This window comes from Thalia democratica, chromosome 6, assembly GCF_965202585.1.
Source record: "Thalia democratica chromosome 6, ktThaDemo2.hap1.1, whole genome shotgun sequence".
NCBI classification, from domain to species: Eukaryota; Metazoa; Chordata; class Thaliacea; order Salpida; family Salpidae; genus Thalia; species Thalia democratica.
Window position 1 is genome coordinate 13,816,497 of NC_139170.1, and position 144,179 is coordinate 13,960,675.

The 144,179-nt window shown below is 25.0% G+C and overlaps 2 protein-coding genes across 2 annotated transcripts; one reads left to right on the plus strand and one right to left on the minus strand.

Moving 5' to 3' along the window:
• Positions 1-34,516: 34,516 nt before the first annotated feature.
• Positions 34,517-56,216, minus strand: LOC145838747 (receptor-type tyrosine-protein phosphatase gamma-like). Its single transcript, XM_082946370.1, has 26 exons — positions 56,209-56,216; positions 55,144-55,315; positions 54,171-54,562; positions 53,886-53,979; positions 53,682-53,742; positions 52,609-52,725; positions 52,114-52,230; positions 51,803-51,916; positions 45,343-45,459; positions 43,134-43,245; positions 42,741-42,844; positions 41,687-41,787; positions 41,205-41,307; positions 40,728-40,810; positions 40,194-40,322; positions 39,283-39,417; positions 38,445-38,593; positions 37,853-37,982; positions 37,430-37,533; positions 37,033-37,133; positions 36,740-36,816; positions 36,260-36,382; positions 35,925-36,059; positions 35,371-35,501; positions 35,048-35,183; positions 34,517-34,834 (listed from the first exon to the last, which is right to left on the minus strand). The coding sequence occupies exons 1-26, from the start codon at positions 56,214-56,216 to the stop codon at positions 34,754-34,756; spliced, it is 3,126 nt and encodes a 1,041-aa protein (XP_082802496.1). The 3' UTR covers positions 34,517-34,753.
• Positions 56,217-72,478: 16,262 nt separating this feature from the next.
• Positions 72,479-78,912, plus strand: LOC145838748 (cadherin-8-like). Its single transcript, XM_082946371.1, has 15 exons — positions 72,479-72,505; positions 72,802-72,832; positions 73,111-73,187; positions 73,433-73,688; positions 74,020-74,241; positions 74,522-74,697; positions 74,918-75,094; positions 75,692-75,852; positions 76,112-76,257; positions 76,558-76,779; positions 76,963-77,104; positions 77,322-77,425; positions 77,711-77,844; positions 78,231-78,299; positions 78,730-78,912. The coding sequence occupies exons 1-15, from the start codon at positions 72,479-72,481 to the stop codon at positions 78,910-78,912; spliced, it is 2,127 nt and encodes a 708-aa protein (XP_082802497.1).
• Positions 78,913-144,179: the final 65,267 nt, after the last annotated feature.

Sequence of the window (144,179 nt, forward strand, 5' to 3'; positions counted from 1 at the left end):
TGTTATTGTTATGTTATTTAAATAAAAATTCTTTAAGCTTAACAAAATAAACACTCAATAAAAAAAATACTATAAAAATAATGAACAATATGAGAACTTTATTAATGCTATATTTTAGTATAGTAGCTTAATTCCAAATCATTTTGAAAATATAAAGGTAACTGTTTAATTTTTTTATATTTTGTTGTTAATTGATGTTTGAAAAAAATAGAGTCACAGGAAAACTTAAGTATTTACTCCAATTTAAAACAACAGCTAAATTTATAATCTGAAAAAAAAAAAACTTACTTACCAGATTGTAATTAGAATGTAGTTCAGTTTTAGTAATATTTTAGCTTATATAACTTCAACTGTTTAAAAAATTGATTAATTTTACGTTTACTTTAAAATTAGATTAAAGTTATTGAAACTAAAAAAACCCAAAATGTAGTTCATTTTAGAACTTATGGTATTGAAATATTTCATAAAGATAAAACTATAGTTTTAAATGCAGTTTATAAGCTTTAAGTCATCTTTAAAAAAGTTGAAACCTTTTTTGCTTAAAATGAAAGACATAAGTAATATTTAATATGAAAAGTTTAAGAACAGTTTTAATTTTTTTAGTAAATACTTTTCTGTGCTTTTTATAGTATTTTCTGTAAAGTTACCAGGTAAAAGTTAGTTAAAAGCATTATACTATACAAATAAATTTTGTTGTATTTTATTTTATGTTTTACGCTACTGTAGTTTTTTAGTTTAATATTTAGATAGAACATAAGTAGTTTCTATTCAGCACAACAATTTTTATTAACTTCAACAAAAAAATAACTTTTTAGTAAAGTTTTAATTTTATACAAAGCTTAATTTAAAAGTGTCCCCAAGGTTTTAATAAAAAATTTTACTTTTGAATGTTATGTAAATCCTTAACTTAAATTTAAACTAAAATTACGTTTCATATCAGAATTATTGAGTATAATTAATTTTGCCATTAACCTGTTTTGCAGCAAAAATAATTTAGTACTTTTCAACTGTAACTCAAAACCAGGGTTAGTTTTAAAATTTAATTTTTTTTGATGTTTCGATTATTGAGACTAACTTAATAGTCAAATAATTGTTACTACATGTGTATAGTTTGAAGTTTAACATATATATTGTTTATTGAACGACGAAAAAAGCGCTCAAAAAGTTTGGTCCAAGGACTTAGTGCACGAAAAAACCTTTCGGTTATCGAGTCATACATCAGAACAGTTTATATAAGACCAACAAACTATAAGCTATTTTTTCTTTGCATTATTGCTTTTTAATTTTTTACGACATAGAGATTAAGTTATAATTTTTCATAATTAAAAGTGTACTATTTTTCTATAATTCATAGAAGTGATCGCATACTATTTTTATTTTAAGCACTGACAAGCTCTTGAGCGAAACTTTTGATGAATTAAAGACTTCCTTTTATAAAGTAGAGACGTCTAATTGTTTTAACAAAAATCAAACCTATAACTACAACATTATAATGTTAGTGATTATTTCGTTTCTAGTGCTTATTTAGTGTTATACGTAGCATCCAGATACGTAGCAGATCTATCTAATTACACTTAACAATTTAGTGAATATTAAAGAAAGTTTTTTCTTCAGCTTTAGTTTTTTACCCTGATAAGAAACTTTTAAAACAACTATTTTTTGAATACTGAAATATAAAAATAATTTTAATCTAGGAGCAATACAAATGAGCTTGAATGAAGTTACAAAAAGTAACATTTTAATATAGTTATGTTTATTACTTAGGTTTATTTTAGGTTGCAAATTATAAACCTTCAGGAAGTTAAATAAAGTTCAGCAAAAATTAAAAAAAGCAAAAATCATATGGTTTGTGCCAAAAGCGTGTCTAGCTTACTTAGTCGGGGAAGCACATATTTAAGTTGTTCAGTAGTAAAGTGTATTGTATAGTAGCTATAAATAAAATAATTTTTAAATTAAAGCAAACATTATGTATTATTTTTAAATTTTCTTAACTATAACAAAAATAAAAATATGTATTTATAAAATTTGTATAAATTGATTGATATTTTTGTTAATATATATTTTTTATTAAATTTTTTAAACTATTTTGCCCAATGAGAAATTGATTAAAAAAAAAAAACGTTGATTTATATAAAAGATAGTGTTAGATACTGATTTAGCTAAATATCCCGTTATAAAAAATTTTACGTGTGCAACAAATAGAAACAATCTAACTGTGCAAAGTATAAATAAATCATTTTACTTTAGAGAAAATATGTTAAATACAAATTACATAACAGTCTTATGTTTTATTTTATATTTATTTTAGATGTAAAACTTTGGACAACTTTTTAGCAGTTTTACTATAAGTCAAGACAGTTAATTAAAATAAGTTGTAATTACAATAATTATTTAAGTAAACAAATAATTAAAATCTCTAGTTAAATTTTTATTTATTTAAGTTTGTAGGTCTTTTGGTTAAATTATTGGTTTAAAAAATATTATTAACTTGTAGCAAAGTATTTTTTTGGAAACCTTCTAATTTAATTTTTACAATATTTGACTAAACTTTGCTGTTACATACACTGTTTTAAATTATAACCTTTTTAATATTATTAAGTCATACTGACCGTTTTACTGTAAACTTAATATAACAACTAAAATATAACTTTTTTCATTGATTTACTGGGTATGGATATTGTTAGAGTAACCCTTCCTCTTAATATTAACTGATTTTGTTTTCAATAAAGGTTTTGATTTTTAATTTTTTTTTTAGACTGATACATATATTATTTGATTAACTTACTCTTTTAAAATAGAGCCTTTCAATTGAAAAAAAAGACTATTATAAGTGTTTAAATGTTAAATGTAAACTATTGACAATTTTAATATATTACTGTAATTTCCTTTGAAGTTGTTGTCTAAAGTTAAAATCTTTACTTGCCCCAGGTTAAATTAACTTTTTTATTGAAATTATTTATTTGTTTTTTTTTCAAAAAAATTAAAATGGAAAAAAAAATAAATTAAGCATTAAATTAAATTTTTAAATCAAAATTTCTTTTAAATGTAAAAGGATAAAATACAACTCTAAAAAATTTTCTTTTAGTTCTAAAATGTCGCTTACTGATTTAGTAATCGAGTAGTTGAAATAGTACATTAAAATTTCCGTGAGCAATAAGAATCAAATCTTGAAAAATTAAATAACAAAAGAAAATGTCATTACAGAAAAAGTCAATGTAAATGACTTGCCGAAATATGCTTTAGTATGAATTAGTGTGAATTAGAGTTATGCTTCATATAACTTTTTGTGCGTGGCTAATTATTTGAAGAAACAAAAAAGAAAAAATAGCTTTCTTGCTTTTACCACCGTCACCCTATTTACATTTTTCTGAAAAAACCTCTATGTAATCTGTATGGGACCTTGAAACTTCAAAATTCAGTTTTTAGCTAAAATATTTTTTACATGTAGCAATCATCACAAAAAAAACATTCTTCGCGTTTTCAGACAGTTTGAAAAAAGTTTCTTGGAGAAATTTCTTAGTTTCTTTGAAAAAACTAAAAAATGACGAAAAATGATAAAGAATACAGAAAGTCTAAAATTTTCTTCAAATGGTCTGAACACGTGTAGAATCTGTTTTTATGATAATTGCTGCATGTAAAAAAAAGTTCAGCCAATAACTTGAATTTTGAAACTTTAAGGTCCCATACAATTAAAATAGGGTTTTTTTTTTCTGAAAAATGTAAATAGTGATGGTAAAAGCTAGGAAGTTAATTTTTTTTGTGTTGTTTATTTATATGATTAGCCACGCACAAAAAGTTAGACTAACCACTACTAACAAATTTTTATCTTTAAGGGGCAACAGATGCGCCATAGTGTACTTACAATAGAAAAGTCTTTGGTTAATGAAAATGTTCTAGCAGAAAAATTTTTAGAAAAAAAAGTTTTAAAACATTTTATTAGGCAAAAAATAGGAAAATGAGCTTTTTTACGTAGGAAAATATACAGTTATATAACTAACTATTTTCATAGTTATTTTTTTCTAGTAAGGGGCAAATATTATGTTAAGGAAAGTTAAAGAAAAAATTGTGGAATTGGTGTTACCAGGAGGGTAGCGCTGTTGTTAAAATTTGCTCAATTTACAATTTTATATAATTTATTAGAATGAATTTAGTTTCTATGCATAGTGTTTTATTATATGAATAATGTTTATATTTTGAAAATCAGTTTATGAGTTTTTATATTTTACTACTGTAAACTTGGTACACCACTATATGTGGTTTATAACAAATTTAGTTGTTAAACATATTAATTTTCATTATACTTTTCATTTTCATTTTAAATATGATTGGGTTTGTTATTTTTTTGTAAACATTGCTTATTAAAACATTAAAATCTATTTTTATTTTTATTTATTTATAACCTTATAACATTTTAAAGGATATGTATTGTGTCTGTTTTTAAAATTAATTTCAAGGTTTTAAAGTGGTTTTCAAAATTTATAGAGTATATTAATTCTTATAAATTGTGTCAGTATAGTTTTTGATAAAGGTTTGTTCTAAAGTTATGTGTAAAGTTATATAGTAATTTATATATATTTTTAATCAAAAACTAAAGGTAAAAAATTATAGTTTTTATATTAATAAATGTAAGTTTTTTTTAATAAATGTCAATAATTGTTTCAAAAAATATTGATTAATTATTTCTTTGTTTTGATGTTTTATTATTTTTACATACAAGTTTAATATGAAAAAAAGGTTATACTTTGTATATAAAAATTATAAACTAAACATAAATTTTAATATATTTTTGAAATAATATTTTGTCTTTGATATTTTAGTTAATAATATTTATAGGACTTTTAACAGGTTGTTTTTATAAAAAATGTATCATTCTACTTTATAGCTAATAACTTAATACAACCAAAGCTAGAATAAACATTTAATAAGACATTTACTATTAATACTTTACAAATAATTTTTGATGAAATCAAATTAACTGTATGTCGAAAATAAAGGAACTTGGTTAAGATTTAAAGATTTTAAAATTGTTATAAATCAAAGAAATTTATTCTATGTGATGAAGTTTATGTTTGTTTTTCTCTTTTGTTTGTAATTAAAGTCCGAAAAATATATCACCCTCATCCAATAAAAACAGCACTTAAAAAAATAAGTTATGAATTGCAAAAAATGCTTTAAAAATTACATAAATGTTTTTAGCCTCTAGGTATTGTTTTCAAAATAAAATTGTGATTTTTTTTGAATGAAAAGCTTAATGGGTTTACACACATTGCAAAACATTAAGAATCATAGGGGGTTAAGAGCAACATAAATTACTTCCACGCAGCTATTAGTCATACATCAACATTCCATTTCTTATGAAGTTTTAACATAGCTGCACACCCTAATATAAAATACAATAACATTAGAGGTAGTTAAAACTTTCCTATACTCCCTATTACGACATTGCATGTCGTCCCTGTTGTTTTTTTTTTTTTTGGAGATTCGTAACTTTTTCAAGCTAGCTACCTCCATGCCCCTAACCCTTGGTCAGTAGTATTTTTTTATTGTTATTATAAATTTCTTTCTTTGTTACTTTTCTCTGTTTCTTCAATCTCGTTAAAAATAAAACTCTTTTTTTGTAAAAGTGGCCCTTTTTGCAAAATTGACTGCGTGTTTTTGACTTAGTAAAAATATGTCTTCTTGGAAAACTGATCAGTCTCGCTAAAATATATAGTGTTGGTTTCGAATTTCCATCAAATTTATTATAGACTTTTTTTAAACTCTTTATAACAAATCCCAGAATATCTAGCGTAAGTTTTACATAAAATTTTAAAATCTACCCCCTTACTATTTATTGTCTTCGACTAACTAAAATCGTCAGAAAAGATGTGGTGTATTACTACATTTGAAATTGAAAACTGAATAAAACTACTAAAGAATTTGCTTTTATAAAATATGTGTTTATTATAACATCACATCTTAATCTAATTTCAAATATTTTTCAGCAGATCGTATGGCTAACACTAGCAAAAATAAAAATTATTTATTAGAATTTTAGAAAATTCGCACTTATTAATAAAAAATATAGCAAAAAAGCACTATTAAATCTGTTAACAAATGTATAATTTCTAGTTTCATAACTTTTTTCATAAGTATTCTATGTTTTCTTTATTTTTTTTTTATCTTCTTGTTAGGAGTCGCAAAGGTTCAAAGCAACCATTCAAAAAACACCAAACATTTATATATATGATATTATAATTTTCTTTATACTTATAAAACCATTATAAGTTAATTTATTACTACAATATTAGTATAATTTTACAAAAACTTTTAGCTTGCTATTATATAGTACTATTGTTTGTTGATGATAAGCCGAAACGTAGAGGTAAAGAACTAAAGTTTTATTTTTGAGATAATTAAAAGTGTTTATTGATGTTAATGCTAATTAAGAAAATTAAAAAAAATAATATGTTAAACTTTGATGTTAATCTTATACCTTTTACTTTATCATTATTTTATTTTGCAACTGCTGTACATAATGTTTTATAAAAGAATTCGGAAGTCTTTTGGTTGGCAGTAACCAATCAGATTTACTACAAAAGGTTCTTCCCAAGACACACTAAACTTACAAAATTTTTATTAAGCCACAGTATTCTTGAACAACTTTACTTTTATGAAAAAATATTTAAAAGCAAATGTGAAATGGAACAAGCTAAAAATAAGCATAAAGTAAGAAGTAGTTTCAAAAGAAGAAAAAGGGCAAAATTGTAAACTTTTATTAGAAAAAACCTCGAGCTTGCTTCTACTACTTTGATTTTTTAGTCCAAGAACTTTTTCTCAGCTCGTCAAAATTTGCTTCTTATTTAAGTTTTGTTTTTGAAAAGTATAGTTTGACATATGTTAGTAAGGGTATACGATCAAAATCTACCAGCGTTCAAAATCCACACGATTTTTTATATTTTCCTTAATTTATTTATTTATTTTATATACTTTTTGCATTTATTTATTTATTTTTCACTATCACTGTTACCCCTAACCCTTACCCTCGATCGCTAAGTGGTTCTCAAATTTGACTGGGTGGATTTTAATCGGGTGGATTTTGATTAAATCCCGTTAGTAAGTTTTTTTTGAGGGATTTTTTTTTATTTTACGCTGTAACAATGAAAAAATCTGCAAAGCTTATTTTATATTATTCATCTTTTACAGATAGTTTTATTTTCATTCAAAGATGATAATAATTGAAAACCTTTTCAAATTTTATTTGCATTAAAACTGTTTTTTTTTTGTAAATAGACTAATCTTATAATATATTTGATAAAGTATAAGCATTTTAGACTAAAATTTGTATTTACTCTAAGCTAATATAATGATTAAGAGTTCTAAACTTTTAAATCATGTTGTACCAAATACGTTCTGATTTTAGGTAATTAGAAAATTAGTTGATTTTAAGTTAATGAAATGGTAAAAAGTTGAAGATGGAAAACTAGAAAAAATGCAAAAAAAGATCCTGTAAGTCGTAAGAGAATGGAAGTTTTTCTCTTAGAAATATTGCTAGTTGTTATATTATATAACAAAGAAAGTAGTAGCCTCCGTAACGTTTTACAGTTTTCTTTTTAATAAAATAACTTTTTATGAATTATTGTTAGTTAAAACTAAATTTAATAACATATAAGGAATTTTATTGTGTTTCTTTTATGAAGCTAGTGTTACATTGTGTACTTTTATCATCATGATTAATTTTAACGTTTTAAAAAATCTATGTATTCTTTAGATAAAAAGGTTTAAAACCAATAGGTTTCATAATGAAGGTACAAATAAGTTAAAATTTTTTTTTAAGTTTAAAAAAAAAACAATAATTACTTTAAAGACTTTAAAAGTACTTAATAAAAAAGCTTGAAGATTTAAAGTAAAAACTTAAACTTATTAGTACCTTCATTATGAAACCTATTGGTTTCAAAAACATGACAAGGATTTTTAGGAATAGTTACCTACTTTGTAAGCTTTTATTAAAAAAAGTTAAGTTAAGTTGAAAGCAATAAAATATAGTACAAATAAAATTAATAAAAAAAAAAAACTTTTACTGGACCTTAAAATCATTGAATAAAGACAAAAGTGATTAAAATAACTATAAACTTCTTGATATAAAAACAATGAAATAAGTTTCAAAGCAATTTTTATTAATATTTTTTGTGTTAAATTTCTAATTTTACTAACACAATTAATATTTAGGCATTGCCTTAAAGCTAATTTAACTGTGTTAGTTATTTTTTCAAATAATAATGTTGACTTTCAAAAAAATTTTGTAAAAAAGACTATTGAAAAATATATAATTATTTGAAACATAAATTTACTGTCAGTTTTTAAAAACGTATAAGTAATAGATTAATGGATGAAACCGACATCAAAACGAAGTCTGCTAAAGATGATCAGAAAATGAGGAATCAACTTTCGCACCAAAATAATTATAGTGTCTCAAGTGAAAATCAAGCATACTGTTTTGAAACTTCTAAAAATGAAGTTTTTTTATCTCAGCTTAAGACCGATAGTTTGAAACGATTTAACGAAAGCCTTGATAAAACTTTACACGACTGTACTCAAACAGGTAAGATGAATCTAATCTTATTGTAAATTAAATTTTAGTATAAGATTTTAACATAATATCTGTAAGATAATGTAACTTAAGCTAAGCGAAAGTAGTTTTAGTGGTAAGTATAACAACCAATGAGTAAGTTCATACTTTTTGTGTAGTTTGGTCAAGTTAAAACTTTTTTAAACATTCAAACTCTTTTCAAATGGATATAGAGTGCTTTTTAAAGTTATCTAACTACTTTGTAACTGATAGAACAAAAATCTGTTAAAACTTAAAATATAATGTATAAAAAAATCAAATAAATAACATTTATTAAATTTTAATTTTGCATCAGTTGTATTAAAATAAGTTAAGAATAATAATGTACTAAAATACTGCAACAAACTTTTTAGGTTTCAATACTTTTTAGAACTAAAATAAGAACTTAAATAAAAAGGATTTTTTTAATTGAAATAGAAAAACTACAAAAATTTGAAAAGGTATATTTAACTTATGCATAGTCGGAAAAATTCATGTGAACAATGGATGTTTTTCAGAACAAGTTAAAATAATTATTCAGGTTCTACGTAAGGGTTTTTACGTAAAAAGTAGGTGTAATATATATATATAATCTTAATAGATTATATATATACATATATATATAATTTTAATATAATATATATATATATATATAATCTATTACAAAATTAAGATTTCAAAAATACTGGTACACGTGTTTCATAAAACTAGACGCTTTAATCTTCAGCCAGCTAAATTTAAAATAAAAAGCACTTTGCTAAACATAGAAGCAAAAGTTATAAAATAAACAAAAAACAGTATGACGTAATATTGTGCATTACGAGAATTCAGTACAAAAATCGATCTATCATCTAACTTTCAAACAACTAAAATTAACAAAAACAACAGTTAAGTGACTATAAGGTACTTCAAAATTTTTTGTATTTTAAGAGGAGCTTTTTAGTATGTCGACAAGACGATATGAATTCACTCCTCTTATTGAAACAACCTTCCTTTTTTAACGCATACATAACAGCTGTTGATTCTTTTAAGCACAGCCTACAAACAGAGTTATTACCATCTGCTAATGACTGCGCTCTTTTTATCACCTCCCAAGTTAATCTAAAATCAATGTTTTAGCGCTTTAGACCGCAAACATACTTCGAAAGCTCAGTTTCATTTTCGTATACACTACCTTTAAAATATTTTTTATGGTTAGCATACCGAAATCTGAATTAAGTGGAGCATAAGCCGATGTAGAACTTCTTTTCAAGGTCAGAGTTAACTGTTGCCTTGTAATTAATGTTCTTCGAACGGCAATTGCCCCCCTTCAAATCATATTTACAGCCACCAGCAATTACGCTGATTTTTGATTAAATTACTTCTGTTTAAAATCCTTTGATTGTGTGACTTAATTAGTCTCTCCAAATTCGCCATACATGAATAAATGATTCGCATAACATGTTTGTTAAAGATCTTAGATGATGGTTTATTTTTGTTGAAATGTTTTTGTACTAGATTTATAAATACTCTGCCGACATTTGTTTTGACTGAAGTACAGAATGGGGGATTATACCAAATTATATTTCGCTTTCTTTTATTTTTATTGGTAGTTTTGACTTGTTGCGCCGTTGTTTCAAAATTAAGTTTATCATTGTAACCGCATTTTTTCATTATTAGTTCGTAATCTTGCTTTGTCTTTAAAAAGTTTTCTTCGTTGCTTGATCTTTTATTTAAACGTTGATTAACTATTTTTGGTATTTGGTTTATAATATTTTTTGGGTGGCTAGAACATTTATTTATATACATAATTTTTGCGTTTTTCTTTTTATAAGGCATATAGGAGAGATCATACAAGTTGAGCTTCACATCAAGGTAGTCAGTCGTCAACATTGGTGATTCAATAGTGACTCGTAACCCCATGGACTTAAAGAAGGCGTGCGTTTGTTTTTTTAGCCTTTCAACTTTAAAGCCAGAAGAATTGGGCAGTACAGCTAGACCATCGTCCCTGTACAACCCAACTCTTTCTAAACCAAAGTTTTTTTTCAACCCGTCTTACAAAAAAAAGTCCTACTAATTTACATAACTCTGCACCCATGAACGATCCCTGCGCTACATCAAAAAGAGAGCTGGTGTTATTTGCTCTCTTTTTTTGCTACAGGTTTCCTTGTTCATAAAGTACAGATTTACATGCGTTTTTTATTAGACTTAAGTCTTCAGTAGGTACGCTAGTATAATTACCAGCAAATTTTAGTGATTTTATTACTAATTCTTCGCCGATAGAAGGATAAAAATCAACTACATTAAACTTAAAGAAGCTGTACGTTTGTTTTTTCAAACCAGTGAACCAATTTAAGACTTGGTCTGTATCAGTCCACTGCATAAGTTTAGGTTTTAAACGCACAGCCTTATTTATGCAGTCAATCTTTACCTTAACTATGCGACCTACATCGGACGTAGAAGTATTAATTAATCTACACTTGGGATGTGTCAATTAATTTTTATTATGGTCTTTGACCGTTATGTATGCGTTTTTTAACGGAATTTTTTTAATCCTATCATTTGTTTTTAAGTTTTTAGTTAAATTTTTAGCCTCTAAATTAATATCATTTAAAGTTTTATCAGTACATTTTTCGTAATCTAAAGTAATACTGTCATTTAATAGTTTTTTATAGTCACTCACTGAAATTTCGTAAAAATTAGAAGTTTTATCAGATGGTACTATCAAATTTTTGCACTTTCCATATATATATATATGTATATATAGTTAATTTTTCTAATGTTTTTATGATAATATTAAAAACTACAAACTAACTATTTTTTTCTTAAGAACATATGAAGCTAGATTACAAAAACATTGTATCGCTGTTGAAGATAAGCAAGCTTTCACTGGAAGAAAGTTTATTTCGTAAAACATTTGTTTACTTAAAAAGCCAAAATGAAGTTAATGTACTGACCGCCCCAATGTGCTACCAGCTCGCTAGAACTTTCAACCAACAAGATTTTTTAACACTTGCTGCTTCATACATGCAGTGTTGGTTTACATCAGTCGTTGATACTCCTGATTTCATGCACTTGGATTCCGCCAGTTTGAAGAAAATACTTTCGTATTCTGAACTTAATGTTACATCAGAAGTCGAGGTTTTCAAAGCGGCAATAACTTGGATAAGCTTTTTTAATGAAATAAGGAGTTGTTATGCAAAAGAATTGTTTTTAAAAGTTCGTCTTCCTTTGCTGAATTATCAGTATATTAAAAATATTTGTTACAAACTGTCTTATTGTAAAAACAGTAATTTGGATTATTTAGTCACATTGGACGAAATGTTTAATAACATAGATAGTTTTTACTCAAAAAAGAATAGCACACTATATAGTAGTAGACATTTTAGTAAAAGCTTGTTTAACATATTGATATATGGAAGAAATTTAGAAATCGGGGGCGATTTTGTCGAGTTGAGCAGTTACGCAAACCATAAGGTTGAAAAAAGCGTTAAAAAAGTGGCAGGTTTTCACTTAATGGAGAATTTTCTAATTTCACGTTCTAGAGTTAAGTCGGTTCTTCTCAAAGGCAACATATTCGTCTTTAGTCACGACGCGAAAGAAGAAACTCACAGCATGTCTGTGTACAAGTATCCGCTAGGTGGCGTTAGCTGGGAAAGGGTGGCTCACATGTACGACAGGCGCCGCTGCTACTGCGCTTGCGCCATCATCGATAAAATTTATGTGATCGGAGGTGTAGGAGATCGGGTGATGAAATCTTGCGTCGAGTTCGACGCGGCAGACAACAAGTGGAAGGAAGTTGCAGGAATGAAAGAGGCGAGGTCTAGCGCGGCGAGCGCGTTGTTCGGAGAAATGATCGTGGTTTCGGGGGGATCGGGAAGGTTCGGCAACGACGGCCTCCGCACGGTTGAGATGTACGACCACGCGCGCGACACGTGGTTCGGCATGCCCAAAATGGTCCACGGCAGAAAGTACCACAGCTTGTTTTCTGTGAAAAACAAGCTGTTTGCTGTTGGCTACTTGAGAACAGTTGAAATGTTCGATGCTTGTAGCAACAAGTTTGTTGTGGTGAAATCGACGCCAACGTTAAGAAGACTCAACGTTGAGTTGTGTGTTAAGCCTGTTTGGATTGGTGGAAACAGAGTAGTGTTCTTCTTGAATGATGGCACAAGACTGGTGGCTAGCTACAGCGCGGACGAAAATCGGTGGTGCGAAGAGTGGCTGGAAAATACAGAAGATGTTCGTTACGAAGCTGTGTTTAAAATACCTCAGTTGTAACAAATAAGTTTTCAGTGGTAAAATAAAAGCTTTAAAACAAATTGTTGTCTTAATTTTAAATAAAAATTAATTTTTTTTTTTAGATTGTTCATGTTTGAAAATTTGATATAGTTTTAAAAAATACTTTACGTTATATTTATTATAAATCTTGTAATCAGAGTTGCCAGAATTGAGAGAGTTGCTGATTATTAAAATAAAGCAGCTATGTTTGTGGCAAAAACAAAACCTTTTTTGAAACTAGCAAGAAAGTAATCATTAAACTATAATTAGTTTAATTTTACAAAGTTTGTAACAATATAAAAAAAAAACTTTTTTGTTTGTCATTATAAACATAAGTAAGTTTTTAGATAAAAATATAACTAATTATTAAAAAACAAGTACATCACTTACACATTAAAACATTTTCAAGTACTAAACAGTACATATGTTTCTTTTAATAGTAAAAATTCACTTTTTTAATCTTTAAAAGTGTTTCTATAATATAAAACTTAGTTTTCAATTAAAATAAAATATTTGGTTAAATGTGCTACGTTTTTTTTTAACTACGAAAAACCTTGAAAGGGATTCAGTTACTAACTATTACAAAACTAAAATTTAGAAAAAAAATCAAGTAGGCCTATTTATAGTTTTAGAGGTAAGTAAGGTAAAAAATTTAATAGTATCTTTTAAATTACTTATATATATTTTTTTAACCTCTATGTTTAGATGACACGATGGAGTGGTGTAAACACGGACATTAAAACAATAGCAATATTTAACTGTTAAAAATATTTTCATCGAGATAAGTCCACAAACGTTAAAATTATTAAATACAAAACAATATAAATTTTTATACAAGTATTTATTGAAAACATTAAGAAACTAGTTTCAAATTATTTGATTTTAATAAACTTGTAAAAGTAAAAAAAAAGTAAAAGTTAGATATTTTGATAACGTTTTATGTTTAATAATAACTAAAAATAATTTACTTTTGATACATGTTTTTGTTTAACTCATAAATGCTGTAAAATCTCATTACAGTGATTATAAACTTGTTGTATATTGTCTATTGAACGATAAAAAAGCGCTCAAAAAGTTTGGTCTAAGGACCTGGTGTTCGAAAGAACCTTTCGGTTATCGAGTCGTACACCACATGCTTTTACAATTTCTTACAAGCTAAAAAAAGTTTATCTGAACTTTTAGACCATAAGAAATAAAACAATTAATAAAATGAAAGTAGAATAGAAAATTAAACGAAAATTAACTAAGTTATGTGTTTACTTGAGAAATTTTTTGATTGATGTAGAAGCATACATTTGGTTTTATCAAGGTTTAGTTTGAGTTTATTTACCATTAGCCAATCTTATACCTTACCAAGTTCTGTTTTTGTTACTATGAAAAATATTAGTACCTAACACATAAGTTTTGATCCTTTTAGCAACTACTATTTGTCGACTATCAAAAATAAACCTTACGTTCATCAAAGTAAGAAACTAAAAAAAAGTTCTTGATAAATAAGCTAAAAGAATACGAAGAGAAAAAATTAAAATGACAATAACCTAGACTAATTACCTTAAAAAAGTAAGATTCCGAAAGCCTGTAAAAACTAGATACATTTTAGAAGTTTTAAATAATTTAAAGAAAAAGTTTTATCTTTCAGTGGAAAAAAAAACGCTATACGATTGTTTAAAAGAAAGTCCTTAGTCCTTACTAAAAGGAGGTTTTTCATTAAAAAGATTTCTACTAACTAGTGCTTTAGGATCGCTTAAAGTACAACTTATTCAAATTTTTCGCTCTAAATTTTTTTTTAAAGTTTCTATTTTACTTTGTAGATGTTATGATTACAAGTGTTTATGTTAGCAGTTTGTGTTATATTTACATATGAATACTAACAAAAACTTTATATCCTGACCTGACTAAGTTTTATTGATATAATTATATAACAAAACATATCGTTTTAAAAATATTTTTAACTAATACTCAAAATTTATCATCTTCAAGCGATGTAAACTTAAACATTTTTTGTATCGTAATGTATATAAAAAGGAAGTTTACCAAAATTTTAAACTAAAAAAAGTACCTAAAATTACTCGTCTTAAAAATTTATTAAGTTTACATTGCTTAATACTATTATTTATAAACTTTCACAAAAGTTTGCCATCATAATTAGAAAAATATTTTGTTTAAGTCTTTTAAAGTTATATGTCGGCGCGACGTATTTACTGTTTAATTAATTTATAAGTGATTCTAAAAACTAATGCCAAACTTAAAATGTTTTAAAATTACGACAAACTTTTTGTTATAAGTAACTTATCCTCAATTTAAATTAAAGTAAGTTAAGTTCATGTTGGTAATAAATATTTACATAACAAGTAATTTTATCAAATTTATTTTTAAGTTGTTGAACTTTTAAAATATTAGATGATTTTAGTGTTTACATATAGTTATAGTGTATATACTTATGTTTTTTATTAAAAAATAAAAACCCTGAAAACAAAATAGATGTTTAACAATGCTACATATTTCTTTGTTTTCAAAAATTTGATTATATAACGATAAAAAAATAGTAGTTTAGATTTAAATTGGGTAATAAAATATTTTACATATCAAAAATATGTTTTTCTAGAAGCCAAAAGTATTTTCTTTAATAAATAAACCTTTATAAAATTTATAATTGTTTTCGTGTAAATTAGACTTGCTAAATGAAATAGTTTTTCATGAAAAAATAAAAGTTAAAAACATCTAACAACAGTTTAACAACAGCTTGTCGCAAAAAAAAAGTAGAGCTATCTTTAGTCATAATGACAAAATTTACAAAGCTTATTTATGTTAAGTATTGTTTTTGTGTTATTTAGTTAAGTTCTAAAAATCTTCGATAGAAATTTTATATCAAAGTTACTAGAAAAGTCTGTTTAAATGAAAAATAGTGCAAATATTTCAATTTTTTGAAACAGAATATTAGCACCTTTTGACTTCAAACAACAACTTATATGTTGAATTTTCAGTTTTGAATACTTTTTGATTTTTAGTTTCGACATAAGTACTTTTTTATTTTGGTAATATCATTAGTACAAAGCTTCGAAAGTTGTTTAAAACTAATTAAAAATCAAATATTTTTACAAATAATTTATAAAATTTGGTATTTTATCAGGAAAAAATGAAAGTAATGATGTTTATTTCTATAAACTGTCTTAAAATAGTTTTAAACCTTTCAAATTCTGAACAGCTGAAAGTTTTAATTAGTCTTTATTTCAATATACATTAATTTAGACTCCGAGCTTAGTTTAGTTAGCAATATTGTGGCAAAATGTTTCGTATTTTCAGTTTGAAAAACTCTTTTCTACCCTGTTTTTCAAAAATAGTTTATTATAATTGCAGTTTTAGCTGTATTCATTAAATCGTACAGTGAATAAAATGTTTTATATATAATGAGAGTTTACTTTAGTTTATATTAAATTATAATTTGCACATTTAAGTTAGACATTATTTTCAATTACTCAAGCCTGCAAAACTTTACTAAGTTTTGTTAAAGATAACGCCTTATATTTCTTTGTGATAAGTATAAAAAAATAAAAGTTATATTAGTAGTTTTCAAACACTTTTAGGAATTATACGGTTTTAAAGGTAAGTATTTACTCATGGATAAGTATCTTTTTAAAATACTTAAATATTTTACAGAGTGAAAATCATAATTTTTTTTTTTTAGAAAGAATTATCTAACTTAAAATTATTTAAATTTAGCTTAGAATAACAAAAAAAAAAGTTTATTTTTTGTATCAATTTTATGTATTCTTAATCTTAATTAAGTACGGAAAAATTTACATACATATTTTTAAAAAAAGTTTGCTTAATAAAACTAAAACAAAACGTTTTTCAATAAAAATTAGGTGTTCCTTAAAATGAAACGCACTCGTTTAACTTAAATAAAAGATACGCTTTGACTTTACTTAATTTTAAAAGCATTGTGTACAGTATTACTAAATAAGTAACATATTTATAAATTGGAGTTTTATTATTTAGAAATTGTTCAGTTTGATCAATATTTCGGTATTATTAAATTTTACCTAATTAGTTTAAGCTGCTTGAAGTAAACAAGTGACATATAATTTGTTACAGACATAAACTTAAGTTTAATTTCATCTTAAACATATACCTTACTTGAAATAATTTTAGTTAAAAATGTTTTCAGCTCTGCAATACTTTTTCTGTTTAAATAAATTGCTATCTAAGTAGATATCAATGTCATGTCTCTGAATAAGTTGATGATGGAATTGAATACTAATATGAAATATGGTTTATGAAACTGCTTTTTTAAAGAAGTATACGGAAAGTTCAATTTATGGAAATGATTGACTATCTATAAATAACTGACAGAGCAAAAAAAAAAAGTATATAACAACTTTAATAAAAATCTTCCAAGTATTGCATAATCAATAAGTTTTTAGTTACTTTATGTTCAACACAAATAAGAAGAACTACTTTCCATATCAATCAGTTTTAAAAAACAACGTTTGTACTGTTTTACTTTAAATCTCTTTACTTTTTAACAGTTTATGGAAAGTTACAGTACTTTACCAAAAAAATTACTTCTTATTTACAAAAAAACTTTTTGCAAAAAAAGTAATTATTGCCTTCTTTTTTTTTGTTCTCTAACACTCGCAAGTCTTCATACCTGTTTCAGTTTATAGAAAGTGTTTAAATTATTTTTCATAAACTGTAGATTTTATTTGTTTCGTTTAGTTTTATGTTAAAAACTTGTAAAATTGTTCTTCATTATTATATCTTTTCTTTGTTTGTTTTACTTAATTAAGACTTTAAAAAGTTTATGTTTTCTATTATTTGATTCGTACTATTAGACTTTATAAATCAAAGAACAAAATTTTGTAAAAATAGCATTTTTTGAGTACTCTGTTAAAAAAAGCTTTAAAAAAAATTAAGATTAATAACAAACTTTAATGTTTGCTTGCTGTAATGAAGTAAAAGTTTGACTGAACTTTATTGCAGAATTTCGATAAACTTAAAAAAGGAGTAAAATAGTAACAAGTTGAATTTTTGATTTGAATTTTAAGCCTTTAATGGAAAAATCAAACAAAGTCTGTGTTTTTCGCACAATTACTGTGGTAAGTTAGTTTGACTATTTTTAAATTTTTTCACATAGATCTTCAAAACTAATAGAAGTATTATATACTTGATTATAAAGTATCTTGAAACCTAAATTAACAGTAAACACCGGTAATAAAAAAATTTATAAACTAAATTTAAACAGTCTTTTTTTAATGTACAGTGGTTTCTTAATGCCTTGTACTAGTTGTATAACACTAAATGCTCACAACAAAGGTCTTATTTTATTTACATATATCTTATTATTTAATTCTTTTAACATTTATTTTACTTTTATTAACTCTTGTTTTAAAACTTTCTAAAATTAGTATTGAACCAAAAAGCTTTTTATAAAAAATGCTTATTGAAACCTTTACTGACAACCTTATAAAGTACCATCAAATAATCTAATCTAAATAAAAAATGTTTTATAATGTTTTAGATCACAATTTTCGCAACAAGTTTGTTTCAAACGATTGTAGAAATCTTAAAACTAACTGACAAGGAGTACAAGCAAGAAAAACTTATTCCATTTTCGTTAATTGTTTTTGCTACAATTGTAAGTTGCCAGTCAATAATTAATGAATTTTATTTTAGTAACGTTTTGATTAGTTCTACCGTTTTCTTAGCTTATTTAAAAGTAGATGTTTTATTTAAGATGAACTTGAACCGATTAATAAACTAAAGAATAGTTAATTAACGCTATTTAATATAAATTGACGTAAATGTTTTAAAAGTAATTTGCATAAACACCTACACTAATAGAATACGCTGTTATATTTATAACTATAATTATAAAAGAGTTAAAAATTATTTTTTTGATAAGTGTCTAGAATCTAGATCAATGAGTTTTATATGCCTTTCTAAAACAAAGTAAAAAAAAAATTGCAGCCGATAACATTCACTTTAAAAAGTATATTGGAAATCTGTTCAAACAGTGTTAAAAGCTGGGTAAGTTTTTCAATGGATTATTATGACTAAATTGACTATTTAAAAAAACTTTTATCTTTAATATATTTTAAGTTAAAGCTAGTTTTAGTTTAAAAAGCGTTTTACTTACTACAATTTACGTAATTAATCACTTGAAATGAAAAGTACTTTAATGATATTTAAAAACTTTACACACCTGTTTACTAGTTAAACTTCAGCTTTTTAATGTACACCTCATTATTTTTAATTTGAACATAAATATAAAAATAATTGTTAAAACTAGATTAAAATCAATACAATTGCTAACCATATTCTACAGTTATATATGACGTGAATTAAGTAAAAAAACTAAAATGTTGAAATTAAACTAAAAGCTTTTCAAACTTATAGTTTTAAGAACATTTATGGCTAGAAAAGTATTTAATAATCACATTACACATGTACTAATATTTCTAGAGATTTTCAAGACTATCAGTTGATGCATTTCTTTCAATCTTTGATACGGTCCTTTATACAATTTTCATTTACTACTATGGAATATACGTTAGTAGAAACTTATTGATATTCAAATTACTTTTAATTTAGTTTATTTAAACTTTTATTAAAACTATTAAACCACGAGGAGCTCAAAAGTTGTTTAATAAAAAACAATGTGAGTATAAAGATTTTGTTAAATTACAGCATAATTTTTAGTAAAACTTATCAAAGTAGAGAAAATAAGCTATCTAATGTTTTTAGCTTATTATATAGCAGTAACTCCCAAACTTATCACTTAAAATTTAGATAATTTAATTTTTTCAAACAAAACTTAAGTTTAAATCTTATTTTGTATTTGAAATCTGATTTTATAATCATTTCGACTCCCATTATATATCTTCCATATTTATATATAAAATCAATTTTTTTTATAGTTAATTAAACTAGATTTAAATAAAATATAATACAATTACAAAGCAGTTACTATCAAATTTTTAATAATTTTATTTAATAAATTTTAATAATTTGTTGTGGACAGTTTTGAAAAATTTGATAATAACTGCTTTGTAATTGTATTATATTTTATTTAAATCTAGTTTAGTTTTACTGCTTATTTAATTGCTATAACATGATTGTAAAGAAAAAATAACAAATTACAGATGGAGCACCATCATAAGTACTACACAACAAACATTGTAGCGATGTCAACATCAATACTAAAATGTGTTCTACTTATCGCTTTTTACGCAGATATATTTTCTAATTTATCAAAAACTTATACTGAACTTGAGTAGTTTTTAACTCTTAAATGTTGCAATTATTTGAGTAATTTGGTTTACTTGGAACAAAGAGTAAAAAACGATTATAATGTTGTAAGACTATTGTATATGAATATAATTTAGGTGAGTAGTTAGTAGTACAACAATACTATTTAGATTTAAATCAATAAACTAGTTATTAAAGATTACAAAAACTTTTTTTATAGAAAAGTTTTAAACATTTTTGCTTTTAGAAACTTGTATATAATAAAGCTATTAATAGAAAATTAAGACATCAAGTAAACTATTTAGGTTGTTTAGTTTAAGTTATCTTTATTTATCGTACCTTTTAAAAAGTGTAAGTTTAATACGTTTATGAATTAACGTTCAAAGAGTATACTGTTGTTTTGTGTATTAAATTATTTTATACATTTTAAATTAAATAAATTGCAGTTTAAAGACAAATTTTATCCATTTTTTAACGAACAATAGCTAGTATTTACGTATTTTTTATATATTAAATTCTAAATTATTTCAAAAATGTAATCAAGTTAACTAAACTGATACTAAATTTTAAAACATTTTTAATTTCCCTGGTTATTTATAATTCAATATTTTTAAGCAGCTTCTTATCAAAAATTATACTATGTAAGTATATAAAATTTTCGACATTTATTAAATTTTTATCAATTTTTCTTATCTAGATACAATTGATATTATATGTCAACGCATTAAGTTTAACTACAGAAATCTCTTAAAAAACTGTATATAAAGAACATAGTACTTATAAAAAGAATTATCTGCAATTTTTTTTTGTTATAATTAATATTTTTGTAGTGTCAAAGTTTAAGTAATTTTAAAAACAGACTTCAAAACTAATAATTTAGATAAAAAAATTACAATTTAGTTTAAGAGTAGAATTTATTTTATATTTTTTAAAACTTTACATGTTATTAAATACATATATTAATTGCTGCATTCAACTAATATGAGTAGTTTTTTATTTAGAATGTATGTTACTATAGTGGTTTCTAAATTTTCGTTTAACCGTTTGTTTGAATAAATAATAACTTTTGGTTTGATTTGAATTTGAATAAACATCGAAATTTTAGGCTTTAAATTTAGTACAAAAACTGTTATGTTACTTTTAAGATTATAAAGCTATTTATATCTACAAAAGCAACCGATTTTGTATTGTTACTGTTTTTATTATTTATATTATCTCTTTATGTATTACATATAACTTTTTATCGAGTACTTTTGTGAAAGATATTTCTAGATGTTTTAAAAAGAAGTAGCATTTAAAATAGATTGAACAATCTAAATGTAAATTAGTTAAAAATAAATGTTGTTTTAAAGATTCTCTTTAACCACCTGTCCTTTAAATAAATGTGATTAGCAAGTAGTTTTAAACTTACTAATTAGCTTTTGATGACAAAGTTAATGTTCCTGTATCTCAAGTGTTACACACTTTTTTCTACTAAAACACGTAAAAGTAAAGTATAGATTTGTATTATAATAACTATTTCTAATATAACAAACACTTTGCAAGCTTATTTTTAACTTCAGTGTTTGTAATTTTTTTATAACATAAAAACTCAAAGAATACTAATTTAACACTTTACATACCAAAGTTACAAAAAGTTTATAGTCAATATTAAAAAGATAAAACAGTAATAATTATTTTTGAAGTAGTTTTATTTTGAAATATACTTAATAAATTTCAAAGTTTATATGTTTTATAACAAAATAACGCTAAAATAAAAAACGTTAAACGTAATTTAATATAAGCATATTTTACACGGTTAAATAAGTTATTTTGTAAAAAAATCAACAGCGTTTCATTGTAATACAAAAATAAAAAGACACGTTATGGAAATTTACGGTAAAATTTCTTATAAAAACTTCATAAAAGTTTTAGTTTATTGAGCGACAAAAAAAGCGCTCAAAATATTTGGACCTGGTGCACGAAAAAACCTCTCGGTTATCGAGTCGCACACCACTTGGATACCTTTTAACGTCTTTTCTAGGACTAAAACAAAATACATATCTATTATTATTTTTTTCTACTTTTCGTATGTTATAATAAGACTCTTAAAACTTCCGGTTTACTTGGTTATTAGATAAAAAAAGTTTCATTTCAAAAACTAATTAAGCTTCATTAATATTTTTTTTTCACAAAATGAGACTAAAATATTTTGAGAAACTTTAGCAAAAATTACTTTGGTTAAATATTTCCAATTATATCCTACTAACGCAAATTTTCTCAAGCCCCACTGTGCAATAGTGCACAGTGGGGTTTTTTAAGAAACATTGTTGTTCTGCACTACAACTTATATAGAACTTAGATAAATAAATTGACGTTATAAAGTGTTGAATAAAGGGTTTTACTGATAACTGATGGAACATTTATTAAAAGTTTTAGAATTCAGTAATTAATCAAACAAGAAACTTTTATTAGATGTAAAGTAATAATCTCAAAATCATTCTTAACTTAACACAGTTTTATGTCAAAAATCTCAAAAAATAACTATAAACTCAAAACATAAGTAACAAATTTTATTCAAATCAGTCTAAAGAAGACTGTTTCTGATTAATTACTTCAGCTAAATTTTAGTGACCGAATGAGACTTTTCATCTTTTGAATTTTTAGACTTTATAAATTGTTTCAATTTTTACATCACTTCAAACAGCAAAATAGTTTTAGTGTAAAACATTAGTTTATTAAACCATAAGTTTTTAAACCATGAATTTTTCTATACTTGTTTGTTATTTATTTTGTTTTACTTATTATTACATTTGTTTTTTATATACCTTCCATTTACTTGTTCAAAACATTTTTCCGACTTATACTAATAACTGATGATCTCTTATATCTTAGAATAAGAGTAAAACATTGTTCTGTTTATAATAAACTGTGAAAATAAAATACTTATTTTTTAAATGTACAAAAAAAAAATACTAATGGCCAAATCTCATATGAAAGCAATAACATTTTTATGGTTTAACTACATTATATTTTTTTGAAAGTGTTTTAATATGCTCAAAACAGCATTGGCTTTAAATTACCTCGTAAAACTTATTTTCTATTTTTATACTTTCGTTGTTTGTATTATTTTGACAACTGCAGTCCTGTTGATCACATAGTTGTTATAAATTTTATTAGTTTTTTTCTACGCGATCAGAGTTTAAAGGTTTTACGAGCCAAGTATAAATTTTTTTTATTTACAAAAAAAGAACAGGAGCCTATTTTCGTTTGATTTTTGATTTTTCAAACCTACTTTTGTAATGTTTTAGTCTAACACTTAATTTGTATTTAACAGTTAAGTAAACTACATATACATACGAAATAACAAGCTTTGAAGTATTTGAAAACTATCAAAGATATATTTGGAATGCCATTTTCTCTACTACTTTTTTTTAATTTGCTGTAAAAACCAATTTTGATAATATGTAAAACTTTTAAATTATTTCTATGTCTACTTTTATTTGGGTTATAAATAAAAGTTTAAAAAACAGCATTTTCATCAAACTTTTATTTATAATTTTTAAGTCTTTTGTCACAAACTACCTAAAGTATGATTTAAATTAATTAAAACTTAAAATAATAAATTTATTTTAAATTTTGGATGATATCTTAAGCTCATACATTTTTAAAGTAAATAGGCAAACTTTGGATGACTGAAGTCTTATTTTATCTAGGGGTTGACAGCTTTTTACAAATATAAAGTCAAACGGGAGTTAAAGGACAAAGAACTTTACTGGTCGTTGTATAACTTTCAATAAATTTAAACTGAAATACTTTAGTTTTGTTTTTGAAAAGAGCATAAAATGTTTACATAATTATCAGCGTTTATTATTTAAATAGAAATTAACAGCTTATTTGCAAGTTTTAGATTAAAAAACTGTATTCGCTTAAATTAAAAGACAACTATACGTCTTAAAATTTATATCAATAAACAAAGCTAAGTATAGTAACTTAAATTGTTTATGTTTTCCTAGCTTTGTTTTTAATTATTTACGTGTAATTTACGGTAGGTAAAGACGATTTTCTCTAATTTATGATGTGTTCATTTACCTTTGCGACAAAAACTAAATCTTAAATATTCTAAAAGTATTGAAAAAATTAATAAATTGTTCCAATTCACTCTCGTGGATTTGTGTTAGTTTTACATAAGAAAAAAGGAAATTATTTACATAATTTTTTCATTGTTGGTTTTAATAAGTTAGTAGAAATTTTCGAAACGTTTAACTTATTTGATATCTCTTAAACCTAATAATTCGTTCTCAGTGTCAAACTACATACTTTCGAAATGTTAAGTCTAGAGTCGTTTTAATTAAATTTATAGTTAAAAAAACACATAATATTAAAAATACTTCAAATAATTTTCTCTTAAAGTAAGAAAAAAATCTGTAAATTATAAAGACGCAAAATTGATTATAAAACTTAGGTAGAGTTTTAATAAGGTTTATAACATATATAAGTGTAAATTTAAAAACTTAATTTTAAGTAACTAAAAAAATATAATGGATGCTAATCATATTTCACTATAAAATTTGAAAGATATTTGATAGAGAGACGTTAAATTTATTATAATTCTTACTGTAAAACTAGAATGTTTACAGTTTACTTTAAGTCTATCTCTCAAATTTGCTAACTTTTTTCTTCTGTATTTGTTATAAATACTTATGCATTGGTCAACAAATAATTAATTTTATTACTAATTACTTGAACAAGGTGTTGAAAACAGTAAAAATCGTATGCTTTTGTTAAAAGTGAAGCCTCTTGTGTTTACCGCTTTTTTAAGTGTTTGTTTCTGTAGTCCAACTTTCGGGCTAGAATGTTACTCGTGCAATGAAGCTTCACCGGGTGTAAGTTGTGATGAACCAACCAAAACGACATGTCAATCAGGAGAAGAATATTGTGGAAAAGTTGTTATTACAACAAGTAAACTTTACGGTAAAGTTGTCAAACTATGTCTTCCTTCAGCGGTTAACCAATGTGAGTCGGCACCAAGTAACCAGAACCTATCAGGCAAGACAGGAACGGTTCATTGTTGCCAAGGTGATTTATGCAACGGAACGAGTAAATTATCCAATCAGAACTTTTTGTTTTACGCAGTTGTTTTGAGCTGCTTTAATACTCTGCTTAATTGTTTGTAAAACTTTACACCTTTCTGTTTTCTAAGATAAATTATAAGTAAACAACTGTGTAAGAAAGTGTTTCAAACTATTCAAAACTGTTTAATAAAATTTAGTTGCCACAACTATTAAACTTTGCTGTAAATAAATAATAAGTACTTGAAAAAATTCTTAGAAGTTTTATTTATTTTTAGTATACTTAACTTTATAAAAGTTAAAACTCAATAGATGTTTTTTAAAGTTACGACATAAAGCTAAGTATTTAAAAACAATTTACAATGATTCAAATCTTTCACCTTTACATATAATACAGTTTTAATGTGACATAAAGTTCATTTAGATCATTCAGGTAAAAAACAATATACTGTTAGTCAAATTAGTTAAAATATTTAGTATAGAAAATTAAACTTTATAGTAAACGATGAAGTTTAGAATTAAGTGCTCTTATCTAGGGATCATTACATAAGAATTAATTAGCCATTCAATTAAATAACTTTATTTTTTCAAAGTTTATTCATCGGTTAAAATAATTATTGTTGATTAAACTAATAAATAAAGGAATGCTTATAAACTTAAACTTAATTGTAAGCTGAATGAAAATAGTACACACTCATAAACACTAAAATACTTAAATTTTGTTAAAACCATCGGCTACTCTGTAACTTAAAGTAATAAAAAAAAGTTGTGAGTATTAAATTTAAATAACATTAAATTTAAATAAAATTTTAACTTTAGTTAAATTAATCGAAGTATTTTGATAATTTGTAAAAGAGGAGACAAAAATAGCGACATTGGTGTGTTTTTATTTTCTCAACAATTTTTTAGTTTTTCTTTATAAAAACTGTTGAAGTTATTCATCACCTGGTTATATGAACCTTATATAAGAAGTTTTTCTAACAGGCAAAAATACATTCGTTTTAAAACTAGAGTTATATAAAGATTAAGAACACTGAGAAGAGACATGGTTGTTGATTAAGATAGCTTTTTAAACCTATTAGCACAACTTTTTGTTTTATCAAAATAATTTAAATGCGTAATAATGTTTAATAAATTATCATACAAATAATTCGCTGCAGAAGTTAATAACAATTCGTTCACTATCACTATGATGTTTAAAAATATAATTTTTTACACTTTGTAAAAATTAAGTAGAAGTTGAAACTTCTGTTAAACTTTTTAATACAAAATTTATTTTTAAATTATCTAAAATAAACAGAGATACCTACGAGATGGAGACTAAATTCTAGTTTGATCAAGTTCTAGTAAAAAAAAAATTTTTCAGCAATTTGTGTTAAAAGATTTTCATAAAATTTAGGAACTATGTGCTTGAAAACTATTTCAAAGAAAATTTTTTTTACAATAATTTACACAAGACACACAATTTCAAAAACACTAAATATATTTCGAGCAATTCTCTTCAGTAGAATACAATGCTAACAAATAATAAGATTTTACACACTTATATGGTAACCAAGTAATCAAGTAATCATAAAGTAATCAAGAGATTAATAATTTTGTTTAAAAGATTTTTTATAGAAACATTTATTACACTTAAACTTTTGCACACAAAGTATTTTTACCTCAAAAAACCGCTGTATTCAAATTAGCTACGTAAGAAGACACGTCATGTACTCTAGTTAGTAAGAGGCTCATAAGCTTTTTGTAATATTTGCTCAAAAAGTTAACAAAGTTTATATTAAGCTAAGGCATTGTTATTTATCAAACTGTTGAAGGTTTCGCTGTAAGTTAGTCAAAATGAAAGCAAATGTTTGTTTATGTATTTCTTTGTGTGTGTTTGTTATCATAGGGGTTATTATCGGAGTTCTGTACGGTAATGGAGCTATTAGAAGTAAAAATTCAAAAAAACTTCAAGGTTAGATTATTTTAGTAAATTAAATTAAACTTTAATCAAAAATACTTTTTTCAGTAACAAATCAAGTTTTGAAAAGATTAATGTTAAGTTTTAACTATTCTTCTTAAATTAAACAAAACGTTTAGCTTTAATATAGTATAACAAAATAAGTAAAGTTTAAAAGAAAACATTAGACTGACGTATAAAGCAGAGGTCGGCTGACTTCGGCCTAAGAGGTTGATTTGCTCAGTCTTTGTTAAATTATTAAAAAAAATCTATTTTAAGACTAAACTAATTTATTAGTTGAGTAAGTAACAGTAACTTTTAATAACTTAATAAAAATAGTTGTTTTAAAAACTAGTTTTGTTATATTTAGTTAACAATGTTAAAAACAAGGTAGCTTGGTCTTGATGGATTGCTGAGCGAATAAAGGTGAATAAAAATTTAATGTTATAAAAGAAAACAAATTGAAGTATTTTTTTAAAAGTGGATAACCAGCTTTATGTTGTTGCAAAAATATCAGCAAATTTTCTGTTTACTTTAAATAGAAGAATTATAAAGGTCTTTAAAAAACGTATTGAAAACTAACAGACTGCAAGATAACTAGTTCGTTTGAAATAAAACATGGTGAAACGTTCATACTGAAATGTGATGGTGACCTGACGTCTATACACAGCACTGTCACATGCAAGAACAGAACAATACTTGGTAAGAACAATGAACCAGTGAAATCTGTCCTGTGTGGAAACGGTATGAACTAAGTTTGTAGTTAAACAAATAAATAAATTAATATTTTATTTATCAAACAGTATTAAATTTAATGCTACTTTTTTTATTTTTTTCATGTAATTTAGAAATTAACTTTTAGTTTGAAATATATGTTCGTGTGTAAATTCATAATGATTGAACAAGTATTTTTAGTGATATAGTATAATAACTCTTGTCTACTAAAAGTAGAATGATTAAGTTTATTAATTAAACAACATTTTTAGCCCATTAATCAGAAATATTAGCCCTGCAACTTTATTAAAAAGTTAATTTAATAATTCTATATTCAAATTTAGTAGTATATATTTTGTTTATTGAACGATGAAAAAAAACATTCAAAAAGATTGGTCTAAGGACCTGGTGTACGAAAAAACCATCGGTTATCGAGTCGTAAACCACATGATTTTACAGTTTCTAACGAGCTAAAAAATCAAGTTATTAAATCTGAACTTTTAAATAATTTTTTAAGAAATAAAACAATCAATAAAATGAAACAATAAAAGGAAAATTAAACGAAAACTAACTAACTTAGTTATGTGTTAAGTTACGAAAGTTCTATAAATAATATACTCCAAAACTTTTTTAATAAGATAAAAATGAAAATACAGTCTAAGCCTAAGAAACTTAAAAGAATAAACATAGAAGTGTTGAAAATTTTTAGAATTAAAAAGATAACTTTAATCTAATTTATAAAAAGAGATAAACAACATTAATAGCAAACATGAAAATACTTGTAAAAGAGGTCGCAACTTTTTAAAATAAGGTAAAATTGTAAAAATATGAAAAACTTTTATGTTGAACTTGATCAGTATTTATGCATAACTTTAAATAAAACAAATTATTTTATTTATTTAATTGAAATACTTAAAGAAGTATTTTATTATTTAATTAGTATTTATTAATTAGTATTTGAAGAAATAAATATAAGATATTATAAAACTTACTAATTTTTAAAGAAGTGAATTTAAGCACAAACTCAATTTATTTTTTATAAATACTTTAAAAAAAATAAGTACTGTAACATTTAAACACTATGCGCTTAATGAAAAAAAAAAAAACAATAGCAACGATTAATAATAACAAAAAAATTCTTCTATCAAATTTTTAACTATTTTTCTTCTGAATACTTTTCTAAGCCCAAAAATGTAACTATTAAACAAGTAAATAATATTTGCAAGCATGAAAAAAAGAAATTAGCTTTAAGTTTTCTCAGTAAATTAGATTAGTTTATTATAAGTTAACTTGAGACAGTAATCTCAGCTTACCATTTATTCATAAATCTCTGTAGTTAGTAACAATTGTTATTTTTTAATTTACAATGGTTACACATTTTGTAGATATATTCTCTAAATTAAAATATCTGAGCTTTTGCTGGTGAAAAATAGTTAGTGTATACTTTTAGATCTTTTAATTATTTCAGTTAGTCAAAGATCGGATAAAATTGTTCACATAATCTTTGAAACAATGATTTTAACTTTAATTGTTAAAATTGTTTTATTTATTATAGGATTAGTGAAATAAATAAAAAAGTTTAACATTCTTATTTTAAATGTTTAGTTATTTAAATAATTATATTAATGTCAAGTGGTAACTATTAAGAAATATCGAATGTTTTAGTTAGGATACACGTTACTTGAACAAGTTAAGTTTAAAATAAGCAATTTAAAAACGCTATTAAATAAAAAATATAAACAAAAAAAAATCATTTACTTAATATAAGTAACAATAGCAAAATTTATGATTTCAGACTGCGAGGTCCCAGGTATCAAGAATGCAAAGACGGTGAACAATGTGGAACTGTCTTCAGTCAACCATGAAACCGCGGTGACGTACCACTGCAATAGGGGATTCACTGATACTGACTTGAAATTTACTTGCAACGATGGAAAGTTCGATGAACTGGACACAGATGCAGATTATTGTCAACGTTAGAACCTTTTAGTTCGGAAAAAAATATCTGTATAGTAAAAATACCGATAAGGCACGCTTTTATTAGGTACGCACCTGAATAAAGTACGCATTAGATCTTGAAAATAATCTGGATTAAAATAGTGTAGTATGTAAATAAACTAATATGACACTTTGCTAAACAAAACATATAAATGAAAAAAGACCTTAAAACGGTTAGTTTGAATATAACGCAACTATACTTTGAAAAATATATTCTGTGTAAAATAAACTGTATAATAAAACGTAATTTTATTAAAAGATAAGTATACATTAGTTACATTTTGTGTTAAAAGGGTATTATTAGTCTATCTTTTTAAAAAAACGCATTTCATTTATGTACGCAATTTGCCTGGGGTTCAAGTTACGTACCTAATCGATGTTCCTAATGTAATTATGTTGTTATATAAACATTTTTTGATTTGCTTACCGCTGTATTTCTTAACAAAGTAGTGTGTTTAGCTAAGATCTAATTTTATTTGAAATACTTAAATCTATATTTTGATTTGAAATCACTCTTACTAGTCTAACTAATTTTATTCTATTGATTGTAAAAATAACAGTTTCATAAACTAAATTACCTAAAATTTAACATTTGTTAGTACATACAGATAGAAAATATTGTGCAAAATGAAAGGTTAAAATCTTTAAAAATGCTATAAAAAGACTGACTAAAAGTAGACTTAAGTAACTTTCCTAATCAGAGGACCAGATATAAAGAAAAAAAAATATGGTTCGGATATGTTAGAAAAAAGTTCCTTATTGACCGCGTAGTTTTGAAAAGTTATACTTCAGAAAATTAGAAAAAAATTTAGCCAAATTTTTAGTAAAATGATCATTAAATCAGCATTACGGAGTACCATAGGCGTCGTGTGGAGTAGAGCATTGCAACAATGCTCTAGCTAAAAAAGTTAAAAAGTTTGTTGTAATAATATTAAACTGTTAAAAATATTATTTTAAAAAATAACTATTTAAAAATGATTCGTTGTAGTTTTAGTAGTTTTACTTACTAAATAAGTTTTTAAATATATCACATTAAAAGGTTTTTTAGTACTTATAAACTTTTCGTTTATAAGTACACAACTCCAAACAAAAGTACCACGCGTCGCCATCTTTAATTACTAAAAAAAGAATTAAAAGGACATTTCATAATATATACAATGAAAAAAAAACAGTTTTTTTTTTGTTTGTTACAAGTCGTTTTACAGCTAAATAAGTATGCTTCGGGCTTATGCTTGGCAGGCTTGTTTCCCAATCGGGTTTAGAGAGAATAGCTCTTATCTTAAGTATAAACATTTTTAACTGAGTTTGTTTTTGTTTGTATTCATATGTTTAGAACTGTTAAAATACAATGTTTTTTGTATTGAAATATGAATAATTTCAAAAGTCAAAAGAAATACCTACACTTCAATATCTTACTTAAAAAACTGAGGAATTTTAATGTAATTTTTTTTACGTGAAAACAAAATACCTATGCATATAGAAAAACTGTTTGTACTAATTATTTTACTATTGTGAATCGTAATTGTATTATCAATAAAATATTTTTTTTTAAACGTTGATACTCATTTAATTTTTTATACCTCCAAAGCTCAAAGCTGTATAAAATTATTTTTGATAATAATTTTTTTTTTCTTAAAAATACGCGCTTAATGCATAATTTCACGGCAGCTAAGAAGTATACTAGGGTAGCAGTTACAGATACAAAGCTTTCATTCAAGGAAGCAAGATATCATTGCAGAAAAACATTTGGCGGAGACTTGTGGGGATCAAGTGAAAAATGGTTGACCGAGGATGGAAGAAAGTTATTTTGATTTTTACTAACGCATATTAGCTAACACAAGTGCGTATTAAAATTATATAAACAAGCAGAACTATTAAAACTGTTCTTACAAGAATGCAACTATTTAACCCAATCATTAGATAAATATTATTTAATAGTTTACAATCATAAAAGTTTAACTTTTAAAAGCTGAGCTTAAAACTTTAGTTGAAAAGCCCTATATCTTTAATGTTTTTGAGATTTACACAAATATTTGTTTATTTTTACAGTTTTAGTCAAACCTATACATTTTTATAACACAAATAACAACGTTTTAAGTGTTAAAATAAATATGGTTGAGTTTAATTTTTTTTTACCTCTTCAAAAAGTAAACGACAGTTAACTAGCGTATATAACATTTTAACACCTCACGCCTGCAGATCCTTGATAGAAGTCGAAAGTTTTCCCAACGACTTCATCTGGATCGGCATCTCCAAGGAGGAGGACGGAGCAATGTACCGGAGGGTTTTGGACGGGTGGGTGGCCGACCCCGAATCTCCGACCGACCCGTTCGTCACCTGGTGGCCCAACTACCCGGTGGAAGACGCCGGGTCCGACTTCATTGTGACGTACAACCATTTAAACCACCGGAACCACGCGAAGGTGTACAACTCCGATGAGACGGAGAAGCACTATTTCGGATGCGAGTATGAGAAGTAAAATTTTTTGTAGTTAATTGCAACTCAGTTTTCTTTCACTTTTTTATAAGCTTTTTTAATAAATGAAAAAAATAATAGTGTTGTTCACAGTTTAATTTAAAAGTCTATAGCTAAACTTGATGTAGACGATACATTTTTGGCATTTGCGATAAAGCGTAATTACTTAGATTTACATCCAATTGTAGAATTTTGTCTAGACTCTAGAGGTGAATGAAATAATATATGTACACAATATAACAATAAACTAAAGGTTTTTTTTCCTGTTTAGATCCTCAAAATTTATGAGTTATAAAAAAATCCTGCAGATTTTTAAATTATTTAAATCTTTCATTTTGTATTTTTTACATTACAACAAATCTATCTACAAACTTAATAGTTTCATGCAAAAGTAAAATATTCGGACTCAAAAACTTTTGTTTAGATTTTTAAACAAAATGTTCTGTATTTGTCACAAAAAATTGTATTTAGTGCCGTTTCATTTATTTCTGTACATTACTATTAAAACTTTTTTTTATAGTTCTCAGAGCTTATTTTTAAAATGTGAATGGTTTTTAAAAACTGTGTACTGTGCTTTAAGTTTAGTTTTTCAACTGAATTCGGTTGTAACAATTTATATATATATCAATACTTCTCTTTTAATCAAGCGATAATGGTTGTTGTTAATTAATGTACAAATTTAGTGGTCAAACTTCAATATAGTTTTTGTTTTGCTAAGTTGTAAAAAATATCTTATAAAAGCTTTTAATAAAACAATGAGTTTATTAAGTTTAGTACATACTTGACTTCTAGCATTTTCTAATTAAGTACAAATTACACCTAGACAGGTTACTATGCATTGAATATAAAGCTTGTGGAAAAAAAAAACAAAATGATTTTAAAAAAAAAGTTTTAATATTCAATAACTTTAACATAAGCTAGTATAACTCTGCTCAATTTAAAAAACTTTAAAGAGTTTCAGATAAACGATTCAGTAATTCTAATTTTATTTTAAAACTAGAGTTTTGCAGTGGTATTACTACCAGTACTCTTCAGTCAATATAAACTTGCAAAATAACTACATATGGCTACCTAGTATATTGAAAATTATAAAAGTAGTTGGGCGTGTTAATTGTTTTTAAGTAAAGTTAATTAGTTTACTTTTGGTAATTAGGTAGATGTAAAAAAATAGTAGATTACGTTAACAAAATTTCGTAGTAAAAACTTATTTATGATTTATTTGAGGATATTTTCGACTCAATGTGATCGATGAAACAAGCGGCTAACAGTTTATTAAACACGAATACGAGCTCATAAAAATTAGGTCCAAGGACCTGCTGTACAAAAAGGCCTCTATTCATTGAGTCATATACCATATGTAAATTACTAATTTAATTTTATCTTAACTTTTCCGAACGAAGTAAAAAAAGTTTGAACATAGTATAGATCGAAACTTGTCTAAGTGGATTATTAACATTACTGTAATTTATTTGAACAAATTAAATTTATTCTTTAAATTATATAAAATAAATTTACGATACAGTAAGCAAAATTAGAATATAACAAAATAAATCCTTTCAATTACATTAAAAAAACATTTATGACAAAAATTAGCATAATATAACGATTTAATATAAAAATTTTAAAAGTCTAGCTTAGTTTTTAATTGTCTAAGTGTTTTACCGATAACGCTAGTTCGGAATTAATCTAAAACATATTATAATGTTTTAAATGATGTATTTAAGTTACGAACCGAAAAATTTTATTGGATTTCATTTAAAAATGCATGAAATAAATTTTGAGACAAAGAAAGTAATAACGCTGATGGGTGGTAAAGCATAAAGTTTCCACTTTGTTTAAAAAATAACTAACAAAATAAAGATATACAGACAAAGTTTAATTTTTAATATATAAGTAAGCTAAACGTTATCATTGTTTTCATTGTTACACGAAAGTTTTAGCTTTCATCATTGTTTATTTTAATAAAATTGTGTCATGCTTTATTTAGACTAGAAAAGTAGTTATAGTTACGTATCTTTTAGGTACCCGTAAACTTTTTAGGTTTAGAACTAAAGGATGTTATAATAAAGAATTATTTTTAAATCAAGTTTAAAAAGTTCAATGTATAGAAATGTTACGTAACAAAATCTTTACTATGTATAACTTTTAATTTCCAAATGTATTTATTTTTATATAAATAACTAAAGCTACATTGATATAAAGAAAAATTACAAACAGTAATATAATTTAGCTAAACTCGGTATATGGTAACATAATCATTTAAAGTAAAAGCAAAAACAAAAATAAATTAAAAAAGCAGCATAAAGCTCACAAACTGAATACTCAACGTGTGTAAAAATTATACAGATTTTGAGTAATCATATTTTTTGAAAATTAATATCAATACGGAACGCTCTCAAAATGACCAGCAAAAAAAGTTTAAACCCCTACTACATAAACAATATATTTTCAGAAAGATATCACCAATTTTGTTTCAAATCAAGAGTTGGACGTTCGATTATCATCATCTGTGGCTATTGAGTAACATCGTAGAAATGAGTAGAGCTTCTGATAATATTCCTGTTAAATTTTCACTTATTTAACTTACATATGAAAGTGGTCAAGAAAAGAAAATTCATTCTGTTTTTGAATTTTGTACTTTGTTTTGTTGTGGGTAAATAAGTTTAAAGTGTAAAATGTATATTGTACTATACAGTTTTTATAATCGTTGGCCAACAAAATATTAACGGAAAAACAGTATTTTTTGAACAACTCAAAAATTGAATAGCTTACAGTGGAAGGAAAAGCATTTTTCTTCATATCATGTAGGTCCTTGCATGTCCTTATAACATCGAACCTTCCTTCTGCGTCTAATCTCCTCTTAAGGTTCCAAATTGCCACAAACATGCAGCTCAAGTGATCACCAGTTCTAAGTTTGTGTTTAACTGACTATACTTAACTAAAATACTTAAGGTAATATATTTGTTTTAATGTTGACTATAATTATTAATTATCAAAAAAAAAAAAAGATTACTTTGAAACTAAAATTTTTAAGACAGTTTCTTTTATAAATTAACATACATTTATTATATTAAAAATTTTATTAGTAATTTCACCTGCTATGAATAGCAAGCGATTTGTTTCCCGCCATCTTCAGATGACTTTCCAGTGACGTCATAACGTCGGTGAGAAGATAAAAGTTGTCGTCATCAGGCCATTCACGTAATTCAACCTGCTTGATCTTCATCTGTTTTTTAACAATTGTTACATTGTTTTTGAGGTAGCAAACAATAATATTTTAACTTATTTTTGTTTAGTTATAACTTACAACTTAAAATTACACTTTACAAGCTTGAAAGATTATTTAAAATATACGCATTATAAAGCTAATTTTTTGAAAAAAGAAATACAATGTAATACATACTTGTACAAATTGAAATTATAAACTAAACCAGTTTGTAAAACCTTAATAGTTGTCGTTACTTACGTTAAAATTTTATTTTGACAATAGCGAACTTATGGTATCATTTTAAAACAGAGCTGTTAGGTAATACTTAAAATAGTTTTAAAAGTTCCATAACCTAATAAAAATAGACTTCTTTTGGGGTTGTACTTTTATATTCTATATCTTTTACTTTGATTAAACAAGTTAACAAAGTTTGAAATCTACCTGGTTAGCGGTTTGCTCAAGAGTAAGATCATTTGTTGTCACGAGATCTTTTACTTCGCTATTGTTGAGTGTTAGTTTGCACATTGGGGCTAGTATAAGCGATTTTTCCGCTTCTTCAGGTAAAAGTTTTGTGTGCTGGTTGTTAAAAAAATGTTTTATTACAGTTTTGAGCAACAGAAGTTAAATTTTCGGGGTTAATATTCTGTTAGATATATTTCATCACAGAAATGTTTTTTTTACTGACATTATAATTTTGTTTTTACAAGCTTTGGAAATAAGGTAATAAAAAAAATTAAACACTATTGCTTATAAACGATAAAAAACAAGCAACAAACTTTATCTTCTCCTATCGTTAGTAAAACTTCGACATTATTTGCTACACAAGTCAGCCAAAAGTCGTCATTTGCAATATTATGTGGGTCAACCAAAACCATAACTTTTTGGTCTAAACCATACACCTGTTTTAACAATGTGATTGATTCAATCATACAGTAATTAAAAAAAGGTTTACAAAGTAATTCCTATTACGAAAACACATAAAACTTTTTTTACTAATTACTGTCAGTATTTAATTTTGTTCTAATAAAAACTTGGTAAAGTATAAAAGAATGAATTAAGTTTACAATTTATAAACTTTTTATGATCATGTAAAAAGTATTTTAACTGTGTTTTAAAATTTTTCTAGAATAGATTTTTTTTCAGACAGCTATATTGTAGTTTAAATTAAAACAACTTAACTCATTTACAATTAATTAAAAAACTACTTTAAAAGAAAGGTTTAACACTATTTAGTTATGAAAGTCAAAAAGTCTTACTTCCACAAAGCTCCCATTGTAAGGTACTTCCTCCCCACCAATCATCGATTTACAGAAGTTTATCTTGGAGTGATGATCTGTTTGAAAATAAACATTATTGAGCATTAGAAGACATTATAAAATAGGTGAAAGTATTTGCCATACAGTGTTTTTTGTTATGAACAATGTTTTTTTAGTAAGACTTTTTGAAATTTGTTAATTATTATTATTTTATATTATTATACACAATTATTAGCTTTAATTTAGAAAAGTTTCTAATTAAAAAAAGTGCAAAGTAAAAATTAGAAACTAACACATTTTAATTTCTGGATGGTCTCTAATTATACTGAGTTGATGCTGCTGCGGAGATATAATAGTGCTCTGATCAAATTCTTTGTTCATTTCTTTTTGATCTCTGTTGGAAGACATACAAAATATTTGTCTCACAGCTTGAAATAAATAAGTTAACTTGTATTTGGCATAAAAATGAATAAGCTAATACTTTTCAAAGCATAGTCCTCAAAACCCGTTTAAGATTAAATAAATAAACGCTTCAAATGATAATCAAATAACATGATTTGTTTTCAATTTTGAACTAGTTATAATAAAGTACAATTTATTGAGAAAGTTTATTTAAAATGAAGAATTATTTTTTTAAAGTAATAAAATATATGTAAAATCTCAAAAAAGGATAAGTAAACAACAACTTACAGAGTAATAAGTTCAAGATGCTGTGATAACTCATTTAAAGTTCGATCAGTTTTATTCAGCAAGTGATGTTCAGTTGTAAGTTTGTACAGTAACACATACTGATCCTAAAATAATAAATTCTAGTCTAAAATAAAATATTAAAAGTACTAGTAAAGTTATTGGCGTATTTTTTTCTTTAACTAGACAATAGTTTCTTTTATGTAAAATAAAAAAGTTTCTAATGATCTTTAAATTGTTTAAAGTCAGTAAATAATCGTAATTCTTACGCAGAATAGTAGATTTTAAGTTAATGGCTTGAAATATAAACGAAGTACAGTAAATTACTTTAACTTACAACTATTTTTAAAAACATTTTAACAACAAACTAAAACTGTCAAAAATACTGAAATAATTATACATTATCGCAAACCTAATCACACTTACCACTGATTGAACCATGTGAACTCTTTGTCGCCTCATGTGTTCAACATTTTGCTGGATTGATAAATGATCGGTGTTCATCCTGGTGAGGTGTTCTAACTGAAGAAACGTTCCAGTTCTTCCTACTCCTGCGCTGTTGATAGTCGTATAACGTATTTAGTCATTGCACAAATATTTAAAAGTTTTAACTAGTTTTACTTACCAATTATTGAATTACTAAGTTAAGGGTCTATTAACTTGTTGTTGTAACTTGATTAACTAGTTAAAAAGTAACTAAATATTACAAAACTTGTAACAACTTTATATTAACTTTTAAATTAAACTAGAACAAATTTGTTAGTTTTAGTGTTAAATTTAGAATTAGTTTGAAAAATTAAACATATCATAAACAAACATAAAAATTAAAATTAATTAAAAGTTTTTTAAATATTAATTTAAAATTAGGCTAAAATTTTAGAAACTTGTTGTTTAGACGCTAGAGACCAAAAATAGATATTTTAAATGTGGTGCTGTACACATGGTGATCGTTTAAAAATTGCGTTTTACAGTTTACTAAATCAACTTTAAAATATCTCGAAAAAAAGAATTGTGAAACCTGCAATGTACGATAGGAGGACCTCCCGATCCTTCCTTGCAACAATCGTTCATTTCTCTCAGCATGTAGAAAAGACCGCTCGTGATAAGTGGGACTCCGTGGTCTGGCCACTCTACATAGTGCAAGTGGTATACTGTACGTACTGTTTCCTGACAAAAAAAACTATAATGAAAACTTTTAAATGTTGTTGAAATTTTTTTTAACCGATGATTGAAAAATAAACTTTTTATTATTATTTTATCAAACTTATAACTTCAAAAAATAAATGAGATAAACATTTGAAATAACTGTTTATTGCAGCAAAATTATGCAAACTGCTTAGGTTTAGAAATAGTATATTTCACAAACTACTCCCGGTCAAACTGTGATAAAGCTTTTAAACTTTTGCAACTTTAAATAGTTTAGTTCAGTCTTAAAAAATTTTAAGTACGCAAACTTATAATGCAATCTTTTTCTACAGAAACTTATTTTAATTGTAATAGACAACTTTTAACTAAAAAACCGCTATTTGGTTTTTATTATTAACTGTAAACACTTTTACATATTTTTTAGAGCTAATATGAATTTTAAGAGCATTGGTAGGACATTTTTTTATCACTTAACTAACCGAACTTTAACAATTTAACTAAAATTATATTTTAGACTTCCATCTGATAATTATTTAAAAAAAGGATTACTAATTAAAAAAACTTGTTTTTAATTTATTTTTAGATCGTTGTAGCCAAAGTATATAACATACTTTTTACTGAGTTTTTTTTATTTTGTTTTTATTTTCAACAGAAGTTATTATATTCTAACACCAATTTGAAATTAAAAAAAAATATAAGAAATAATTTACTTGGTCATAACTACAACGTATTTGGAATTTTCTCTTGTAGTAAGTACCGACTCTTTTTTCTTCCAACGTGGTCACAGTGAAGTTTCCGTACTGAATTTCTTGCTGGTAGGCAGGCCAGTATTTTTCACATTTCACCTAGTGATTTACGTAAAAAATAGTTTAAAATACTGCGTAGTTATTCTATCAATGTGAATAAAAATACCTAGTAAGAGTATAATGTTTTTACTACTTTTATCAAGTTTTTAAATATTTTGAAGATTTACAACGTATTTTAAACTAGTTGAACTTAGAACTAATGAAATAAAACTATTTTTCTGTGACTACACACATACCTAATTTATAACATTTTTCAAAAATTTTATAGAAAACGAACACAATTGCGTAATGAAATGATATGAATCATATGTTAAAGTGTGTTATTACTTTTGCTATGTATGCCGCTTTTAATCGCATAATAAAATTTCGAGAAAGCTGCTTTAATTAAAATTATCGATCAAATTATTACGCGTCAACGTATAGTTTTTAGGACGTTTCGTTAAGGCAAACTGCGCTAGCTTGGGCATACTTGAAGAATGGAATACAAAATATTGCTAAACTGTATTATATTCACACAGTAGATAAATTTCCAGTGTTCTAGTCTTCGTTGCGTAAAAAAAAGTTCTGAAATATATGCATGAAGTACATAAGGGAGATGTATATAAATCTAAGTGACGTTAGGAGTTTAAAGTAGGTGCAAACTAAATAAAACACTACGCCATTCATTAAAGTTACCAATTAAATTCACTACTAATTAAATATAGTTTGATAAAAGAGTAAGATGCTTCTACTACAACTACTTTTTAGAAAACAGTAGTAACAATAAAGTGTTACAAATAAAGTAAAGGTTATAAATATTAAATGTTTGTGACTACCTTCCCTCTTTCCACGAGTCCGGTTACCATGACAATACAAGGGGTCTTTGAAGAAAATACCATGCACCAAAAATCTTCTACCGTGTTTTTGAGCGGCCCCTGGGCTGCTATAAACATTCTGTTGCTAAGCTGCAACGTGTATTGGTTGTGTAATCATAACTACACATTTAAAATATATAAGCTCACAAGTTTAAGGTTTTTACCCAATGTTGCGTTTAAAAACGATTGATATAAAACCGTTTAAATACATTAGTTAAGTTTGTTTAAGTGAATTTAAGTTCTTTTAAAAAGCTCTCAGTAACATTTTAGAATTAACTTGTTGTATAATTTTAACACGAAATAGTATTTTGAATTTTTCTTTTAAAGTTTATAAACACTAAACGTAAAATACTAAAACACTTACTATAAAACTTAAGTCAAAAAATGTTTTTATTAACACAAAGTTATTAAAAGTCGTAGTATGATTTTAAGTTAATAATACTTTTGGTATTCAGTATATATTAAATATTTTTTCTACAAAACAAAAAAACAAACATTGATCCAACTGGCGTTTATATAACTACCAATTCTTTTATCTGAGCTTTTTTGGCATGGTAATTTGTATCTGGTTCTATCGACTGTAAAATAATAATGTTTTTTTGAGAAGTAAAATGTATCTAATATTTTTATTTAAATAAACTATTTTTACTAATATATTTATGAGTAACTGAAATTAATCCTTATAGCTGTAAAAAGTTGTACTGAAAATAGTCTTACTTGCAAGATAAATAAAACAATCTGTATTTAAAAAAAAATAAACAAAAGACACTGAATACTTTGTTAGAAACAGCCAACTAAATTTTCAGTACAGTACATTATGCAAGTACAGTTTCAGTTGTTTTAAATAAAAAATACTAAACAAAATAATTAAATAAGCATTCAGATTACTGATTTAAAAATATTGTTATTGTTTTAGAAACTATTTTATACAGCGAAGATTTACAAGTACAAGTTTTTATGAACTCAACTTACAAGGTATGATGTCAGAGTATCGGTTTTTAGATTTGTTTTGAGGAATCAATCCAACTGAAGCTACTTGGTGCATCACTTGCCGCTTGTTAGTGTTTTGTTTCACCTGTGAATAATTGATACAATTACAAGTTGTTGTAAACCTGATGTTTAAAATAACAAGTAAAAGTATAACATTTGATTTTCCATTTGTTTTGTATTTGCATAAAATAGTTTATTTTTATTGATTAGAATCTCTTCGTAATAAAAAAATATTTTTCAAGAAAATACGTTTGTAGAAATGACATGTTAAGCCCTAAATGTCCTCAAAAAATAACAAAAATAAATAATTTGGTACTTATAAACCCAAAGAAAGTAGTTTTAATAACTCCATATAAAGTCTCACTATGTTTTTGAAAACAACAGTTTATGAAAATTGCTATTAAAAGTTAAATTAGTTTTGGATGCTCAATCAGCTATTTAGAATTATTTATAAACAAACTTACTTTTGCAAACTCAGTTCTCAAGACCATGTAATCGTCAGTTCTCAGTTCATTAAACCGTTTTAATAAGTGTAAAGGATTTATATCCATTGTGTTTGCTTTTTCTATAAGTGGTTGTGCTTTTGTATTTTTGCTTATTGAGTTTTTTTTCGAAAAATAAGTTTGAAAATAGTTTGAAAATAGTTTTAAAGTACTTAAACTTTCTTTTTATTGAAATAAACCTTAAAAACATCTTGGAAATTTCAAATGATCTATTTTTTGCTTTGTAAAATTAACTTTAAAGCTTAAACTACTAGCATAATCAGTTTGTAGTTTTTAGTGAAATTCATTAAATTAGAAGGCTGCTAAATCTAGACAAAATGGAAATTTACTTAACAGATTTAAAATATAGTATTTTAAGTTTGTGTTATTAAATTTTTAGTAACTTTAAACAAAGTTTTTAAATATAAATCTCAATGTATTAGTTTTCTATTTAAGTAACTTATGACTTTTGAAAATAATCAAAGTATATAGTTTAATATCCAACCTATAAACTTTAGTTGGCTAAACTACGCTGTTATAAAAACAAGACAGTATAATTACTTTACTCTTTAATTTCAATATTACTAAGGTAAATGTTTTAGGTTTTTGTTAGTAAGTAATTTTTTTCTTTAATTAAGTACTGTAAAAATTATGACTTAACAAAATACTAAGTTTGATATAAGTTTCAAACAATTTGTACAAAACAAATTTTTAAAGCTTTAAAACAAACTCTTATAGTTTTAATTTAAGTTAATGTTAACTTTGTTTTGTTTTTGTTGTCTGAAATTTCAAAATTTTATAAAATTTCAAAACTGAAAATAAAATTTCATTGCAAACAATCAAAATCAAACTAGTTGTTTTGTTTGACATTTAAAAACCCACTACAGTTTGAAATATAAAAACAAACTAGCTTAATTTAACAACTTTATTTTTTTCTAAGTTATCTAATAGCTTGATTAATAAATCGATTTAAAACCAAACCAGTTTGTATCAGAAATTTTACTGAAAAGTTTAAATATTTGACTAATTAACTAACTAGCAACTTCATTTGTGTACATTTGAAAATCACTGATACTGACATTTTGACTTATATTTGTGCCAATCATTTTTATTCTTTCTTCGTACATACTACTACTTAACCTGAAGTAGGTCACAATTAAGTTAATTATATAAAAAAAAAACTTTTTAAGATCTATGAATAATATTTTAAGCTTTTAGCTATGATACTCATTGTTTTTACTCAAGCAATAAATAATTTACGTTTAAAAGTACAAACAATTATTGTGTTTATACTTTTAAAGTACACTAAACAAGTTTCACTTATCATTTATTTTATTGAAAATCTTTTTTGTTAATTTGATCAGGCATATTAAGTTTCATAGAAATTTTAACCAATGTTATTTGTATAAACATTTAGTGTAAAACAAACCTTTTTCTAACATAAACAAAGTAGAACAAAAATGCGGCAGTGAGAAATAAAATTACAGCTGCAACTCCTCCTACTATTGCTGATGTGTTGCTGTCTTCCTTGCTTGCAATATCTGCACCAAAACTCGTTTTAAATAGTTTATCACTGAAACTCTCTTTATAATGAGTATAAATTAACAATTTCTAATCTACTTTCAAGTAAACCTACCAATTTAAAATCAACAATATTTTAAGCTCAATTTCAGCTTAAAAAAACTCATTATACGTTTTATAAGTTGTATGTTATAAAAAAAAATAGCGTAATGTAGAAATTAAAGTACGGTAAAATAAAGAAAATAGATTTATTCTAATGAACGCAATAAAAAAAGGTTAATTTTGAGTATTACGTATGTGCAAGGAGTAGTCCTCAAGCACAAAAGGTCTCGGTAAAACTAATTTTATAGACAAAGTTAATATTAAATGTATTTATTTAGACGAAGGCAACGACGTTTTACCCCTAAGGGATCTTCAGGTCTGCAAAATAAATATAAGACGATGGATAACTAAATTAAATAGTGCATAATAGTATAATCAAATTAAAATAAAAAAATCATTGTGTTAATATAATTGTAAGTATAAAGACTACTATTTAAAAAAGTTTTTATACTTTATTTTAATTTTTATTATTTATTTTTTATTTTTGTTAATTTAATTATTGAGTTATAATGTTATATTGACATAATGATTTTTAAATTTTAATTTGATTATACTATTTTGCACTATTTAATTTAGTTATCCATCGTCTTATTTTTATGTTGCAGGCCTGAAGATCCCTCAGGGATGAAACGTCGTTGCCTTTGTCTAAATAAATAAATTTGAAATTAATTTTGAGTATTATGTCAAAAAAATAATAGAATTTTTTTATATATAAGGTAAATATAATAACATTACTTAAAACTAAGATTAGAAAAAAAAGAGACTTTGTGAACTTAATATCAAAAAACTATTTTGTACCCCATAGTTTAGTCTACATAGATATAATTGCATAAAGACTTTTTTAAGCTAAAATTAAATTTTGAATAGGTTTTATAAATAAAATAAGACACTATTAAACAGTAGTTTAGAAAATATATACCAAATTATATCGTTATTAAAACATTTACCTTTCACAATTAAATCTTAATATCTAATAGATAGCTAAAATAAAAAATATGTAAAACTAGAACATAAAAGTACTTTTGACATTTTTTTTCAAACACTGAAAACTAAACTTAAGTCAGTTAAACTAAATATATAAGTTTTAAAGCAGGAAATTGCAAATTAAAGCCTGTGGCTCGCAATTGTATTATCAGCTAAAACCATACTTTTCTAAGCGCTAAAATAATAAAGTTTTATTTAATTTTTTTTTACTGTGGCTCTTAATTTAATAATCACTAATTACTAGTTCTTTATTGTTGCTTATTTCATCACAACTATTGTTTAATTTAGTATTTTTATTAACTAGAAGGCTTTTTGCTAAGAAAACTGGTCCGCGACTTGTAAAAGGCTGCGAACTTGATTTAAAGCTAACTTAACAAAAAACAATACTGCATAATAATGAAAACAAAATGAAAGTTTACTTTATTTTTCAAATTTTATCATGTAAAATCAACTAACTATAATCAATTAATAATACAACATAATATAAAATATAACTCTTTAACTTGTAATATTTGAAATAACAACTTGTATTTGGATAAACAATACTCTGTTTGGTTGAGCGCACATTTTATTAATTTATGTGATAAAAATTATCCCCTTTGCTGTAACGTCCAAAGTGTTCAGTTTAAATGTTTTTGCTAATTTAGTTTTGTATTTACTGTTTCTGCATGAATTAATAAGATAAAAATGATACTTATTAAGAGTCCAAAACATTAAAGTGAGATTTTGAGCTATAAATTAAAGAAGTTTAAGTTTTAAAACAAATAAATTTCCAAACGTAAAAAAGTTTATGTATTAGATTTTAGTATGTACTTTTCAAAAGAATACTTATATTTACCATCCTGTAATAAACTAACGTTGAGTTTTTGTCAACTTTTTACTTATGTTAGGCAAATTAAAAACATTTATTTACTAATCAATCGTTTGTTTTGTAAATAAACACATAAACATAAATTTAAACCCAGCGCATATATAAAAACGGATCTTTATACTGTATATAACTTGTCGGAAATATCTAAAAGAGTTTTTACTTGATTTACAGTCGTCACCAACGAAATTGGGGGGACATTTGCAGTCGTAACCGACACCATCGTTTATCGGGATGCATGTTGCTCCGTTTGAACACGGCTGCACGTCTTCACAGTACTCTGTGACGTCATAGTGAAATGATTAATGTCTTAAAAATTAACTTGTAAATGGTTAATAAACCATAAATATGTTTGAAAAGTCATAAATGAGTTATTTTAGTTGTTGTCAGGTAATAAATATTAACTTTTAAGAAAAATACTGAAAATAATGGGTTTTAATTAAAATATAAACAAAAAAGTGTAAATAAAATGTATATACAGTAACCTCTCGCTTATTTACTCACATTGTGTCCACAGAAACCATGCGTAAAGATACGATATATCGTAAAGATATGAGAGGTACCAAATATACTTACTATATGGGTGTTTTTTGATATTGCTTCTAGTTAAAAGCAGACTGAGGACTTTCCCACTTTTTACAATTTGTTTACTTTATTTAAAAATATGAAAACAATAATAAATTTATACATATATTAAAAAAAAATAAGGATCTAAACCAGGGTTTCCCAAACTCATTTACTAAATCGCCCCCTTTTCAAAAATTTGAAAAATAATCGCCCGCACGATTTTACAAAGCAGTTTTTCTATTGAGTACAAACTTTTGAGCCAAAAAAGTTGTGTTCGAAATGTAATTTAGTCTGGTACTTCTTATGCACGCACTTTTGGGCTGTGTTCAAAGTAGTTTACAGGGCTTGAAAAAATAAGTTACAGTTGTTTTCTTATAAGCCAAGTAAAGTGTTTTGAAATACTTAATTATTAAAAAGCCTCGTGTAATCTGTAATCAATCCCGTTTAAATATGAATTGTTTTGACACTAATGAAACTTTTAGGGTAGTGGTTAACCAATTTTTTAGTCAGCAGTTCATATTGACTAAAAAATCTTCTCTAGTTTTAACTCGTTGTAAAAAGTCATTGTGGGCTGCATAATTTAAAAAATAACATATAAGGAAACTAAAAAACTCGTATAAACTGTATCAAAATTATTTAGTAACATTGTGATCTAGAACTGAAAACATTGAGAACTGAAAACCAAATTAAAAAAGGAATTTCAAAATATTAAGTATCAAAAAACTGAATTTTGTTTATTTTGCACAAGTATTTTTCAAGTTACTTAGCGGTTCGAAATTTGACTTGATCTTATTTGTACGTTACCCATCTGAAATCTTAACTAAAACCTGACATTAGAATAGTCTCTCATATAACGAATTTCGGACATTTAGAAGTTAATATTAAGTAACTTATTTAAGCCGCAAAAAAAACTTGAAATATTATAAAGATAGGCATATTCTAAAATTACTATACAAGAGATTAAAAAAATATAAAAGAATGAACAGTTTATTTTACACATAATAAAATAAATATTAGAACATAATTTTTGATCTAGTTTGAGAAAGTTTGACCGACTGGTTGATTATCTCACATTAAAATTGGTTTCATCAATAGCTTCAGTTAATGCAGTAAAATTATTAATTTAAATGCTAAGATATATTATAAGCAAGCTAGTTGTAAAGTTAAACATTTAATTTTTAACTTTTAAATAAAGATGTACCGGACTCACTATCCGGGTCCGGGTCCGGCCGGATATTGCCATTTTTGTCTGATATCCGGATCCGGCCGGACTTTAATTTGAAAAAAAAGTCCGGATCCGGTTCCGGCCGGATTCTAATTTGAAAAAAAAGTCCGGATCCGGTTCCGGCCGGATTCTAATTTGAAAAAAAAGTCCGGATCCGGGTCCGGCCGGATCCTAACAGAAATCCGGCCGGACCCGGATCTAGTTAGTAAAAAAGAGTATACTGAAAAGTATTTTTTCAAAAACAAACCCTGTGTAAATTAATAAGAGTCATTTTCGTCAGTTAAAATTAAACACCTTCCGTCATTGGCTCATTTTGTACACGTGACTAATTTACATTTGTTTACATTTAAACTATGAAATAAACATTTCAGAAATGCAACTCTTTACATATGTTGTAAAAATTGAAAACTTTGGAATGAATACTTGCATTATTTATTGTTTAAAGTTAAGCTCAGAGAGTATTTAGAGTTAATACGATTGAATGTACGAGCCAATGAGAATCAAATGACGAAATGTTTCAAACTAAATACTGATGCAACAAAACATCAGAACATGACAGGCAGTTTATATGTGAGCAGTTAGTTAGTTTGGTGTGCAGCTTGAAGCAAGAAAATATCTTGAACTTTTTCGTTAATGATTATTGTATGTAGTGTTTTGTTTTAACAGCGAATATTTCAACTGGTATTTAATTGTTTAAATATTTAAGCAAGGTTTATAGTTTCATAGTTTATTAAAAATTTTACAGTTTCTTCTTTACTAAAAGTTTTATTTAATTTTTAGTTTATTGTTTTAAGTCTTTTGATATAGATTTAAATAGCTTCCAGTTTTTAAAGTGTTACCAAAGTAATTAATAATTTTGTATATGCTAGTATTTCTTGTTGTGTTTTATATAAAAAATTCATAACTCAAAACTGACGTGTCTGATTATAGAAAGTAGTCTCAGTTAGAATTTAGTATTTGTTAGATATTAATTAAATAAGGTAGGATTTAATTATGATGGGTAGTACTAATAAGTTAAGTGTACCACAATCAGTCCACAACTTTACTACCAAATTGTCAACCTTTGCTAGCTCTTCTACTGATTAAAGTAATTTTTTCAGTTTTTAAAAACCTTATTCTGACTCAGGCTTGTTTATACTCACTCTAGCTAGTTTTATTGACTTAATCAGTGGCAACCCTGCTAGTTTCAAAATTTTTGGGAATTTTAGAAAATCTTGGACTGCCTCAGGCTAGTTTAGTTTTTTATAAAAACTCAGGCTAGTTTTCTTTTAAATTTTAAATGAGTTTGAGCTGATCCAGTTTTCAATATTTGGTAATTTTCTAGTGTATTTTGTTCAAGAACTTGATTTCAGGTTTTTAATTGTAAATAACACCTAAATTTTTAAACCTTGTGGCTAGCTGTTCTACTTATTATTAGATTAAAGTTCTTTTTTTTTAGTTTTTAAAAACCTCATTCTGACTCAGGCTAGTTTATACTAGTGATGTAGCGGACTCACTATCCGGGTCCGGGTCCGGCCGGATATTGCCATTTTTGTCTGATATCCGGATCCGGCCGGATTCTAATTTGAAAAAAAAGTCCGGATCCGGTTCCGGCCGGATTCTAATTTGAAAAAAAAGTCCGGGTCCGGTTCCGGCCGGATTCTAATTTGAAAAAAAAGTCCGGGTCCGGTTCCGGCCGGATTCTAACTTGAAAAAAAAGTCCGGATCCGGGTCCGGCCGGACCCGAAATTGTGGGTCCGGTACATCACTACTTTTAAACTATATGTTTTGTAGTAGAGTACCATTAAATAGTATTTGACTTGGAATAACCTCTAGGAAGCTAAACCTTAATTTTGACATATTTTTTTCTTAATTTAAATTCAAAAAAAAAATCAAATATTTTACAGTTAATTCTGTGAACAGAAAGTAATTAATAAAAAAATCTTTTAATTAGGTTAAAATTTTGTTTTGTAACTGTAGCGGTCTTTTTGATAGCTTATTTAATACTGTTTATATTTTTTTTCTCTAGTTATTAGTCTATAACAATTTACCAGAAGAAAATGGTGAAAAACTAAAAGCTTGTGTTTAACTATTAGAATAAACAACACATTTTAATTGCTAAAATATAAAAAAATAAGATAAAATAAAAAGCAGTTGTATTAATAGTTTAGGATTCCTTAATATATAAATTTTTTAACAATAATCAATCAAGTTAAAAAATAAAATTGAGTTTAAGAATCTTTTAAATGAAAAATTTGAAGTCATTTCAAACAGAGACCTCAAATCTATACTATTTTAAAACCAAAAAAACAATTTGAAATAAAAACTTTAATGGTTATCAAGAATTTTTTATTTATACAAATTAAACAAGTAATAACAAAAATATGTTAAATAAATTTCTTTCAAAGAAATACTTTAACCACTAGGCTATAAAAACTTTTAGTGTATTGTAAAACGACAAATTAAACTAAAAAATTAACCGGGTCAAAATAAAGCTATTAACAAATTTAAAACATAAACCATTTAATAAATACAGTAGACTTCTGCTTGAGTTCGCACTTTGAACAAAATCAAAAAAAGCAAACTCAGAAATTGTTACCATTTTTTTTACAAAATAATAAATTTGAATATGTTTTATTCAACAACGTTATGAATAAACATGAAATCAACTAAAACAAACATTCACTAAAAAATAGATCTATATAAGCTATTAAATATTATGTATTTTTAGTTTTATTAATAATAGACTTAGTTAGTAATAGACTTTATTTAAGTTAAATTTAAGAAAATATGAATTTGCACTTTTTTTTGGGTAAAAAGTGCGAACTCAAGAGGAAGTCTACCGTAATTAAGTTTTTTTAGGCATTATGCAAGCCTGTTGTAGAATAACTAACTTATTAATTTTTTTATTATAAAAAGACTACTTAAATACAATACAAACCAGGTTAAATAAAAAGTATTTTAAAAGATCAAATAAATAAAAAACTTTTATAAAAAAAATGTCTGCTACTGTAGTCTAATATAATGTGTAGGATGAGGTTTATGACTGCTTGCAAGTTTTTTTTAATCTGATTCTTTATCAGTAAAACAAAGCCTCCTTTACAAATATCTAGATTAGATCTTTTGCTCAAGATGTTGATGACTGAACTAAAAGCTTTCTCAACAACATGGATAGAAGGAAAAACTATAAACAACAATCTAAATTCCTCTCAAATGATTGGATACTTTTGCCTTAGTTTATGTTGAGTCCAAAAGCTTTCATATCGTTCTTTTGAAAAATTTACAATAAGTTCAAGGTCAGTTTTTGAGTCTGAGAAGGTTTCCTGTAAGTCGTTTGCTTCAAAACGATCTGCCTCGAAGGGACCCATATTTTTACCTATATGGTAGCTTTTTTTGTGTCAAATCGAAATTTTACTACTTAGTATGTTGAAATTGTTAAAAATTCAAGACTTTTTAGTTTTTTTTTGCCTAAATTTTCAAATTTCAGGTTTCTCCAGGTTTCTAAGTAAAATGGCAACCCTTTATAGTTTCATTTCTTAGTCTAACTTAGTGATTTTTCAAAAAACAATTGGAAATATCATGAGATGATAGTTAATAATAGATACATAGATTCTACGAACCATTTATAATCCTAAATAACCTATATGTCAGGTTATAAAATGGTGAGAGGGATTCCAATCGTCTATGATCTATGTAATTATCAAGTAAGAAAATATATGAATGAAAATATGTAATTTACTTGAAAGTAAGAGTCATAAGTACTTGATTTTTTTTTCAATATTTTACATAAACAAAATAAAAATTTTTGTTTAAGATTACTTCGGGGTCAAATATTTAATGGCAAGCTGAAATTAGTAAAGTAGCAAGATAAAAAGTAAAAATTTTATGACAGCCCAAAATTTTAAAATCGCCCCCTTTTCGCCCCCTTACTAGTTATCGCCCACCCTTTCGCCCCCTTACAAACTATCGCCCCCAGGGGGGCGATATCGCCCACTTTGGGAAACCCTGATCTAAACTTATATAACATAATAATACTTGTAGAAAATTTTTAATAATTTTGATAATAAGTAGATTTATCTTTATCTTGTGAATTATTTGATAGTTAACATTTATATTCTATTCTACTTGGCAAATAAAATTTATAATTAAGCATTTATTTACATTAAAGAAATGGTGTGGTGTCTATACTAAAATTTGTGTCTATAGCCTTTTACAAAAATATGCATTTGGTGCTGTAATGGATTTTTTCTTATGAACTAAAGTATATTCAAAATATATGAAAAACGTTTAATAAAATTTTTTTATGTTACTACACCTTTTTTTATTCGACTTTTGCCCAAATAAGGATAAACTTGTCTTACATTTTATTAAAGATATATTAATGGAATTTTTGAGTAGAAATGAAATTTTATGCCTTAAGAATTTGAGGAACTAAGTTTTATTTTTGTAAAGGTATAAAAGGAGGGGTGTTAAGATACCTGAGCTATAAAGGTCAAAGCCATCGAGTTCAGTATGCTCCTATTTAGAGGCTTTTATTTTTTGAATTTAAATTTTTTTTTTTAAATTATAAAATGCGTAACTAAACGAGAGTGCGTAACGTCACGAGTGCGTAAAGATGCGGGATGTTACTGAAACTTATTGCTCAGAAAAATCTTAATATTTTTAAAGTTCTATTTTGTTTATTAACTTATATATATTTGAATAGAAAACTTTCTAGCACAAAAATAATAACTTACTACGTTGTATCACAAAAAGTTTCACAAAATAGAATACATTTAAACAAAAACAGTATATCGTGTATTATTTGACGCCATTAGTTTTAAGATTTCGCTAAACAGGTAATTGTACTAACTTAATTCACAATTATTTCCAAAGTTGGGTAAGAAGCAGTTGCAGGTAAAGAAAGGAGAAGTTTTAGTTTTCTTACATTCCCCTTTGTCAGAGCAAGGATTTTGCGAGCATGCATCTAATTCAAATGAACTGTTTAACACTTTTTAAAACAAAAATATTTGTTTAAAAATTAAAATAGCGCTACAGTATAACAATAAACTAAACTTAAAAAAAAACATTAAAAAAATTGACATAAATACGTAAAAAGGTAGTAAAAATATGCTAAACGACATGAGTTACTAAATAGTTAGTTTTAGGCTACAAACATCTTACCAAGTTCACAATTGGTTCCATCGTATCCTTCTAAACAAGTACAATTGTAACCTTCTTTGTTTAATGTTGGAGTGCAAGTTCCGCCATTCATACAAGGATCCTTATCTTTGCAAGCATCTTTAAAATAAAATATTCTGGGTTAAGCTATTTTCATTTTGTAATTTAGAAAAAAGTTGTGTTTAATTTTTTTTGTACTTATCTAATTTTTATCAGTTTTAGTTGCTTTTTTTCGTGCATGAACAGATTCGCACTAAAGTTACTAAAGAATAGTAAAATTTAATTATTTTGTTTTAACAAGTATAAAAGCAAAATAATAATAGACCATATTGAAATATCATTACGTAGAATGTCGTTTACAGTTTACGTAAAACAAGAAAGTTACTTTAGTGTTGTGTTAATATTATGCTTAAGTACAACTCTTTCTTTAATTTAGAAAACGTGTGTAAATGTTTCATAACTTATGAAGGCGGTACTATCAAGAAAAGTGCAACAAACCAGTAGCGCAAGTCTTCCCGCTGTAACCTGGTTTGCATTGACATTTGAAACCGGGAAGTTGCAATGTGGACAAGCATGTAGAGTTGTTCAAACATGGATTGTTGTGGAGGCAGTAGTCTGTATTGTTACAACTTGTTTTTGTTGAAGTTTAGTAACATGGTGATGTTAACCCGGTGTCATTGATACACTTACAAATATAGATCAAATAAAATGGCTAAAAAAATTACGGTTTTGTCCCAAATATAAAATGTTTCGAAAGAAATTTTTTAAGCAGCTTTAAGCAAAATTTTAAGCAGTCTCCTGCGGGTCATATGAGGTCCTCAAAGTAAAAAAATTCTGCCCGCAGTGTGTTTTTCAACTAAAAGCACTTTTTAAAATAACTTATATTCAGTTTTTGTAATAAAATTTACAGCTTCTTTTCTTAGTTTAATATAGTAATAAATAGTGTTTATTAATGCATATTTTAACAAACTTATGATATATAACGTTTTTATTTTATCGATCAATGCAAATATTTTTAATTTTTGCCTCGCGCGAGCAGTTTATTATAAAAAACGTCTCGTAACTCAATAAAAGTTGCCGACCCTTGTTATAAAGTAATTTTTTTACTAACAATAAGAGCTCTTGGTTTATTACAGAAATTAGAAAATTTATTTTTTTTTTTTTTTATTGAACCCAGTATTTTAGATATAGTTTTATTTCTTTAAGGTAACAATGCTATCGTTTTTTTTCTCACGTTAATGTCAAGTACTTGACTAACAAATAAAAAATAATTAAAATAAATTCAAAGTAAGTTTATAGTTGTATATTTTTAAGTTTAATGAAGTATCGTAGACAAAATTACCTGTAAAATAAAACATATCTTAACAAGCAATTAAACTAGTTTAAACACATAAGTAGTTATTAAATAAAATAAATAATACACTAGCAGTTTATTTTTAAGAAGACTATTAATCGTAATTTTCAAATTACCGTATAAAAAGCTTAGTTAAGATTATACAAACAACTAAATATATAACTCACGAAATTTTTTTATTAACTATGTTTTATTTATAAAACTCATTGAAACTTACCCACTACGCCAGAAGAATTGCAACCTCCAGGACAAGCGCATGGTCCTTTTAGTACAAAGTTCTGCAGAAATACAATTTTTTAAATGTTAAAACAAAACACTGTTTTTAGTTTTAATGAATCAATACTCACAAAGTGATTTGAGACGTAAAAAATAGAAATTTTATACTAACGTAAAGTTACTTATGAGTTTAACAGTAGCTAACTTTTGTTGTAGTCTGAGTTATGTCGTTTGTAGTGTCACTAATGTATTTGAATGAATGCAATCCACGCGAACAAGTCAGTTTGACTTTAGATTTTCTACGAAGTAATAAAAATGTTTTTATAATTAACTTACTAACAGCTGAAAATAGTTTAAGAGCTTTAAAACTATTTTTTAAATCCAGGAAATCAACATATTTACTTAAAATTCAGTTTGTAAGAAAATATCATAATGAAAGTCAGAGCTTTCTTCATAAATTTAATTTAAAAAACACTTAAATGAAACTTACACAGTATTTCCAGCTTTAGAAATTGTAGAAAACTTATAATCCGTTTTATCTGAAGTAATGCTGTTAGCTGTAGTAGGCGTAGCATTGGTGCTGGTAATGTCGTTTGGAGCTATTTCATTCTTTGTAACAGTATCAGTACTACGTTCAACATTTACAACCTTCGTGCTAGTATCACTACTACTAGTAGTTGTCTCAACTAAAGTACTGTTATTATAAGTAACTGTCTCAACAGAAGTGCTAGTTTCCATTCTAGCGGTTGCTGTACCAACCGTTGACGTAGCTTCAACTGAAACGTCATACAGTATTGACACAATTCCGTCAGTTGACGTTTCAAATAATGCTGTTGACCTCACACCTAGTTTTTCGTCACCTTCACCATCTCTTCTTATTATCTTTTTTATTGATAATTTTTCATTAGCTTTGATTTTTTTTAACATTTATAAGATTAAAACAAACCAAAAAAAATCCTATACAAATCTTTTTAACTCTTTAAATAAACTTTAACAAATTTTTTTAATCGATAATAGCTAATCAGTATCTATATAAATTTTAGTAATTGTTATTATAAATTATGTAATTGTTATACATAAAAATTACAAAAACAAGAAAACAAACTTTTCAAAAAAAAAAAGGATTTTTTCATTGGTGTAGCTAAGTTTTTACTTTCGATTATAGATAAATAAATGTTTACCAGATTGTAATCATGCAGTTTTTAGATCAACGGTTACTCAACAACATAAATTTATATCTCTATTAAAAAGCTTAGGAAAACTACAGTTTTAAACTATTAGATGCCATTCATCAACTAATTTCAAGGGTTCTACTAAACGTATACAAGCTTTTCCCTTCTTGTTTAAACAAGTACATCGGATACAAGTAGAAAATAAATATTTTAGATAAAACAAAAAACTTTAAGTCTAAAAACTTTGTAAACAAACTTTTTTAATTAAATTTAAATGATAACAAAGCTAACAGAGGTGTCATCGAATTGACCAGGCCACCCATCGGAAGTGCAGGGCAGGTAGACGAACGCCTGCTTGTTGGGCAGCTCGCAATCCCACAACGGGTGCGAGCAAGTTTGATTAGACGATGGAAATTGAAGGGGGAGAAGGGAAATCCCCCCTGACCCGTCGTCCATTTCGCACCTAATTAAAGTTTTTTTTTTTAATAAGCAACAAAAATAAATTACTGAAATAGAAAAAATAATAAATGTTAATTGGTTCAGTTATATAATATAAACATACTTTAAAATTAGAGAGAAAAATTAAACCTCTGTTACTTTCTTTAAGAAAATGTTTTAGATAGTTTGAGGTGTTTGGATGCTTAATATCATTTAATTTATTCGTAGTAGAATTTGTATGATCAAGTGTGTTACTAAGTTTTTGTAAAATTGTAAAACGCAAGTTAAAGATTCGTTGCTTTAAGCTAGTTTTGATTATTATTTTTTAAGTTTCAACAAGCTTATAGTTTCATTTTATTTTACTACGCACTTATATGAAATGTTCTAAATATCACTAGCGTTATTATTTAAACCAAGTTTAGTAGTTCTTTTTATAACAATTCATGTAAAATATTAACCATAAGTGCAAAGTTACAGAATTTAAAAACATCTTTTAAACTTTGAAAGTGTAAAAAATAGGGAAAGTTTTACTTAGGTATTGAAACTATTCAACATAGTTTATTTTTTTCTAAGATATTCAAAAAAAACATATTCAAACTTACTAAAAATGTTATGTAACAGTTTAACTATATTACTAAAAAATTATTACTCAATTTAATATTCAATTACATTCTATAAGTGCATTACTGTATAAGTTAAAATGAATTTTAAAGAGAAATACTTAATTTGTTTAAAGCAAATACATTACTAGAAGCAAAAGTATAAAAACAACAAATAAGTTTAAAAAAAATAAAATAAAATTTATAACTTAATGAAATATTCAACAATAACAACAATTAAATTTTAAACAAATTGTGCATTAATATTTCAGTAACATAAAAGAAATCAGAAAAAATTATGAAAAACTAACTCGCAAACTTTGCCATTATTGTTGCATTTTTTTGAGTACAATCCTTTCACTATGAAAATAAACAAAAAAACAATTTTATACAAAAACATCTATAATTATTTTGCTGTCTAAAATAGAAAGTAGTAGAAATTATAAACTTTACTGTGAAAATGTGTTAACTTTACTTTTAAACGTAGATAAACAGTTTTAAACTTACTGTCAGAAACTTAAGCTGACTCAACTAAACTTTTAAATCAAAATATAAACAACTAATAAAGCTCTTAAAAATGTGTTAATATTAAATCCAACTAATAAGCTTATTTTACCTTGTTAATTATATGATGTAAAAATAATACTTTCTAAGCGCCAAAGCTTCATTTTAATCGCTTTATACTACATTAATCAGACAAAATTAAACAACTATACTCATTATTTATTTAATTTAAAAACAATCTAAAAATCAACAAATCTACAAGCTTTATTTGAAAAAAAATATGACTAAAATCTAAATGAAAGTTTAAAAACATTTGCTGCAATGCAAACTATCTAAAAGTTGTTTGTAAATAAAACCATTGTTAAATGTAAGCTCTAACGGAAATTGTCTAAGTAAAATTTTACAAAACTCTTTATCAACTTTCTTTTTATCTATACTATAATTTAAACGAAAATTCAACTTAAAATAAAAAAAATATATATAGTTATGATAGAACGAGCTATAGTTTGAATATATCTTTGTAATTTAATAAATACAATGAAGTTTGCATGTATTTAGTAAAATAAAAAAAAACTAAGTAGTTTTTAAAATGTGCTTATTGCTACTTACATTAATTATACGTATACAAAACAGCATCTCAACAAACGTGAATGTACGTTGTATGACTCATTACAAAAAAAAAATCACTTATTATTTAGGGTTTTTAGCTTTCAGTACGACAATCAAACTTTAACTTATATTTATTTTACCGAGTATTCGTTTTATTAAACCTCTTTGTTTGCTTAACGTAGAACTTAAAATTCAATTATTCCACACTTAGCCTTACTTTTTTATTAACTTTCATTAAAGTTTTTCTTACATCAGCTTACGTTAATATACAATATAAGTTATGCATAGTTTTTCATATACATACATTTTATATAATGTAGTTTTTATGTTTCAAAGTTTGGTAGATTGTATAGTATAATTTAAGGACACAATAAACAGTTTTAAAATAAAAATCCAAAGAAAATGTGCAACTAATCTTAGTTATAATTTGAAAGTGACGTCAAATGAAAGCTGATTACATTAAAAGTACACTTTCTCCTCAAGTTTTATAAAACATTTCTAGCTTGTTGTTGAACTTTTTTTTTGACTAGAAATTTTCATGTCAAGTGTATGTTGGTATTTTGAAAAATAAACATTCAAAACACGATCGGTAAAGGTTAACTATGAAAGTCATACAAATTGCTGCTTAAATATTTTTTTTACAACATAAACAATAAATAACTATATAATACTTAAAAACGACTTACTTTGAAATATGTTATTATAATTTAAATATTTCTTAGTTTTAAATTTAATTCTTTCGATATACTAATGAACTATTAAAGTTATGGTAGTTTTTGAACAGTTTGACTTCTAAAATACTGAAAGGCTATCATATCAGAGCTTTTAAAACAAAAAAAGTTTAAAAACAGTATTTAGATTAAGTTTTGACTATGTTATTGTTAAAAAAGTATGTAGAACAAAGTTAGTTACACTTTCTTATGAAGTATTTATGCAAAAAGTTGAAAAACTTAAGAAGGTAATTAATTGAAATTCGACCCTATAAGATTACTGTACTAGCTTTACGTTTAATTTAATCTTAAATTTAAAACTTTAAATACTCTAGGAAGTCAATTATTTAGCTAAAAAACATACAAACTAATTCTTATTAGACTACTTCTTATAAAAAAAGATATTAATTAGAACTTCAAATTTTACACAGATTAATGCAAGAAATAACTTTGATTGATAGCTGATTAGATTAGTTAGTTTTATAAAAATATTTTATTTGAAAAATAAAAATAGACTAGTTATTTTGAGAATTTTGCTGACATTTTTCTTTTCTAAAAACTATACTTGCAAAAACGCTGTTAAGTAAAAAACAAAAAGCTGAAGTAAAGCACTAGATATAAATAAGTGTAAAATATTTTCTTAGACCTTTATAAATAATAATTAAGAGTTAGTATTTTATAACGTAGTTAAGACGTTGTTAACAAAGCTTAAGTTTTATTACAAAACTAATTTTTAGAACATAATTAAGAAGTAATCTAATTTAATGATAAGGTTTTCAATAATAGCAAAAAACTATAAAAAATATCTAACAAACAAATTTACTTTTAAGTTGTACTATTAAGTCAAAACAAAAGCTTAATTTTCCTAGATAAAACTTTAAAAGGTGAATATCATAATGACTAAATACTATTATTTTGACCTTTCAAAATAAATTAGTAAAGAAGCTATATTTTATACCATAAAGTTTTAGTAGTCTTATCTGCATTTTAAATACAATGATGAAGCACAAACTTCTTTAGATTTATAAGAAAATAAATATTTATTTTTGAAATTAGACTATAATAGTTTATTTTTCTATAAAACAAAGCAACAATAACAACTAAGGTTCAAACTATGTAAATACATAGTCATAAATTTAAATAAAGTTTATTAAACAAATATTTTTTAGATATAGTACCCTATTACTGTTAGCTACACTTTATCTAAAATGAGGCTTAGAAAATACAAAACTGGTTATAAACTTTAAATTTCTAGTCTTTAAAAGTTTTTAATTAGTAATTTTTACTTTGATTTAAACCTTTTAGTCTTTCAGTAAAATGATAATAAGTAAAGAGAACTAAAAAACTTGAAAGTAATACAATTTAATTTAATCTAAACAATATAAAGGTTGAAAAAACTTAAAAAACGTTGTAATTAATTATTGCTCTATAAAGTTTATTTTTTACTTTTTACCTCTTACAAAGCTTAAACCTTTCATATGTGCTTAAACTTTAGTTTTACTATCAAAATCAAAATACAATATATGCTTAAATTAAAGTTTATATGCACTAAAAAGATTATTAAAGCGTTGCAGTAACTTACGTAAATTATTTATTAAGTTTAACACAAAGTGTTTACAAAACAATTACTTGAAATTGATAAACCAAATTGAGGCTACAACTATATTTTATTAGTATTTTTTTAAAAACCGTTAGTTGTTAATTTCTTAAGTTTGGGTGGTTAATAAGTCTTTTACTTAATTTATAATTTTATGATTCAAAACTAACATATTTTCGATACTTTGCAATCGACAAACCTGTAAATAAAAAAAGCGAGTTTTTCGTTTATCTATAATTTATAAAACTAATATTATTCTATTTTTACTAATTTTTTAGCGAGTAAGCTTTTAGATTTGATTTTCAATATAAACAATTTTTTTGTTATTATTTGTTTGATAACCATAATAAAACACATTTTAATCAAAACTAGTCGATGGCAGTACGTAAACATTTTAATTATTTTTATTTTAGATGTCGATGAAACTTCTTTTTATTTGTCAGTATTTTTAAGTTTTTTAGTAAATCGTAGTTAAGTATTTTAAATGAGTAATCATCGAATTGTGATAAACTTAATTTTTTAGAAACATTGTAATATTAATTAGAACCAGCGTTAATTTATATAACTTAATTTTAAACTGGAAATTTTAAATTGTTTAAAGAATTAGCAATAACAAATATTCAAGCTGAAGGTTAATACCAGTTAATAACTTTGAGTTGTTTTTGTTCTTAAGAAATGAGCACAGCTTTAAAAATATTAAAAATACCTAGCAACAAATTAAGACTTTATTTGATTTGGAATACATTAAATACTTTGGTTTTAAGCAGTAATCTAAAGCATTACCACTAAAGTTGTAACTATGAACAATAAAAAAACAACAACCTGATACAAGTATTTAAGGTTTTTCAATATTCAATTACTTTTCTGTACTTTATTAGAATTTAAAATCTTTCAAAATCGAATAACTAATAAAAAAAGTTACGTACTAATCTTGCTTAACTTAATAATTAGCAGAAATTTATACAACTATCATTGATAATACATCAATTCTGATTTAACAACTAAAATAAGTTAAAAGTGTTCATGTATTTTAAGGGGTTAAAAATTTATTCTAAAAAAAAGAATTTTGTACCTTTAAATTTCATTAAAAAAGAAATAGTAAAGCGTGTCGTATAATTAATCTATTTTTCAAGCAAGTATTATACATTAGTTAGTCTATAAAGATATTTTTTAACTAATACCAGGTTTTAAATATTTTGATAAGTTAAAAGCATATATGGATACATACCATTTTGTTGCTTAATATAGTCGTAGAGCCCAGTTTTGCTACTTAATATTTTTGTTTAAGAATCATAAAAATTTTACAGCTCTAAAATATATACTTTGAATAAGTCTATAAGGTTGTTATGATTTTTTTTTGTAAAATATCTTTCTACATTAAGAAATATAATGTTTATGGGTTCGTTAAATTTAAAAATTTAGAGAAGTTCAACAAGTACAAATCAAAAGCTGTTTTATCTAAACAACTAAATATAGATTTGTTTCTTTTCATTATTTAAATATATTCTTTTCAATATTTTTTTTTATAAAAATGAACTGGTTTTGCACAACTATACGTTATTAAGAGCTTTAGAAACTAAATAAAATTCTACTGTTTCAAAAGAGTTAATAAAAACAAACAAACGACAGTTGAGCAAAAAGTATACATAACATACGTCCAAGATTTCTTGCTACCTTTTTATTTTTTGAGTATTATTTAAGATACTAAATGAATTTCAAATATACTTAAATATCTCTTAAAGTAATTTTGTATACTTTTAACTTTGTCAAAAATAACGTTGAATGTGTGTTGTAATATAAACTACGTTTTAAATTTTAATATTTTCAAAATATGTTTTAAATGCAAAAAATCTATGCTTACTTCAAACAGTAATAAATGAATTTTAACGACAAAGATATAATTATAAAGATTTTTATAACCTTTTCACACAAGACTTTAAAAGTCTGTTTTATTTGTTGACCTCTTTATAAAAAGTCATAAAAGTTGATTTTTTTAGTTCTTAAGAAGTTTTATACTAAAAGAGTTCAGAAAGTAAGTTAAGAAAATGCAAAGACTATTTTACTTTTACTTTACTTCATACTAATATTTTTAAATAAATAAAGGTTAAAAAAGTTTGATAAGCTTTTACAAACATAATTTAGGGAAATCATTATTTCAATATAAATTTGATTAATAAACTGTTATGAAATTTTACTTAATGTCTACAGAAGACAAAGCATATTTTTTTACTTAAATCTTTTGAACTGATTAATCATTAAAGGTAGAAATCGCTCATTAAGCTTTTAAATATATATACAAACAATTTGGTGTTTATAGACTACTCTCTAGCAATTTATAATATTTGTCAAATTTAGTTGTTTAGGATCTTATAAAATTTAAAATACAAAAAACAAAAGAAAAGTTTAATGCGTTAGTTTTCTTTACATACATATTAAATGAGTTTTTTTATGTTCAGTAAAACTTGATAAACTGTAGTTGATTTTTGGTCATTTCGAGACATAAAGCTAAACTTTTTAGTTTTTAAAGTAAGTTTTTGGCTATAAAATTTAAACAGGAAACTTAAATCAACTACAACCTTAAACAGAAACCTCAGTTAAAATTGAGCAAAATAATATTTAAAGGTATGTTAACTTATTTTAAATTTATTTTTGTGTACCATTTGTTTTGCACTATAATTAAAGTAATTAAAAAAGTTCACAAAAAAAAGTTAAACAACATTATAAAAATTTACTTAGTATGACATTTTATTTGATTGCTCTTGTTTAATAAAACTAAAATATTTACTTAAACTTATTTTGTAAAACTTGTTAGCAATGTTTTGAATATTTAAGATAAAAATTCTACTTGATTGTTTTATTTTTCATCATAATTAAACAAGTATTTAAAAGCTTGTGGACAACATTTTTTTATTAAAAAACGGTTCTTTAACAATGTTTTACATTTCTTAATCAATTTAATCTTAACTTTTGAATATATATAAATTCATGTTGTTAAAAACACAAAAAAAAACTATGTTTAATCTTATCTGTTGATAATTAAAAAGTAATAAACTAGTTTATGCTTTATATTTCATGATACTTTGTAGGTGTTAGTATATTAACTCAGTTTTAAAAGCTAAGTTTATTAATCAACATAATAATGATTTATTTAATAGTAAGTTAAATAAATAGAAAATATTTAAAAAAATAGCATCAAACTTTTTGAAAAAAAACCTTCCAAATATCTTTTTTCAAATTTAGTTACAACGTTTTTTTCTTACCTAAGCTCCTGTAACAAACAAACGCTTGAAATATAGTAAAATCTTAGGTAGAAGAGTTTTTAAAACTTACCCAAAGAAATTAATCTTTCAAACAATATCACTTAAGAAGGCACAAAACTTTTAATTTTATAACTTGAACTGTTTAAATGTTCAAAGATAGAAAAGTGTAGTGACTGTTACTTGTTTCAAATTAAAAAATGTAATTAAAAATACCTTTTTATTTTAAAGCTAAGCAATGACGCCAAATTAAAGTTATTTTGCTTTGAAATTTTTTTTTTCCATTTTATAATGTACAAAAAGATTGAGTTTAACTTACACTATTTTAATCATTAAAAAAATTGCAAGAAACGTAATTTTTGTGCATATATATTTTTTTCTTTTATATTAGTACGTATACGCCACTTAAAATTCTAAACAAAAAGTTTTTTTATTCGCTTGTGATACTTATCAATTAAATGACATACTGAAACTAGTAATTTTTATATTTTAAAATACCGTGTAATCTTAAACTGTTGTTTGTATCATTAAGTCATATTTTATTGTTTAATGTAGAATTTTTTAAGAAATACGGAAGATCTAATGTAACAAAATAGAATTTTTTGTATGCTATTCTATATTTGAATGATAAGTCCTAAATTCTATATTAAGCATTTTCATGTAGCTCGCGTTTATTTAAGTAGAATAAAACAGATATAAGATAAGTTTTTAATGACTCTTATGACGACATCATACCAAAAGTCGCGTGATTTTGAAACAAGCCGATCATAAATTTCTGACGAAATGTTTCTTGTGCAATTTACAGTTATATATACCGAGTACAGGACATAATGGATGCTAACTGTTACAAAAGACGTTTACTATTTTATGCAGCTGAACTAATCACAAAATTATTTTAATTAAAATGCTTTATGTTAGAGTAAAAAGTAAGAGCGGATTCAATAAATATCTGAAAAATAAATCAAGCTCTCTTTTTTGTTATAAAGGATAACTACTTCAAGTCATTACTTCGTATTTTCATATTTTAGTCAAGCTGTATTTTTAGTATTCGAGAAAACAATTTAGTTTAATTAGATTGACCAGAACTGTTAAAAAATTGTTTGTGTTTTTACATCTAAGGTATATAAACGCTTTTTTGCTTAAGTAAAATTTATATTCTAAATATCTATCAACTTAATAAAAATGTCAAAAGCAAAATCCATGATAAATATTAATTTAATGTTACGGTATAGAGGTAAACAGGTGTTTAATACTTAAATGGAAATAACTTTTATTTTAAACAAGTATTTCTTTCTTATTAAAAGTTTTTATAGTGGTAACTACAGAAATTTAGTTTCTAAACTAGAAAATAATTTTAAAGCTAGTTGCAAACTTAGAGTACGTAAGTACTGTGTTTTAGTACAAATAATAACTAAAACTAGGAAAAAATATGTTTTATAAATTTCCAAATGAAAAAACATATACTACAAAAACAAAATTTATAAAAATTAAAAACCTAAAATACAGAAAAAATTACCTTTACATTTGAAATCTGTGCTAGCATTGACGTGTATAGAGTCATTAGAAGAGTAAATGCAAAAAATGAGCCTTTAAAACTTGTTTGTTAAAATTTAACGATATAATTAATGCTTTAGTTCCTACTTAGAATAATTACTGTTTGTTTTATATGCTGTACTTTACTCAAGCAATATTTAGGCTTCAATTAATGTTATACTAATGAGTTTTTCTTTTGTTTTATGTGACTTTAAATAGATTTGAAAATATAATATGTTGTACATAAAAAAACTTTAACATGCAGAAAACACATTTAAAATAAAAAAATATACTAAGTCAATACTAAACAGTAGAAAACTTGAAATATTTGTAGAACAAACAGTTTTTAGTTGTGAGTTTATTTGAGGTTCAGTACATTTTACTAAAAATATAACAAATAGCTTCGCTTTATAAATATAAATAATAGTATAATACACTGTTTGATTTGAATGAAAACATCGGACGATGTTAACAGTATAAAATTTTCAAATCTATAATTTTGAGAATTTCTAAATATTTAAACTTATTAAATTAGATCTTACTTTTGGGTATCTAAATTTTATTTCTTTTGTTATAGAATGCATTAAAAAAAGTTTTAAAGATAATAATATAATTATAAACTTAAATTATTATTTTTTATGGCAAAACTTTAGTTATTAAATAACTGTTCTTAGACTTTCTTAGTTTTGTAGTAATTATTTGTTTATATATTTTAAAAGTATAATTTTATTATTCCAATATTTTTTCATTAGTTCTTTTTTGTATAATTTAACACTTTAAATTTAACAATTTCCAACAGTATAAAGTAACATTGTTCTAGGTCTCGGTTAATTAGAAGATTCGATTGTACACTTGTTGTAAAAATTCTTTAAAATACAATGCTTAAAAAGTTATTTTATTTTAGTTCATTCTTACTAAGATATTGTGTTTAAAATTTTTACAACTTTTTATTTAATACAAAATTATTTTTGTTAAAATATTTTTATAAAATTATTTAAGCTCAGCTACAGTTTTTTTTTTGTATATATATTTTCACTAATTTTGGAATTTAGTTAATATAGTTTAGTTAGATTTTTTTAGATATACAAAACAGATTGTATATAACTATAATTTAACAACTTATTTTTTCTGTACTAAGCTTAAAAATGAACTTTGCTTTATAAATTAAGTAATTTTCTTTTCTTTTCTAACTAAAAAAAAATTGTTTTAGTTTTTTAAAAGTAACGACTTGTACACATGTTTATTTCTTTCAACATGCTTTTGAATTTAATATTTCATAAAGTTTTTAGGTTTATTTTGTTAAATACGTTTGGAAAGATATTTTTGATTCAGTTTTTATTCGTTGAAAAATAAGTGAATAAAAAGTTATACTATTTAAAATTTTCCGAAGTTTGAGAGTTATGTTAGATACAAACTAGAGACTGCTTAAAAACAGTTATCTTATTTCAAGCTTATTTTTTGAAACTATACAATATGTTTATGCACTAATATTGTTTCAATGATGTTAATGTTTCGTCAGGTTAGAGTAAATATAATTTCTTATTTAAACTGTAAACTGTCTGTTATTGGAAATTTAAAGTTTAACTTATTTTGTTCAATACGTTACTATTGTCATAAGTACCTAATAATAATATAAAGAGCATACAAGAAACCAATTACTAAACTTAATAAAATATTTATTTTTAAACTTTAAAAAACTTGTTTATAAATAAAAAATAATAATCAAAAAACATGTAAACTCGATTGAACCAGTAAATAAAAGGTATTTATTCAAAGATATTTTAAAACAACATATTTGCAAAAAACACTATATCTTTTTCGTTTATTAGATTAAATGATGTTTTTTTTTAAATTTATGTAATTTTATATTTTAAATTAAACAGTTAGTCGTGTTTTATGTTAATTTTTTTTTACTTCAAACTGATATCGGTACTAAAACTTATCAATCAAAGTTAAACTATGTTAATTTTTAAATATTTTCTGTATATATCGAGTTTATTCAATTATAAATTATATATTTTTATTTAATTTTTTCTTTGTTTATTGTTCTCTGTTTATTTAAAAGTATTAAATAAAAAAGAAATAGTATACACGAATATTGCAGAAATCTAGTATACTGTTTATTATTTACGTGGGTAACTGAAATGCTGAAAATTACTTGATAATATACTAGTTATATAGTTTCACCAATAAGTTTTCAAAAAAAAACATTTCTAACAAAAAATTAGTACTTGTTAATTACTAAGTACTGTATCCTATTTTTTTAAAAACCATAACACATTATATATTAAGATACTAGCATAAAAAAACTCATTTATCGAAATTTCTCTTTTTTATTTCAACTTGATCTCAAACTGATAAAAGTAACTAAAACTAAAAACCAGAATACTAATTTAAAACCTATAAAACTTTTTAAGCTGAGTATAAAAAACACATTGAACCAATAACTAACGTATAATATCTAAAACAGTAAAAGACAACATCACATAGTTAAAATAAAGATCAAAAACAGACTTAAATGAACTTAAGAAACAAGGTACTTGCTATAGCTTTTAGTTTCAAGAAATATGATTAACTTTAATTTTGTGGCGTTTTCTGTTAACTTATAAGTTAATTTATATTTAGGCTTATATAAAATTGCTTATTTTTTCTATCACTTTTTTTCAACTATTCTAGTTATACGTTATATATTGACTATTATATTATTTGTAACTAGTAAAAATCATTGTTAAAAGATGACTATTGCTAAATTATGGTCAGCTTGGTTTATATATTAGATTGATAATATTTTTAGCATTACGCTAACCTGACGGATTGTGTTTACTGTTTATAAGTAATTTTTTTTTTTACAATAATTTGAGTTAGTAATATTATTTTATTAATCCTGATAAAGAAATTGACGCTTAAAAATATGGCCAAACGACCTGATGTATAGAAAGACCTTTTAGTCATCGAGCTACAAATAGTAAAATACACTAAATATTTCGAGAAATGTAACTAGCATTAGAAATTGGTGCTTTAGATAAAAATGAAGATATAAGAAAATGAGCTCGTAAAAAAAACCGAACATGACATTTAATTCATAATAACTAATGTAAAAAAATAAATAGTGTTTAAATAGTAAAACAAAATGTTGTCTAGAATAGTTAACTCAGTCGTATTGACTAGCTTAAAATTATATAAACATTAAAATAAATTGTAAACTAAGTATTAGTGCTTTCAAATTAAATTATTTTTATATGTTAAGCTATAAACATTTTATAGTTTTATTTGTCTACACATATAATTTCAACCATAACAAGATAAACCATGTAAACAACAACAAAATAAAAACAAACAACTAGCTAAGATAATTTCATACTTAAATTTCAAAAGTATTTAAGTAAATAATTTAACTATCAAACATTTTATTTAAACAATTCGTTTAGGAATTTAGTAAACATACTTGCATAAAAATGAATACTTATTAAACTAAGTATTTGCTAATATTCTAAATATTTCAAAAGTTTACCAGTGTTTTTAATTAACAACAAAAAAAAAATTGCTGAAAATGTTGTGTTCTACGACCTGGTGCAAAACAAAAATTCAGTTATTGAGTTGCACACCACTTGAATACCTTTAAAGGTCCTGTATAGGACGTGCTACAATTTATATTTAATACCTATCATAAAGTTGCTCTATGACTAAATTTAGATAAAAATCAATTTTCGTTATATTCCTAAAACAAACTTTACCTTGTTGCAACCTACCTAAATTTTAATTTTTCAACTGTTCATTTATTAAAGTACCGCTCAGATTAATGTAGAACCTTCAAGGAAGCCCTGATCTTTTATGTGATTTAGCTTTTCAGTTTACAGTTTACTAACCTGATAAGCTAGAGACTTATGTTTATTAAGTCCAGGCAATTAATTTCAACATCAATAATGTTTTACTGTTTTTATAATTTATATATAACAACCTAATTTGTCTCAGTCATATCATTAGTATTGTAACAACTGTTACAACTAATAACTAGTAGTGATTAGTTTTTATTGTTAGATGTATTCATAAAACCTAAAAATAATATGCTCTAGCTTTTTAATGAGCATAATGCTTTAAAGAGGTTTGTCTCAATTTATTTAAAAAAAGTATTAAGGTTATTAAGTTGTAAGATTTATTTAGTCAAGCACCTAATTTGAGTGAACTTTAAAGACTTGAGATATATTTTTTTATACAAATTTAAAGTTTAAAATTTAAATATTGATGTTAAAAATTAGTTTGTCTTATCATTTCTACAGCTGTTTTTTAAAACTTGAGCACTTTCCAGATAGAACAAAAAAACTAATTTAATTTCAAACTTTAAATGTAAACTTTTAAACTTTAAATGTAAAAAAAAACTAATTATGACCTATTTAAAGGAATAAAGTTTTGTTTTGTTTCGTAAACAAAGTAAAATTAGAGAGTGGTTTTAAGTGAGCCAACAAACTTTCTAAACATTTAAAAGGTGTAAAAATATAATTAAAACTTGCTTAAGTTGTTTTAACCTCATTAACAGTTCTTTAAGTTAAACACAATGTTTAAGTACAAATATACTTTAACTAGTGTAAAGTTATATTAAAAACTTGTTTAAGAAGACTGATGTGAAAAAGTGTATAAACGTAAAACGTTTAACTACTTTAATAAAAGCATCGAAAGTTAATGCTGAAAAAGTTATAATAATAGTCTAAAAAAACTAGAAATTATAAACTTGTACAAAAGTTTTTAGCATTGAAAGAAAAAAAATGTATTAAAAATGGTAGTTGTTAATTATTAATTCTGGCTTTAATACTTTTTAAAAATTGAAGTTTATATCAATGTTTCATTTTGTTTCTAATTTAATTAAAAATATTAGTAGCTAAACAGTTGAAAGCTCATTTTTTTAACAAAATTGTAAAATAATTACAGCAAAAAAATAAACTTCCGTATTAATTTGAAAAATAGTTTGATAATTTTTTTTAACTTATGAGTTATAAATAAAAGGTTATAGAAGGTTTGAACTTGTTTACAGTTCATTGGTTGTTAAAGTTGATTAAACATATAGTTATTTTTTAATCTTTGTTTTTTTTTTCCTAGAAAAAAGTTTGAACCTAAAGTTCAGGAAACTTGTGTATAGTTCATTGGTTGTTAAACTTGATTACACATAAAGCTTTATTTACTTTCATTTTTATTTTTTCATAGAAAAAATTCGATATTGTTGTTTTAAAAAGTATCAAAAAATGTTTTTCATTAATTTGTTACAAAAAATAAAACGTTTGGTAGATATAGTTTTAAACAACAAGTACACTTGTAGTTTTCGTGATAGTTTTTAATAGAAAAACTCAAAACCAAGTTTAGTAAAGAAAGTATATGAATTAAAATAAATATTATAACTATAAGATGCTTTTTTTATATGTGTAATAAGGTGTTGTAATTTAAAATAAAACACAAAATAAGTTTTAATAATAAAATTTTAGTTTTAGTTTTGATCATTCTTTTGTATGATATAGAATGTCAATTAAGAAAGCAAGTCTCTTAAATCAGTTTTGTAAGAGGTTTAGATTTTAAGGTAGGTGAGTGTAAGATTTTTATTTAATTAAAGACTTTTTTGTTTAGCGTTTTTGTTGTTTTAAAAGCAAGTTTATTGGTATAAAAGATTAAGTTCCAAAAAAATTTAGTTTACTGTTTTAACATAAAGTTGTCTATTAAGACTATTTGTAATAAATATTTTTTTCAGAAGTATTATTTTTACTTTAATTTTAAATAACTTAAACTTGAGCAATAAAAAATAATTATTGTTGAATTGTTAAAGTTTATTTGTGTCTGCTGTTGTGTACGTTTAATTAATTTTAAAATTAAAACAAAATTAATTTTAAAATAATTAGTTGCTTACAAAACAACTTTTAGTTTATATTCTTGAATAAATTAAAACTAAATATTATAGTATGTTTTACTTGAAAAAAAAGATTTGCAGTTTGATACTAACTTATGCTTTTCATCTAAAGCTGAGCAATATATAAAATAAATTTGCTGTTTTAATTTAAATTTTATGCTCATATTTCCATTTTCATATTGGTTTTTTTATTAATTTAGAGTCAATTTTTTTTCAAAGAAACGGTTGATGTCTTTTCAATGATTTATACTTTTCAACTATACAAAAACTAACGCTAACATATAAACTGTTAATTTTTAGGAAAAGTTTAATTTTAATGATTTTAGCCTTAAAAGCTTAAATTATCTATCAAAAACGAAGCAACACTAGCTTTTATTTAGTGTTTAAAGTTTCAAGATAAAATAAAAAGTTAAAATGTCATTACAATGATGTTGTGGTCGGGAAAGTTTTTGTGAATAAAATAATATTATACCTTCTGAAAATTAAAAATGATAAGTTTTAGGTTAAAAAAATCTTAGATTAAAAAATTGAGCTGGAAAGCTGATTCAATTTAGTCAATAAATTTCACTGAAGTACTTATTACTTAGTACATATTAGTGTACAAATAATAAAGCATTATTTTCCATTATAAAACAGTGTTAATCTAAATTTAAAACAGTAAAAAAAAAATTAATGAAATTGGTAATTAGCTTTGAGGTTAAAAAGATTTAAACATCATATGATTAGCATACACTATTGTTTCATAAAAAATTAATTTGTTTTAATTGAATAAAGTATTGTTAATTTTCAATACATAAAACAACATGTTAAGAACAAGTGTTTTAATCATATTAAGAAACATTTCACTACTAAGTGCTTTATAATCGTATCAAGAAGTATTTCATATTTGAAAACAACAATTTTATCAACTTTACTATAGTTTTACATTAAGTAGTTTTTTTTTTTAATTTGTACAACAATATGACTATAAAAGGCTTAGAATAAGTTAAAAACACTACAAAGTAATGTTTGTACATTGCTTTTTTTTCAAGTAGGTAATCACCTGTAACAAGTAAAGCGTAAATTGCTAAGTAAAACTCGAAGGAGATTTTTTGTTTGTTCAATAAACAAAAATTGGTTTTAAGCTGTTCATTGTAAAACAAAGAATTTGAATTAAAGTGTCAACTTTCACATTTAAACATACGTACTCCTTTGTGTAAAGTAACATTGAATTGCACATTGTAAATTCAATTAGATCTATAAAATATTTCTATTTGAATTGCTTTTTTATTTTGAAAGACAAAAAAATCAATTAACTCTATGACGAAATTTTGGGTTTTTCACACCTTTTCAAATTATTTCAAAAACTTGTCATTGTTAACAAGTAAGCGTGAAGTGTGACAACAAACATAACTCAAACAGATCAGTTGGGCACGAAAAACCGTTACAACTCCAATGGAGTGTGAAGAGTTTAATGCATGTTAAACTAACTTTACAAACTTTTTTGTTGAGAGAATTTTGATTTTGTTAACTTATTAAGTTGTAAAGATAACTTAGACAATATAAGCATTTACCAAAATTAGCTAGTTTTTTTTTTATGTGTACATAGTGTAACTCACAAACTAATTGTTTTTTAAAGAAAACAACATTTGCCAAAGCTTGATTCCTTAAAAACTTTTTTTTAATTAGTCTTGGTTTGATTTTAACACCGAAAAAAACGAAAGTTTGCTTGTTACCACAAAAAATAGGCAAAATATTTCTATAGCTTAATTAAGACTCCATCTAATAAACATAGTTTTTTTAAACTGTTTCTATTTAATTTATTTAGCTTAAAATATTAGTTTTAATATAATAACAGTTAAAAAAAAGTTTAGATAAATTAGTTAGCAGTGCCTTTCCTCTATTAATGAACAGTCCTTTATCAATATGTTCAATGATTATTTATCTGGCTAGTCTATTGTTAATGGATTTTAGGCTTTTATTTTATTAGTCAATGCATTTAAATATTTCATGTTGATCATTCTAATAGAAAAATAATGTAAGTTTGTGGTTAAAAGTTTATGCTTTTCATTTTGATATATAAGTTCTGTCTTCGTTAAAAAAAAAAACTGTTTATGTTATCATTTTTTATTTTGTTATGTGTCTTTCTGTTTAAGTGGCCTAGGTTGTGATGCCTAGGTCTATCGTAATGACAATAAACTTACAATAATAATAATTTAATTTGTTTGTTAGCTTTTGTTTCTTAAACCACTTAATCTGGCAATAAATGTGTACTAAAGCTTTGCTGTTTTGATTTTGAACTCAACTAACGATTTATTTTCTGCACGACAGTTTGTATTGCTTAAGTATATCCTTGTCATAAACTGTTTTACAACTAAATAAATACAGTTATCTTTTATATGATAAAAAAGCTGTAGATTTTAGCAATTAAGAGTAACTTAAAACATTTAAATAAACTTGTCAGTAGATTTAGTTTAAAAGTTAAAGTTTGTGAAACAAATCAATTAAAAAGAATGAAGAGCTACCTAGCAGCATTTTTTGTAAGTTTCAAAGTTATTTACTAGTTAGTACTTTTTTAGATTAAATGAGACTATAAAGAATTATAAATACACTTGTATACATTTTACTGAAAGACAATTATAAAGTAACTTGGCTAACTAAACCAAACAAATAAAATGCCTATTTACGAATACAAAATAGATAATCCTTTTTGGTAAAAGCTGCAGGGTTTTGATCTGTAAAATATTATGTTGTTTTTCTATTTTTTTTTCGTAATTATGAAAAAATATTTACTATAAACAGTCTAACACATAACTAAAAGAGTATTTATTTTTAGCTCCTGTTCTTTGTTGGATCGGCATTTGCAGGTAAGTTAAATGTTGGTTTTAATAATTTAAGTTTATATTCTAATAACTAACCAAAGATTTAAATATTTAAGACAATTTTGGTCTTTTACTAAATATTTCAAAATTTTTGTTTATGTATGCAAACTTTTTACTTTTTAATAAGCCATTTAAACTTTTTGATTTTAAATAATCATGGTGATTGTTTATTAAATGTTGAGCTTATGAATATTTTTTTCATACATTTTCAAGACAATTTTTGTTTATTTTGTTTAAACATAATTTTTACTTACTGTTTGTAGGCTGCACTGAAGATGCGTGTATCGAGGTAAAAGTGTCTGAATCACACACGCCTGGAGAGATAACAATCCAACATCTTGTAAGTAAAACGTAGTAGCAGCAAATAAGTATAATAGACAAAAAGTTAAATCTCACTTTAAGTTTTTTTGAAGTTTTGTTCATTTAAGTTTTAATAAGTAAAGTATGGTTAAAAGTCTTATAAATAAAGTTCATTCTTAATCGTAAAAAAAGTTTCTAACAAACTTTAAAATAAAAAAAAGTTTAAAAAAATTCAAAAAATTTATCAAGTTTATTTATATTTAAACCTAAAATTTTTTAATACAGCTAAAAGTAAAAAGTGCTTACAAAGTCGAAGGCAACGCGATAACAAGTGGAAAGTTCAGAGTGGAAGATCACGACGGGCTGAAGCTGTACTTGAACGAAAAAGTTGACTACGAACAACAACCTGATTACGATTTGAAAATAATCGTCAATGGAATGACCTACCATTACGATATCCAAGTTGTAGATGAAAACGACAACTCACCAGTGTTTTACAAGGAAAGTCTGGTTGTTACTGTGGTTGAAAACAAAGGAATAGGTTATTTTAGAGGATTTTAATTGGATAAATTTATTGAAATTTAGTTTAAATTATACTGAAAATATCGTTTGTAAAATTAAGTTTATTATACTATTTGGTTAAGTTTATATACATATACACTTAAAGTATGTAAAAAGCAATAAAAAAAGACTTGTTATGTAATATATGAAGTTAAACTACAAAATGTTAGAAAAATTTAAAGGCTATTATAAACTGTACACTTGTACAGTTAAAAAAAACACAATCTTTGTTTTTCAATTGATTTATAAACTTAGTTTCGATTGCTTTATAATAGGTCTCAACTAAACATCAAAAAAAAACTTTTTTGTAGGTACTATAGTCCACACTTTAGTAGCAAAGGATGCCGACTCGGCAACAGACGAGAACAACTTGGTAAAGTTCAGTAAGCTGAAAAGTAGCGAGCAGCCCGCAGGTAACAGGTTTGAAGTTTTACCTGACGGAAGAATAAAACTGCTGCAAAAACTCAACTCTGAAGACCAGCAGAAATTTCAGTTTGAAGTCGTCGCGGAAGACAGGAACGGAAATTCACAAGGTCAATTGCAGTTTTTAACTTTTTATTAATAGTTTTCAAGTTAAAAAAAGTATAAATAAGTTTAAAAGACTTAAAAAAAGTCAAATGCTTTCAATTTACTGTCAAATAATAGTCAATTAAAATTTTACCAGGTGTAATAGTGGTTTCACTCATAAAAAATTGTTTCTTTATTAAAAACTCTATATAAATGAGCTTGCATGATTTAAATATGTAAAACTTAATAAAAACTATTGACAATTTTAATTTCTTAATAGTTGTATGTTGTTTATTTTAAATCTAGGTTCAAACAAGGTAACAGCAACGGTGAGAGTTTTCGTCGTCGACCAAAACGACGTACCTCCGGTGTTTGTTGGGGATTCCCCTTTTCAAGCTGACGTCAGCGAAAGTGCTCGAGTGGGCGAAAGTGTTATTTCGTTGAGGGCGAATGATGGTGACATTAAACAAAAGAATAAAAATGTAATTTTAGAAATTAATAATTGCTAGTTGTTTTTGTCTCTTTTATTACTATATAAATTCATTTGATAATATATAAGTTTAAAAATTTTATCATACTTTAGTTTTGTGTTTAATTGATGTGAACAACTCGAATATCGTTTGTTTATTGAATTTGTGTCTCCGGTTTTTTTAAAATTTATCTAACCGTTAAAAAACAAAACCAACAAAAGTAAACTACCAGGTATACTTTACCATAATCAGCGGGAATATCAATAAGACGTTCAAGATAAAGCAAACTTCTGAGACCAGTTGTGAAATTGTTCTTGATAAGCAAGTTGATTTTGAAACCATGGATAGCTATGAGTTGAAAATAGTTGCTCACAACAGACCAGAGTATTATGAGTATGATCCTCACACTGTTAGTTTGAACTGTTTTTATATATGATTAAAAGTTTTTTATTTCATAGTATCTAATAAATTGAACATTTAAAAGTATCTAATATTTTTTAGCAATATATTTTAGATAAGTTATATCTAGTTTTTAATTTTTCTGAAAAAAATAGTTTCTTAGTTTCTTATTAGTATAACGATTTAATAATAGATAGATTGATTGAGTTTGAAATATTTTATCTAATAAATTAACAGCTTTATATACTTTTTGTTTTGGTTTAAAATGTTTCATATGGGTGTAAAAATGCTGGCAAGTGTAACGAATTTGTAAAATTAAAAATTGTAATACTTATTCCATCTTATGTATTTATAAACTTAACCATTGTCGCAGTAATTATAAATTATAGTACTTTATACAAAATTAAACTTTCATCTGAAGTTGGTAAAATATTGTAAAGGTCAAAAAGTTTATACTAAAAAAACTAATCTATAAGTGTAAACAATAAATAATATCTGCTAAACTCTTCACGTGTTTTGGGAAGTCAAATGAGTTTCATTTTCGCAAAATGTTTTAGCTCAATTCTTTGTTAGAAATTAGTTATTTTAGCTTTCATATTTTTAATAGACGACGACGATGTTGAAAGTAACAGTAAAAGACGTAAACGAAGCACCTAAGTTTACAAAAGATGTTTACAAAGTGAAAATTGTTGAAAATTCACAAGAGAAAATCAGAAACTTGATAAAAGTTGAAGCAGTAGATTCAGATAAAACATCGCAGAATGTCAGGTAATTTCTAGATTATTTTAAATGAACAAAAGATGAAAAATTGTGCTTTAATCTTAACATTTAAGTTGTTTTATTCTATAAATTTTTAAACTAATTATCTCTTAATTTTTTTTTATAATAAGTTAGTTCAAGTTTTTGTAGATGTATTATTCACAATTACTTTAAAGTTATTAAATGAAAATCTTTTGAAACGTTAAAAATAATTAAATTTTTATACACGATTAAGTAAGTTGATTATATGATTATAGTTGTTTTCTAGGTACACCTTGGATCAGAATGAAAAGTGGTTTTCTATCGACGAAAAAGACGGACAAATCACCACAAAAGACTACATCGACCTCGAAGACCCAAAAGTTAATCACGAAAAGGGAACTTACAAGTTTTTCGTCACTGCCACCGACCAAGGTGACTTTTATTTACAAAATAATTTACTTAACTAGTTTTTAGTTTGTTTTAAAAGTGAATGTATACTTAGAATGTAAGTTAATAAAACGGAAGCGATACAACCTGTCAATAAAAATTAAAACTAAAAAAAAGTCATAATTTTTTTTTTCTTACTGTACATCGATTATCTCAGTTTCAAAAATTTAGTTTACAACGTTTCCTTTCAGTAAATTTAACAACAAGTTCCATATTTACAACAATTTCAATTTACTTATAAACACAGCACTTATACTAACAGTTTCACCTTACCATACTAATCAGGTGGAAAATTCAGCAAGGCAGTGGTGGAAGTCGCCATCGTTGACGTGAACGACAACCCGCCCCACGCGGTCGGCGACGGGTGGAACTTTAGGGTCTGCCGCACGGTGGCGAACTACTCCCGAGCGGTCACCACTCTCGTCGCTGCGGATTCCGACGTCGGCGAAGTGTCAACCAGTTTTGAGTTTTCCCTGCCCGATTACTCGAAATTCACTGTGATACAAGGTTTGTTGTCTGCAAAAAATAAACGTGCTATAAAAAGTTACAAAAAAAAAAAGCTAACAATAAACAAAATAATTATTCTCAAACATAGAATATGTTTTATTTAAGATATTCAAAGAGTTTTGCTTCATAGAAACTGTTAAGATAATTGTGGTTTCGTACAAAATACGTTAATTTTATTTTTAGCCGAAAAAAACTCTGCGTTCTTGAAAATCTCACCAAGCGTCAATTCTTTTGAAAAAGGTGAATACAACGAAACTATCATTGTCAGAGAAGCACAAGAAAACGGTTTGGAGTCAAAACTTGAGTTTACATACAATGTTTGCGAGTAAGTTTTGTTCCTGCTCTAATTCTAACTTTAGCTTAGGTTTAGGTTTTTACATGGATTTAGTTTTATCTAAAGTGTTGAAGAGTTAATATTTCTGTCTTAAGTTTGAATAAAAGGTTTTCAACAGACTATTCTTTTCTTTATTTTTAAAACCATTACACATTTATCATAAATTTTTGTTAAAAAAAATATGTATTATTTTTTTAATTAACAACAGTTGCAACGAAAATCGGGAGTTTTTGTGCGAAAATGCTTCTCCTTCTACAGGCGGAGGAAGCAGCATTTGGATAATTCTCGGAATAGTTTTTGTGCTTGCAAACGGTCAGTTATACTATAAGTCAAAACAATCAAAAATAAACTAGTTTAGATTATTTAACTTCTAACATTTAAAAATCTACTTTTTGTAATTAGCAGCTATAATTATTTTATATTAGTATTTTATGTATACTTAAATCATATAGTTTTACTTATCCTTTGTTTGTATATTCAAACATTCCGGTAATTGTTTTGTCAAAAGTTAAAACCGTAGTTGCTCACCAAAAAATAACTATTTTACTTTTTTAGCTCACATACATTAACTTATAAAAGTATACTATCAATTAACAGTCATCGGAGTGACAGGCTTTTTGATTCGTCGCAAGCAGCAGCAGGCGAAGAAAAATTCCCCTCTGCCGTTTTACGACGATGACGAAATGCAGAGTTTCGATCATCAAATTGTGGAGGGAGGCTGCGAGGAAGACGTTAGTACTTGTTAATAACAGTTGAAACTGTAACTAATTTAGTTTCCAAACAACTGGATAACACGCAATGTTGTATACTAGTTGAAAACTGTGTGATAGTGGGCCTAGCCAACAAAAGTTTTTCAATAATAGCTTTAGTTATTTTTAATATCTTAACTTTCGGAGGTAATAATACAGACAAAAATATATAACACTTACTAAGTTTAAACTTTATTTTGAATGAAATTTTTCAACTAAAAAAGTTAAATAAATGCAGTTTAGACGAAATCTTAAGCTAATTCGAATTAGAGATGTAATATAACGAAACTAATGATAATAATTAACCGTTAATAAAAGTTTTGTGTTTGAAATATCTCGAAGAAAATTTAAAAAAATAAAAATGACAGGTTGAAGTTGACAACATACAGCAAACACCTTCACCCGAAGTTAAAGTTGATCTAGGAGACGTATATGTTGTAAGTTTATTATCTTGTTTTTTTTTGGATTCATACTTTATGTCAACTTATATTAGACACAGTTATAAGCAACTTCAAATTTTTAAACGTTAATGTCAAAACAATGCTTTACTTATTCAAAATAATTCAACTTAGGATCTCGTTTGAATTATTTCAAACGAGTGAAACATCGTTTTGACAATAAAATTAAAAAAAACTTGAAATGATTATTCTCCTTATTTAAAATCGAGAACTTTTATTGTAATCTCCAAAGTAAAGGATTGTCAGTAATACAATTTATGGAAATTTCACATGAAAATTTTTACTTATTAAACTAAATCATTTTCATATGGCTAATTTTGAACAAAATTAAAATATTTTATTATTTAATAGATAATAAAATGTTTTTAAAATAATTGCTGTTGACTGATTTCATTTAAATCTTCAACAGGAAGAACCAGAAGCTGCAGATGAAACAAATTGCTTCAACAACGAGGGAAGTGGAAACAGTATAAGGGGCAGTTTGAGCAGCATTGAAACGACCAGTTCAGCGAACGTCGACTTTTCTTACTTGAATGACTGGGGTCCCAAGTTCAGCAAAGTCGCTAAAACTTATCAACAAGATGAGTCTTGAGTTGTGATCATAGAAACAATAAAGAAATTTTTTGACTAGGTACTTTTTGATAGACGAAAGCTTTTAAAAAGAAAAGCTTTAGAGTGTAAATAATGGATTTCAGATTAAACTTTAGATGCTTATACTTTACAAATTATAAATATTGTTTATACACAAACATAAATAATTTTCTTAGAGCATTTTCTATTTCAAAAACGTCATTTTATAAAAAAAGATTAGCGGTTTAAATTTTTTGATATTGATTTTAAAGTTTACTAGCGTAATTTTTATCATCCTTTGTCAATTTTTGTTCTACTGCTGCAACAAATTTTTTTTAAATATTTTGTTAAAATTTTTAATGTTAAATGTTTTTCATTAAAATTTAGTTAGTGAAAACTAAATTATTTTAGTGTAAAAAATAGTTTGTTAATTAATGTAAGTAGTAAAAAAATAAATCACGACTTTGGTCTAGTTAGCAGTTTTATAACAATAAACTTTTTTTTATTCTCGTAAGTTTTCAAAATAAACATTGTTAAAATAAAATTGTGGTTATTAGTAGTTGAAGAGCTTTAAGTTAAAATTGCTTTTAGTAGTTAAATTAGCCACATTAGAATATGTTTCAATTTAAAGCTCTTCAACTACTAATAACCACAATTTTAAAATTACGAGAAGAAAAAAAGAAACCTACATCTAGGTTGTTATTATTGTTTTAACATTCTTTTATTATCATTTTAATTTACAAATTTTACTTTTTACATACATTCAACCATAAGATTAAATTTTAATTAGTTTTGTTATATAAATAAAAAATTGTTTTTATTTATTTGTTTAAGCACTGTTTTCCATGACTTTCACATATTTTTCGAAATTTTTTATTTAAGCACTGACAAGGTCTTTGACCAAAACTGAGTTTGCATTAAAAAGTCTTGATAGAATAAAATAAATGTAGTTTAGTGTATGTCATAAATAGAAATTATGAATTGCTTTCATTAAAGAACGATGCTCAAAAAATTAACCGATAATTCAACAACTTTTTGTAATTAAGTAGTTATTTAATTAAAAATTGTTTTAATGCCTATAACCTGTTTAATGAAATAGATAACTTGGAAATAAATTTTTGGTATCATGATCTTGAGTTGAATTTTCACGAAAATAATTTAAAGCTAGACTTTATTTGACGTTGTTTCAACTGGAGTTCAATGGTAAATAAATATTTATAATTAAGTTTACTCAAATCTATGGTCAAATTTAGGTGCGGAAATAAAAGTGGAAAAGAAGAGACATTGTAAAAGTTTTAACATTGTATTATTTGAAAACTATCAAAAAAAACGATTTATTAGTTACTTTAGTAATTACCAGCTTCACTGCTGAACGCATTTTCAAAGTACAAAACTTATTCAAATTGGTATTTTATTGAAGTAAGCTTTATAATTTAAAAATCAACTCTTCGATGATACTGGTTATTATTAAGGTATCTCATAAATTTTTTGTTTATTCTTAATATTTACTTGGATTGACTTCTCTGCTATACCTGTTTTAATAAGTTAATAAGAGCACTATTATAGGTATAAAATAAAATTAGTTAAGTATACATTTACTTAAAGCTGTGGTTTACAACCTTTTATATGTAAAGTGCTGTTATATTTTAAATTTATAGTTGTTAGACTGAAAGATGGTATTGTTTATCGGGTTTGCCTACGCGTGGTGATATGAAAATTGCAGTTAATAATTCTATCAAACGTACTATTTTATACTATTTTTTCCTTTTGGAAATACTTTTACTATGACGCAAATAACTCGTTCAAAATAAAATGTAATCAAGTTTATTTTAACTCAAAAAATTTTTGTCAAGATAAGGCGCCTTTATAGAGGAACTGTATTTTGTAAACAAGTTAAAGCACATCCAAATGAGTAAAGTTCCACGTGGTTTTAGACAATTTATTGAAAGTAAAGTTCAAATAGGATCCACCAGTTAGTTTAAATACAATTTACTTTATGCAGCTTACAACAATTAAAAAAGTCTACATTTATTTAAAGCCAATAACAAACTGACTTTGAATGAAAATAATCTCGAAAAAACTATAACTTTTATTTAAAGCTAGTATCTAAACAAAAATGCTTTCAAAATAAACAGTCATTACAAAAAATATTTTTTGCTGTAAACTTTTTTCTACAAAAGGTGTATTGTTGTAGAAAAATTGTTTTGCATTTAAAATTGGAATAAGCTGATTACTATTCGTCGTATCAGGTTAACTGAAAAACTTTATCACGGGCCAGACTTATTACAGAAAGATATTTAAGGTAATTAAGGCAATAAAAATAGGTCTTCTTAAATTGACACGTTGGTCTTGTGAAAATTACTGTCTGAGTTGGTATAAGAATTTTACTAATATGATAAGTTTCAAACAGCTTCCCGTACGTTTAAATCAGAATAAGAAAGTTTAGTAAAATTCCGAACTTTTTTTATAAAGTTACGATTTGTGAACTTTTCTAGTTCAATTCTATCAAAAATACTTTCTTAACCCACTTTCGAGGAATCTTAACAGCAAAATGTAAAATTATATTTTACATTTAGTTTTCTTTTTTGTTTGTATAACTATACAAATTATTAATATATTGAGATTTTTTATAAAAAATAGTTAGAGAGTATTATAGTACAAATGTTTTTGAGTTTAGGTTTTGTATGAAGTTTTTTTTCTTAAATATATTAAACTAAAAGATTTAAAACTATATAAAGTGTTAACTTAAAACGTTTGACTTCTTTTAAAGAAAGCTTAGTAAAAAAATAAACTTTCATTTTTCTGAGAAAATTAGACATGAAATGTACTTTTTCATCGTTTTTGTTTGAAATAGTTTTGAACCTGACTAAATAATTGCAATAAATAAAAAGTATTTAAACTTCAGAATTTTTTATTAGCTAGTATGTTACTAGTGAATGAACACATAAGAGTTATCGACTGACTTTATTGATTGACCCACACTAAAACATAATTTTCAAATGTGAAAATTTAGTCTGAGAAAATTTGAAAACATTTAAAACATTTATATATTTATTTATTCTTGGTTTAAAACGAAATTTTCAAATTTTCTTTTATTAAAAAAACTATAAATTGTAGTTTGTGAGACTTATGTTTAAACTTTTGCTACCCTTAGACGTCGTTGATACCGGTTTCGACTTGTCGGTTTGATCTTGAGGGTTGACTGTTATGTTACACTGATCTAATTATCTCTACATAGTAACCCAAATAAAATGCAACTGGTAACAATTTGTCTATAAAATACTAGCTAAGTCAAAAAAAAGTTTTAAGAGTAAGAAACAGTTAAAAAACTTTCAAAAATGTATTCTAAATATTAATTCTTTTCAAAAATTAGTTAAAACAGTTCATATAAACTTAAGCAATAGATTGTTTAAAAAGTAACTACAATCATAAAAAAAGCACTCAGGTGCATTGGCTATAAAAAGTACAACGAGAGTGTACGTAATTTATAATTAACAAAAAATATTAAATGATGAAAATTAATTCAAATATGAGTTGAAAGTTTTTATGTTCAAATTTGTAAATAATTTTTTACCAGCAAATTTTAAGTGTTACTTTAAAAGCATAACTCAAGTGCATATCCATTCAACAAGGTCCTCAAAACATTTTTTTCCTACCAAGATTTAAAAACAGTAATGGTCATAAATCACTGGCTTACCAAGGTAGTATGCTTTGGATACACCTACCTATTAGTTTAAAGACCAAAACCATCTTGGAAGGTTCCAGGTTGAACTGAAGGGTAATTTATTAAATGATCAACTAGTTAAATAGAGTTTACATAAGACGAACAGGTTTTTTTATATGAACAGTAGACTAGTATTCATTTGACATATTTATACTTTTTGAGTATGTGAATTAGGTTTGAGCAGCATTGGTCCAGTCTAGTTTAAAAAAAGTTGTTATACGTTTTTTTTTTTTTTTTTATACTTTATAAGTGTATTAGTAAACAGTTTCATTAAATAGTCTACATTTTATCTGTGTATATAAACTTATTTATCTCTATATATTTTTTGCCTATAAAAATTTATCAAAGCTGAAATTACTGATAACATTTGAAATTATTAATAGGTTAACTTTTTCTTAAGATTGTTATTGTTTTTTAGTTTTTTTTTACAAAAAAAAAATGATTTACTTTTTATTTTTTTTGCTTGTTTACATTATTATTTTGATTTGGTTAAACTCTTATATTTAGATATTTGTTAAAGTTTGTAAAAACTGATAACTTTAGTTAAAAGGTTATTAATAGTTTATTCTTTTTATTTAGTTTAAGCATAGTATTTTTTTTTGGATACAGATTTTTTTTAGTATATAATTTTTCATATTGCAGCTTTATTTATTTCTTTGAAAATGTTATAGTTTTATTCTAATATTCTTACTTTTTTAATAATCAACTTGTAGTAGGCATTAGCTTAACTTAATTAGAAAAAATTGCACCAAACTTGTATTTCTTATGTAAGTTAGTCTATACTTAGTTCGACATAAAAACAAGGTCGTTTTTAAATGAATATATCAAATCACACCAGTAAACTAGTTCGAAACCGTCAACTTGATTTCGAACGTGTTTTAAAACCAACAGAACCCAGCGAAATCGACCACGTGATTAGGCGAGCGTTGGCCATCTACCGGTTGTGTTGGCTGGGCGTGCCAGACGGCTGGGAAATACTGGATGAGAAACTGAAGGAGGTCGTCGGAGAAAACTGGCAAAGTGAATACGAGGAAAGAACGGAAGAACCAATCAGATTGGAATAAATAATAAAAACAAAGTTGAATGTTCATTAAGATAAAACTGTTAAGTGTGTATGTTAAGAGTTTTCGGGGCAATGAAATTAAAAGGAACATTTTTGCTTGAAATACAGTAGACAAGCACAAACATAGTTTTTAAATTTTCATTTACGAACTGTTTTGACAAAAAGTATTTTTTCCAAAGTTGTAATAATTTATGAAAACACAACTATAAAACCGATTACATTTTAGTATATTATATTTTTAAATTACATGCTGAACTTTACTGAATCTAAATTAATTAGCTCACGCATGAAGAAGAAAACAATAGACTAATATTGAATTAATAGTTAATAAAAAAGGTAAACATTTAATTCAGTTTAAGATTGATATAAATATAAATCTTTATAATAAAATTGGTGATCTTAGTTTATCTAGTTTAAAAGAGCTACATTTTTTTTCTAGCTTTATTTTTCAAGAAAACTTTAAATTTAAGCCAATTGATTAAACTATGACGAACTACAAACAGTCATAACTATAGCCAGTTTTTTTTTTTTTTTTTGTTTTATTGAATTAAACTATTAATTCTGGTTTCAGTGTTTTAGTGTTTTTATATTGAGCTTTTTTTTTCTAATTTAAAAATGCTGAAAAATTTTGCAACTGGTTTCACAAAATAAAAACATTCTTATCATAAACTCATCAAAATATTTTGTTTTATAAGAGTAGAAACTTAAAAAAAAAACAAACATTTACTTGACATAGAATACAGTGAATTTTTTTAAATACTTTTTAACCTTAAACAACACGTTTTGTTAAGATTTAAGCCGTTCTATAATTAACTTGTTTACTTTAAGTTCATTACATACTCAAGTGTTTTTATGTAACTTTTGATTTTCACAATCTTTACATTAATACAAAAACCATAGCAAAATTGTTATTTTTTGCTAAAATATTAGAACCCTAAAACTATGCACATATCTAAAGATTACTATAAATAAGTTTGTTAATTTTTCAAGAACACCTCGCCATTCCAACTTATATATTTTTATTACACGATAAACAATCACATCAATAGACAAACACTTCTAACATCGCAACTTATAAAGCAAAATACACGCTAAACAATTAAAACCTCTGTAAAGCAAGTAAGACAATAAGCATTAAAACGATAAGTCCCAATAAAACGTACAACGGTACGTGCTCTTTTTTGTAATATTTGGTAGGTTCAGGAGACAAGCCAACTTTTTTGGTTTCAGTTTTTGATTGACTCTGTGAAGTGCTGGTAGACTTTGAGCTGCTTGAACTAGCAAGAGACGATTCTGACGGAGATTTGTAATCTGGGTTCCGAACGTGGCAACCTAATTGCTCATTGTAAACGTTTCTTGGTATACCCTCCTCATAACTGCTATCATCTGAAAAGAATTCTGCTGGGTGATTTGTAGTAGACTGGTCGGCAACTGTCGTTGTGTTGTTAGTACTGCTACTGCTTGGGAGTCTTTGACGTGCCAAATTCAAATCCTCGTTGGAAATCCACCATTTGTTTACACTTTGTGGTATCTCGGCACGTTCTTCGGCGACACGGTCACAGTTTGAACTTTTGTCAGACATTATAAATAAAAACCTTTAAAAATGTGAATTAATAAGTTTGTTAAGATAAAAGTTTTTATATAGTTGTTTTATTATTCTGTCATTGCTAGAAAGTTCTCTACAGTGCAAAACTAGTTTGAGTATAATTATAAAAATTTCAGACTTTAGTTGTTAAACACCTTTTGTCTTTAACTAAAATTTTTTTTATTATTAATCATACTTTAAACAAATAGCATAAATATTTATTGTAATATTTATCATTAATGGTATTATTTTTATTAACAGAAAAAATACATTTACAGTTTTGTTCTACATTATGAAAAAACTCTAATAAAATATAAACCTAAATTAAGGTTTAAATACTTTTTTACCTAATTATGATAACTAGTATATTAAATTTAAAAGTGTAAATTGATAAGTTGTAATTGCAGTTATTGTTTTTCTAATTAATTTTCCCCTACATAAAAAGTTTGTAGTGAAACTGCGTGTATACATTATATAGAAGCATAGTCTTAAGTTGTTAAAGTTTAGGGTCGTTGTTCGAATGAATAGACATGGACTTTATAAAAATATTTTTTTAATAGAATATTTTTGAATTTATAACGAACATAAGACATCTTTCTTACTTTATAGTTTTATCTGAATATTACTATTGAAGTAAAAATACCAGATATACACATTTTAAAAATGTCTATAAATAAATCAAAACAAAAAAATAATAACTAATAAAAAAATAAGCTTTATTATAATATAAGTTAAATTGATTGTTTTTCGTATTACAAAAAAAAAAAACTTTACTTTTTTTCATAAAAAGAAAACGTCTATGATTATCTTAAACAATGTTATTATGTTAGTTTATAGTCTACTAGCTATTATTAGAGTTCTTTTTGAAAGACGCTCAAAATATTAGGTCTTAGGACCTGGTGCACGTAAAAAACCTTTCAGTTATCGAGTCATACCTTTTCGATACCTTTTAACGTCTTGTCCAGGACAACATTAAATTTTATGCATTTTATTTTATTCATACTCATTAGCGCACCCAAAATAAGCAACACTAGAAAACGATTTTTCTTCCTAAATACTATCAAATGATTTTTTTATTTTGTACTAAGACTCTTTATTATTTGTATACCAAGTTACTTTACACAATGCATACATTTTTACTGTTGTAATTTTAAATGTAATGACTTGTATTACCTTGGATTACCGACTAAATTTAAAATATCGAAATTTAAATTATAGTAGTTTAAATTTTCAAAAATGGAATTATTGTTTTATGAAATGTCCGAGCTTGAATTTTCGTTATTTAAAACTTCAGATTTTGATTAATTGTATTTTAGTTCTTTGAATTTGAACTAAAAGAACTTATATTATTACGAGTTTAATATATAGAATACGGCAATAAAGATAGATAGTTTTTTAATTAATTTTTACTAAAATTTGCTGTTTTTACTTTGTTTGATCCATAAAATAATTAAAATTTTAATTTAAGATTTAGAATATAACTACAATCTACACTTTTGGTTGAGTTTTTGGTGAATATAGTATATTTCTTATGTAATTAGTACTTCACTAATTAAAAAAATTAACAATCTCTAAATTAAACTAAATAAAACAAACATTTTTTTTATTTTCTTTATTTTTTACTCTAGTCTAATTAATTTTTTATAAATAATACTTCTTTGATTAAGAAATAGAATCACTTAGCTCTGTTTGAAGATTTTAAGTTTTTTTTTTCAAAATAAGGAATTAAGGGAGGTAGTAAAAGGGATACAAAAAAAAATTTGAATACTTATTTTTCTGCTTTATAAGTAGTTGTACAAGTTTCAAACAATAACTGCTTGATTTATTATTGGATTTATTCTAACAATATTAATCTCAAAAATATAAAAACTAAAAGTAATGTTTGCAAATAAAACAAAAATGAAGTTACTTAACTTTAGTTATATATGAAAAAAGTAACTGCTTACGATTATTAAGTAAAATACTTTCTAAAAACTTAATTAAAAGTACATGAAGCTTGAAAATACATATTAAAACTAATCATATTTTAAACCTTTTAAATTACATTCTCTGTTTTAAGTTTTCTGTTAAACCATGCTTGTCAGTATGAACTTTAAAGTTAATTTTTTTTTAGGATATTTTTCTAATCTTGCAATAAATAGTTGGTTTATATTTTTTTAATAAATAAGACTCATTGTACTTTTCTTCGTTTCAAAAATCCATAATTAAAAAAACTATCAGTAACTATAGTGAGTTTTAACCAGTATTATGAACAGCTAGATTTTAACAAGTTTTATTTATTGCTGGCAAGCCTAAGTTTAACTGCTACACTTTTACTTTCGCCCTGGTAGTAAGCTAAAATTTCAGCTCCTCTGAAAAACATTTTGAAAAAGCTGACCTTTGATAAATTATTATAATTCATTTTTAAGTTTAAAAGTAAAAGTAAGAATGAACAAATAGTTTAAAGTTTAAAATTTTTCAAGTGTTAAGTGAGCTTATTTGTTTTATAGCAATAGTGATTTCTTTTCATTGGTTTATTTATTTTTTAGTAAACTAATACAAATTAAAGTCCTAGGAATTTATATTTCTTAAATTTAAATAACACTTTTAATATTTCTGAATTTTTTTAGCATGAAAATTTAACTAATTAAATTATAACTAATTACTTAACTATATCTAAGGTTTTTATAAACAGCTAAAAAGTTAGAATAAGTTAAACAAACAAAACATGGCAAACTGATTTTTTTCAAATTTATGCATACTAGTTATATTTAATTTTATGTTGTATATGCTAGTATAAAATAGATAAAAACAACTAAAAGGAAATTTAAGATCTTATGGTTTATTTATGTTAAAACTTCAATTACAATTGTTTTAAGAATATACAATGGTTACAAATCACTCAGGCTTACATAAGCTTGTTTTTAGAATATAAATTAATAAAACTAAAACAAATATAAGTTCTTAGAAGAATTTTAATTTTTTACTTTTAATTTCTAATTTTCTTGTTGTTTAAATAATCAAAATATTTGAATTATTATTTTGACTTTTTAGTCTTTTTTCAAAAATTAAAGTGTGTTTATAAGACAATTTAAGGGTATATTGAGGGTTATATAACTTAAAAAGTCTATTGGGTATCCTCACCTTATATTTTCTAAGGTAGAGCACATATGTTTAAGAGACTAAAAATAGATTAACAGAAGGTTCTGTTACTAGGCAAGCACATAACATTTTTCAGATCAGGATTTCCTAAACTTTTTTTTCAAAACGCTCCTTTAAAGCTATAGCCTCTTCAACGCCTAAGACCTTTTTTTCTTCATCATCAGTTCTAGAATATCTAGTGTAAGTTTCAAAACCACCATTTTAAAACACCTAAGACCTTTAGTTCTTTTGCTCTTCATCATCAACTCCAGAATATCTAGTGTAAGTTTCAGATTATGGCCTTGTGGCCCTTTTACTGCTCATGGCCCCTAAATTTCTGTCTACCCCAAATTTTAGGAAACCCTGTTTCAGATTTATGCAAGCAATGTTTAAAGCCATCTACGATATTAAAATCAATCTTGTTGTACTTTAAAAGTTTTGATTTTTAAACAACTTATCTTATTTTTTGAAAATTTGATTTTCATAAAAATATTACATAATATTGTTTAATTTTTCAAATTTAAGTTCATACAGTTTACTAAATACTTACCAAGTCATTAACTCAGTGACATTTCAAAATTTTCTATAATGTTTTATTTAGGTAAATACTTTATTTGCATTTTTATTATTTATTTTATTATTAAAGTTTTATGCAAAAATCATTAATTTTTATATTCTTTACTTAGCTTTTAAAAACAAAATTTAATGTTTAAAATAATTTATCCAATAAGAATATATATTCAAGTATAAAGTAATTGAGATTTATATTTTTAAGAAGAACTATAATAGTATCCAAAGTTTTTTAACATTTGATTTATAAACAATGTTTTGCAGTTTTACCTATATTCTATATATAAATACAGTAACCTTTCGCATCTTTACGCACTCGTGACGTTACGCACTCTCGTTTAGTTACGCATTTTAAAATTCTAAAATATTTAAAAGATAAAAATATAATTTTTTTAGTTGCACAAATTAGGTTTATTGTATATTTTTAATTTAAAATATGTTTTCAAATGCTAAATCACTTTTCTATATCTTTAGACTTTGTAAACTTATGTTCCTTGACTAATTGAAAAACATTTAGTTATACCTAAGTTTATCAGAAATTTTGAAAGAGGTTAAATTAAAATTCTGAAAAAAATATGACTGTGTTAAATAATGAAAGTATAATGAAATAATGAGAGTTTAAAACACAAATAATAAACAGCACTCTTGCCCTATATATGAAAAAACATCTAAAAAAGATAATGAATGAAACTTCCCAATCCAAATTTTTGTGGCATGAAATTTCATTCCTACTCAAATAATCCATTAATATATCTTGAGTACAATGCAAGACAAGTATATCCTTATGTGGGCAAAGGTAATAAAAAAATGTAGTAACATAAACAATTTTGATTATACATTTTTCTTATATTTTATATATTGTTTTTCAAAAGAAGAAATCCATTACAGCACCAAAGGCATATTTTTGTAAAAGGCTATAGAAACAAATTTTAATATAGACAGCATACCATTTATTAATTGTAAACAAATGCTCTACTATAAATTGAATTTGCTAAGTAGAATAGATATAAATGTCAAGTATAAAATAATTCACATATAAATAAAGATAAAATCTACCTATTATTAAAGTTAGTAAAATTTTTCTACATGTTTTATTATTTTATATAAATTAAAATCTTTTTTTAAATATATTAGCATCTTTTCACAGAGCAAAAGCTATGTGGAACAGACTATCTCAGGATATAGTATCTTGTGAGGGGGTTAAACAATTTCGTTTAAAGCTAAAAAGATTTGATTTAAATACAATAAATACCAGTAAAATTCACTAATTTTTTTCTATAAACAAAAGAAAAAAATATTCTTTTCCCTACGCCTCCCTCCTACAAACTATTAGTTTACTCATTTATTTTGTAATTATGAATTTTGTTTTTTAAGCGATGATTTTAGACAAACTTCTTTACTGTGTCTACTAAGTAATATAAGTTATGATAAGTTTGAATTTTTGGTATTTAATTTTTTTAAATTTAGTTTATTTGTATATCATATTGTGTTTAACTTTGTGTTTTCATTTATAATATGTTTATATATATATATATATAATTTATCTTATAGTGTTGAATATAAGTTTATTTTCTTTTTCTCTTTTTGTGTGTCCTGTTTAAGTGGCTTAGGTTTTGATGCCACAGTCCAACATTGCACAATAAACAATATAATAATAATAATATGCATAATTTTAATCTTTTGTTTTCAAACTTATAAATAAAGTAAAAAAGTTGTTAAAAGTGGGAAAGTCCCCAGTCTGCTTTTAACTAGAAGTAATATAAAAAAATCAGCCATTATAGTAAGTATATTTGGTACATCTCGTATCTTTACGATCTCTCATATCTTTACGCACTTTTTCTGTGGACACAATGTGCGTATTTAAGCGAGAGGTTACTGTAGCTAATTTTTTACAGAGTAGATTAAATATTGTTAAGTCTTTATATGTTAAAGAAGTTAAAACCATATTCTTTTTAAACCTTCTTTTTGAAGATAAACTTCTTTAATATATTTAAACGGAAGGACCACTCCAAATTTCTTAATAAAAATATTACGAAAATATACTTTTATTCACACTAATGTTTCCTAATTAGATTACATAATAATAGTTATTTACTAAAGTGTTTTATTTAAAACGAATTTGAATAAATGATTATTTTAAACGAGCAGTAAAAATTGTGCAACCCTACATTAAAAACCTTTAACATGCCCCTGTAATACACTGATCAACTTCAAAAATTCAAATTATCAGTAAAACACTAGACAACAGAATTATTAAGATTAGTATAATGCTTAAACTTTTTTTTGAACGGCCCCCTTTAATGAAATTAAAAAAGCTATGGCCCCTTCAACATAATTACTCAAAAAACTACCATTAAAATCACTGAAGACCCTTTTTTTGATTTTCATCAACAACTCTAGAACATCTAGTGTAAGTTTTAAAACTACCATTAAAAACACCCAAGACCTTTTTTTTCTCTTTATTAACAACTCTAGAACATCTAGTGTAAGTTTTAAAACTACCACTAAAAACATTTAAGACCTTTTTTTGCTCTTCATCAACAACTACAGAATATCTAGTGTAAGTTTCAAATTATGACCTCATTGCCCCCCTGTGGCTCCTTCACTGCTCATCCCCCCTTGGCGCCTTGGATATCTGTCACATTTTGGGAAACCCTGGTGTAATGGCTCTTTATTAGCTTTTGATTGAAATAAAAAATCGCATCAAGTAAAGCCGTGTGTTAAGTTAATACGTTTCCAATTAGCTGTTTTCAAACAAAACAAAAGTTTAATGTAAAAATTTTAGCTCGTTTCATAAGTTTTCTAACTTTTGATATTATAGTTTGTGATTATTATTGAATAAATTTAAAACTTTGAAAATTTAATGCATACTTCTAGCAATGATAACTTAATTAGTTAAAGTAAAATACAATATATTACATCAATGAATAGTAAGATATAGTAGCTAGGTTTTATGCCATTAAAAAAGCATGCTGAAAGTTTTACTTTGTGTAATTTTTAATTTACCAACTAGTTTTTACAAAAAAAATGATGTTATAATAAAAACTATGCTTTATTTTCAAAGTTCGTTATAGATCCTCAACAGTGTTTACTAAACTTTCAAACAAAAGAAATGGAATTACAAGAAGAGTTTAAAATACTGGAAAAGCATAAAAAGTTTAAAATTAAGTTTTTAAGCGCTAAAAAGCTGAACAAAAATGCAGTTTTTAACATAGAAACCGTTTCACTGTGTGACTTTAGACAGGGTTATATTGGAAATTGCGCATTAATAGCTGCACTGGCATCTATGTCCCAACGCACTGAGTTTTCAAACGAAATCGCTCCCAAAGTTGATTACACAAAGGAAGGTATAAAACTTTATTTCAATATGTATTCTAAAGGGAGGCCCGTAACAGTCACGATAGATGATAAACTGCCGTTTTTCAAACCGAACTTTCTTGTCCGGTTGTTTGGTAAACAGCCATCTTTGATATATGCAAAATCTTTACAAAGTAAAAGTTGTTATTTAGCCTCAGTTTTTGAAAAAGCTGTTGTTAAACACGCATGCTCCAACTCGTACGAGCGCTCTGTTGGGATAGATCAAAATTTTGTCTTTTCAATTTTCAGCAATTGCATGTCTATGTATTGTCAGTGGAAAAAGTTTAGAAGTTCAAAGCACAAAAAACTCGAAGCTAACCTGTTGTTCGAGCTTGCCAATAAAAGCTCTGTTGTCTTATGTGTAATACCACATCTCTTTAGCGATAATGTAGACAAAAAAGGTCATGCTTACACCGTAATGGACTATGATGAAAAACACAAAGCTGTTAAACTTTATAACCCAAATCTTAAAACGTTTTCGAATAGAGATCTGCCTCGTTGTATCACTGAAAAAGCCAATCCGGACAAAGGGGAACTTTGGATTAAGTTAGATCAGCTTGGAGGAAGATTCGTAAGCATCAGTTCTTTGTATTCCAAAAAAATGTACAAATCTATTTTCGAAGTTGAACTAAAACCGAATGCTTCCGACAAAAATAATTTGTGCTTGACCTATAGTTGTGGGTTCGACATTGAACAAGCATCGATGTTTGTGGTAAACGTTTTTGCATACACTCACGAACTTAAAAAAATTCAGTTAGATGTACTAACTGTCGGTACTGGGGAAAAAGTTGTAGAATCCAAACATAAACTACGTGAAAAGAAAAACTGCACGCACAAAACATGCAACGAATTCTTCAAAGGTGAGTATTATAAAAAGTTTAAATTGAAGCCAAACAAATATGTCTTTTGCATACTGCTTCAACTCAAAGAGTGTAAAAATGTCGAAGAAGCGAACGTTTTCATGAGAATCGGTTCCACTTCAGAGTGTAAGTTTGAAGGGTTGAAATTAGAAAATGGATCTTTTCAACCTTGCCTTGAATAAAGTACTTAAACTATTTTTAAACAGCAAAAACAACTTTTTTGACAACTATGGTTACTTACTAGTGTTTGCATAATTTAAATGTTCAACAATATTCTAGTAGAAACTAATTTTTTTTTTTTAGATTAAAGTTTTTGGATACCAATTCTTAAATTGTTTTATAGATTACTGCACTAAGCTTTGTTTATTATTAAGTTTGCACTTTCTCCAAGTGATTTAAAAAAGTTTTGAAAGTAACTTATATTTTTGAAATGGAGATTTTGTAATATTGTGTTGTGGTTCTTTTGTGTAATACATTTTTCAAACTTTTTTTGTCTAATTTTATAAAGTTGTCTCAATTATAATTTAGTATATTTATATATATATATAGATGAGATTACCAACACTTAGCCTTATAGTATAAACTATGTGGAATCTATTTACTGAACATCTTTGTAAAAGTTTACTAAACATCTTTGCAAAAGTTTACGAGCTGATTATATTAAAACAATATGTAAAATATTTTGTTTTAACAAGCACATTTATGTTCTAAAGTGTAAGACAATTTATTAATTTTTGAAAATTCAAACCTGTTATTTTTTATAAATTTTAAACAGGAGTATTTGTTCCGTTTAGAAATGAATGTAGTAGTATAGAGTTTTGTTTAAACTTGCTTTAAAGTTTTCGATACTAGATAAACAAATCAAAACAGCATATATGTAGTGTTAACACAGTATATATGTAACATAAGTTACAAACATACGTCAGAACAGTCAGTTATAAGTAAATAAATGACTACAAACGTATTGTAAATTAGTTTTTTGTTCTAATAATTGTTTCAACAAAAAGTCTTTTTTTCTTTTGTTATATTTTTTAAACATAAAATTTACTTACACTAATTTAGTTTTAAGTATGTTAAAATCTGCTTATAGTGTAATTCAAAGTTTAATTTATTAACTGAAAATACCTAAACTAAAGTATATAAGTTAATGTAATTTTAAAACTCAACTGTTGCAAAAAACAATCTAAATAAAGATTATCCGCTTAAAGAAAAGTTAAACAACAAATTTTTTCAAAGAGCAACAACTAAATATAATTTATATTTTTTTAAATTCAGCAAAAAAGTGATCGTATTATAAGCTCTATATTGTAGTAATAAACTTGAACTTTAGTTTTTATTTTGAAAGTATTATTGCTAACAATCGCAAAAGTAAAAACCACCCGTAAATTAGAAAGCATTTGCTTTACAAGCGATGCTTTTTACTTGTTTTAAATATCTAAAACTTTGTGGTGGTAACATTTAAAGTTTTAACTATTCAAAGGAATTAAGAAACTAAAAAATATACAATTTTTTAATTGTTTAACTTTATTTTCACAAAAAAAAACGTAATCACATTATTAAGTTTTAATAAACTAGGTATACTGTAAAAAGTGTTTTTTTTTTTTAAATAGTCTCAAAAAAAGTCAGGCATAATAAAAAAATCATTTACACAAGCTAGTAAGTAAATAAATGTATTATTCATATTAGGTAACATATCGCATATACATATTAAATGTATAAAACACTGGTCTTACAAATTACTGATAATTTGTTGTCCATTATATTTTTACTAATAATTTTGTCCTAAAAACAGAATAAGTCAGATTATGACCATTAAGATTTTTGTATTGTTTCCAAGAGTTTATTTTTAATTTGTAAGACTTATTTTAAAATACTGCTTTAAAATATATTTTTGCATCCGGTAGATCACTGAATTGGTTTTAATCGTTTTAGCTCTTTATAGTTAATATCATATTGCTTAGAAAATTTCCAAGCAGTGGTTTTCACGGAGTGCTTGAAAAAAAAAGTATTTCAAGGCAATTTTGGAACTTTCACATAATATTGCAGATTTATGGTAATTGACAAAAAAATGTTTTCAAAACTGCTCAAGAAAAAATGAATAAGTTGTACTCACCCTAGACATACTGGAAAATTATTAAAAAAATACTTTATATAATGCGAAAATGTGATACTTACACTAAATGTTCCATAGTTTGTGATAAGGAGCAAAAAAGGTCTTAAACGTGTTTGAGGGGAGTTTTAAAACGTATAGGAAAATTTAAACAAAAGTATTCGTACTCGGTAGATCACTACTTCTATATTTCAGTTCAGGATTCTTTTTCAAAATAAAGTTTTCCAAAAATATTAAGCGCAGCGTACTTTAAAAAAAAAAAAGTCGACATTTTTATTCAATATTTTTGCAACTAACTTGATGTGCTAGTTAATTTTACATGTTTAAGAAAACAAGCTTAAAGATATTTGCTTAATCTTATTGTTTTGATAGTGCTTATTATAAATTACTGTCAAAACTATTTAAACATTAAACAGATATATTACTTCTATAAAAAAAGAAAACACAAAGTAAACTTTTTTTTATATTTAGAAACTGATAAAATACATTAATAAAAATTGAAAGTTTTCTTTTTCTAACATAATACATAGTTTACAACAGTTAACAATTCTAAATATTGTTTAGTTTGTTTAGATAGCAGTTTAAGATCGCTATAAAAGCTAATATAAATTGAATTACTATTTTATATAAGTCTTCAAACTTCACTACTCTAACCTGCTAATTCAAACAACATATTGCATACTTGTTTAAATACGTGCGTAAACTTAGCTCGATTAGCACTTTTTTGCAATTTAGAAAAAAATTAAAACTTTAGATCCAATTATTTTCCTTATTTTTATAGCTAAGTAAGATTTTTTTCAACTATAGAGAATGCTCTTTTGTCTTTATTTTTTAAAAATCCATTGGATTGGGGTTTGACTTTTTGAGTGGGTCCCCTTAGAAAAAAAAATAATTTTTTAATACTTTTACTCTGATCGATGTTTTAACAAGATTTTTTTTTTTAATATTCTTACTTAGCTGTGTTTTCAAGAGTTGGTGTTTTCTTTTTTTTTAATTTCCAGTTTTTTAGTAATATAAACAAATATGCCTGATTTCAAAGACCCTCAATTTTCCAACGGTCACTGTAGCAAAAAACAAACTATTTAGCTTTTTTAAAAACACTTAATTATAACAATTTTAAAAGGTTTACGCTTTATTAAATCTAAACTGTTTTATGTCAGACATGACCCATGCACGTTTTACTAAAATTATCATTATTTAAACATGAAATCCCTCATATTTCTTTTTTTTTATTATTTTATGTTCAAATAATAGTAATTTTAATAAAACAAGCATGGGTCATGTCTTACATAAAAACAGTTTAGATAAAAAAATATTTTTTCTCGTTACCACAACACCTAACGTCCATTTAAAATTTAATCCACGTTGTCCTGAAATGCCTGAAAACTTTTTAAAAACCTTATTTTCCCGGCTCAAGGTTTGCCTAAGTCTGTATAAGGTTTCTCAGCTGTATAAGTCGCATCCTACTGCATAAGTGCTGACTTGTAAACTTCGTCAAATAATACGAAGAAAAAGGTTTTTAGACAAGCGAAAAGCCTTATCTCTTTAACTTGTAATTTTTCGACGGATACTGCTGTTATTTTGTTTCCCATCAGCTCATCAAGCAAACAATTTTCAGTTTAAGTCCTGTTTTTTTTACTCGTGCTAACTTCTTACTATAGTTTGGCTAATGTATGACTACCATCAATCACCAGCGCTATTAACAATGTTGCAAAAATTAAACATTTTGACATTTTATTTTTTTTTTCTTCAAGACAAGTTTGTCGCTAGCTGTTAAATCTTGTTTTTTTTTCCACTATTTCCTTAGCGTGTGTATTGAACGACAGTGGCAAGTCAAAAGCATAAGTAAGTAATTGTGGGTAAGATGAGTTTTCCCATATCTCATCAATACTTATGTAGTGGCGAAATTTGTATCAGTTATTGGGCTATTAACAAGCTTTTGTTAATTAACCTTTTGTAATTGGCAGTAAACTGCAATGTGAATAGTTGCAATAAAAAAAGTTGCAAAAACACTTATTTTAATTATTTATAAGAAGTTTGTATCGTTTACCACATTCAGTTTTTATCAAAAAAAAAATTCATGTATCAGAAACCAAACAAAATACTATAAATTATTTGAACTGACGTAACAATCAACTTTCTTGTTTCAAAAGTTCAAGTTATAAAAAAGTAGGGGTGTTATGTGGTAGAAATTATATTATCAGACATAAAATATATTATGTCTGATAAAATCAAACGGATATTTAATAATTCTCCTAGTAGAAGAAATAGACAAATTATTGGTTTGTTAAATTAAAAAATACTTCATAGAGTGTGTTTGATAGATTATATAATTGCTTTTAAACGTGTTTATGTCCTAATAAGTATTTAGAATACAATTAAATTTTTATTTAGCATTAAGTTGCATTCTATGTTGTTTTTGTTTATTTTCTACTTCCAAATAAGTTATTGTTTATCATCAGAGTCTGTTATAATTTTCAAATAATTCCCAAAGCAAGGGACACAAGATTTTTTGGTCTTCCAAAAACTTATGGATCACAAAACAGAGCCTTGAGACAATCAAGACCTCAACAACTTCAAAATCCGAAACCAACAAACTTAAGGCAACCTCGATACCCAGTAACTCAAGTAAAGCAGCATGAAAAAAGAAATCGAGGTAAGGTTTTTATGCAAGTAAAAAAACAACACAAAAATAAAAACAGATATATGAAAAGCTAAAAATTTTCGACCAACTTTTTAAGCACACTTTAGTTTTTAATACTTGAAATTTGTCTACATTAGCTTTTGTTTTATTTAGAAATGTATCACCAACACTAAAGTCTTTGTACATTCAAAAAAATAAATCTTCTGCTGCCAGTAAGATTTTATTTCAGAACGGATTTTTTTATTAATAACGTTAAAACTCATTTCAAGTTGCTAGAAAGTTTAAATCAACCTAATTTTCAAAACCTGACTTTCACAGCGCAGCCTGAGTTCAGCGAGGAAGAATGGCAAGAGATAAAGCAGAACGTCATCACGAGGATGGAGAGAATGTTCTCGAACAGCAGGGGCGACCCGCAAGTGGTGATGGAGGCGAGGAAGATGGCGGAAGGCCGGTGGTCGGGCGGTGACAAGGTCGCGCGGCAGGCGAGAGCGTTTTTGAGGAGGCTGGTGAAGGAGGAGGCGGAAAGGAGAAACGGCGACACCAGGTGGAGAAGGTGGACGAACTTGAACCTTTTGAAAGATGCGTATTATAAAGGTTAGGTAAAATATTAAAGTTTTAATCGAATGCTACCGTAGTATTGAAGCACATAAGAAGTATAGACGTTTTGTTTATCGAACATACCCCTTTTATCTCTTCTTTTACACTTGGAATTTTTATTATTTTTTTTAACTAATTAGCTATTGTTGTCTGTAGTACTTAATTGTATTAAGTATTAGTTTGCTTTTTTGTTATATGCATTTGATAGCATAAAATAACATTGTTTTTCTTTTCGATACCTCTATGTAGTTTTAACATGTTTTTTTTTTTTTTGGGAATACATAGTTGAACAAGTTTCAGAATAAATTTGTACAACACTTAATTGCAGATACTTTAGATAATGATGAAGCATACGACTACTTGGTGGCAGAGGACAAACAAAACTGATTAACTTTATGTTAAAGCGAAACAATAAATTAATGAAACAATGTTTGTGTTTTATTTGTTGCTTCTTCATTACAAATGATAACAACAAAGAGAAAGTTTAGTCAGAATTATTTTGTTTTTAATTAGATAGTTATAAGGAAAGACTATTTATATTTAAGATAAAAGTACGTTCAAGTTGAAGCTTTTTATTAGACCACAGAGTTTTAAAATACACAGTTTTATATTTGAATTTAAACTGTTCTAAATTCGCGTAAAAATTTTTTTTTTCAATATTCAATTTACTTTTTAAAATGTTTTTTTTTTCATTAATATTTTAATCAAAAATTAAAAAAAAAACCTAATGTGAATTTATTGTAAAATTGAAGTTTAAAACCAGTTTTCGTTTGTTCCATTTCGCAAAAAAGTATCAGATCGATTTTAAGTCTTTTCTAATGAAAGCTCAGTCACAAAATCAATCTAAACTGTTTTTAGAGCTCAAGGGTTATAAAGTTCTTGGATACTTTAAACTATCGATAACGTGTAAAACTCCTTGTTTAGATTAAATAGTCTAGTCCAGTGGTCGGCACGGTGTACACTGGTGCACACTAGTGTACATGAAATTTCTTTTAGGGTGCACGAGACTTTTGGGGTGCATGAAACTTATTTTGGGGTACATGATTTTTTTTCGCGCCGAAACTAAATTAAAGTTTTTTTTAAATCTGTCTACATTTAAGACATATTCAACCTTGATATCTAATTGACCATTTTGTTGTTAATAAAACGACCATTTTTGTACTCTCCTAGTTCTATTCTGTTACATTATGTAAAAATTCTTCCACCCTTAGCCGCCCAAAGAAAAAACAAAGTGAGTAAATCTCATAGATTTTTAAAGATTTCGTTATTTGGACGTGGCAATACCTTTGTTAAACACAGATAGTAATCGTTTAACGAAAAATTATTAAGTTAACTTAACTAAATATTTAAATTTACTATTCAATAAAATGTACCAGGACTACTGAATGTTAATTGAGGTAGTGGCAATGTATGAAATTAATCTAGTTAGTATTTTAGACCTGGGTGATACAAGTAAAATATTGTTGTAAAAATTAGATCATCGATATTAAAAGTTTATTGAAATGAGTAGGGTATGCTGGCAAATTTAAAGAAGCGTAAAAAAAATTAACTGGGTGTTACCAAATTATAAAAAACGATTAAAAGTGTTTACATGTTCTTAAACACTAACAGCGCTAAAGAATGCAAATTGGGGTGCACAGAATTTCAATTTTGTGATTTAGGGTTCACGAATTCAAAGTAGCGTGCCGACTACTGGTCTAGTCTACGTAAACTACATACTAAAAAAAATTAGATACAAGCGAACACAAAAAACTTTACTAAACAAATACAAACAACACAAAAAAAAAGGGTTCTAATGTTTGTTTTTAAGGTAACCATGTTGCGATTGAACGCATAAACTGGTTTTTGAATAAATAATAATACGGAAGTTGAGAAACTGAATCAGATTTACTAGTTATCAAAATTAGCATACAAATAATAGATAATGTAATGTACTAACAGTTTGTATGATGTAAATATTTTTTTTGATACTGCAAAACGTTTACTTTCTTATGTGTATGTTTTACTAACATATTTATAAAGCATACGTATATACACTAAAGTAACAAAGTATAATAAAAAAAAAACGTTTTTATTCAAAACTTATATAAACAACAAATAAAAAAGTTTTTTTAAGCTTTTTTTTTTGACATTCTGCTCGCTTTTTTTTTGTCTAAAGTTTTAACAACAAAAAAATTTAATGAAAAGAATCGTTACATTTTGATAATGCTACTATTTGAATGTGCTCATTGAGTCTTAAATGTTAAGCACTAAGTTTCAATATTATTTAAAGTAGAAAATCAACATTAAAGAAAAACACTAACTATTTAAACAGTCTTAGTATTTATGCATAAATATATCATTCTAAACGTTTTAAAATATTTATTCTGTTTTATACAGCAATACAACATTGACATGTGATAAAAAGTTAAGCTGTATGCTTCTCTAGTTCTAGTTGGTTATCAAAAATAAAACTAATATAAAGTTTGATTGAAAGTGTTTTTGTCTTTTTCAACGTAACTCAATTTAGTTTAATAAATAAACTATAAACTTGGGATAAGCAGGTAATTTTTGGGGTTACCTTTGCGTGCATTGAAATTAAAAGAACTCTATATCTTCTAACTCTATCTAACAAAAAAGTATGGATAAAGAAGTACTTAATTTTGATTTATCACTTTACGAGATAGTAAGCTTAAGTTTTACCCAAATCGTTACGTAATTTAAACAAAGTATTTTAAAAAATTTCTCTTTTTATAAAATCATTTAAAAATATATTGCTTCTTAATACTTTTATAAAAATAAATCTACATTAGATTTTACAGCAAGTAGTCTCTAGTTTAAAACAAATGAGTCAAAATATACATTGTTGCATATATAAAAATTTACATAAAAAACAGAGTAAATATTTTTTTAAGTAACGTATTTTTTAAAAGTTTCTTAAAAAAACACATTTAGAATACATGTATGTCTATAAAAAAAGGAGTTACTATGGTTTAATTAGTCAAATAATTTTTTGTAAAAAAACACAATTCATTTAAGTAGTATGGCAAATGAGTAAAACTTTGAACAAGTTGATAACATTTGTTTCCTTTCTAACAACTTTGTTGAAAAGTAAAAACTGAAACTTTTTTTACATAATTAGTTTAGAAGAAAACTTACAAAATTTTGATACTTTAATATTACAATGCTAATAGATTATATTGTCAGGTAACGTTGTTAAAATTGAACATCAATATATATTTTCAACACAATAACTTAGCAACTTGAATTGCCTTATAGTTCGTAGTTTTTATGTTACAGCAATTGATTTTTTTTTATTAAGAAAAAAAATTCTCAAAACAATTGTTTCTAGGACCTGGTGTACGAAAAAACCTTTCAATTTTCGGTTAATCATATACCACAGATACCTTTTAACATCTTGTCAAGGTAGTTTATATTAAAAGTTTTAAAATAGAAATTAAAAAGTGTTCAGTATAGTGTTTTTTGAAATTTCGTTTTTTACGGGATACGCTCACAATCCACCAAATCAAAATCCACCTAGTCAAATTCAAGAACCGCTTACCGATCGAGGGTAAGGGTTAGGGGTAAGAGTGATAGTGAAAAATAAAAATAAAATAAATAAATTGAAAATCTAAATAAAATAAATTAATAAATAATGAAAATGTAAAAAAAAAATGGTAGCTTTGAACGCAGTAGATTTTGATAGCATACCTTTTTTACACCTCTTTTATCTTGTACTCTTTAGCAGAAAAGATAATTGTTTGAATTGATACTTATAATCAGAGTAAGTTTTAACAAAAGCTTACGTAACGTGTAGTGTAAAGCAAATGTCAAAAAAAAAGTTTTCATTTTAACTTTTCAAATATAAACTTAATTAATTTTTTTTAATGTACCACAAAATTTGAATAAAATTACAAGCATCTTTAAAAACCAAATTTATTAAGTTTGCTTATAAACCTTTATAAAAAATTAAGCAGAAAATTTAAATATTTTATACTGCTTTTATTTAGAAAAATAAGCTTAAGCCAGCAATACATTTTATATTTCAAATAAAGTATATTAACAATGCTTGTTTTGCAAACTTAATGTTTGGTAAACAAGGGGCGTTTATGTGACACAATTTTTTTTCTGATAAACTAGCTTTGGAAATTTTACTACAAATAAAAACGTATGGTAGTTTTCTCAATAGTTGGGTACGACGTTTTAAAGTTTAATCATCTATAAACATTACTATGTGTGTGAAGTGGTTTGTTATTGGAGTGCTGCTGAGTAAAGTTGTACTTATATTAATTCGTTAAAGATTTTTTTTAATAACAAGTAAAACAAACTTTTAAAAACGACCGTAGAAAAATACCATTTTAGTTAATCTATCTTAAACTTTAGTTTGAAAAGTATTAATTTTAATTGAAGTAGTTTATAACTAAGGTCACTATATTTATAAAATTTATCCTTAATAAGAAAATTAAAAACATATATTTTAATCTTAGTATGGGAAAATAGATTAAAGAAATAAAAAGTTAAAAATTCTTACAAATCGATAAAAAAGTAGATTTCTTTAGTTCTATTAAAAATTTAAAAATTAACTTTAAACAGGCATATTTAAACTTAAAATGTCGTTGTTCAACAATTTCGTCTTGTTAGCTTCTGTTCTTGTGGTTACTTTAGCAGATTAGTTGGATGTTTGCACTAATTCCTGTGTTCAACTAGAGTTTTTAACTGCTTTTATTTTGTTTAATGTTTATATTTAAAAAAGAATACAAGAAGTTAAATAAAATTTATAAAAAGATATTGTTAAAATAATTTTGTTACTATAACCCTTTTAAAAGAAAATAAATCAAACTTAGTATAATTTTACAGAAAACTGCGTCGGCAAAATGTTCATCTTTACACCAGCCAAGTCTTCATCTGAAAAAGCGCGCGGAATGTGTTTGGCACTAGGGGGCGACATAGTGCAGGAGATGCTTGGTGAGGAGGGCACCAAGTACCACAGGTTTGAATTAAACTAATTTAATTTAGTTTTTAAGAATTTACCGCGTAAAAACCTTAATTTAAGTTAGTCAAAATATTCATAAGATATGTATTTTCAATTAATTTGTTTCCTTTTACTATCTTTCATCTTGAAAGATTTACATAAGTTATTAACAATTAATGCGCAAATAACTAAATTTAAACTAGTGAAGATTCGCTTTCGATATTGTTTCTGTTCTTACTAATTTAATAGTATTATAACATTTAATAAACCTATTGGTCTGGTTTTTACAGATAATTGCAGTAAAAAACTTATGAATTTCACGTTATAAACCAGTATGTAATCTAGTTTGTGTTTACTGGCTAAGGTTTTTCATAAGCTTGTATTATTAAGTAGTTTTGATTTAGTAAGAAATTTTACTTTTTACGAATTCACGTTTATAACGTTTATATAAAGTTTTTATGTTAATTTAGTATGCATCTATCTTTTAAACGGAACTATTCCGTGAAGAATTAAATTTGATATTTAAGTTTCTAAAAATCTATAGTATAAAGCTTGGTGATCATAATTTAAGCTATTGAAAATCTAATTATTTTATTTGCAAGTTTACACTGAGATTTTTATGTTTTTTTCTCAAAAAAAAAAAGCGCAAAAAACTTAAAACCCTAAATCTGCTAGGTTAAAAATAGTAAAGGCCCTTGCTTTAAAAGCAAAATAAATTTTGACGATAAGCTCTTAAAACAGGTAAAGATCAAATGAAATAAAATAACTGATTTGTTTTAATACAAATATTTTACTTTTTTTTACAGGTTTTAAAATAACCTAAGTAAGAATACTAATTGAAAATATCAATTGTGTGCTTTATTTTTTTTTTGTGAATTGACCTTTAAATACAAAAGCCTATAAATTTATATTAAAAAGCTTAGTTTGTACTAAAAGCTAATTGTTTTATTTATTTTAAAAATAAATAAAAAGTATTGATCTCATGATAAAATGATAGTTTAACTTAGCTTTGAAATACTAAAACTTAGTTGTAACAACAAATCAGATTTAGAGTTTAAGATTTTAAAACTATTTTGTATTCTAAAAAAGAGTTCATAAATGTCTACAACCATTGATAAAATTAACTTAGTTTTATTGATTGAAAATATTGTCTTAGCTAAGATTAAACATCACACAAACTACAGTGTTTCTCAGTTTTTCTAATTTAAAACATGATTATGTTAGCCATATATTGTTTTTTAATAGAATACTATTTCATCCCTAAATATTAACCAACGGCTAAGATTATACACACAATACAACATAAACAAACAAATTTGCAAACAAATGAAGGAACATAAATTTAATTTAGAATTTAATATTTTGCTATAACATTTTTATTCTCCATGAAAACTAGTGAAACTAATTTAAAAAAATATTTAATTTGGAAGCACTTATGTTTTTGAACTAGCTTTAAGGAAAAAGTTAACTTCTATTACTACTTTGTTAAGATATACAAGATTTTTTCGTTTTTATCAGTACATTTAATCTAATAAAAATGTACAAGTAGTTTAAACATTAATATAAATTAATTGGAGCTTCATTAAGGTAAATAAGACAAAATATTTAAAAGTCAATTAACGTATGATTTTTATTCTCTACAAGCGAGAAATTAAATAGTTTTGATAAATATAAATAAAAAAGTTGTACTTATAAAAACGTAATAAAAGAATAAAGTAACCTCTGAGTTTGTGAAATAAAATGTTTCTATCGTTAATTTGATATTTTTTAAGATAGTTAGCAAAAGCAGTACTTAACTAATATAAGGTTAAATATTACTTTTACAACTTTTATGCTAAAAACCTTTTCAATTATAAGTTTCTCTTATTTTTTCAAGTATATCAATAATAGGCATCATTGTTATTAAAATTCGTGAATTTCATAACTTCTACAACATTTAAAGTTTAAAATAATAAAATTATTAACAAAGAGTAAGATTAACTAAAGTAGTAAAAAAAATGTAAATATTATGATTGACAGGTAAAATATTTTTTTCTTTTTTCCGGTTGATAGTAATAAATTATTTAAAGGAATTTTAATCTTATCATAATGTGAAAAGTGTGCTTAAACGAAATATTTTTTTGAGTATTATGCAAATTTTTGTAGTTTTATGAAACTAATTTAGGTAAATTTGTGATAACGAGTTGTAATCCTTTAATATGAAAACATAAACTTTTATATTTGGCAACTTAAACGAAAAAATAAGTTAGCAGCTTGTAGTTTAATAACCAAATACAAAGACTTAAGTCTTAAGTTTAAACGTTTCGACTTTGTAAAATAAATGTTGTTTAGAACTCTGATATATGGTAGTTTTAGAACTATTATGTAATATAAAAATAACTTAGATTAGTTTGTTTTTTTTTAATTATTGAAGAAACTAAAAAAATTTACTTTAAAATAAACTTATAAGTTTTTTTTTACAAATCGTTTTTTTAAATTATACTTTAAAGCAACCGCTACTTAGTAAAAAACTTAAGTTCTTTGTGGAAAATATTTTTTATTTTAAGTATTTCAGGTTTTAAAAGTCTTATAAGCAGTAACTTATAAGTTACTAAGAAATAAATAAGTTTAAACAGTTCTTATTCTAGCGAACTTATAAATTAAAAAATGTCTTACTTTTGAATATTATCATTATTGTCTATTGAACAATAAAAAAAGCGCTCAAAAAGTTTGGTCCAATGACCAGGTGTACAAAAAAACATACCAGTTATCGAGTCGTACATAATGGATAAAGTTTTACTCTTTGTCCAGGACAGCAAATAAAAATAACGCAAAAATTTATTTCTTCATTATGGTGGTTTTTAATTTTTTAAATTATGCAAAAACAACTTAAAATATTTTTATAGCAAAAATACTACTTTAGTGCGAAAAATATTAACATCAGTTTTGTTTGAAATCTGAAGTCAAAGTTTATAATGTTTTTTTGTATATGTTTTTTTAACAGTTAAAAATAAAAGTAAATACAGATTTAAAAAGCAAGTAATTTTGAAGATAAAAGTTACCATTCATTTAAATAAGTTTAATAAACTTTAGTTTACACAACAAGTCAAACTATGTTTATGTAAATAGTTAATTCGTGGTATAAACTAAAGTTTAAGTAAAAAACACTTTAATAACTTCCTAAGTTTTTTTACTGAAAGAGTTTATAAATAAAAACAAAACTTCCACGAATTTAACTTTAGGAAGTTTATATAGCTTGCAGTATAAATTCAAAGGCCGCAAAAACAATGGCATCTGTTATCAAACTGATAAAAGCCACATTAAATATTGCAAACAATTTCAACTACATTAAGTTGTCATAAAAATGTCAAACAATTTGTCTCACAATTAATTACCGTATCAAAAACTACTAAAAAATAAATTTCATGCTAAAAGTGCCGTCTGTATTGTTATCGAAAAGTTTATGACAATTTTAAATCAAATTAGTGACCCATTTGTTTAGTTATTTGTTTGATTTTACTTATAAGTAATTTATCATAATTTACAAAACAGTCAACTTAAAATAAAATAAATAAAATTTTTCTTAAAAACTTGGTTTATAGGCAATTTATTTCATACTTTCTATATTAGAAGAATTAGTTATAGTAAAAACATAAGTTGCTTTTAAATCCGATAAACAAAAACAGTTTACAAACAAAACTTTAAGATAGTATTTCAATCGTTTTAATTAAAATAAAATAAATCTTGACCTCATGTGATATTAGTTACAAAAAAATTCAATGTTGTTTTTATTCATTATCAAAAACATAATTATCCATTATTTTTAATAAGTTATAATTAACAGAAAAGATTTACTAGTAACATAAACAAAAATTTAATAAAATTGCTTATCTTTAAAAAACATTCAGTTTAATAAAAACGAAGTAAAGTAAGAACTTTAAATAATTTTATGAAATAGTTTAAGTTCGTGTAATCTACAATTTTTCTCTTATCAAACTACATAGGAAGTAGTAAAAAAGTTTTTATTTTTATTTTTAGTTAAAACTAAATTCTTAGTAAACTCAAATTACCGTTTTCACTTAATAACTTAATAACTTTGTTTAATTATAACACTACATTATCATAAAAAAAAGGGTAAGTTTAATATTTCAAGTGCGGAAACATCTTTTTTGTGTATTTTCAAACCAATTTGACACGTTTCGGTTTTTTCTGCTAATGGAAATTAATATTAAACGTATAAATAAATCAGCAGCTTAAACATTGAAACGACTATTTAATGTTTTATGGGACACAAGACAACACAAGTTTACACTTTAAACAAAAACTAAATTTGTTTTTATTTGTACATCATTACAGATTTGAGCTTCAGGTTCAGTTTTAGTTTAATTACGAAATGGTACAATTGTCTGAAAAACTTTATTTTGGTTTGTGATTAAAAGACGCAGGATTTTGAAAATCACTAATTCTTAAAATCTCTAAACACTTATTGTTTTTTAGTTTGATGAGTTAAAACTCCTCGCCACAGCTTTTGTACGTGCCAGGATAGTTAATAAATTACCTTGAATAAAATTTTATTTAAATAAATTTTTAAAAACATCAAACTAATTATGATCATTTGAAAAAAATATAAAAAAACTTGATTTTACTTTGACCCGACATTCTTATTACTACAATGATATTTTTAATGAAAATTATATTTAAAAGCTTTTTAACTTTCGCGATTTACATTAAAAAAACTTTTTTTCATGATTTGTTAAAAATCATGTGTAAATTGTTCGTGCTTTATTGTTTGTGCTTAAAGCAACCATTTAAGCTATTAAAAAAGATGACTTAATAAAGTATAAGTAAAATTTCCTTCCCCTACTGTTATTTTTAATTATTACTTTGCAGAGTTTCAAAATGTAAAGCTGACAAAACAAACAGTGTGCTCAAGTAGTTAAAATACTAGGTTTTATGTTTTTTTATTTATTATTAAACAATTAGCTTATATTTTATTATTTATTTTTTTTTTGAAGTATGTTGATAAAATTTCATAAATATTTTATCAACACAAGCACATAAATGTGTTAAAATAAGTGTTTAGTTAAAATATGACTATTTTTAAAGACTTAATTTAAGTATTCATTTAGTTAAGAGATGGTAAAATAATGTTTATGTATGTAACTAAAACTGTTTTGTTTATTTGTGTCCTATTTTTAAACTTAAAACAGTTGATGTATTAAAGAATAGATAAGTACAGCTAGAGTAGTAATGCTACACCGAATTTAAAGTTAATTAAGTTAAATTGCAATGTAAAGTAAAAAAAGTGGTAGTATATATCAAGCTAACTAATAAGTCAACAATGTACGGTTCGCGGGCCGGATCCAGGCGCCAATGTTTACAGAACTTACGTGGAATCCGGCCTGCGAAAGGTAAAGTTGCGGCCTGCTAGAAAGTAACTCTGTTCATCGAAACCAATTTTAATAAATATACTTACACAAGATAAAATAAATAAAACTAAAAATTTACAAATAAGCTTACAAATAAAAAATAAACTTGCACAAGATGTTAATGGATTTGAAATTTAGAGCAGAAATAAAACAAAAAAAATAGTATGAGTTAAAACTTACGGGAGATATGAAACTTACACAGAATATAGTTAGTGTATGTTACTCTTAATTAGCATTTTGTACAAATGGATTGGACAAAAAACAAGTCGTTTTTGAATTCAAAATACGTTTAAATGCTCCGCCTGGCAAGGACAAGTTTGTCTACATCTGTCCCTCCGAATGAGAACGTTGCCCACCTCTAAAATAACATATAACTTGAAGAAATACTTTCAAAAGTAGATTTGTTATTATATTATATTATTATGTGTTAAAACATATTATTATAACAATATTGTGTTACAATTTTAGAATATTTTTTTTTAATTGTTAATAAGCTTCTTTAGATGACGTTTTGAATCTGTTCTTAAAATTAAGAAAATTAAATATGAAAACAAACTACAAAACTATGTTGTTTAAGTATAGTTTCAAACTAAAAAAATTTAAAATATAACGGAAAAATAAGTATTTTAATTCTGATACAGCAACATCAATGGTAGAAAATGATTGACAGTTTTTTAAGAACAAAATAACAAAAATAATGATTCATAAACATATTAAATCTAAACAAGGCTAAAAAAAATATATACATTTTAATTGAGTAAATTATTGATAAAAAGATGTAAACCTTTTGTATTATAAATTTTAATGGGTTTTAAGTTTAAAAACTTTAACAGCTCATACAAAATACAGATTTATTATCAAGTTTTGTGTGCAAAAATTGACTACGTTCTTTCATATTTGTTTGCAAATACAAATTAATTGGTTTACTTGACAACAAAGTTATTTACAATCAGATGAAGTTCTTAAGAAACTATAAAAAATATAGCAAACTAAAGTTCATTAATCAAACACTTTACTACATACAGTCTACTACTTATTCAAGATTATAATACTATTACATTGAAACATACAAAGCAACGTGTTGTTTAACTAAGTTATTTTTATCAGTGAGTATAGTATACTTTTGCACCGATCTAGAATTTTGAAAATTGTGTATTTTGTACTAATTGTAAAAACATTTATAATTGTTTCAAAGTTATTAAAACGTGCACGTCGTATAATGAATTATTATCTTCAGAAGCTCTACTAATTAAAAAATTCCAGCCAAATTTGAATAATCAGCTTGGTCCTGATAAAGGATCAAGAGTAACTATTAATATATTTAAATAATCCATTTTGTCTTAATTGTTTATAAAAATCCAGTTTTGTTAATTACTTGTCGTTTTAATTAGTTGTGTTTTTTACAAATGATATAATTTCACTCAATATATTTTGTGTTTGTTTAACTAGGGAGTGTTTAGTATTTTGATAAGGGAATTTGGACATTCCGAAAACGCTTAAGTTTTTAATAAAGTTTATAATGAAAAAAATTGTTTGTTATGTAGTAAAATGGTACTGAATTATCTTAAGTTTATACAGTTTTTTGATAAGTAAAAAAAATCGTGTATTCTAATTGAAACATAGAAAGCCAATCACTAAAAGGAGCACAAATAAGTTTGAAAATAAAAATTACTCAACTAAAATAACTTTATGGATTGTTTAACTTAAGGTTGTAAAAATAAAATAGCTCTAACTTTATTTAAATCATACAATTGCATATCACTCTTTATAATCTTTATAAATAAGTATACTACAGCTCCTTACAAACATTATATTCTCTACTAAATGCTTAGCTTTTGATGATATATTCACATCAATGCCTAGACAAACCTTAGTTAATTATGAATGTGTGTTTACGATCATAATTAGGAACATATTATTTGTTATCGTTTATAAGTGCCTAAAGGTCTGACCTAGATAGCTGCTTTAACAAAAACAATCCTGTTAAAACAAACCATCAATAAGGTTAGACAAACAACAAAGCTGCTTGTATTTTTAATTTTAGCTGTTTTTAGTTTTATTTTGGTCAGTTTTTTACACTTGAATTAACAAAAATTACTACTATTAATATTAAAAAATGTAATTTAGGTTAAAATTTATCATATATCATTTCAATTGTATACACACACTGACCAAAGTTTTCAAAACAAAGAATTTTTTTTTATATAAATACAATAAAAACACATACTAGGTGTTTTACGTTTTAAAATTGTAGAAAAAAAAAGTTATGCATACAACTGTAAAACTACATCAACGAATTTTGCTTTATCAATATAAATTTGAGAAAAACTGAGTTATATTGTCAAAATGCAACAAAATTTATAACAACATTTTACAGGGCTTATAAATACTAATAATACAATATTAAGTTGCTAAATATAATTTATTGTTAAATTGTATTCTTAAGTTACTTTTCTGAGCAATTTATAATAAGTTTGTATCAATTTTTTTATACAGTAAGGTATAAAACCATTAAAATTTGATATGTTATTTAATGTGACTAATTAAGGAGAACACGAAAAATAAATACAAAGACATATCAGTAAATAAACACCTTATTTCATATAAGTAAGTACGTACCTGGAAATAAGACTCAATGATTAAGAGGTCTTTGCGTACATAAAGACCCTTAGACCAGAGATTTTTTGAGATTCCTCATTTTTTGTTTTTGTTCAACAAATTTACTACTATTTAAAACCTGAATTAGTTTTTATAGTTAAACTTTTTGCATTTTTTACATACTCTGGCCTATTAAGATTATTATTGGTTTTTATATCCCCAAAAAACAATAATTATTTGCAGTTTTAAATTTTGTTTTTATTATAAGGAAAATTTAGCTTTGTTTACAATAAATATATTTGTGCTTATTATAAACCAGGCTTAAACTATTTTTTATTTTAACTACTTCCACTTAATAAATTATTTAACACTATTTATTTAAACTTGGTTGTGTGATCAAAAGATGGATTTACATCTGTCGTTTGTAAATTTGGTTGACTTTGCTTTAAATTCTTACTTACCTACATTGCTTTCACATAAATATGGAAATTTAGTAGGATTAATGCATACTCACAATAAAAAGATTTAAACTTTTTGAATATAAAACTAACTAACAAATTTAATTTGGTCAGAAAACGCTTTTAATATTGCAATTATCAAAAGCTTAACTATTGAATTGTTAACAAACATTTAATCAGTATGTTTATAAAGTTAAAAAAGAATAAAGTTATTTTAGAAACTTCTAAATAAGCTAAAAAAAAAAACACTTACGTTATTTAAAGGTCAAAATATTAAGTAAATAGATAGCAGCTGTTGACTAAAAGGTTAAATCTACTTTTTTTTTATCTTATCCTAGTTTGTTTGCAACTAAAACAAATTTAGTATTTATAACTGAAAAGTTCACCAAAAATTTCTATTTTTCGCTCGTTATAATTTTTGTCTGTAGCTTAATGTTTCAACATGAAAAGAAACATGTATTAAAGTTAGTGTTTGACCCATATAACAGTTATGTAAAAATAAGCAACGCTTGTTAAGTTTTGACAAATTTGTACTACTTGTACAAAATGTAAAATAACTAACTAAAAATTAATAAGTGTTAAACGTATGCATCTTGTATTTAAATTCAATTTGATCGTGTGTAAACAACTAAGAAAAAAAAAATAAACTGTTTATAAATATTATAAAAAAAACATATATTCTTGTTAAAAAAATTTAATCTCGAATTGTTTAAAACAAACCTAATTTAAAATTCTCTAAATAACTTTTCTAAAGTTTCTTTAACATTGATAGACTTTTTTTCTCTCTTAAAACGTACCACAAAAACTAATAATTTGTTACAGTCTTTGTTTATTTTGTTATATTAAAATACTTGTTAAATACTTTATAAAATATTTTAAAAACTAGAAGTTACATGTTTGAACACTTAACTTTAGTTCTATCAAACATGCTGATTTTAACAGTGTTAGCAAAAATTTTTAGTAATGTTTAACAAAATAATCCACTAAAGTTCACGCTACAAAATTGTTTGTTAAGGTTTATCATAACAGCTTTAATCTTGTTTTTTTTTTAGTTTAGCTTAAATTGATTCTTAAAACATCTTTATCAAACGTTTTGTAAAGTTTGTATTTTTAATCGAGAATAAGTCTGTGATCTGCTGATATTAAAGATATTTTAATAATAAAAAGTGTTCAAATGCCATAGATAAAACTAATGATATGTTGACACAAATACAATAAGAAAAGTTGATTAATCCTTGTTTATGAATTAAAACTTAACCAAACTTACTTTAATAAATTCTATTTAGGCACATGCTTTAAATGAAAAAAATATTAATGTTTATACTTTGTAATTTATTGTTCAATGATAAGGTTTTATTTAAAAATTTAAATTTTATTTACTTTTGTAACATCGGAATACATACTTTACTCTAAAAATAGTAAAAATACTTATTAAACGTTTAAAATATACACTAATGATACAATAAAAATTCGTTATTTTATTACTGATAATTTGATATCTAAAAATTGGAAAGAATACTAAAAATTGTAGTTTATAAGTTATTTCGCAAAGTTTGAATGAAAGATAGGAAGTATTATATTGAATAAGTATATTACTTAGTGAGCTGATAAAGTTTGATTTAGTAATTTGATGATAAATGCATTTAATCCTTTAACACAACAACAAGTCTTATTTACTTTTGACAGTTTAAAAATGAGCAAATTTTCGTTAATGTTTTTTCGAATTTAAATACATATTTTATATTTTTTTTATCAAATTTATTTAAATTCGGTTGTTTAAAAAGCTACTGTAGTTATTGATATATTTTTTAAATAATCTAAAACAATATTATATAAACAACAGATAAACAAAAGTTACATATACAGTTATTAAATACTAACTAGTTTTTGTAAAACGTTTATCTTAAAAGCTTTTTTTTAAATAACACTTTTTATTAACAACTCAATATCTGCTATACTTAATTTTATTTTATCTCTATAGTTTGAAAAAAAATTTTACAACTCTTACAAATGTTATTAAAACTAAAACTAACGAAATTATTTAAGTCTTTTATAATTTGTTTACTCACAAATACGTTGGGTTTTTACATAATTTTATATAAATTAAGTTTAAAAAAATTTAAAAACAAATTAAACAACAATAGACTTGTAGAAACTTTTTTAATAGTATTTGAACGTTTATGTCTATCTTTTTCTAAAAAAAGTTTTAATTTATAATTGTTTTGAAAATATATTTGCAATCTAAAGGTAGTTTTTGGCTTGAAGTTGTCTAAATGGTTGTAGTATTTGAATTTATTTTTAATTTTTTCAATCTCTAAACAAATATACTTTTAGTAAACAATAACTTCTTTTACGAAATATGTTAAACCGAAAACTTTCAAGTTTATTAGAGCTTTTTCTTATTGTCTACAACAGCGATTCTCAACCTGGGGTGAATTCCTTTGTTTTAACGGGTAAGTTTTCTTACATAGAAGTTATTTAAATTTACGTTTGTTAATTGTTTCTCTTATTTATAATTCAGGATTTAAATGTATTTCTTTTAGTTTATTAAAAAACTTATTTATTTACATTTTTTTAGTAAGCTTAATATTCAAAAAAATAGGTTTTTTTTTTGAAATTAGTTAAAGTATTTTTCTGTTGGTAAATTTTGTTACTAACGTTTCTGTAAAGGATTACAATATTTTTATAAAAAGTTAACAACCGCTGGTCTACAACAATTCAACTACGTTAATCAAAATTTGTTAATAAAAAATATGACTTTTTGTTGTTACTCAGATAGTTTTTTTTTCAAAAAACAAACTTTTTTATACTTAAGTTATTTTATAATGTATTCGTCTAGTTTTAAGCAAAACAATAAACTTTTTTTTTCAGCAAAATTATATTTGTTTGCTTTTTTTTTGTAAACTCAAGCTTAGTATTTGTTAGCTTTTTAGTTGTTAAGTATGTAAACGAAATGTTTTGTTTGTTTAGAAAGTTTACATGCGTGCACTTTTTTTTCTTGTTTAATGTTAAATTTTTAAGGTGGGAGCTAAGTTTTATTATTAGTATTAGACGTAAAAGTAAAGGAAATTAAGTTTAATTTTTTTTTAGTTCAGTGTGTGTTTAAATATTTTACACTAAAAAACATGTACTAAACTTTGTTCGTTTTTTTTTTTATGTTTTTGTTAGCAAAAAAGGTACAACATAAAAACAAATGTTGGTTCAGAAGTATTTAAAAGACGAAAAAAACTAAAATTTTAGTATAGAAGCAGCATTTTGCATAACATAACTACATTGATACAAATAGGTAATATAAATTGCAGACGTTGTTTTAAATTTGAAATTTTAAAGAAAAATTACTTTAAATGAAATCCAAGCTACTCATCTATTTCGTTATGAGTCACGTACGAAAAAAAAAATTATTACGATCTGTCATCATATTGTGACTTCTAAAGACTTTAATATTTCATAATTTTCAGTTGCTAAATACTTCTTTTTTTTATTGTAAGACTGTTTATAAATATAAAAACATGTTTGGGTTTGTTTTGATTCTCAAACGCGTAATTAACCGTGTATTCATGCGTTGGTCGTGAAATCACCTACAATGTTTTATGATTTTTATGATTTAAATTTATAATCAATCTACACTGTAAATTTGGTTGTAAACCATTGAAATGCTTAATCAATTAAAACATGAACTCATTTTAGATTATTCTGTTGTCCAATGTTATTTATTAATGCAACTCATCAACTTATAAGTAAAAAAAATTAAATTTTAAGTATTGCTCCTTATTGAAATTTTTGATATTTTTTTAAATAACTTTAACTTATAATTTATTTTTTTTACTTATAAGTTGATGAGTTGCATTAATAAATAACATTGAACAACAATGTATTGCTCTTTATTGAAATTTTTGATATTTTTTTAAATAACTTAAACTTTATCCAGTAAAAAGTAGCACAATTTCTTAAATGAAATCTTTTTTACGTTGTTATAAACACAAGGTAAAATACTTTATTTAAACAAAATACTTATACTAGTAAAACTTCTATTTATTTTCAAAATTTGTATATAAGGTGAATACTGTTTTATAAATTTTAATTAAATAAATAATTTCTGTTTTTGTTAAATTGAATTTTTAACAACAAACCGTTTTTAATAAAATCTGTCGTCAGTGCCTCGAACATTTTATAAACATTACGTAGCTCGTCACGGAAAGTTAGAAATCAAACAAATTTCAATATAAACAAAAATGTTATGTTTATTTTGCTTCTCACAGTTCGTAGGTGGTCATATTTTTTTCAAACAGTCTTAAAAAGCATTTTTCGTAAATAAAACTCTTATCTAAACGAAACTTGAAAATTCCTTGTAGAAAAAAATCATAAGGATAATTCAATAGTTTCCAAAACTATGAAATTATATTTTTAAGGTTTTTTTTTTTAATAGTCAAAGTAATATTTTTAGTAACCAGCTTTTGTAATGACGCTGTTGTTTTTAGCAGCTTATCTTTAGAATATTTGCTTTGAAATAAACGTAATAAAACTATGTTTAAAAATTTAATACTGTATTTACTTTTGGTTTTTGTTTTCAACTCTTTGTTATACTATTAGAAGTTTGTTTGTTAGGTTATTTGTACAAGTTGTAACGACATGATCTGAAACATAAATTGAGGACTACAAACACTAACCTGTTTGTTGTAAACAAACTAACATACCTGAATTTTATTAATAACTCATTTGGCTAATATATTGCTTAAATGTACAGGTTTTCTATAATATTATTTAAAATAAATTGTATTTAACTTAATATTTTCATAATAAAACTGTTTAATAGCTAAATTCAAACAAACTTGTTTTACTAGTGTTATTTATTTATATCGTTTTTGTTTAGTTATAACAATTCTGAGCCAATTTATTACACAAAAAATAAGTGTTTAGTATAAACATATTATGGAAAAAAATATTAGTCGAACTTAAAATAATATAACTAATCATCTAATTTGTAAATAACAATATCATAACTGTGATATTGAATATTTTAGTTAGTTGAAAGAAGTTTACGTAAATTTAGAAGCTAGCACTTCTAGTTTAAACAGATTTCAGAAAGAACCTAGTAAACTATTAAATAGTAGTGTTTTGCTATAATTAATTGCTAACAAACTATTCTAATGATTACAAGTTATCAGAAGCTACTATGAGAACTAGAATCAGCATAAACTATACTCAAATAAAAAAAAGGAGTTGTTTTGAAGTTCAGTGTAAATTTTCGTCTTCTTTTATTCTGAATATTCTGCTTCCGTTGTAATAGAACTAAAAAAAATATTTATTTCTACATTCTTATTTACATACAAATATGTTTAAGCTATAAGTTTTTGCTTGAATTTTTTTCATGTGAACAAAATAGATTTAATGATTAACTATCACAGAAAGTTTTATTTTGTCTGATTGCTTTAAAAACATCAAGTTAAAAAAACCAGACATAAATATCCTAAAGACTCAAGTTTTATCTAATTTAAAATAAACTCGAAAAAGTAACATCAGTTAAAGATAATAACCTAGTAAAACTCGACAAACTTCATTAATTTAATTTATGGTAAGAAGTTATAATTGCTAACTATAACAAAAAGTCTTTGATTTTAATTTTACATTTACTAACGAGACAAATTTCATGTACTAAAGTTTATTTGTAAACACAGACTTTAAAATTTCATACTTAATGTAATTTTCTTCTCAAGTAAGCTTTATAAAAATATCTAACAGTAAAAATTATGTTTACAATTTAATAAAGGTTATTTACCTAAATCAGTAATTTTTCTTTTGATAGATATACATTTTATAATTTATATACAAAACTCATAAGTTTAATAAACTGTCATTTTAGTATTAGTTTTTTAGACATTTATAATATAATATGATTAGAGTCTGAATTATTTAAAAAACATTGTTAGATTCTGTAAATATATTTATTCAGTTTAAAACTAACTTACTGATCACTTTTTTATCACAAACTTTTACTAAATAAGTATTTAAATTAGTCATAACTCGCTACAAGCTTAAATTTGTTTTTAAATGTCAGGAAAATTACATTATTTTTCAAATTTTAATTTAAAACAAAATAAAGAATTTTTCACAAATTTAAAATAAAATGCATGCTTTTTGTATTTTTAATATTGTAGTTATTAACTAATAACTACTTAACAGTATTTTCGGTTTCAAATATCATATTTTTTTATATATTATAAACTTAGTGGTTATAATATAGTTTTTATATACTTAAAATTAGTTATAATCATTTATTTCATTTATTAGTTCTAGGAATTTTTTTAATGGTTTAGAGTAACTCAGACTAAACTTGTTTAATATTACCTATAAATTCAATAGTTTATAAAATATGCATTTTTAACTATAAAAGCTAAAAAACTAACACTATACTCTAAGTAGAAATCAAAGAGCATATTTATAAAACTTATATTCTTTAGTTAGCTTTTTTTATACAATCACTAGAAGCTTGACTTTCTAGTCACTAAATTCAAAATAAGAATTTATAAAAATACATGTTTTAGTTGAAACCTACTTCTTTTTTATCTTTTAAAATAAATACTTTAACAATTATTTTAGAAGATCTTTTATAAAATATGGTGTATTTAAAATTTTTAATAAACATTTACTGTTTACCTTGACAAATAAAATAATTTTTATAAATTTAATTAGAATAGTTTACTTTGTTTGATGGGTTGCTACTAGTTATAACTTTAGAATCAATAGAAAAATCTTTGATCGATTTAAAACAGATGATACCTTAAAGTTACAATGAACTCACTTACAACTTAGTAAATGTTTTTTGGGTAGATGTACAAAAAATTAATTTTTATCCATAAAAATAAAAATTCGGTAAAACTACCATAACAAACAAGGTTTAAAAACTGTATGGTTATTTACACTATATAAAAAAGTTGTTCGAATAAAAATTGTTCATGAATTTTGTATTATAACTGTTTTGCCAAGCTTTAAAAGTTATATTTTTATTTATAGTTTGTTATTTCGTTACTAAACTTGAAGAATTGGAATAGTTTAAGTTTTATGTCGAAATCAAAAAGGTTCATACAACTTAATACAAATATAGTTAGGAATTTGTTAATATAAAATTTAGTTGAAGTTTTTTGAATTATAAGTTAAAGTTATTTTAAGTAATTTTTATTTTGACCTGACTTAGAAAAATATAGAATAGGAATTTTAAAACAATTTTGCAAATTAAACTTAACTAAATAATTATATTAAAACAAGTTGTAATCCTTTATTATTATACTCTAACGGCTACTACAGAACTACATTCACGAAAAATTAACGAGCTTTGATCTTTCCTACGGTTACGTTAATAAAAGCAAAATAAGTTGAACACTAGTTAATTAATGTTTTATTTAATAAACATAAGTAAAATTAATTACACTATGTACTTAATCAACATATAAAAAGCAATAACTATTGCAGCAGCATCGCTGTTGCTGAAATATACTACTTTTTTTTAATTTACTTATTGTGTTATCTCAAATTATTTACTTAAATCAAAAAATAATCTTTAAGCAAAGTATTTATAAAGGATCATGTTATATAAAATGATTTGCCCACTTATTAATTTTTAAATTGTTTTTCAATTAACAATTACATTATTTAAAGAAATAAACAGTTTAATTTATTTATATCAAAATCAGTTGCACAAATGTTATAAGACTAACATGTTATAACGGATGATAAGACCACAAAATTTAAACCTTTATAAGTTTGTGAAACAATTAGAGTTCTTCATTTAATAGTTAACAGCTTGTCACACTAGCATAGTGTAATTGAATAATCTCTATGTACAATTAAACTTGAATGTCATTAATTAAACTTTCCAAATTGATACTGTAAGTAATGTGAATATGATCCTCAATTACAAACAAATCTCTCAACTGTTTACTTTTGTATCAGTTGTAAATAACAAACTTTATTACACTAACAATACTTTTTGTTTGAAAAATAAGTAAAAAAGCAAAAAAAAAACTTCCTCTGCAGATGACTAACTAAATTATTAAAAAACTGATTAGGTAAAACCGTAAGTAAGACTATTTCAAATTGATATGTATATTATTTAAAAAATTAAGACTAAAAGATTGTTTTAGTTCTTATTTATTCAAGTTAACGTATTAAACATTATTTATTCTTTTGAGGAATTACAAAACCTTTAAGAAATTATGAAACATACAAAGTTTATGGCTGATATTTCAAAAAACAAGTTAATTAGTAAAATGTAAACAATATTTAAAGAATTTTGTAAAAGTAAATTTTGTATGAAACAACTTCAACAACTGTTCAAATTGAAATTTAATCGCAAATGCTTAATGGCTTTTATCTCGAGAGCAAAATGATTTATCATAAGTTTTGAAAACAAAACACTCGATAGATAAGTTTGAGTCAACAGCAAAACTTAATATTATCTACTTTTAAGATTTCTAATCGATTTTTTAGGACAAGTTTCTAACTTAACTCTATTTTGCATGTTGCTGTGTAAAAAGTGTTGAAATTAAATACCCGTCATCTACTAAGATTTTATATAATTTTAGTTTTAAAAAGCTGCTTCAGTTTAGTTATGAAGTACAAATAAAAGTTTAATAAAGCATTTTTTATCTTAAAACAAAAAAAAGTCAAAGTATTGTTACACGGTATAAAAATTAGTTCGAATTGTGTAAAAACAAATTAACTAATTTAAATTTAACCTAACTTCATGTGAAATTCTATTTTCTTAGTTAATTGAAGTGTTTACCTTGAAAGGTATTAGTTTGTTTTATAAAAGTTTTACTTTAGGCTGTTTTCTTTTTAAATTGAAATTATTTACAAGTAAATATTAAAATAATAACTATACACTTTGTAATAAGCATGTACAAGTTTGTTTTACAGACTTTAAAATAAATATATTGTTAGTTATTTTACCACGATGTTTTAATTATATAGTCACTTTAAACTACCTGTAATTCATCTTCAACACAGACAAAAGACTGTCTGAATCAAATAGTCAATGTTGTGAAAACTTTAAATAAGCTTAAAGTATCAAAATATTTACTAAACCAAACAAAACCTTGTTAGTATAAGTCAACAAAACGTGCTACAACATTTAATGTTTTTGGCAGGTAACTATCTATGTTTTTAATGAGTTAACTAATTAATTGAAAACAGCAATTTGGTTAAGGGCTAAACGAAAGAAAGTTTTACGAGTAGAGAAAAAGGATAAAAAGTAGCTGTTTTAGAGACCTACAGAAAAAAGTTATTATTTAAAATAGTATAGATAGCCATTGGTCAAACTTAAGTAAGTTTATTAGAGTTGAATTAATGTTGAGTTTTATTTAACTTTTAAAGATTTAATTTTTATTTTGTTACACGTGTTGATAGTTTTATAATAACTATTTAAACAAGTAAACTTAGTCTTAGCTTGAACAACCAAGGTTGTATGTAGTTAAAGTTTATTGACTTCAGCAGTAGACAGACCTTAAAGTTTTTTTTGTAACTTTTTCTTACGCTTACAAAATGAAGATATGAATCGATTTTGTTATAAAATAATAGTGCTAGTTTTAAATTGAACTCATGTTGTAATACTTTGCAGTATAAATATATTTTTCAAACTTTCGTTTCCTTTTTAAAGTTTATTTGTTTTTATTGTCGAGTAACTAGGAATATTGTGACTAGAAATAAAAAAGAAAATAGCTTACTTGTATAAAATGCTTAAAAACTCTCACAGTTTTATTAGTTTAGCTAACATTATGTTATATGTAAAGTACACTTTAAATATTTACATATTAATATTTTGTAACAACAAAAAGGAATTTCTGCTTCTTAACACGTTTTTGCTGTAAAGTATACAACTATATACAGCTGTTTTTTATAAAGCAAAAAAAGAACAATCAAAATAGTATAAAAAAAAACAATTACTTTTTGCTTAAAATTTTGTAATTAAAGCTATGTACTTCTTTAACAAGTGTTTATCTTGTACAATTATTCATAGAGCAAACTTTGTTGTTTTAAACTTTAAACCAAAAAAAGCAGTTGAATAAAAAACCATACTTAACATATATTTCTTTATGAATCACGTACCAACAAAAATATTATTTCCATAACAATCTGTCATCATAATGTGACTTTACGACAATTCAAATCTATTTCGTCACGGAAAAATTTGTTTTTTAAAATGCGCTTCTTAAATGATCTGAACAGTTTTATAACTACAAAACGGTTTTTAACTAGATACCATAGCAATTAGTTGCTAAATTCTAAGTCTTTTGTCAGCAAGTGTGTGAAATCTGTATTTTGATAACTTTATATTAAAACTGAAACAAACATTTATTTCAAATCGGTTTATGTTCTTCTTTTCTTAACCACTTCAGTAGGATTTGCGCGATCAATGTATTAGAAAATGACTTGATACCGAAGTGTAAGTTTCAAATATTTTGCATTTACCAGCTGGAAAGATTACTACGCTATAATTGGTTAATCTTTATATAAATAGACTTTACTGTTGCAATGGGCTTGTTCCAATTTTTTGTGAGAAACAGTGTGATTATAAGCTTAAATAATAAACAATGATGTACTGTTACTTAGTTAATTTTGTGCGGAAAACTGAAAGCGTGTTTGTTTTTTACAAAAATGTAAATCGTAGTATTCGTTAGCTTATGTTTAATTTCTCAAGCCTAATTAGAATACAATTCAGTTGATGTGAAAAAAAGAGAGTGAGTTTTGGCAAATAAAAAAGTGTAAAAAAAAATTCGAAAACATGTTTTAGTGTTCAATTAACTTGGTTCATTTACTGAAACTTTTATAACTTCTAGTTTAGAAAATAAAATTGAAAACTTGTTTGATAATTTTTGATATTTTTGTTAGTTTTATAAAAAAATGAATAATAGTTATTATTTACATTGATTACATTGATTACATTGATTACTTAATAATTAAGGCTATTAATTTTTAACATGTATATACAAGTAATTCATCATACATTTATACAAGTTTTATTTAAGAAACTAAACTTAAATACATTGAGTTAAAAATCATCTTAAAGTTTACTAAAAAGATTTTTTATAGATAATAAAAGAAGTTATAAACTTTTTGATAAAACTAAGTAATATAAAACAATAAAAAATTGAGAGTTCGTCTATAAAGTGTTAAACATTGCTTATACTGTTTTTAAAACAGCAGTCCTAGCTGTTATTTTTGTTTAAAAACAATTTTCGTTTATAAACTATACATTAAACCAACTTTTAAGATAAATTTGTTTTAACAAACAGAATTTACTTGAAGAAAATCTTTATTTATCGTTGATATAACATAAATATACTTAAACACATTTTATTTTAATTTATAGAGAAAACTTTTTTTTTAAGTCTTTCGTTTGTTTAGTAAGTTTATACAAGTGCAGCTTTTATTTACTTAAAGTTGTAAAGTGTTATTTACCACACTGATCAATTATATTTAGTAGTACATACATGCTTACAAAAAACATGTTGCTTCTTAGACTATTAAGTATATTATAAAAGAAATTTTTATTAATCATTTTTACAGCTATTGTATTCACTTTTTATAACAAATTTTAAATGTTAAATTTGTTTCAGAAGTATTATTTTACAAAATAGTATGAAAGATATTTATATCTAATAATTTTAAACTAAATAGGTTTTTTGTTATTGATAAAAGCTGTCAAAGTAACAACATCTTTCTTACAAAATCATTGACAATTTAACAACAATAAAACGAGGTTGAATGCTTAAAACTTTTAACAGAAAGTTATAGAATTACAAAGTTATTTTTTAGTATAAAAGTAGATTTTTTAGTAGATATAAAGTTTTTGACAAAAAGTGATTTTTTTAGTATTAATAACGTAATGATCAATATAGCTTTACTCGTAAGTTATATCATATCTAACGTTGAAAATTGTTATTAAATCTATAAAATTTGTCAAGGAAAATTAAGAATCAAAAGAAAGCTCAACATAAATGTTTATGTTTATTTTACTTCTCGTACAACGTAGGTGGTCAAACTTTTATAACGAAGTCCTAAAATCATAAAACTGTCACAAGTTTTCATATTCATATTTACTATTTGATGTATTGAGTCAACGTGAAAGTTTGTTTCATTGAAAAAACTTTTACAACAGTTCAAACTTATTATTTTATTGATTTTGTTGTGTTTTAATACGTATTGTTGAAGGTTAATTTATAGAAGCAGTCACTTATTGTATTTTTTATTACATTAGGTTGAAAAAATCCGATGTCAGTTTTAAACTATATAGCTGACAAAATTAAGTACTATAAACTGCTTATACCTTGTAGTTAAAATTTAAGCAACGAAAAAGTAAATTTTATATTTTAATTTTGCGAAAATTCATATTAAAGGCCACGAATGGAGCAAACAAATTAGAAATATCTCACTTAACTTTGAAAATTTGGTTTTAAATACTTTTTAACATGTCAATACATACATCTTGAATTTATATATTTGTAGTTAAAAAAGCGTTTGTTTTAGTTAAGTTTGCTTTTTACGCACATTTTCGTCCTTGTTGTAAGTTTGAAGTATATAAAAAATTTTATTAAATTACTAAATATATACTTTTTATGCTAACATATAGCTTTTTAAAAATAATTTTTTTCTAGGATGAATTATTTTAATTTTAGTTATTTATATTATTTTTAAAAACGATATATATGTAAAAGATGTGTATCACTTAAATATATGTACTAGAAGTTTGAAGCTGAAATACATTTTGTAGTTTTTTAAATCATTACAACATTTTATTCTTAAAAGTTAGAGTTAGTTTTAAGAGACTATTTTATAAGTTATCAATTTTTCTGCAATAGAAATTTCTTTTTTCTAAGCGTAAAATTGTTCTACTTTAAACAAAAAGCCTTTACCAATAAAACTTACTTACAAATATTGTACTAAAAAACGTTACTAATAGTTTCACTCAACAAACAATGCATTAAGTTGTCATGAAAATGTCAAACAATTTGTCTAACAGTTAAATAGCGCATTAAAAGTTACTAAAGACCGAGTTTCAAGAAAATTTTATGCTAAAAAGGCTGTCTGAAACTTTATCAACAGCCATTTCACAGTTTTAAATCAAATTAGTGACCTAAGTTTTTCTGTATAGTTTAAATTTATGAGTAATTTTTAAAAAGTTCTTTACAAATAACTTGTTTTTAAGAAGTTAAAATTATTTCAAGAGTTTAAAGTTTTTCTAAAAGCTTTAGTTTCTTTTTAACTTTTTTTAAGTTTTAAGTTAACTTTATGTCTAAAAGCTTGCTACAAAAGCTATTATTTGTAACTTTTTGCACTATACTTGAATTAAACTGATTTTGTTATTGAATTTAAGGTTTTGTAAATTGAAACAGTTTGCGCATTTTAGCAAGTTAAAATTAGACTAGCTTTCTATTTGTAACTTTTGGTTTAAGCATAAGCGCAAAGTAGTTTTTTACTAGGTTAACAAATAAAAAATTAAAACTTAAGTAAATTGATTTCAGTTTTAAATATGAAACTGTATAAAAAGTTGTGAAACTTTTACTTTTATTTTAAACTAACATAAATCAGAAGATTTTTAAAAAAATGTTGTATTTTTTAAATCTTTAGCCTAATACATATTGTATAATTAATATATAATAAACAAAATTTTGTTAATACCATCTAAACGCTTTTTATATAACTTGCTTAATATCTCAAAACTCTTATTAAGCAAACTCAAGCAAAAAAATCAGCTAACTAAAATAGAATTAATTTCAACGTCCGTCTTGAGAAAACGAAGATTTTCTAAAGATTTTATAAAATAATAAAAATTATACTTCTGAAAGTTTATAAATTTTGTAGTATTATATGTAATAGCTGAATAGAGTTCTTCCTTTAGAATACGTAAATACGTAATAAGTTTTGTAAAAGTTGACTTTTTAATTACAATACAGCAATTTGTAATCAATCAGTTTGTCAATAAAACGTTTGACAACCACTAATTAAAACGAGTTTAATTTTCTAAATAGAAACATAAATTTCGAACAACAATTCTAGACAGTTTTAAAGTGAACTGATGAACTTTTGTTTAAAGAAACATAAGTTATACTTGTGCATGTACAAATCAATGTATTCTGAACAAAAGAATTTTTTTAATCTCAATAAGCTCTAACATTTTTATTTTTCTTAGCTCTGTTATACACATCTACTTTATAAAAATGTTCTCGCTGTACAAAAGCTTGAACACCTATTACCATAGAAACTTTAAAAAACTACAAAAATTAATGTTATAAATCTGTGCTTCGTAGCAAAGTAAGTAAAAAGCAGATCAAAAGTGTGATCAAAAGCAAGAGTCTATTTTAATTAAGGTGCAATAACTTGTAATACATAAATTATTAATGTTTTATACGTACAACTTAATTTTATTAAATTTTCATAAAACTATAAAATCTTTGTTCATAATACCTTACAGTTTGTCAACTATTTGATACTAATATATCAAGTTGTTTAAAGTAATAATTTATGTGTGAAAAATTAAAAAAGTAAGTTCATACTAGTTTTATACGTAGTAAGAAAATTATAAAGTGATTTTTGTTGAAAATAAAGTTTGAAAAAAAAAAAACTGTTTCTAGCTTTTAACGAAGAGTTTGTAAGTTTATGATTCGAAACATGAGATTTTATTTTCTAATTTAGTAACATAATATTTGTATAAGTATATACTTTATAAATGGAGCTTTTATGAAGCTTTTTTTTTAAATACCAGTTGTTACTTTTATATAAATAAAACTATCAAAATTTTCTAGTGTTAAAATAAAATAGTTTAGGAACTGAAATCCTTCCTAAAAAATATTCAAAAATAATGTATTAATGAATAATGTCGCGTATACTTATGAGATGTTTTAATATACCCCTTGTATAATTAAAGTATGTTGACATGTTACAAAAAATCTTTATTGAAATAAGAAAGAAAGTTTTTCCAATACTTTTTATAACAGCTGGTCAGATTAGCTTAAGTTTGTACAAGATTTTATAAACAAAATTTATTGTTGCGAATTAACTTGTTTCTATTGTCGAGGAAAAAGCTTTGCGTTTATAAGCTTAACTAATAAACAAATGTTTATTGTGTTTTAGTTTACTCTGCTAAAAAGTTGGTGTGCTCCTTGTTAGCCCGCGTAAATTTTGTTAAGTTTTTATTTTATTTTTGTTAGAATATGATAATTGGTTTTAGGAAATATTGATTTTTCAAAATATGATAAAAACTGTTTAAACTTAGTTATATTTTTAGTATTAAAAGTCTTTAATATATAAAAAATGATTAATTAAACTTTGTACTTAATTATCAAAATATTCTGTTCAACGGTAAAAACATGTAGATGTAAAGAAATTAAGTTTTCTTGAAAAAAAATTATAAAATGCTTATAAACACTCTTGGCTTTTTGTACTTCAATTTTTTTCGTTTATAAACTAAAGAAAACAAACGTACAGTTCTGATTTTAAGTGCTATGAATTTGACATAATTTTTTGCTTTTAGAGCTATAAGTTTATCATGTATTCATTGACTTTGCAAACTTGACTTTAAAGTAAAATTTATTAAAATATAAAAATTTAAAAGTTTTTTTGTTTCTCTATTTTGACTTTAAAACTGTTGTTTTTAAACTCTAGTTAAATTAAATGAGTAAAAACAGTTTTTTAACTTTTTTGCTTAGCTTTTACATTCTTACTTTTAACTAAAATGTCAGATTAGTTCTGATTATATCTGTAAAATGAAACTTTTACAGTACACAAGTAGTACACAAGCAGTTTAATAGGTGTTTTTGTTTATACGTTTGTTTTATGTCCATTGCAAGTATATCGATAATCAAAATAAACGAGTTATTAAAAAACATTATTTAACTTTAACATTTTATTTTTGAAGTTATGTAAGTTTTATAGTTTCCGGTATACTACTTAAACTTATAAAAGTTACAAAGAATTTGTTTTTACTTATATTCTATATTTTATAAATTTTAAAAGTATTTGAATAATTAGAATTATTATTGATGATATATTGGTAAGAATTTTAATTAAGTTTCGTTTTAAAGATAAGCACTTAAAGCTAAGTACTATATTATAAATGACCTTAAAAAAGCTAAAACAAGGTCAACTTTTATAAATTTATCTTCGCTCTTTAACCTTTGACATGATTCGTTATCTCCAGGTCAAAAATAACCAGAATATTCATAAAAATGATTAAAAACGAAGATTTAAAATAATTGAGGAAAGTATTAACTTTCTCTTAAAACAGTAAAACAGTGTAGTAGTTAATCTTTTAACTAATAACGCTATAGACTTCAATTTGTAGCGTAGTTAAGATAATTTTTTTTTATCCTACTTTCCATGTTTTAATACACTTTCATCATTAATTATCAGATATACATGATACGCTTACTTGCATTTATTTGGTCAAAAAAAAATCAGCATGTTTATTATTGCATAACCAAGATTGTATTTATTTATTTATTTTTTTTAATTTACAATTTTTGTGTATAAAGTTTATATTTTCCTAAAAAATAAAAAATAAATAAAAGCAGAACTTTTTAATTCGGGCTTTAAAATTTTTGTTTTAGGAATTCCTTTTAAGCTGCTATAAATTTTACTTCTAATTTTCATGCATGATTATGAATTTCCTGTTAGACTTGTAATTCTATGCAGGTTTGTTCGATACTCTGTAATTCATCTTAAGTCAATTTCGAGCCTGTGAGTTTCACTCTTTTTCGATTAATACAAGTCTTACAGTAATGTGACTTTCTGGTAAAAAACACCTTTGTTTATATTTATAATGAAAATTAGTGGTGTTAAACCATTGAAAATGTCTGAATTCTATAAAGTTATACTTTTTCAAAAGCGCTAGCGTTTATTTTTAATTGTGTTCGTTTGAATGTTTTTTTTTAATTAGATTATTTTTTTAGTAACAAGTTAGTTAAAAGGCTCATCAACTAATTTTTTTTTGATAGCTTATCAAAGTATTGTTTTTTTTCAACTTTTTTTTTTTGATAGAATAGCATACTCATTAGTATATGTAAACATTTACTTCAAAGTTTATCAATGTCTTATAAACATATTTTAATAAAGAATCTAGCTTTTAGTAAAAATTAGAAAGTAGATAGCTTTGCAGGTATAATTTATCCATAAACTATGTCCATAGTCACTGATGAACTTTATTTTCTTTTGACAAACCTTTAGACAACCAAATTTTCGTTCTTCAATGTCATTATTTAAGTAAAAGTAAAAGTTACTGAAAGTAAACTAGTTAAACGTTAATTTGTTTTATAAGATTTAGTTAGTGTTAAGTTATACTTACCAAGTTTTATGTATAGTTAAAAAAGGTGTTAGTAAATATGTATACACAATACCCTTCGCCACAAACTTTTAAAGGCTACTAAACTTTAAACAGTGTAAGCCTTTTTTTAAGAAACTAAACTTTTATACTTTGTCTGAAAAAACAAACATTAAAACACCGGAAATAAGTATTAAGTACTGAAAGTAAAACTGTTTCACAATAGCTAATACAATGCCTTGAAATTTAGCTAAGAAAAGTTAACTTTTGTTTGTCGCTGATTTACTTTAAAACGTGGTTTTGTTTGGTTAAAATATTTGTTTACGTACAATTTTTTTTATTGTTTGAGCTAACGAAGCTTACATTGTAAATTTTTACTTTTGGTCAGTTTACGATTACTTATTAAATTATTTGTGCAAACAATTACGAAACAAGCATAAATGACTTAAGTAAATTTGAATTCTTTCAGAATTTTAAAATAAAACATTTATTTTAATTCATTTTTTTACACAAATAAAGTATACATTAACTTAAACAAATAATTTTTATATAAATTAAACGTATTTTTATATAATGAGCTTTAAATACGTTTTAACTTAGCAAGAACAGTTGTACATTTTGAAATGAATAATATTGCTTTATATCAAATTGAACGTTAGTGAAAAAGAGTTATACGCAGTTTTTTTTCTTACAACCTGTCAATGCAATGCGAAATTACACATTTGTTAAATCTAAACAGTTCAAAATGGAGAGTTAGAATTCTAACAAAAGTTTATTGTATACAAACATTTTGATTTTTACAGTATGTTAGATGGTCAAATGTCTGTTGTAAAAATGTAAAAATAAATGATAATTCAGATACATTCATATTTTTTGTTTATATGATAGTAACTATTTAGATTTGGCTAAACTGAAATTTTCAGATGCTTTGTTTTTTATGGTATTTTGTTTCACTATAAGTCGTAACACACCTTAGTAAGTTTTTATCTTTAGATACTTTAAAACTATTCAGTATTGTAAGTACATTTGTGCTTCTACATATCATTACTAAAATTTTAAATAGCGTACAATTCAGTTGTAAACTAAAGAGCTCGTTATTTTTGTTTTTGTTATTAAATTTGTTAAGAGTTATTTTTGTATACTTTACAGATACTTACGCTCAAAAATTTTGATAATTTTACATCTAAAAAACTAGTTTTTTTTTAAACTGTTGTTCAATAGTCCAATAATCTTTAAGTTAATTGGCTCAATCACGCAAAGTCTAATAAATAAACAAGTTAAATATTGTAAACGTAAAAAAAAAACTTGTTTTTAAAAATAAATACAAGATACCCTAAACAAAAAAAAAGACCGAAATAAGACCACGTTTCAAAACTAAAGTTTAAAAAGATTGTAACAATTACATAGTATGTAGTAATTAACCTTTTTTTATATAAAGTATAACAAAAATATAATTTAAATGTTATACATTGTGAAACAACTACATTATTATGAGGTTTTTTTTCATTTGTAAACATTTTGTAGTTCGTCATATATAACTTAAAACTAAACTATAGACTTTTTTTCAATACCTACTATTTCTATTGATATTTACTTGGTTTTGCTTCTTTTATTTTAGGCTGTATTCTAATTTCAATTTATTTATGAAATCGAAGATCATAAGAAAATAATAATTGTTTAATCATTTTACGTTATCACTTTTTTTTGGTAATTAAAAAAAAAAGTAAAAGCGAGCAATTTAAAGAAAACAACCAAATTAAAAAACTTTAAAAGTGTATGTATACTAAACAAATAATTTGTAGACATTTGCAACAAAATATTTAGTTAGACTTCGACTGTTATTTTATATAAATCTAAAGTATTTGTTGTAGTATAGTTTCAGTACAAACTATTTCTTTCGAAACAGCTTTCTCGGGTTTGAACCGCTATTATAAACTTTTCAAAGTAAAAGTTACAATTAATTTTCAAACAGTTGATCGAAAAGATTGACAGCTGTAAGATTAAATGTTAAGTAAAATTTCTTCAAAAACAATATTAATATCATTAAATGAATTTAAATCTTAATCTAAACCGAAGAATGCTTGTGAAAAAAAGCGCGCTTATAACTTGAAGTTGTATCACTAAGTGAGCTTAAGCAAGTTAGTTGGTTAATTTGCTGATAACAACTTGTAATCCTTTAATATGACAACAAAAACTTTTACTTTTGACAGCTACCGATTGAGACCCGCTCGGTTTGTAGTTTTGTTTGCAAACATAAACTTTGAACTTTTATCTTAATCCTTTGTCAGGTCCTTTTTACAACCAAAAGGTTACATTTAATTATGTTTGGTTTTGCTATATTATGAAAATCATAGTTAATATTTTACTAATTAAAAAACTAGCTCAGTCAGGTTTATCTTGCCTGTTAAAATAAAAGTTTAAGTTTATATGAGTATTGTAGCAAAAGTTATTTAAGCTTTTTAAAGTATTTATAAGCCAGAAAATTGATATAAAAATAAAGATATATTAAAACTATCACAAGTAGTTTCTATTGCAAGAAAGATAGGAGAAATATATTAGGTTGTATGAAAATAATGTTAAATTACGAATATATCTTCTATAAAGATATAAATTGTACAAATTTTTTTTTTTGTATTTTAGAAGTATATAGTAAATAAAGAAATATCGCTGTAGTTAATTTTAAACTTTTGCTTTAGTTTAACCAAAGTTTACATACATTACAGTTAGTTCATCATAGCAAAGCTTTACTTACACTTCTATTAGAAAAAAAAATTAAGGAGCTCTAAAGTTCTTTTAAAAACAATTGATAAAAAATTTTTTAAGTACAAACTTAATCATCAGAAAACTTCTTTCTAATTTAAAAAGTAAAACGTTTAGTCATATCATATCATGCTTAAGTTGAAAAAATAAGAAAATTTTTATTAACTTTATTTTAAATCCCTTTGATAATCATTATAAATGTTTTATTTGGTAATGCTTTTGAGAAAATAAAGTAAGCAAATGCTAGTTGTAGTTATATTTTACAAAAAGTTTACTTAGTACTTTTGACTAGACGATAAAAATATTTAACTTCCTTTTTATTTTTAATATTTGTTAAAAAATAACTGTTGAGTAAAAATATAAAATTAAAACAAAAATATATAACTATGTTATATAATGCATAAAATAGAAGCTGTTTGCTTGATAGGATTTAATAACTTTTGAGAAAGAACTTAAGTTACAACTTTTTGGAGTAAAACTTATGAATATCTTCAAACAGTAAACTTATAAGCTTAAGAAAAGTTTTATAATTGTATTATATCACAAAATAGTCTTAACTTGTAGATAATCTCCGTTATTCGCATGTATTGAATGAATTTACGTTAAATTGTTTCTGGCGACAAAGTATAGATAAAATCGTCAACACTATGTTTGCTCTTTTGTTCTATAAGCAGTTAAGATCGTAATTTCATTGTTGTTTAGTGCGCAATATAGCATTTTTGTCTGAGTCGCGTTTAAGTTCCAACAATACGCTATAAAGTTAATTGAATTTGAGCAGACATTGCTTTGCGATTTTTGCGTGCAAATTAATTCTACAAGTTTATAACTTGGCCGCTTATATTAATTTTCATGCTTCATTTTAAATTTATTGCGTGTCAGTTGTAATTTTATGTTGGTTTTGCTGAAAAAAGCCAATTTTTATGTGTACTAAAACTTTCGTTTTATATTATCAACGAAAACTAATGAATAAATACAAAATGTATTAAATTTATCCTTTGCAATAAAGATTTAAGCACACATCTAACTGGTTAACTAATTCGTTGGAAGTTTTTGAACTTTAAAGTAGTAGAAAGTAGTAGATAACTATATGTCGAAACTAATATGAAAACAGTAAAGTAAACAAGTTTTTAAATGACGACTTGTAGTAAAGCAACTGTAGTAAAGCACTTGGTGTTAGAGAAGCAACGAAAAAAAAACGTAAAAAAAAGTTACGAGAACAATATTAAAACAAAGTTTATATTGAGCAGAACACTTTAAGCTTTTAGTTTAAAAAGCAGAACCTAGAAAAATTACTTCAAGTTTTAAACTAAAAAAGTACAAAACCTTAAAGACTTAAAAAATTGGTTTTAGTTTTATACTGATTTAATACAGTAGCCATACTTTTTCAAGTAGGTATAGTTGACAGTACAAGTAGTATAGATTTTTGTAATTAGTTACAGTTTAAAAAAATTGTGTGCTATACATGAACCTTAACTTTTGTTTAAACTTCACAGCATGAAGTTTATACTTTTAATTTTGCTACAAGCCTTACTTTTTACTTCTATTACTACATTTAAGCGAAGTTTTGTATTGAAAAAAATGTTTATATCTGACTGCAGTTCTTTTTTGCTATAGTAAAATACCTTAACAGATTCTTTCATCAGTTTTATATTTCTTTAAGCTTTAGTTTGGAGTTTAAGACTGTTTTAAGTACATGGTTTGAAGTACAAATTGTACAAAAAATTCTAAAATAGCTACAGGTTTATATATTAATATAATAGAATAAAAAACTTATTATTGATACAAAGTGTTTTTTGCTTTTTAGCTAAATATACAACAAGATAAAAAAACTGTCTAACAAAAGTCTCTAATTAAAATCAACTTTAAACTCGGATAAAATAAAAACACTTTTTTGAACGATTCTTCTTTAATTTGTGCCAACAAAGTGTTTATTAATTTATAGCAATATTAGATAACAAAATTGTTTAATATTAAAGTTTTATTCTTTTAAATTTCAAAGTTGTATTAAAAAAGCAAAATGTGTATGTTTGACTCTCACAGCGCATGTAACAGCTACATATATACACAATGTTTTTTTAAAGTCAAACAGTTTCACGAGCTTGTGCACAAATTGACAATATACTACTTGATTCAATCTACAAAGTCATTTTGATAGAAAAACCTTAAAAACTCAAGCTTCAATCAAAACATGAGAACTTTATCAATTATTCTCGTGTTTGCTGCTATTTGTTGTTGCACATCTAGAAACAATCGCTTACCTTGGTGAGTTACAGTTGAAATTTAATAAACCGTAGCTTTAGCTTTTAAATTGTTTCAAACATAACCGAAAATTAAAAAACAAATTTAAAAAAGAAGTTGAAACGTTTCTATTAGCTTTTGATATATTTGACCAGTCACTTTTGACCATACAAAAATTTAGACTTTTCTTTTAAAACGTTAATACATTTATAAATTGTTCTTAGCATAGCTAAAATATTATTATTATCAATATTTTTGAATATACTTTGTACATCATAAATTTAGGAAAAACTCAAATATAAACTTATTTATATTAAATAAGTTTTAGTATTAGTATCATAGGCATGTTTAAGTTTTCATAACAAAAATATGCATAATAAAATATACATTATCTTTATTTGTATCAATACAATGAGTAAAATGATAAAATGTTGTAGCTTATATAAGTAAAAGTAAACAATCGTAAAATTTTATCGCAAGTACATTTAATGAACCATATGAAACACTTAAATTATAATTATTACTTTTTATTTAGAATTTTTAATGAATTAAAAAAGATAGTACGACTCTAATCTGAAGTTTTTAAATTAAATACAATTTAGCGTACCAACTTTTTATAAATTTTGTTTTAGTTTATGCAACAAATTTTTAAAAACCTATAAAAACTTAATATTTACAAACTATTTTCAACATTTAGTTTACTGATAATAAGCTTTACTAATTTAAGTAAATCTTTGTGTAAACAGGAAAGAAAGCATAACAAAAACCAAAGCAAATTCTTGGAGTGACGAAAAGAGCAAACTATACACGGGGAGGTTTTGTAAGGTTCCAAGTATCAGGAGAGTGAGGGAGAAACATTTGAACGGATCTCAAACTTTTCTGAAGCGCGTGGTTTCTAAATGTTCCTGGAGTTCTTTGTATTGCAACAAGGCTTTCAGGTAACTAAATTGTTTACTTTCAATATATCCTATTAAAAATTGAATTAATATGCATTTGTGCAAGGCTAATGGTTTGATATTATAACTAATAAAGTTTACCATAACTTTAAACAAACAATTTTTCAGCTACGTGATCGACAGTAGACCAACATACTCTTACCGATTTGTCACCAAGAAAGTATACAGTTGGAATTGCTGTCCTGGATTCGCAGGCGAAAATTGTGATGAAGGTCGTTTGTAAGAATAATATTGAATAAACTTATTGTTTTGTAACAAAATGTTTTAATTCTAATCACATAAAATAAACCACTGTGTAATTTTGAAATGTTTTCGTTTATTCAGCACTTAAAATATTTCAAATAAAGCGATAAAGAGTTTGCTAAAATTACTAGAAAGTGAAGCGTAGAAACATAATGCTTATTTATTATTGTAACCATTAAATATATACACTTCAATCAAAAACTTAAAAACTTGTTTTTGTAAATTTAAAATGTTACAGATCTGTTAACTCCATAAACCTTTTATTTAAATTAAACAATAGTTTCTTTACTAAGTTCTACTGATTGAATTCTACTGATTGAATTTGAATTTCATCAACATTTTATATTCATGATTGTTCTCGTCCGTTACACTTTACATTCCAAAATAGATTGATGAAGCTTCTATTGACTATTTATTTATTTCCGTTTTATGTAATATATGCAATACAAAAATTAATGGTAAAAGCAAAAGCTAATAAGCAGTTATTTACTATATTGTTTATTTTAAGTTGCTATACCATTTTTAAAACAATATTTTAACATTAGCAACAAAATTAATCTTTAAGGCCTTTGATGTAAAAAAAAATTATAATATATGTTTTCATTTATTAACAGAGAGTTGCTTAGATCAAGCTAGTTTAGGAAATATGATAACTAAACTTATTGCTTAAACCAGTGATCGGCACGCTACTTCGAATCTGTGAATCCTAAATCACAAAATTAAAATTCTGTGCACCCCGATTTGCGTTCTTTAGCGCCGCTAGTGGTTAAGAATATGTAAACACTTTTAATCGTTTTTTTACTTATGGTTCGGTAACACCCAGTTAATTTTTACACGCTAATTTTAAATTTACCAGTTTACCCTATCAATTTCAATAAACTTTTAATATCGATGATATAATTTTTACAACAATATTTTACTTGTATCACCCAGGTTTAAAATACTAACTAAATTTTTTTTAATGTAGCAAAACGCTTTTAAACAATAAAAATTAATTAAATTAAAACTTAATAGAACACTAACCGTTTAATTTGTTTTAAGAATTTATGAGATTTGCTCACTTCGGTTTTTCTTTGGGCGACAAAGGGTGGAAAAAATTTTACATAATGTAACAAAATAGAAATAGGAGAGTACAAAAATGATCGTTTTATTAACAACAATATAGTCAAATAGATATCAAGGTTGAATATGTCTTAAATGTAGAAAAATTTAAAAAAAACTTTAATTCAGTTTCTGCGCGAAAAAAAACTATGTACCCCAAAATAAGTTTCATGCACCCAAAAGTCTCGTGCACCTTAAAAGAAACTTCATGTACACTAGTGTGCACCAGTGAACACCGTGCCGACCACTGGCTTAAACTACTGTAAATATAAAATATTTCAAATCATAAACTTACTTTTGCAAGCATGAAAATTAAAAAAAATATGTTTTACACTAACAAAGTAAAAATTGTACTAACACATCTGTTTGCTTAACTTAGTTTATTTTAAGATATTCTTACCATTAAAATCAATGTTTTTGTAAAAGTTTTAAGTGTTTAAGAAACTAAAGTTTTAAACTTACTATATACCTAATACAGAAAAAAAAAGTTTTTAACAAAGATAACAAAAATGATAATTTACACGTACGAATTAAAAAATTATGACTTTACTTTTACAGTATGCTTTAATTGCACAATGAACAAAGAATTGCGTTCAAACGTTCAACTGCTCGCAAGTAAGGTTAGTACAATATTTGCTTTAATGTTAAAAACTGTTTCGCAACCTAATTTTTCCCTGCTATATTTTCTACATGTCTAACCAAAAAAAAAAGTTTAAATTTACAACTTTAAAGGTCCGAACAGTTGAAGACACTTGTGCAAACTTCGCCCGAATCTCTGGACCACCGGGTGCTCAGGGGGCAGCTGGACCTATGGGAGCTCCGGGAATGAATGGCGAAACCGGTCCGAAGGGTTCCATGGGAAGGAAGGGTGATAAAGGACAGCCTGGTATCCAAGGCTTACCAGGCAAGAAAGGCGAAAGGGGAATACCGGGAAAAGATGGAAAGACCGGGGACAGAGGGACCGTTGGTAAAAAAGGCGAACCTGGAGTTCCTGGTCTCCATGGTGATAAAGGTTATTTAGCTACAAGATTAAATATATGATAATAATTTTTATTTCACATTTTAATATAAGCAAATAAAGTACTTAATAATATTTCTACTAACATAGTTATGTTATAACTGTTTTGTACGTTACACTAAAGTTGAAAGTATATTAAAGTTTTGCACATAATTTAGTAACAATTTCGGAACAAAATTGTATAAAAGTAATTTTAAGTACAATAAAAATGTGAGGTTGTATTTATTTTAAACTTCAAGTATGTTAAAACTACTTTAAGTTGTTTGTTTTCATGATTATTAAAACTTTCGACTGAATACGGTATCAGCCGTCTGTAGCAGCACAGACATGCATGCGATGCAATATTTACTAATTTGTTACAAAAACAAACGCCCCGAGCACTCACAAAGTAGGAAATGAGTTTTTCTTATAAACATGTTTTCATACAACACTTTAAATATCGTGTTTCATTTAATGTGACCGACTTATCATTTGTAAGCTGCTAATTTTCGTTTATTGTTACACCATAAGCTTTCTGATAGCCGAGCTAGAAACTGTAAGACTTTAAAAACCCTATACTTTTGTTTTGGCAAGTGAATTTTAACTGAATAAATTTTATATAGAATAATAAAACACATTTTTTGTTTTTTCAGAATTAAACTAGTTTATCAAACTCTGTTCAGTATTTAAACATAAAACATGTATTTTTGAATTAGGCTAGATATAGTAACTTTCTAGCTATTTTTTTAGAAATTTTAACGTAAAGTTAACTAACGTTCTTTATTGTACAAGTTTAATTTATTTAAAAAACAGTTGAAAACTGTGTATCATATTTAAAAACTTTTAATAGTTTATTAATATAATAAACTTCAAAATTTAATTAAATACATATAATTTGCTTTATTCTAGATTTAGATTTATACCTAAAAATTTTAGGTGAAAAAGGAAATGACGGAAAAATAGGTATCAATGGAATTCCAGGTAAAAAAGGAGAAAAAGGTAATTGAAAAGTGTTTAAAGTTACTACAAACTTTATATTATAAAACGACAATACTTTTTTTTTTGAAAATTAAGATTAAAGATCAGTAACTACGTTTGTAATTTTTTATTTTTGAGCTTTTAAACAGTTTAACTAAACTGTTTATTTAAATATGTTGAGCTCTTAAAAATATCTAAACACTGAATAATGTAATTGATAGTTTTATATAGTTTTTTTTTTCTCATAGTTTTTTGATTTGTTCTTAAACTTATTAGTTTAAAAAGGTTTATGTTATTTTTTTTGTTTTTTCTTAATTAAAAAACACAAGCTTGTAACGTAAAAAATCTTTACATTCGTAGTTTCACAATGTGGCAGTGAATAATAGCACATGGTTTTGGTCAGTTACATATCTTAATTAAATTTATATCTAAACGCAGGAACTGCAGGACTTTCAGGTAAAAACGGCATCAAAGGATCGGCAGGCAGAAAAGGAGAGAGGGGTCTGGTGGGCGTCCCTGGTCTTGCTGGTGTTGCTGGACCGCCAGGACCTCCTGGTCCGCCTGGAAAATGTGAAATGCAACCAGCGGGGCTCAAGCAAATCGATATGACGGCTTCTGACAGTTAGTATATTGAAAGTGTCAATATTAATCTTTAGTTTTAATGGAAGCAACATAAAATTATTTTTACGTTGTTTAAAGTTGTGAATAAAAAACTGATGTAGTGTTATCAAAATTTTTAAACTGTTATGTTATAGAAACAATAATTAAAAACTTTTTATATTTTTTTTTAAAAGTTTTTAAAACGTTAACTTTCAAAGCAGTTAGGCCGTTCGAGTCTTCAATTTCCTACTTTGTCGGTCCACTTTCGATAAACTACTGTCAAAACAACAAGCTGCTGAAAAAATCAATCATCCAATTAAGTTGCGATTTCGACGTGTTCGCTTCTTACAAGTACTCGTGGCCGATCCAAAGCAAAAAGGAAAAAGGGACGTTTTGCTTCTTCGAAAACTCCAACGAAAAGTGGTCAGGTGCCGACAGAATAGGAAAGTGGAAGCTTTCTTCTATTCGAAGTAACTCCAAAAAAGAAATAATTTCTAATAATTTTCTGACTTTTTCCCGGTCGGCTTCTGCCGATCGAGCGAGACTTGCGAGCATTTTCTTCCAGCTGCCCTCCAAGTCCTCTCCTACCTGTCTGTTTTTCCGGTTTGCTTTTCGCGGTAACCCACAACACCGTTGTCATGACAACTCAACGAAGATAAACGTGTTTTTGTTTCCATGTCAGCCGGCCTACAGGGTCCCCGTTCTGTCGTTTAAACCTTCGGACCGTCGCTGGCACTTGGCAACAGTGCCCCTTCCCCATAGCAACCACCCGTACCAAGTTCTCATTGAGGGTATTTCCAACCACAAAAGTTGTAAAGTAATGATTGATGAAGTTGTATTCTCTAATTGCGGTGAGTATAAATTGTTTTATTTTAGTTTGTCTAGTAACACTACCAGCAAAAAATATTTGTTGTACTTTTTGTGATTTTGAATATATATAAATAGGTTTCCCACTTATTTTAAAACTTTGAAATATATTTTTGCCACTAAAAAGCATTTTAAACACTTAAATACATGTTTAAACAGCATTTATTACGGCCATCATCAACACAGTTGAGATGCTTCGCGCCATCAATAATAAATAATGAACTTTACCACACGAACATCAACAGCAGTATCCGAGACAACCTACGACCGTTTCGTCCTAAATAGGACTCTAATTATGAATATGCCTGCCTGATGAGTACTAATTAGGACGAAACCGGTCGTAGGTTGTTTCGGAAACTGTTGTTGATGTTCGTGTGGTTATTTGTTATTAAATACATATTATAAGTTGTAATTACGAGTAAGAATTTTTTAGGTTTTTTACAGTTTTTTAGGCTAGTTAACAATGTAATTGATTGATATTAGTGCTTTAAAGTCTTTATTTATTTATTTTTGCTTTCGGTATACTAAAAAAAAATAGTTTTGTTATTCAGTTGTTTGCTTTTTAAGCTTTTCTTCACTAAATTACACGTAAACCAAAAACCGTAGTTTTAAACAATATAGTGTTTGGTAAAGTATCAAAACTTAGTTTTATACTAATTTATGTATATTGTACGACCACCAAGTTAATTTAACTATCGATTATCCAACTAGACAAATTAAAAAAAATCGTACAAACCATTTAAAGTAAAAGAATAATTATAAGTTTAATTTTTTTAAACTAAAAGAATTTTTGCAATAATTTCTATTTTAATAATTTTTTTCAATCTGCTATGTTCAGCTTTTTTAATATAAATATAACAATTTTTGTTTAATTGTAGTAGCAAACTTTGTATTGACAAATGTAAGTAAAAAAATGGTTAAGTGTTATCCGATATACAGTATTTATATTTTACAACTTAATTAACTTTTAATAAATATCTCCTCAGACAAGCTTCATTGCATGTACAATGGGCAAGTTTACAGCGACAAAGTAGTGTGGAAAAACAAAAGTTGTTTTGAGTACAAATGCGTTGAAGGAGATATTGTTTCCAGTAAGATAAACTGTCCTGCTGCAAAGTGCAAATATTCCTACAAACCCCGCGATTACTGCTGTTCTGTTTGTTGTCCGTACCAGAACATTAGCGGTCAAGGTTTAATCAAATTACTTTTTATACTAAATTAAGCTTTTTATGTGTTCAGACAAAATTTAATAGTTAACAAACTTTATTTATTTATTTGTAATGAAAATATTAGAAAATAATTGCTTTTGTTAAGTTTTTAAAACTTTGTTCTTAAAATAAGGTATTTAGTAAAATTGTAGAAAAAACTTTGTACAAATTTATTGCTTTGTTTTTGTTTAAAATTAAAAATAAACTTAGTTGAGTTTGTTCGAAAACTAAGCAATATACTATTATTACTCAGTAAAAAAAAAAGATAAAAATTATTCTGTAACTTTAACATGTCTGAGTGGAGTTATTTCAACAGGAAGCTTGTACGTATACGATGACGAGGAATCAAATTACGATTATCAGTCGAGTGGAGATTATTACGAGTATGATAACTTCTTGGATGATAACGGATGTCCTGTGCACTATCACATGTCTAAAAGTAATGATTAATTATCTTAATCGCGTAAATGTTTTATCAACTACAATTATATGTTAACTTTTAGTAAAATTAAACACTTTTGCTAGCTAACCAGTTATTTTGGAAGTATTAACAATTGCATAACTGAAAGTTATAAAATTAAAACTGGACCATATCTAATGAAACATTTGTTTTCCCGCTGTAAAAACCGAACTAAATATAATTTTTTAATCTAACTTAAGTACTTAGAATAAGTTAAAGGTTATACAAATCGGCTGTATTTCAAACCATAAATTTTTTAAAGCAGTATGTGTTAGTATTTAGTTTGTGCTTAGTATTTTAATTATAAAGCATTAAATCTCTAAAAGAGTGTAAATATTAATTGGTTTTATCTCTCTTGAGTGTAAAAAAAACAGTTTATGAGCTACTTAAAAAAAATATTTTGTTAATGTATGAATATCAAATTGATTACAGGTAAAATTTGAAATAAAATAGTTACTGTATTAATTCTTGCTTACGTTTTTTAATTACTTTTAATAACATTCAACAAACTTAATATATTTAAATGAGTTTTGTAACGTTTTAAACACAAATTAAACCTTAATCAGTGAATTCACGACAGTTCAAATATAAATAATTTTCAAATAATTTAAATTATTTATTTTAATAAATCTTTAAAAAGTGAAACATTTTACCATCATGATATTATTAATTAGACCTTTAGAGCATTATTTTCTGCACCACTAAATTTTATTCTAATAATTCAAATTGTCAAAAGTTTATTTGTCATGTAACCCTGTAACTAAAGCTAATAATTAGTTCGAAAAAATAGTTGAACTTATTTCAAAAAGGTGTTTAAAACGCTTAAATAAGAAAAGTACGTTTGGATTTTTTTTTGTTTGTTTAATTGTTTTCATTTGATAACTACCAATTAAAAATGCATGCTTTTTTTTAATCTATATCGTCCTTTTTTTAAAAAACGTTTGAGTTTTTATCAATTTTTGTAGTTGTTGTTTTGTAGGAAAAACTAAAGGTTTCATGTAAAACTTTCTAAGTAGCTGAAACATTTTAAATATCATAACAACGTTGAAAACTATTAAAATTTATTAAATCAATTTAGAACTTTAAACATTTATTTTCTAATCATAACTTTATTTTATAACTAGGTAACCTAACTAAAATTTAGTTTTATAGCATAAGTGAATATTGTAAACGTGATAAAACTTTATAGAAAAATATTTATTATCTAATTTATCTTATGTTGGAAAACAGATAAAACAGAACAGACTAAATGCTTTATTTGTTAAATTTATGGTAAAAGTTGCACAATTGTAGTTTTGTAACTGCCGAAAATACTGTAAATACCGGAAAAAGATATTTTTTAACAATAACCAATTTTGTTAGCTTTAAGTATCTAATAGAACAATTTTTTTGTTTAATTTAACAAAAAATGTATTTTTGACATTCCAGAATATCATTTAAACTTATTTTTTATTCTAGATGTTTATGTTAAGTGATATGTTCTGTAAAAAAAAAGTGTTAATATAATCATTTTTATAAAAAAAAGTATCGCAGTATTTTACTTTATTTTATCTAATTAACATTTTTACTTGTGCTTTCAATTTTTATTAATAAAAAAGAATCAAAAAGATATATAAAAACAAAATATTTTTCATCTAAACTTTGTTATAAATTGAAATCAGACACAAAATACTTTAAGCTTGTTTATTGTTATTATTTTCTAAAAACTGATTTCATATTAACATCTAGTTCTGGTTTACAGTAAGTACATAATAACTAAATTTGAATGTTTTAGATTTACTAATACTATTATAAGTATATAAAATTTAGAAAACAAGAACTTCCATGTTTGTGATTGGCCGAAAGACAAGGGTCCTTGTTCGGGTAGTTTCCCTAAATACTATTACAACGGGTCGTCATGTGAACGGTTCGAATACGGTGGTTGCGAGGGCAACGTGAACAACTTTGACACGCTGGAGGAATGTCACCAAACTTGCGCGTCGCCTCCACTGCACTCTCCGGACAAAAGGTTAAAAAGCAATGAAGTCGTCAAAGAGGATAAAGCTTTGTTGAAAACGAATAAGAATGCAAAGAGGAAGAATGAAAACGAAACGGGAAAAGTCAGTTGTTTTCAGTTTTCACATCACCTGTTAACGCGTAAACTTTTGTTTGTTGAAAATTTTCGAGCTTGCTTCAAAATTTTTGTTACGTGCTTTTTTGCATCTTTTCATTTGAAACATTCATTTACCGGCGCTTTACTTTGAAGTAAGTTCTTTGATGTTTTTTGTTAGTACACAATTAATCGAGTTTATAATAAAAACAACAAATGGTTATGAAACTTTTTTATTTGGACTTTAAATTCAGCAGGTTTGTTTTAATGACTACGAATGTTAAATTGGGTAACTATTGATATGCAAACAACATAATTCTTTTCTAGTTTATTCTATTATGTTATTTTATAAAGTTAAATGACTTATAAAAAATAAAATAAAGCTTTTAAAATCTTATAGAACGCTATTATAAATATTTTGTATTAAAAGTTTACT

What these genes read in the sequence shown, in the direction of transcription:
- LOC145838747 (XM_082946370.1), bottom strand. An exon ending in TCTAAAGCTGGAAATACTGT is followed by an intron (nt 53,980 to 54,170) that starts GTAAGTTTCATT and finishes ATTACTTCGTAG; the next exon opens with AAAATCTAAAGTCAAACTGA. An exon ending in TTGAGCAAACCGCTAACCAG is followed by an intron (nt 35,502 to 35,924) that starts GTAGATTTCAAA and finishes GTTAAAAAACAG; the next exon opens with ATGAAGATCAAGCAGGTTGA.
- LOC145838748 (XM_082946371.1), top strand. Translation starts at nt 72,479, where the DNA reads ATGAAGAGCTACCTAGCAGCATTTTTT. An exon ending in GCTACCTAGCAGCATTTTTT is followed by an intron (nt 72,506 to 72,801) that starts GTAAGTTTCAAA and finishes ATTTATTTTTAG; the next exon opens with CTCCTGTTCTTTGTTGGATC. An exon ending in CAGGAACGGAAATTCACAAG is followed by an intron (nt 74,242 to 74,521) that starts GTCAATTGCAGT and finishes TTTTAAATCTAG; the next exon opens with GTTCAAACAAGGTAACAGCA.